At 43.7% G+C, this 121,896-nt stretch overlaps 1 protein-coding gene across 1 annotated transcript; it reads right to left on the minus strand.

The window, feature by feature from the left end:
- Positions 1–30,954: 30,954 nt before the first annotated feature.
- Positions 30,955–121,271, minus strand: MAP3K9 (mitogen-activated protein kinase kinase kinase 9). The gene is made up of 11 exons (XM_073348505.2): positions 120,667–121,271; positions 113,606–114,019; positions 81,708–81,888; positions 71,586–71,734; positions 61,228–61,403; positions 53,588–53,828; positions 52,190–52,312; positions 51,010–51,163; positions 43,446–43,558; positions 41,496–42,293; positions 30,955–39,798 (listed from the first exon to the last, which is right to left on the minus strand). Exons 1-11 carry the CDS (start codon positions 121,019–121,021, stop codon positions 39,317–39,319), a joined length of 3,186 nt encoding a protein of 1,061 aa, XP_073204606.1. The 5' UTR covers positions 121,022–121,271; the 3' UTR covers positions 30,955–39,316.
- Between the last annotated feature and the right edge of the window lie 625 nt (positions 121,272–121,896).

A 121,896-nucleotide genomic window follows, 5' to 3' on the forward strand; every position in this document is an offset into this window, starting at 1 on the left:
TTGACTCAGCCCTGAAGCTGAGTTTGTGATGCTGTCAGTTAGAAAAGTCATCTTTTTCACTTGGAGTGTGAGCACATCTGAATGAGAATCAGTTAGAAAATAAGCAAGGAGTCCCACCATGCCATTTTTTAAAGAGTCACGTTGCAAAGCAGAATCTTGGTTTGCCTGCTCAAGAAAGGGAGCTTTCTCTAACTAGGATTCAGGCAGTCCTAGGCAAAACGTGTCTCAGTTTTGGTTATCAGGGACACAGCTACCCTTTCTGGTTTCACCAGTGACTCACTGCGTGACTTTAGCATGTCATTGAATTTCTCTGAGTTTCCTCATGTGTATGTGGGCATAACAATAGTAGCATAATTCACAGGTGCATTGAAGAATTTAGTAACAAATGTTTGCAGAGTACTTTTGAAGGATTATATGAACATAAGGTACTAGTACTGTCAAAGTCAAGAACGCAATCTGCTGCTGAATAATTCATTTGATGTGAGAAACCACCAACAAGTTGTTGAAGAAAATTGCTGTACAATGAAACATAATTGCAAAGTGGCTACAGAGAGTGGGATACAGATGGAGCTTTCAGACTGGCTGCTACTGATGTCATAGCCAGAACAATAATGCCAAGTGAATGCGTCTGTTTTCATACTTTGTATTCAATACAATTATAATGCTGTGCCCTTCGCTAACCTTTCATCTGAGAATCTTAGTGCACTTTACAGATGTTAATTACACTTCACAACACAACTGCAAAATTGGTATTGTAATTCCCATTTTACAGATAAGTAAACTGATGAATAGAGAAATTAGGTGATTGGCCCAAGGCCACATAGGTGAGTCAGTGGCTGGGAACAGAACTCCAGATTCTGGCTTCTAGTCTCTTGGTCTAACAAGAGAACACACCTTCCTCCCTTCCATGGCAGCAGTTAGATCACCTTAAGCCACTATGAACTTCTAGAAGATGACTGCACATTGTAATCATTTGCCCTCTGCCTCGGGTCTTACAACACACATGGCAGGTTATAGTCATCCAAAAGCTGCTATACCCTGCTGCTTCAGCACGCAGTGAATTTAGTACTTTGAATGAGAGCTCGTTGAAAGCCATAACATCTGAAGTCCTCTATTTATGCACCGAAGTAGTACGGCTTGAGCAGCAGCAACATCCGCTTCCTCTTCTCAGTTCCACTGGTGTGACTCAGTCCTCACCGAGAGGGGCCATCTCTCAGGACGAGAGAGGATTTCAGACTCCATGGTCTATTTAGTCCTTAACCTCTCTGATGAGCCTGCCAAGAGAGGAACTAATTAGTGCTGACTGTGGTGTGATGTTACTTAGGTAGTAAGCTCTTTGAAGCACAGCTGAAATGCTAAGGACTGTTTAATGGCTTTGGTAATGGTATTGATCTCCCATCCTTTTAAAAAGGGACTGGAAGCTTAATCTGATCTGAGTGTCTCTTATTATTTACTTTGCCAAAGAAGATGATTAGATATCAAGAGGAACAGAAGGTACTATAGAAGCATGTGTTTGCACTGCAGGATAAATGCACATCCACTTAGGTAGCCATAAATATGTTTAAAAGAGAACAATTCCCAAGAACTCTCCAGGAGGTTTTGGTTTAAAAAAATAAGACAACAGCAATAAATAAAGGGGAACCCAGTGATGCAGTGAACTGGCTTTTAACCTCTAGAGACACTAGTTCAGATCAACAACAATATTTTCACCTAAATTCCACCTGCAGAATCTTTATTACATGTTACAGCATACGAGGCAGATTGAACAAATTTTCACAGCCTCGGTTGGATCTGTAGGGCTAGGAGAAAAATTAATTTTGACTTGCAAGCTGAGCAAACATGAGCTGGAAAAGTCACTGAGAAAAAATAAATGAGAAACTCCATGATGGCATTTTGACAGTCACTTTTCACACCACAGAAACTGTTGGTCAGTGCTGCTTAATCTGCAATGCCCTCTTAGAAATATTCAGGTTTCTTTTTCTTGCCACTTTGAGCTATAATTTTCTCACCCATATTTCAAATGGATCATGTGAAAGTAGAATGAATTATATTGAAATTATAATTCATTAAAGAAATGCTGCTTGAAGAGTTTGTTGAAATATAGTTGTCAGGAAGAAAAACATTAAGGAGTGTGAGACAATGGGTCCTCAAACTAATTAACTTAGAGCTCCTACTTAGCTAGGAGATTGGTAAATGTTAGTATGCAAATAAGATATGTATGTATATTTGTCAGTTTCTGCTTCCTTTTGTCTCCTATGTTAAATTGGCTTTGGCTTCTGTATAAATAAGTTAGCTTGAGCTTTCGCAGGGGGCTCATATATATCTGGGTGCATTGGCAAAGCGCTTTGCTAATAAACAGTGGTCTGACAAATTCTGTGAGCCTTGAATCTGACTTTGACAATCACAAGGCATGCAACTTGTTTGTGAATCAGCACTTTTGAAGCAATGTTAGCACAACTCAGGGATTGGAGAGTTTGTTAGCCAAGGTATGCTGGCTCTGCAATAGGAGTGAACAAAACATTGCAGGCTGACCAGTGACTTTTCTGGGTGATTTTTTTTTTTTAATGTTTCAGCATCTCTTACAAATCAGCAATACCTTCAGGGCTACATATACATACACACAGAATTGATGTAATGAATAATCTGTGTGTATTCAGCTTGCAGAAAATACCTAAAATGGCCACTGTAATTCCATTCAAACTGCATTCTAAGACTGCCCCACTATTTCTGCCCCAAAGTCCCACCATAGTACAAAAGGAAAGTTCCAGAAGCCACTGACTTGCATATGTCCCAATCACTGGGTGCCTCCTTCCCATTGTTCCTTCCAATAACTGTTTGTTCAAAAAAATCTTTTCTTTTGAAGTCAGTCTTTCTTGAATTAATATTTATCCATGTCAGACAATACTGCCATCCTCTCTGTCAACCCTGATCTGGAGCTGCAGTTGGTCAGAGGTTTGCAACTGCCCTGCTAGTTTTGCAGAGATAATTATGGTACATTGTCTTGGGTCTGGAGGTTTCTGGTCAGCCCCTCCTCAAATGTCCTGTTCTGAAATGAGGAAGAATCTAAGAACGGATTAATCCCTCCATTTTCTATCTTTAAATACTCTTCCCTAACATGCCAGATGGGCAGCAGGGTGAAGCTCACTCTAGGCATTATGTGGGAAATTTTCATTTTGGATTTCAAATTATATGCATCAGGGGTTGGTGTGAGAGAGTTCAGGGACACAAGGTGGGTGAGGTCATAGCTTTTATTGGACTCACTCCTGCTGGTGAGAGAGACAGGCTTTTGAGCTTACCCAGCCCTGAAGAAGAGATCTGGGTAAGTTTGAAAGCTCATCTCTCTCACCAACAGAGGTGGGTCCAATAAAAGCTATGACTTCACCCACCTTGTCTCTCTCTAAGAGCCTGGGCCAACCCAGCTACAACAACATTGCAGCCAGAGCTCAGGAAATTAGACAGCCCTTTAGACTGTTTAGAAAGCTACAGCGCAGTTGTAAGAGAAGCCTGAGAGCAGCTGTTGTGGCTGTAGCTTGTGGATTTACAGAGTGATCCCAGACTGACTCCAAGACCCCAAGGCTGGCACTTGGGGAGGGGGGAATATCCCAACTTGTAAAACAAGCAGATTTCACCCAGAAATCATTGAAAGACAATAAACATAGCAGCCTGCAATGCCATGTTTACAGTTCCTATTAAGTAGGGGACAGCAGTGGAAGGATGTTATTTATTACTGATACACTGCAGTGTAAGTATTGTAGTTTCGTGTTAGAGGCTGGGTACTGAGAAATGACTCTGGGTATTCATAAAGAGAGGAAAGTAAGGGATTCACCTACAATCCTGGGTGTATTCAGGAGGCTTCTACCTTTGCTGTTCTGATGCAGATGCTGAAGGCAATTGGCAAACTGAGGCAGGCAGCTACTTTGAATGTATTTGCTGGTTGCAACAGTCCCCAGTGAAGAGCAGCTTGATCTAATAAGAGAACTTTCCTCTGACATGCAACCACTGATTTAATAAAATAAGTGAGGGGCTGCCGAGAAATTGGCTTGTCATCAGTTGCAATAAAAAGAATCTATAGTTGATTGTAACTTGGCCATTCCTGCTGTGACTGCCGCCCACAGGCCCAAGAGCAGAGAACAAAACAGCTCCTTTCCCACACTGCTGTTGGTTTGCCCACAGACATTTTGATTATCTGATATATTTTTTCCTTCAAGGTCAGAATCCTTCTCTTCCTCTGAGGCAAAACCTTCCAGGGCTTTGTCTGGAATTCCCCTTGCAGAGTTGAAAGTGTTTCTAAAAGGACTCCATCAGCTTTATACAGTGTTTGTGAGCCCTCATAGTAGTTAGTGTCGTCTATGTTGCTAACACTTTTGACTATGAAAACTGAAAGCAATTTAGAAGTCTAGTTTTCAGTATTTATTTTATTTTCCTAACTGGGGAGAGTGGGGCTGGTTATTTGTTCTCAGCTCTATAGCAAGCTGTCCCAGATAAGGAGTAAACCCATCACTTTTTGTTCCGATCTTGGTGACTAATGAGAATAATGGATCCCTGTTCTCTTTCTAGCATCCCTTTCTTCATCTGCAGACAGGTACGTCTCCCCCTCAGACATCTTTTCTCCATACCAACCCTTCCCAGCTCTCTTGGCCGTACTCCTTGGTTTCAAACTCTTTATCATTTTGTCCCTCTCTGCTGTACTCTTCCGTTTGTCCGTGTCTCGGAGTGAAGCCCAGAATGACTGTGATATTGAAACTAGGACCTAACCCCCGTCAAGCAGGGTGGAATATCACTTCCTTTGCTTACTGTGGACAGTCCTGTCGATGCCACGTCACACAGTAAATCCCCTTTTTTTTTGCATTAGTATTGCTCTGTTAATTCATATTCATCGCTCACTTTAGCCCTAGATCCTTCACTGCAGTTCAGCTACCCAATCAGTATTCCCCCAGTCTTTAACATGCCTTTGTTTATTCGTTCCAGTATGAATCAATCCAGCTTTATTAAGCATGGCATCTTTCACAGCAACTGAATCCCCAAATGGCTAATAGCAGACCATGAACATTATCTGGGATAAATGACTGCAAAGAGTAAATACACTGCAGAGTGAATGCATTCAGTCACTTAATATTTGTCTTTACTAAATCTCATGTCATTGATTCCAGCTTCCCGAGCTCATACTGCATATCCTTCTCCTCCTCCACACTATCGCTGATTCCCTCCCACCTTTCTCTCATCTGCAGCTCTGATTAACACAGTCTCCCCTGCATCCTCTTGATCTGTTCATGAAAATATGAAATAGGTTGCACTTGTGACAGATACTCTGAGAGGCCCCACTAGGCAGCTCTATACATAACAGTGCATCCATCTCATTAGTTCCACCTAATTATTATTTGTCCTGCAGTAGTGCCTAGCGACAACATGCGACGTGCTACACAAACACAGAACCAAAAGAACGTCCCTTCCCAAAAGATCTTACACTCTATGTCCAGATTTCGCTAGCTTTCCTACACGAGTATCATGTGGAGAAGGGCCAAATTGTCCTCTTTTTTCCAGGGGTGGAAGGAGGGGATGAAAAACCTGTGGTTGCCCTGCTGGGGAGCACAAAAGGGAGGAAGAATGTTTCTATAGCATTCTTCTACAGAAGTCCCTCCTTGAGCAATGGTTCCATGCATGGGGGAGATATACATCCTCTTCCTACCACCCCTGGAATAAACACTGCTACAGTGTCAGTATTAACTTTTCCACAGAGAGCTCCTTGGTACTGTTGAACCTTCTTCTGAAGGCAGGGTGGGGAGAGGGAAGAAAGTAAGGGGAGTAGTTGGCAGGGGAATGTGTTGCATGAGGATTGAGTTGGATCTGTACTGCCAGGAAACCAGGGTGGACTGCAGGGGGCAAGGGGCTAAAGGGGAATGTGGAGGACCCAGCTTTCCTTCCCTCTCCTTGCAAAGAGCAGAGGGAGAGATCCCTTCCTCGTCCTTCGCCCTAGCTTCTGGAAAGCAGAGCTCCAACACATCCTGTCCCCCAAACCATGAAGTAGGCATCTGTGAGTTCAACCCCACTTCTTCAATGAGAAGGAGAAACACCTTGCTGCCCTCTGGTGGAAGAAGAGAGAGAAAACTCTGTAAGGGGAAGCTCATCTGGTTTCCTGTCCCTGAATAAAGTTTCCCATATAAGGGCCTGCTTAGGCCTTAGTCGCTTATGTTCAGATAGAAGAACATGCAATAGACATGGCCTAGCAGACATAGATACTTATTTGAAGACTGCAAATCTTGATGAAGGGAAATGCTTTTGCCCTTCTGTGCCCACCCAATCCTCCACCACCTCCATTTTATCCTTCCCCATGAAATTAACAATGAGCAGATCAAGGGCTGCTCTGGATACACTGAAATGCTTTTTCAGGAACGATTAAAAGAAAAACAAAAAGGCCCTCGGCAGCTTTCACAAGTAATTCTTCTTCCTAATGAACCATTAAAGGGCTGGCTCTTTTGGTGCATTGCTTACTCCGTAACTTGCCATGGGATTCCACATTTTCCTGGTAGTGCTGCTCTTACGGGAACCTTGTGTTTTTCTCCATTGATCTCTAGCCAGGAACAGCTACTTTGTTTTCATGTCATTATCTGTGCTAACAATTGCGTTTAACTCTCCAAGAGTTAGCTGATGTATACATGGATCAGGTCTGAGTCTGGACATGTGGCCAGAGGAGGGGATTAGGAAGTAAGAGTCTTACTAGCTTCTAGTCCCAGCTCTGGTCGTCAGTTTGTACCTTGCAAAAGAAATTTCTGTGCCTCAGTTTGTTTGTAAAAGGAGTCTGATAATAAGAGTGAGCAGTCCTGCAGGGTTGTTAAGAGAACTAATTGGTGTTTGTAAAGTGCCATAGAACCCTTGGAGCTACAAGGGGCAACAGGACGCAAGGGCAAAGCGAGCCTGTATTTCACAGGGCTGCCCTTTCCACTGCCCCCTCACAATTTGTTGATGCAAGACGATCAGATTGTTTCACTGAAACACGTTTTTACCAGCTGGTGACCAAACACTCGTTGTATCCAAACGTTCTCACTTTTTGATGGAAAAGCTGTTTTGACCCCATATTTTGAGGTTTGGATAAATTTTCAATTGTCAGATTTTTTTTTCCCCTGGAAACACGTTTTTGTCCCAAATGTTTCTCTCTCTCTCTCTCTCTCTCTCTCTCTCCACCCTTTCTTTTGATGGCCACTTTCAGGGCCTGATCCTCTAAAAAGCAAGTTGCAATATGCAGCCAGTAAACATTTATGAGCAAGAGAGGGAGCACAGAGGAACCAGATCTTCCCCTAACACCCCCCCCCCTCTATTTTTACCCTGAGCAGTTACAAACACTCCTGCCACTTTCTACCACTCAGTGTGGTCACCATAGGGCTTAGCTTTACTTGCAGTCATACAGAGCCTCCATTCACACTTGCACTGGAGCGCAACAAATGTTTGCACCATGCAAGAACATGCAGGATCCAAAGTTCAGTCTTTATTTTAATAAATACACAATGAGGAAAACTGACTTCCCTGAAAGAAGATGGATCATCTGAGCACCCCACACTCTCACCTGGCTCCCTGTTTGTTTCCAGATTCAAATCAAGGTCCTTGCCTCTGTGACTTTCAGCCCAGACTACCCAGAGGCCAACTCACCATCCACGACCCGCCAAGATATCCTCCATGAGTGAAGTTGTGGAAACTAGAAGTCTCCAGCTGAAATTTTTGAGCGACGAAGACCGAGCATCCGGGGTAAACACCAGGGATGGTGAAGAGCTATTTAAGCTAACAGGCAATGCTGGACCAGGAACAAATGGGTATGAACTAGCCGTGAGTAAAGTTACCAGGGTGGGATTAGAAAAAGGTTTGTTACTATCAGAGAGTTGAAGTGCTAGAACAGCCTCCTGGGAAGGACAGTGGGGACTAGAAACCCAACTGGTTTTATAGTGGCTCTTGATAAGCTTATGAACAGGATTATATGACATGTGACTGTGATAGCAGGGGACTGGACTCAATGACCCAGGAGGTCCTTTCCAGTGCTACATTCTTATGTTCATTCTCAATGCTGAATCTTAAAGCATGGTACTCACTGCCAGATAGACTGACCCTGAGCCGTTTCAGAGCCTGGCGCAAAACCCATCCCTCCACCAAAGCCTACTAGCAATAGCAGAAACAGAAAGGAGAAATAATTAGGAGGACAAGGCATCCCAAAGGCAAATTTAAGCAGCTGAACCCGAAAATGACAAGAGCTGAGTCCAATTCAATGACTATTGTTTGCTGATCTTCATTTAATATTGTGACAGGTTTCAAAGTGGTAGCCATGTTAGTCTGTATCAGCAAACATAATGAGGAGGCGTTGTGGCACCTTAGCGACTAACAAATTTATTTGGGCATAAACTTTTGTGGGCTATAACCCATTTCATCAGATGCATGGAGTGAAAAATACAGTAGGCAGGTATAAATATACAGCACATGAAAAGATGGGAGTTACCTTACCAAGTTGGGGGGTCAGTACTAACAAGGCCAATTCAATCAGGGTGGATGTGGCCCATTCCCAACAGCTGACAAGAAGGTGTGAGTATCAACAGAGGGAAAATTACTTTTTGTAGTGACCCAGCCACTCCCAGTCTAATTGTATGCTTCAGTGCTATTCTTGTAAATACATAACTTGGCAGATGCTATAAAATCTGATTAACTGATCTATGAGAAAATGTAGAAAAGGACACACAGTAGGAGAGAGCAGGGCAAAGAGAAACTGAGTGGCAGTAGGTGGGATATGTGGAAGTGAGTCAGAAATTGACAGGAACACAAGCAATCAGGCATGAACAAGGAAATAGAGTGGGAGCAGGTGGCTAGAGAGGACAAAAGCAGAAATGGATGGAATATGGGCATACAGAGCACGTGGGACAGCAGGGAGGCGAGACTGGCTAACTCATGGAATTGGTAGTGCAACATGAAGCATTTCCTGATCACCAGATTAGCCCTGGTGGAAAGTCTTTACCATCTGACGACTGTTGGCCTCTGTGAAATGACTTTTGTCATCTCCATCTAGTTCCTAATGTGCAGGTGTCCACCTCCTAAAACCACCATGGCAACGAGCAGTCTCAGCCCAGAGGCCAAGGGCTGAATGAGCCATGGAGACTGAACTGCCTTCTGGGTCAAGATTGAAGCACAGAGGGGAAAGCTTCCACTGCCTTTACTTGTGCTATACCTGTTTTGTGAGCACTCCATTCATTGTGAGAGGAAAGATCAGTCAGGGGATCTGCACTGTATTCCGGTAACCGGTCTAGTCAGTAAGCCACCCATCAGTTGATGCAGGGTCCGAAATAGGTTTAAGCTCCCAAAACCTGTTTATCACTAGCAAATTAATCTGCAGCTGCTACCTGGCTTTCTGTACAAAGCTGATAGGACATTTTCCTTGAGATGGGATGCGATGGCTTAGGGAAGTTGATTTGGGTGAAAGAACATGGAAGTTCAGCACCCAGAGAATAGCTATTAGCCAGGATGGGCAGGGATGGTGTCCCTAGCCTCTATTTGCCAGAAGCTGGGAATGGGCGACAGGGGATGGATCACTTGATGATTACCTGTTCTGTTCATTCCCTCTGAAGCACCTGGTATTGGCCACTGTTGGAAGCCAGGATACTGGGCTAGATGGATCATAGATCTGACCCAATATGGCCGTTCTTATGTTCTAAACCCCACTAGCAAGCTGACAAGTTGCGGCTTGTCTCAGGACAGATGCAGGCAGTGGTTGGGTGCTGGCACACTGCCTAATGCCCATTCTACAATTCAAGTCCCACGTCCTCAGCAAAATCAAATTTTCACACAGGTTGCATGCTTGATGTGAAGGCAGAAAGCCACTGAATTCCATTAGAAAGAAAGTGCACACCCATTTCCTGTGCACCTGGTAACTCCAGGTCCCTGTAGAGTGATAAAGTCCACAGAGCACAGTTGATTTGCCCCCCAATTGAATTCTGAATAACGTAATTTCTTTCTCCCCTGCTCCACAGGATCCAGAATCCCTGCATATTCTCCCTTCAATCCACACAAACACTTCTCTTTCAGCTACCTGAGACAACTCTGGGTACCTTCAGGGAATCCTAATTAAATGCTCAGCATGCCCCTTTATCAGCCAGAGATATTGTCATCCCCCTTATCAGACTGCACACAGCTGTGGAAGTGTTGACCCTTTGCAGAATTCAGTCCTCACTCAGGGTAACCTGCCCTCCAAGGTATGTTACAGAGGGGCAAAAAAAAAATCACAAAACCAGCTGATCTTTTGTTTTCAGGTTGTTGCCTGGTCTGTCAGCGCAGAAATGGAGACACCTTTTTGCCCACTCTCTCAGACAAGGAGCATGGGGGTGGGGTGAGAGGTGGAGAGTGCTTTTTGACTTCATGATTTATATCATGCTAACAGTATAACTCCCATCTCCCCTTGATCTGCATGGGATCAGCACCATGTGCTGACACCATTAAGAGATTCTCACTGAGCATTGCTAAGAACCATGCAGGAAAACCTGGTTTTCTATTAAAAAAGGCTGCATACATTTTTTAAAAGACCCTCAAAAATAAAAAAGGCTAATCCAAAACCAAAACAAAGTCCTATCTGGCATCTCTAGCTATAAACTGCAGAGCATGCAGTCCTATCAGCTGGGGGCCACGGTGTTACACTCATGTCTTTTGTGCCATCAGATTTTTTGCAGTGAATTTATTGCTGACTAAAAGCCCTGGGGCAGGACACCCAATATCCCCAGAACAGGTACAACGTGGGCAGCAGCAGAGCAAGCACCTGCAATGCTGCCCTGCCAATATGTCTCAATTCTGCCTGGGGCTCATACAACTGCACTGAGGTGACTAGCCCTGAGAAGAGCGTTCATTCTTCAGTCTTGACTCCCCTCCCTGCCCCCCTTTTAAACTCCCAGCAAATGGAGCCAGTTCACAGATTCATCAATTCCAAGGCCAGAAGGGACCATCAGGGTCTGACCTCTTGTGCAACACAGGCCATCCACACAGGACTTCCCCCAAAACAATTCCTTTTGAACCGGAGTTATAATAATTCTTTGCTCTTATAAAACATCTTTCATCCCAGGATTTTAAAATGCTTTATAAATAATGCATTACCCAGCACAGTACTCCTGGGTGGGTAATAGTAATATCCCTGTTTTACAGATTGGACTACTGAGGGACAAAAGGGTAACTGATTTACCCAGAGTCACAGGAAAATCTGGGACAGAATTGGGAGTAGAACCCAGGAATCCCCCAATTCTAACACCTAGATACAATCCCCTCCAATGGTGTGACAGGTCTAAAATGTACTGTCAAATGAGATAGGCCAGAGCACAAAAGCCTACTAGGAACCATACTGAAACCAACTCCCCCTAATTCTTAACCACTCAGCAGCTGCCACATGCTCGTGGTGACCACTGCCCTAGAGCAGAATCAGGCAGGTGAAATCTATGAAAGGCTTCCTGTCCTCATTACCAACTGCCTATTTAACAGCATGTGCTGTTTCCATTTGCATTCATCTCAATAGCTTAGTGACACCACTTCCTGATGAACCACTCCCTGACAGAGAAACTTCAGTGCTATGGTGTGGAGGCAAGATGAGCAGGTGAAAAGGAAACAACCCTTGCAGCAAATTTTGTCCTTCTAGACTGTTAAAAACAGCACATGGAACATCAGGGCACTGACAAACAACAAATTTGTGCTCTCCACCCATGCCAGGTATTTCAGTGGAATCATTCTACAACCTCCTATGGCACAGAGCTGCTAGTGATCAGTGATCCTTTTGCACTGATAGGTATGGGTCCTGCAGCTGGAGACCAGGAGCAGCTCCTCCTTGGTCATCAGAAGAAGCTGCAATGAGAGACTACCATCTGGCGTCAGATACTGAATACCACACTCAGTAAAAGAACTGTTCCTGGCTGCTGTGGCATTACTTTGGTCACAAACCTTTATTCCCAAAAGGAAATTATTGTGGCAACACAGACATTCTGGGAGATCTGGTGCCAAATCTTGTCCACTGGTCATGGACTTTAAATTGACCCATGCCAGCACTACTGAGAAGACAAAAGAGCTGCGTCCCATACAAGTTTCACATATGCCATTACCTCCTGTGGTCAAATCAAGGCATTTCACCTGCACTTACAATTAAAATACACCTTATAGTGCACATCAGCCTAACTCAGTGGTTCCCAAACGTTTGAAGTCAGCCCCTGCCTTACTCTTAATGTAATCTGCCCATGGCCCCCCTCCCCCCAGGCACTGGGGTTGAGAGCAGGGCCATGGTTGGGGGTGCAGGTGAGACCTGGGGACCATGGCCGGGGGTGAGGCCACACTAGAGGCCAAGGCCAGTGCTGGAGCGGAGCTTAGGGCAGTGCAGGGCTGGGTGGAGCTTCCTCCATACTCCCTGTTGTGACTGGCCCAGGTCCCACTGTGCCCCTGAATATTCCTCTGCACCCCTCTGTGGGGGGTTGCGCCTCACAGTTTGGGGACCCCTGGCCTAACTCCAGCCTGACACCAAGACACAGATGAGTGCCTTCTACACTCATACTGCTGAGCATCAAGCAAGTGGTGCATTCACTGAGCTGTGTAAAAATGAAGGTAGACACACATCTGTAACATGCTGATGAATGGGATCCTTAAGGGTAGGTGTGGGAGAGTGACAGACAAAGAGACAGAGAATCAGCAAAGGAGAATTGTCAGGTCTCTGATCAATCTGGAGAGTGATAGCTAATCTCTTCTGAACACTTGCATGGACCTAGGTTCAGACCTCAGAGTAATTTCAGTTCATTGCTTTCCAGATCAGAATACGGGTCAGGGTCCAGAGCCCCAGACACACATTGCACGTGTTAATGCTACAGCAGCAAATTGCTTTTACTGTAAGTTGCTAATAATCACCAGGAGATCATTACACTATACACAATACAAGCCTACCCACGCACCAAGGCTGGCTGTAAGCGTACACAAAGGAAATAGCTTCTTGTGCCCTGCTCATTTGGAGCACCACATCTCTTGCAAGTTCTGCACCCTATGTGCTCATCTTAGAAGGGCCGGAAGCATAGCCTGATTAAGGTACAGGACTGGGAAAGCGAAGATGTAGCCTCTGCTCCTGGCTCTGCTGCAGACTCACTGTATGATCGTTGACAAGGCAGTTAACATCCCTCTCCCTCTATTTCCCCATCTGTAAAATGGGGATCAAACTTCTCCACATCATGATGTTCCAAGACCTATTCATGTTCACCGATTTATGGGAGCAGCTCAGGTTCTATGGTGGTGTGTGCCACACAAATTCCAATAAATGAACTAGACACTACTACAAGGGCCAAAGGGTGAGGCAACTTGAGGCCCTGCTGAAGGGTGGGGTCTGTACGTAGTGAGGTTGTCCCGACATACCAACTGTGAAGACCTGCGAAAGGATTCTTCTCACTCCCAATAGGATGAGTGTGACAAGCTGTTTAAAGGTATAACAGGGGAATAGTTTTATTCTGGTTAGACGCTTACAAGGAAAAAGTTCCAATACTGAGCTCCATGTGAACAAGGTGGGAATCTAGGAGCTCACAGCACAGCCTGAAACCCTCACCATAATCTGCAAAGGCTAATTACCTTTTAGCTCCCCCTAGTGGTATGTTGCATAACAGAATTACCTGCCCAAGGAATAAATCTTTGACGATGCCCATGCAGTTATGGCATTGATATCATAGGGCAAATTTGAGACTTCACTGCATATTTACAGGAAATAACCTTTTCAAGGGACTATGGCATGATTGCCATCTCCTAGTAGTCAAGGCAGAGCTTGCATCTGACTGCTCAGGGTGCCCATTTATTAACAGTGTGTTTAGTCTTCTACAAGACACAATCCTTGCCTGCAAGCGCTTACCCTCTAAACACCAGACAGATAAGACATGCTGCGAGACCCAGGGTCATCATATGGTGTTTAAAAATCATTTTATTCTTTTTTATTGATTAGATTCTTCTTCTTTACTTTAAAATTGGCTGTTGCAGAAATGTCCCAAGGCATTTCCTTCTTAAACTACTTAGACAAAGAGTGAATGCAGTTGGACTTATTCAAAATCCACTGAAATTTAGACCCACTTGATGGTCTAAGATGTTTGATTTGTAAGACTCTTATGGAAAAGTCACATAGAAAATTATAGCCTTATAGGTATTTTGAAGTAGCCTTTAGAATTTAATAGATAATTATATCCCTGTTATAGAATTCCTTAGGATGCTGCAAAAAAACTTATGGAAAGCATATATTTCTCTATAGAACGTAATAGTTGTTTCTTTTTTGAGGAATGTTAGACTGATTCAAGTCCTTCCTTACAGCAAACATCTTCCAATAGCCTATCAACCTTAGTATTTCCGTGAAAAAGGTCAGAACAGAAGAAAAACCATCTAAGTACTATTTTGTTTTATCCCATCCTTCATCTGTCCATTGTTTATTTAGATACTAACCTCTTTGGGGCAAGGAATGTCTTCTTACTTTTACTGTAAAAGGGCCAAGAGCACATGTGACACAATAATCAATAATAAAAGGTGCAGTGGGTTAGTATACTAGCCTTTCACCTGTGTGGATCCGAGTTTAGAATATTTATATTTTACCTCGGAGTCAGAGTGGGGGATCCTTCAAGGTTAGTAATACTAGAGATTTATGCAGGTTAGAGAACCATCATACAGTTCAGTTTTGATATGTAGTCTGCTCAGTAGAAGCCCAGGATTGAAACAACATGACAGTGTCAAGATTGACAGCACTGACAGAATCATGGGGGAGCCAGGACTAGAATACCAGGGACGCTATTGGTCAGGATCAAAGGCTATGCATTTGTAGAGGGCAGGGGAGCTGGCTCCAGACTAGAATAGTAGGGATTGGTGCAGATCAGGATTCAGGTGCTCTGCCAGAGAACAGTGACAAAATTAGACTAGCTGAGGATACTGCAAACTGAAGAACAATGCCATAGGTGTGCAGGGGCTTAGGACTGAAACAGTCTGTTTTGGGGGTTGACTGCAATTCAGGACAGAAGTGCACTGGCGGAGCTGTGTAGGGAACTGAGTGATGGAACTGTCCGATAGTGTTGCAGACGCAGTAGAATCTTGAAGGGGGGAAAAGGCGGCATATACATTTAGAGAGTAGTTTGCTCAATGAAACAGTCTTTTCTCATTCTAAAGTCAGTAACAAAAACACTTCAGAGGTGAGAGGAAGTGACAGCTACACTGTAAGAGAGGAGAGTTCAGAGACTATCGCTAAATACACTACACGGAGACTATCAGTTTTGCTATGTAATAGTAACAATAGCGCACCCATATCTCCTTCTAAACCTCAGTCTTCAGTTTTCCAAAACAATGGTAGAAAGGAAAGCATATAGTGTGGATGGGTTTGGGGGAAGCACTATTAAGAAGCTTCAGAAATTGATTCCCTATGTTGCTAGGACAGAGCAGGACAGCCCCTGTCACAGTCACCACAGGTAAGATTCCCACCTCCGTCAAAACAGGAGAAAGGGTTTATGTGGCAGCACCATCATACATTCATTGCAAATAAATGAACGTCTGACTCCCGCAGTCCACGCTGACAGATTTTATCATCTCTCAAGATACAGTCAATACAGAAACAAATTGCTGCTTCTTTAACTGCCAAGTGAGAGAAGCACCAGACTGTCCTTCAAGTCAACTTACTAAATTAACATTTTAGACGCTTAAGCAAGATACAAAAAAGTGAAAATGTCATATGATCTGCATGACATTCCCTCCCACTAATAGAGGAAATTTAAAAGAAAGAAGGCTAATGGAGATGGAACATCTTCTTACATATCTGTTGAGAAGCAGACATGTAATTAGGATAAACATCCTATATACCAAGGTTACGATTCACATTTCAAACTATTCCCAGCGGTTTATTTAGTTACTTAAAAATGAAAATAACTTCAATAAGTACAAGATGTACAAGATTATTGGACTAAGTACTGTATCATGAGGCCATTTGAAAAGATAGGTCTCCCTCTGATTTCATGTATTTACTACTACTATTGGTCAGTGAGACCAATGGTATACTGTACCTCCCTGGAATTTGGAGGTGGGAGTTGTAAGGAAAGACAGACCTTGAGGTTTGATGCTGACAGCCCATTAACCCATTTTAAATCTCCACACAAGCAACATTGTGCTAAGGATACCAAGGTATCCTAATGTATTTCAAAAAGTCATTTCCTGTACTAAAAGTACAATACTTAGACCTACCAATAGAAGGTATTTCTGACAGGAGGAGCTAAATTTATCCATGACAGAACTCAAAGTTACAGCTGGAATGAACTAAGTCAAAAGTACACACATTACGAGTTTGAAGACAAGGATTTATTGTTTTTCATAAAAGATGTGTGATACCCACGTAGGGGGTAACATGCTCTGATCAAAGATAAAAAGATCTGATGAGATAAGTTTGTAGAATAACAGAAACAAAGAACAATGAACGGGTCATTAAACACATCTGGTAAATCAAAATGTATGCGTCTGCACACATACAGTTTTAATAATAAATTACATTACTAGGACACCTTTCATCCTTAAGGAGCCAAAGTGGTCTATAAACTACATTATATATAGGAATCACTTCACCCGTCACTAAAATACAGCTTCTTGGAGTGGGATGTGACAAACAGCACACAAACACTGAAAAACAGTTTAGGACAGAAAATGAAGAATCCCATATCTAATGAAAACTGCAGGGGAAATCAGAATGCAATTTCCTGCACTGGAATTTTGCTGGGTGACTGGGGTTAAACCCCCTACTGATGTGAAAAGCGCTATGAGATTTCAGCTCAATGTCTCAGCCAAGGGAGCATATCATAGAATCATAGAATATCAGGGTTGAAAGGGACCTCAGGAGGTCATCTAGTCCAACCCCCTGCTCAAAGCAGGACCAATCCCCAATTAAATCATCCCAGCCAGGGCTTTGTCTAGCCTGACCTTAAAAACTTCTAAGGAAGGAGATTCTACCACCTCCCTAGGTAACGCATTCCAGTGTTTCACCACCCTCCTAGTGAAAAAGTTTTTCCTAATATCCAAACTAAACCTCCCCCACTGCAAATTGAGACCATTACTCCTTGTCCTGTCCTCTTCTACCACTGAGAATAGTCTAGAACCATCCTCTCTGGAACCACCTCTCAGGTAGTTGAAAGCAGCTATCAAATCCCCACTCATTCTTCTCTTCTGCAGATTAAACAATCCCATTTCCCTCAGCCTCTCCTCATAAGTCATGTGTTCCAGACCCCTAATAATTTTTGTTGCCCTTCGCTGGACTCTCTCCAATTTATCCACATCCTTCTTGTAGTGTGGGGCCCAAAACTGGACACAGTACTCCAGATGAGGCCTCACCAATGTCGAATAGAGGGGAACGATCACATCCCTCGATCTGCTGGTAATGCCCCTACTTATACATCCCAAAATGCCATTGGCCTTCTTGGCAACAAGGGCACATTGCTGACTCATATCCAGTTTCTCGTCCACTGCCACCCCTAGGTCCTTTTCCGCAGAACTGCTGCCTAGCCATTCGGTCCCTAGTCTGTAGCTGTGCATTGGGTTCTTCCGTCCTAAGTGCAGGACCCTGCTCTTATCCTTATTGAACCTCATCAGATTTCTTTTGGCCCAATCCTCCAATTTGTCTAGGTCCCTCTGTATCCTATACCTGCCCTCCAGCGTATCAACCACTCCTCCTAGTTTAGTATCATCTGCAAATTTGCTGAGAGTGCAATCCACACCATCCTCCAGATCATTTATGAAGATATTGAACAAAACCGAATATTGAATATCTCCTCTGCATTTTTTCTTAACTGGTGGAGAGCAGCACTACAAACTGAATCACTACCTAGAGAGGTTTCTAATAGTCTCCCATCCAAGTACTGACCCAGCCCAGTCCATTTTACTTTGTGAGAACTGACAGAATTACTGGACACAATCTATATCAACAGCTAACCATCCCATGGTGAGTGCTTCAATTAGGTGGTATTCCCATTGTGCTACCCTGGCACCCCATATTCACCACTGTCACATAATTGATGTGTTTTGGACAAGTATTTTAAAAGTCTTGATCTGCGAGACATTGATATCTCGTTGGATTGTATGTGCTATCGTCGTACATGAAGTTATGAAGTTTGGCTGTGTATGTGTTACTGAAACATGTTGTGAGGTTGAAAGCGCCCACAAGCAGCCTTTCAGGTACAACAGTAAAAAGGCCAAACAATGTTAATGGCTTATTGAGGAAATGCACACAAACACAAGGATTACCCCAGGAATTGTGTACAAGAGAAACCTCTCAGAGATAGCACTACACAATGGGAACTGTTTGACCCAGGTCACAACAGCAAACGAGCTTTCCAGCAAGTGGGAAGAAGATATACAAGGGGGACAATGACTTCATGATGGTACCTCACTCTCCTCACAACTACACACCTGAAAGTACTAGAGGAAAAAGACTGAACTGGGGATGGGGGTGGGAGGGGAAGAATACTGGTCCCAGGCCAAAGGGATTTTTAGCCTGTGTATGGATACCTGGTGGACTGCTTGTATCATCAGCCAGCATGAGAAATTGTTAATTCATATCCAATTTTTCTAATATCTTTGGCTTAGTTTGCAGTTTTGTTTATTTACTAAATCATCTCCTTTGATCGGTTTGCTATTACTTAAAAGTGATCTTTCTGTTGTTAATAAATTTATTTTAGATTTTATCTAAAACACTATGTATTGTTTGAAGTACAAAGGGGATAAATCTCAGCTCATGAATAAGAGTTGGTGCATGTCCACTTTCCTTTGTAGAAGTGGTGGACTGAGTAATACATTCATACTGGTTGGGTTTTGACCAGGGCAGGACGGTACAGCTCTGGGGTATTAGGCTGGGGAGCTGGGGGTATTTTAGCTGTAGCCTCTCTATTGTGGGTTCATGAGTGGCTGGCCAGAGCATTCATGAATACAGCTGGGTATAGACCCTGACTGTGGATGTTGGTGTGAGTGCTAGCTTGGAGGGCTTTGCAGCTTGTCACAACGTCCTGGAGCAAGAAGGAACCCAGATTGCTGAGACAGAGGGTTCAGCTGTACCTCAGTTCCAGGTGGCACCCATCACCTAATAATGTCTTCATAATCCTTAGTACTCTTTGAGGACATTGGCTTCAGTGGGGATGCAGAGTAGCTTGCAGGAGAAGCCCTGCAGGCTGATAGTCAGCAGCAGATGCTAAGACTGAAAGCTCATCAGCACCTGCAGGATCCAAAGACAGAAAGAGTAGTGTGCCGAGATCCTGCTCATGTCAAGAAAGGACAGCATCTCATTAGGCCTCTGTTTCCTGGGCCAGGTCCAGCTCAGGTCTGTTCGTCTGTTTTCCATTTCTCACAAGGCCCTCATATATTCTCCCAGCATGTATGCCAACACAGCTTTCAAGCAAAGCCTGTTCAGAGAGCCCTGAGCATCTCTGAAAAAACACAGCTCAGCAGCCACCAATGTGTTTTCAGCCACTATTTCCTTTTTTAAATTGCATTTTGTTGCCATAATCATAGAATCATAGAATATCAGGGTTGGAAGGGACCCCAGAAGGTCATCTAGTCCAACCCCCTGCTCAAAGCAGGACCAATTCCCAGTTAAATCATCCCAGCCAGGGCTTTGTCAAGCCTGACCTTAAAAACCTCTAAGGAAGGAGATTCTACCATCTCCCTAGGTAACTCATTCCAGTGTTTCACCACCCTCTTAGTGAAAAAGTTTTTCCTAATATCCAATCTAAACCTCCCCCACTGCAACTTGAGACCATTACTCCTTGTTCTGTCATCTGCTACCATTGAGAACAGTCTAGAGCCATCCTCTTTGGAACCCCCTTTCAGGTAGTTGAAAGCAGCTATCAAATCCCCCCTCATTCTTCTCTTCTGCAGGCTAAACAATCCCAGCTCCCTCAGCCTCTCCTCATAAGTCATGTGTTCCAGTCCCCTAATCATTTTTGTTGCCCTTCGCTGGACTCTCTCCAATTTATCCACATCCTTCTTGTAGTGTGGGGCCCAAAACTGGACACAGTACTCCAGATGAGGCCTCACCAATGTCGAATAGAGGGGAACGATCACGTCCCTCGATCTGCTCGCTATGCCCCTACTTATACATCCCAAAATGCCATTGGCCTTCTTGGCAACAAGGGCACACTGCTGACTCATATCCAGCTTCTCGTCCACTGTCACCCCTAGGTCCTTTTCCGCAGAACTGCTGCCTAGCCATTCGGTCCCTAGTCTGTAGCTGTGCATTGGGTTCTTCCGTCCTAAGTGCAGGACCCTGCACTTATCCTTATTGAACCTCATCAGATTCCTTTTGGCCCAATCTTCCAATTGGTCTAGGTCCTTCTGTATCCTATCCCTCCCCTCCAGCGTATCTACCACTCCTCCCAGTTTAGTATCATCCGCAAATTTGCTGAGAGTGCAATCCACACCATCCTCCAGATCATTTATGAAGATATTGAATAAAACCGGCCCCAGGACCGACCCTTGGGGCACTCCACTTGATACCGGCTGCCAACTAGACATGGAGCCATTGATCACTACCCGTTGAGCCCGACAATCTAGCCAGCTTTCTACCCACCTTATAGTGCATTCATCCAGCCCATACTTCCTTAACTTGGTGACAAGAATACTATGGGAGACCGTGTCAAAAGCTTTGCTAAAGTCAAGAAACAATACATCCACTGCTTTCCCTTCATCCACAGAACCAGTAATCTCATCATAAAAGGCGATTAGATTAGTCAGGCATGACCTTCCCTTGGTGAATCCATGCTGGCTGTTCCTGATCACTTTCCTCTCATGCAAGTGCTTCAGGATTGATTCTTTGAGGACCTGCTCCATGAATTTTCCAGGGACTGAGGTGAGGCTGACTGGCCTGTAGTTCCCAGGATCTTCCTTCTTCCCTTTTTTAAAGATTGGCACTACATTAGCCTTTTTCCAGTCATCCGGGACTTCCCCGGTTCGCCACGAGTTTTCAAAGATAATGGCCAGTGGCTCTGCAATCACAGCCGCCAATTCCTTCAGCACTCTCGGATGCAACTCGTCCGGCCCCATGGACTTGTGCACGTCCAGCTTTTCTAAATAGTCCCTAACCACCTCTATCTCCACAGAGGGCTGGCCATCTCTTCTGCATTTTGTGATGCCCAGCGCAGCAGTCTGGGAGCTGACCTTGTTAGTGAAAACAGAGGCAAAAAAAGCATTGAGTACATTAGCTTTTTCCACATCCTCTGTCACTAGGTTGCCTCCCTCATTCAGTAAGGGGCCCACACATTCCTTGGCTTTCTTCTTGTTGCCAACATACCTGAAGAAACCCTTCTTGTTACTCTTGACATCTCTGGCTAGCTGCAGCTCCAGGTGCGATTTGGCCCTCCTGATAACATTCCTACATGCCCGAGCAATATTTTTATACTCTTCCCTGGTCATATGTCCAACCTTCCACTTCTTGTAAGCTTCTTTTTTATGTTTAAGATCCGCTAGGATTTCACCATTAAGCCAAGCTGGTCGCCTGCCATATTTACTATTCTTTCGACTCATCGGGATGGTTTGTCCCTGTAACCTCAACAGGGATTCCTTGAAATACAGCCAGCTCTCCTGGACTCCTTTCCCCTTCAAGTTAGTCCCCCAGGGGATCCTGGCCATCCGTTCCCTGAGGGAGTCGAAGTCTGCTTTCCTGAAGTCCAGGGTCCGTATCCTGCTGCTTACCTTTCTTCCCTGCATCAGGATCCTGAACTCAACCAACTCATGGTCACTGCCTCCAGATTCCCATCCACTTTTGCTTCCCCCACTAATTCTACCCGATTTGTGAGCAGCAGGTCAAGAAAAGCGCCCCCCCTAGTTGGCTCCTCTAGCACTTGCGCCAGGAAATTGTCCCCTACGCTTTCCAAAAACTTCCTGGATTGTCTATGCACCGCTGTATTGCTCTCCCAGCAGATATCAGGTAAATTAAAGTCACCCATGAGAATCAGGGCATGCGATCTAGTAGCTTCCGTGAGCTGCCGGAAGAAAGCCTCATCCACCTCATCCCCCTGGTCCGGTGGTCTATAGCAGACTCCCACCACTACATCACTCTTGTTGCACACACTTCTAAACTTAATCCAGAGACACTCAGGTTTTTCTGCAGTTTCGTACCGGAGCTCTGAGCAGTCATACTGCTCCCTTACATTCAGGGCTACTCCCCCACCTTTTCTGCCCTGCCTGTCCTTCCTGAACAGTTTATAACCATCCATGACAGTACTCCAGTCATGTGAGTTATCCCACCAAGTCTCTGTTATTCCGATCACGTCATAGTTCCTTGACATCACCAGGACCTCCAGTTCTCCCTGCTTGTTTCCAAGGCTTTGTGCATTTGTATATAAGCACTTGAGATAACCTGTTGATCGCCCCTCATTCCCAGTATGAGGCAGGAGCCCTCCCCTCACAGACATTCCTGCCTGTGCTTCCTCCCGGTATCCCGCTTTCCCACTTACCTCAGGGCTTTGGTCTCCTTCCCCCGGTGAACCTAGTTTAAAGCCCTCCTCACTAGGTTAGCCAGCCTGCTGGCAAAGATGCTCTTTCCTCTCTTCGTAAGATGGAGCCCGTCTCTGCCCAGCACTCCTCCTTCATGGAACACCATCCCATGGTCAAATAATGAATTACAGAAATAGACAAAATAATAGCTAAACAGGAGAGATTTACATCAGGAGCTCTGTTGAGAACAGCTAAAAAATTGTACGCCAGATCCTGAACTTGTTATTTACTGAAATGGTAGCAAGATGGGACCCTTCAGAAATCTGTGTGTGTGTGTGTGTGTGTAAGTATGTACACACACAATTTTATTTTACCAATTAACATAGCAACAAGTTCAGTCTTAGTAAAAATTAGACATCGTAAACCAACAAAAACATTTACTCATGTCTGTATGTGATTTGCTAGCAACTTTAGAAGTATGAAAGCAATAATTATGGCATTAAAGAGGAAGGTAGCCTTTCATCGTGAGTAACTCCAAATTTCAAATGACATTTAAATGTTGACTCAAAGGATAGTATTGAACTGTCACAGAAATTAAGAAATGTTCACATAAATAATAAATGAGAACAAGAGCAAAGTAAATAAGAATCAAATGAAACTAGCACAGCAGAAGATTGTTGAGAAAGCCCTTCACAAATCATCATAATCATCAGTTTTTGCCGCCTAGCAAAAAAAACCATGGTAGGACAACCAGACCCCTAAACAATTATATTCACCTTTTTTATCACTCAGGAGTGGTAGCAGGTGCCCAAAATAACTGATGGGGCTGCTCCCCACATTGCCTCCTTTCCCTCTTTGTGACACCGCCTTCCCCATCACCCTCTCTCAGCAGCCTGACCAAATGGCAGGAGGAAAGAATTTATCCCTTTGTGGCCACTTGGCTGTTCTCTCCCCCTCTGGCCTTTACTCTCCCCCTCACCCACCAGGCTATCCCTACTCTCTGCACATCCTCATTCTCTCACTAGAATTTCACCCCCCAACTCCCAGTCATTCCATTCTATCCTACTCTCACGTGCACTTGCTTCCATACTCACCAGTGATCATCCCACATTCAGCCTTGCCAACCCAAACCTTCCTCCTCCCTGTTCAGAACCTCTTGGTTCCCTCCAACCCAACCTCCCCAGCAAGCAACCCTTCCCCAGCTCAGAATCCCCCTTCCCACAGTTCTGCAGCCTATCCCCCTTCCATCCTATATACCCAGCCTGGTTCAGAAATCCTCCCACTCTCATTCCTACCCCCTCCAGGCACATATTCAGAAACATTCCTCCTCCCCTCCCCAACAGCTGAGAAGTTTCCCTTACCTTGGTTGCACCTTGAAAAATAGCGATAGGGCAAGCGGGAAGGGGGACCGGGGGGGACGGATACATGGATGCAGGGAGTCCCATACCTTGTTTCTGGGCGGCTAATATAAGTTACAAGCACATGAATGGCTATGCTTTGTTCTGTGCCTGCTTCTTTTGTTCTATAAGGGTGCCTGGTGGGGCTGGGGTCCCCTGGGTGGCAGGTAGGTGTGTTTCAGCCACTATAACCACCAGGGGATATAGAAGCTCCAGACCCATCAGGAGCAACCCAGTGGTAGCAAGTGGTACTGCACAATGGAGAACACTAAAGACTATACACATAGTGGTCCTGATTTTCCATTTTCTTGCACCTTTGTGTAGTCATGTACACTTGTGCAAAGCTGGTGTAAAATGCTGCCAACTCAGGATGGTAGTATTTTATTCCCATGTAGCACGAGCATGAATGTTACCAACACCACATAGGATTGATTGCCATTTGACCTGTCCATTCCATATTTGGGTTCAGAATATCTGATAACACAATAGTTAATTGATGCCAAAGTTATTAAACTTGCTATGTCATCATAAGATATGGAAAATTGGCCACATTCTTGACTTCAATGGGAGTACTCACATCAATAGAGAAAGCAGGTTAGGCCCCACATCTCTGCCTTAAACTGTCTCGCAAACAGTTCTCTGTCAGCAGTAATCCTTCATCGAAAGTATGGAGGGATTCCAGTGAAATTTATGTAATAATTTGGTACCTGGCTCATCTACTGCTCATGTGTGGGACTTATTAACTTCATTGGGAGCGCCACACATGGAGGGCTTGCAGAATCAGGTCCTTAAAACTGAAACCCGTTTTAATCTTGCTTTTTTGGTAGCTTGCTATTCCTTAGGCCCCGATCCTGCAAATACTATGGGCATGTCTACATTACAGCTGCTTCAATGGAACAGCTACAGCGCTGCAGTTGTGCTGCTGTGGGTGCCTTAAGGTAGATGCTTCCTACATCATCCGAAGGGGTTTTTCCACCTATGTAGTTAGTCCATCTCTCCAAGAGACAGTAACTAGGTCAATGGAAGTAGCCTTCCTTCCTTCAACCTAGTCGTGTCTACTCCAGCACTCAGGGAGCAAAATTTTTCACAGTCCTCAGCAACATAACTGGGTCAATCTAATCTTTAAGTCTAGACCAGACCTTGCACGTGTCCCCAACTTTACACACACAGAGTAATCCCACTGAAGTCAGTGGAAATACAGTGTAACAAATGAAACAAAGTTTTGCTGTATTAGGGCCTTCATTTGTTCTGTGTCTACATTCTTATAAGGGCATTTAGCATCATGTACCTGAGCAGTTCCTATGAGTTCCCACAGGGTTTGTGCCTATTTTGTTTTAAAACTGGACAGAAACTATTAGTTAGCTCAGTATATCTATGAAGGAAAAAGTGATTCTTTTTTTCTGATTTACCAGTAACATAGCACAGTGACTGTATAGAAGAGGTGGATCCGTTATATGTCATACTTTCAAAATTATACATTTGAATAATATTTTCCAAGACATTTAAAGTAACATTTTAAAGCTGATTTGAAAGATCTTGAGCAACCCTTCATGGTACACATCACCAGTGACTCGTGTCTGCACACATTCAGACTTTCCAAATGACAAAACCCAATTCCATCTCCATTTTCTGGTATCTCCAAGAAAGGGAAGTTACAGGAATTCTTTGGATTAATTTTACACCTTGGACCCTGTGGAGAGAGAGATTAAGTGGTTAAGCAAACAACAATGTAGTTTACCTTTTTGTCCTGTTTGTGTCGTGAGTCCACAGAAATGCTGCATCTTCTGCCCTTGCCACTTTACTTTCCTGCCTACTTCCTCCCTATCTGTCTCTTCATTCTGTGGCTTCCCCACGAGGGGCACTTCAGCAGATTCTAAGTTTCTGCTTCCTGCTCTACGGCCTTTAAAAGGATGAAGTCGAAGGCAGCGAGAGGAAGATCATTCCAGACTGAAGACAGCAGCAAGGAACAATCCACTCACTCAGGCCTCTCAGAGGTGAAGTCTTTGATTAGTTTGATCATGCAGGCTGTGCTAAAGGGAAGCACCCAGCTTCTTAAATCGCACCATTCCTGGTGTTAGGAGGAGAAGCTGTGAGTGTCTGGCTGGGGGAACAGGACTGCCAGTGACAAAAGAGGCTGCAGCTCTTGAGGAGAGGGGGATGCCTACAGGAGGTGGTAATTGCCACGGGAACCTCTGTGAAGGGTCTACTCACTGCAGGTGGTGCCTCCTTGTGGCTGCTCTGGGGATCAGCTCTCACCCAATATGGCACCCCTTCCCATCAGTTACTCAGCCTGTCACTGCTCTCTTTCTCTCTTCACAACTTGGGGTGCTCCCTCTTCAGGACTCAGCCCTCCAGCCAGGGCACTATAGAGTCCTCCTCTTCCAGGGTAACAAAGTCCCTCCAGACAAGCTGTCCAATTAGCGTCTCCAACAATCTTGTCCCACTTCTCAGTGGCTGGTAGGGGAACCCAGGCCCACCATCTACAGAGGGTATCAGCCCAAGAACCCTATAAAGTGCAGCCAAGGTCTGCTCAGTCCTACTCCTTGCAGCTGTTTTCCTGGGCTTCTTCCTATTCAGCTCTCTCTTTCCCCACAATTCCTCTGAGGTGGACCCTTCTTCCAGGGCTAGGATCCCAGGGCTTATTCTCCCTCTTCAGTTGTCTCCTCTCCTCCCCACTGCCAGAGACTGCAGACTCACCCTGCAGCCTCCTTCTGCTCTCAACTTCCTGGCTTTATACTAACCAGCCTGCTCCTGTCTAGCTGGGCTTCATGTTCAGTTAAGTCTAGCTCTCCCTCCAGATGCAGCCAGATACCATAATTGGCCTCTCAGGCCCACAACTCTTCAGAGCCTGTTTGTGGTGCATACCCTATCACCATTCCTAAAACCCTTGATCGTAGGACTCTGCTCCCATAAATTGCTGTATAATTTCCAGTTTGATGCATAATTCAGTATTGCTCTGCTGCCTAAATCAGGAGGCCTTTTTGCATAACTTGTGTCTTGCATGTCACATGGTACATAGCTTTATTTCTCTCCAACCATCTGCATTATACTGATATCATATCGACATTCAGCTCTGTTATATTCGGGGCCATTGCACAGCGGGATCATATTCCACAGCAACAATACCCCAAAACTGCAGCAGCAATTCATAAATTCCAAAGCGACATGAATTTATTCTGTTACTATGAGATTCTCTTTGTTCCCACCTCCCAAGCCCCACCCAAAACATGTACTTGCTGGAGCTCATACTTGGAAATACTCACAGATTTAAAATTAATCTGTGATTATTTTTTGAAGGTGGGTTTTTTGTTATGCTTTTCAGACAGCTCAGCTCCACTCCCCTAGTCTCTGCATCCATAGTGCTGTCCAGGCAGCCTAGCTCAGAATTTCCTTCCTCTTATTTGCGCTAGGCAAAGAGAGAGCCTGTAACTGGCATTAATGGTGTCACTCCTCAGATGAATATGCCTCAGCTTCTGTGTTGTTCTCTAGGCTGCCTAGTTTATACTTCTGACTCCCTCAATCCCCACTCCCTGGCTGCAAGTTGGACTGCCGCTCTGGTTCCCTGACCCTGATCCCTGCTGCCCAGCTCTATCGAACACTGCTGGAAGCATGCTCTGTTATCCTATCCAAATACCTGCACGCTGTGAGAAAAGCTAGAGACTGAGCATGACTGAGGCAGCTACAGTCAGGTCCCAGGAGGTCAGGGAGCTAGAAAACAAAATGCTGCATCAAAATGGTGAATTCTTTGATGATAGAAATGCTAAATTCTGTGGCATTCTGGAAAAATGCCACAGAATTTAGCATGCTCACTAACTCACAGCCACTGTCTCACAAGATCCACAGCTGTGCAAATTGAGATGAATGTGATATTCGTAGCAGTTAGAGCTATGAGCACAGGTTAGCTGCCGTCTCAGATGCAACACTATCAATTTACACTTTGTTTGCATATTCAAGGTTATTCGGGCAACCATAAGGGATAGAAACTTGGTTTTAAAATGAGAGCTGAGATTCTGGAGCATAATTTTTGTGGAAAGGGGTGAATTCCACAGCAAATACATGGGGCTCTGGGTATACTTAATAGTGGTAGTTTAGTCTTTTTCTCTCTTGTATTTATGTTAGAGTGCCATCTTTGATCCCACCACCTTTCACTGCACTTGGATATTTTGTTGAAGGATTTGTTCTTTGTTAATTAAGGAGGATTTAAATGCACTAATCATATGTGATATAGTAAAGCTCCAGATTAAGCCATTTTAAGAGGTAGTCTGTATGCCAGAATCTCATAGAAAGTCTCCATGGAATATGTAGAATCCTGTGAGTCAAAAATATAACCAACTACCCATTCTTCTCTCTGTAAGCTGGTTACAGCTTCAACCCACCAGCCAACTGAACTGTAGTTTCCTTTGAGACTGCAATACTTTCTACTCTGGCAGATTAAGGGGGTCCACACCAGAGAGGGAACAAACTGATTGTAATAAAACAACAACCCAAACCTGCCCAAAACAAACCCAAAATTCTTACAGGTTTGGAAAAATTAAGGTAACTTTTTGTCCCCAAACCAAAACCTGCAATGCAAACAACCCTGAGAAATTTGTGACAATTCAGATCAGGATTCTAACTTTCCAGCTCAGGATTATCTCTAATTTTCAGACACTGCCACAGTTCTGGGTCCCAGCCAGGACCAAAAGTGTCTATGTTCAATGACAAAGGCTATTCCACCCAGTGTTTCCCTCCCAGATGGAAATCTGAAGTATCAGCATATCACACACAAGAGGGCCCATTCTCAATTTCCAGCCCAGGCCAATTTATCAGGAAGTCAAGATGGGGTTCAGATAAATTTCCAAACTTCTGAATGCTTAACTGAACCATTTGCAGTTTTATCTATCACTAGCTACAATCTTACCTCTGTCTCACATTTTCCCTACTGCCATAGCTACGCCTATCACCAGATAATCACACTTTCAGTTGCCTCAGTGTGGCAGTGAGCCCTGCTTAAACTACAGTAACATTTGTTCAGCTGCACATTCACTCCAGCGCTTTCACTAAAGTCTGCAAACTCCCTAAAACGACTATGTCAATTTACTAGCCAGCAGCAAGAACTTCCAAGCAAACCTATCATTATGCAACCAATTAGATTTCTGCTAAGCACAGTGGGTGCTTTACTGATATTGCCTTTCTCCACTTCCCTTATATTTAAGAAGAGCTAAGCAAGTAAACATTTACTTAAAAAGGCAGGAGATTAATATTATTTTATTAGCTGAAGCTGGATCAGATGGAGAAGTCTGGGCTCTTTCTCCTTAATCTGCCTAGAAAGCTGCTAGGAGTTTCCTCAAAGAAATATATTCTTCTGGTAAAAAAAAAAAAAAAAAAGATAATTAAATGAGCTGTTCTAGCATGTGCCATCTGCTGGCTGCTCCAATGCTTTAGTAAATCAAAGCCTCCAAGGGAACTAGGTAAACATAGTACATGTTCACCTCTACACCTGATCTTGTATAAAGCACAGAGACCGTATAAGAAGCTGTACTCCAGAATGTGTCCACCTTCCTTTTATAGGCAGAAAAATAATTATACTACTCAGCCACAAAGTAACTCCCTAGGTTCCTCTTTCTGTGTATAATTCAGCCTTAGTGCCCCCACTCATGCTGCCTCTTAATCCAAGATGCATACTCAGTAACAGATCATCCCCTCAAGGACCCTTCGTCTACTAGAGCTGATCAGAAAATGGACGCCAACACCAAGGAATTTTGAGTTTTTGCTGCTGCTATGCCATATACTCCCATTCTTCTCTATAGGCTGTGTTCCCTAGTCTGAATGCTTCTGCTATGCTGCACCATGGCCTGGCCTCTTGGTGAGGGGAAGCGGTGCTTCCTGGCAGTCAAATTGCCATTGTGCATCATGGGAGATTATGGAGCAGGCTGCCCAGATGGACTCTGAGGGGAATGGGAGCATAAGGTACCCGAGCTACAACTCCCATGAGGCACCCCATAGCAGCATTTCAAAATGGAAATATTTTGGGGTTTGATGGAAAACATCAAAAGTTTCCACAGGATGGCTTTTTGTGAACATTTTCATTTATCTGAACTGAATCAGAATTTTGTTTTAATTTTAGACAAAATTCAATTTTCCATCTAAAAACTGTTGCAACAGAAAACTTTCAACTAGCCTTACTCCATTCATTCCTGGGCTATATAACATCCCCTCTATTCCTCATGCATTACTCAACCACCCAGCATTTCTTTTTACTTTTGGTGGAGAGATCCACCCAATTTTATCCCCTTTCCGCCACACCCTAATGTTATAAAATCCTCCTTCTCAAAGGGGGCTGGATAACTTGCCTGCCCATAGGGCCATCAGTGCAGCTCCCCTAATTTAGTAGAGGAGGCTGCCTGACAGGTGTATGAGGTCCCTCCTTCCACTAGGAGAAGAGTATGCTGCCAGTCTGGAGATAAACCCAGGATTGAAACTCAGATCCCTACACATTTCCATCTGCCATCACAAGAGCAGAGTAAAGATTCTGAAAAGGCCTCTGCCACACAGCAGTCTGACAGGTTCAGTGAAATGGTAGGAAGACCAAACAAAGTTGTCATTAAAATTGAAAAAGTCATCTGCTAAATGTCATGACTCATGAGCCAAGTGGGTTACTGCATTAGCCTTTCGACTCTGGACAGCTGTAGTCACATTTTCGCTTCGTCATATGTAGAATAAGGAGAAGGATAGTCTTAGCTAATTCCTATATGAACATTACCCTTAATAAAAACCAATATACAATTAAACAGCCTGTTCAAAGGCGGTCCAGGACTAGGTTAGCAGGTGGTCTTGAAGGTCAGAATTGAGAGGCAAAGGCAAAGCTGTACTAAGTACCAGGAATGGAACAGCAGTGGTGGTACTCGTCAGCACGGAGGCGGATTTGCAGAACTATGTGGAGGTCCAAGGCTGGAACAGCAGGGATGCTGCAGGTCTGAATTGAGGAGCACTGGCAGAGCTACATAGGGCGAGATTGTAGATGTATGCTCGGCTTTAGGAAAGACCATCAGTTTTCTGCAGTCATTGTCACAATTATCAAAGCCTGCTCAAAAATACTTGAAAAATGGAACAAAAACTCAAAACCTAAAGTAGATGACGCAACAGTTTTATTCAAGTCTCTGTTGTCTGTGTTGAGACAAGGCCTAGATCAGCATTATACTGTAATACAATAATAATTTTAGCCATTGAACCAAGCCTGCTTGGCATCCTTGGTTTACAATTTACAGGACATCCAAAAAAAGGCAGAGAAATGAACAAAAAACCTGACAACATTAATTAGCTCTTTGCTTCATTTAAATATTATTCTATAACAAAAGAACTTAATACAAAAATAACTGAAATCCAAGATACACACAGTACATTGACACGGAACTGAGGAAAGAGATACAGTAGATTATACACAAGAGTAATCAGCTGATGTGTTAGCTACAGTGAAACAAACCAGACTGATGTAATTTAACTACTTTTTTAAGCCCTAATGGGTCAGAGGCAACAGCTGTGTCACAAATAAAGCTTTTTAAAAAATGAATTCAGTCTTATTTTCCCCATAGTCTTGCTGCTGAGCAGAAGCTAAAGGAAGGCTCCAACGAATCACTTCATTTAACAATAAGTCATCACACACACAAATAAGGAAAGAGTGGCCTCAATTATTTTATTTAACTTACAGGAGGAAATTAGCATTTGCAGTTTTGACCACTTTGCTGTTGACAAATATACTGTGTACTTTGGGCAAAGAACACCTTCCAGTAATGCTTCCTATCATGACAAATTTGTGAAGACCCTAGACAGGAGAGAGAAGCCACACTGCAAACTGAGGTAATTAGCAGGTCATAATAAAGGCCCACTCCTGCAGAATGCATGGTGCTTATGAGGTGTCCAGCACCCTTTACTCCTAACTGACTTCAACAGGAGCAGAAAGAGTTCTGCACCTCAAAAGACTGAGCATAAGGGCACAGTCAAACACCACTGAAATCTGTTTGCCTGATTCTGTTCCAGTTACGACAGTTTAATGGTGTGAATCCATAATTACAGCGTTGTAATACAGCAGAATTAGGTCAATGGGATTTTTGCCATTGACTTTAATGAGAGCAAGATCAGCTTCACAGCTAGTAGATAAGGCAAACAGAGGAGAAATATACTGCATAAAAAGAGCAGAAAATACATCCCTGGCTGAGATGATAATGACCTTTCAGATACACAGAACAGTTAGTATTTAAAAGGACAGTGATTTCCCTGACCTACTCCTTAGATATAAACCACTCAACACGTAGCTCAGACCAAACATCTCGGATGCACCAGAAACATCCCCACATTTACAGTGAACAAATTATACACATCAGCAAATACTGTGCTGGACCAGCAACAAGTAGCTGAAGGTGGCACAAGAGACTGTTGCTGGGCTTGGCAATTGTAGCCAAGACAGAACACTATCCTGAGTGTGTATTCTGCAAGGGGGTGGGGGAAATAAATTGGAGAAAAGGCATCAGGGTTACTGACACTTCTGTCCCCTCACCCACCCACGCCCCTTCACAGCTCACAACCAGTCCACATGGAAACAGTGCCTCCACTTTTGGCAAGAGAAACTTCCAAACTTCTGAAAGTGCCTATTCAAAGTATAAGAGCTAACATCACAACAGCAGTCAGCAGATACAAGCACACACAAGCTGGCATTTTCTTAAAGCCTTGTTGAAGAACTGGAGGAAGGAGTTACCTGTCAAGTGACAATCATACACTGCCACTCCTCTAAGGTTATGTCTACACTGCAATTCAAAACCCACGGCTGGCCCATGACAGCTGACTGAGGCTAAAGGGTTGTTTAACTGCAGTGTAGACATCCAGGCTCAGGCTGGGGTGCGGACTCTAGAACCCTGCAAGGTGGGAGGGTCCGAAAGCTCAGCTCAGGATGCAGCTGGAGCATCTACATTACAATTAAACAGCTCCACAGCCTGAGCCCTCTGAGCCCGAGTCAGCTGGCACGGGCCAGCCACAGGTATCTAATCGCAGTTTAGATGTATCCTAAGAAGAACAGCCTGGTTAGAACATATAGGAGCACAACCCTCCACTTTAGCACAGAAGAGCTCTAAGGCACCATTTCAGCAAAGCACTTCAGTTCCATTGACTTTACTGGAACTTAAACGTGTGCTTAAGTGGTTTGCTGAATGGGAATGGATGTATGTGCTCAAGTGTTTTGCAGGAACAGGGTCTAAAAGGGTCCATTCATTTCCTTAGTGTGTGTATAGCCAATAGGTAGCAGAACCAGAGGAACCACATCTTTTCTACCTAGATGCTCTCCACTTAAAATCATTTGCCATTGGGACAGTTCCTCTCTGAATTAAACAATGGCCTACTCTCACCCTAAACTAAACTGATCCACTGGTGAATCTGCGCTGGAGTTCCAGATGCTCAGCCAAAATAACTCTTGCATTAGAAAACTCATCATCCAACCCCAAGATTTAACACATTTTAGTGTTCGGATTACATAGACCTTTAGTGTATTTTCAACTTCTGAATAAGGTGCTCAATCCTGAGATGCAGAGACATCTATTGACTTCAGTGGGAGCTGTAGTTGCTCAACATCCTTTTTCCACTCGGCAACCTAACCCCTCCCCCCGATGGATCCATTTTAAAAAGGAACACCTTTCAATCTCTGCAAAGCAGAGCTCAAATTCAACTGGTACATGGCAGTATGCAATAGTGGCACCTCTGTCACGCTGCTATTTTATTCTCCAGAGTCTAAGATGTAAAAAGGGGAAACATCTACCTGTTATGGTTGCTGAGATAGCCTTGAAAATGTGACCAGAGCATTACTGATGCAGCAACGTCTGCTAGTGTTTAAGAGCCCAAAACAACAGTTCTGGGAGGTATTAACTATCCCATGCAAATACTCAGTGGTAACAGTGCTTAAAACACTGGCTATTTCACGTCTCAAAGCATGTAGGAAAGGGGGAGAACCATATCATGAAGATCTCCACAATTTACTTTGTGACAGTTCATTCTTGTGCCACGAATGACTGGACTTGAGAGCTACTGCCATGCTTTCCCACTTCCATCAAGAAGCCAAACCCAAGATGCTCACTAGAGCATCTAAGATCCCCTAAATGGAGAATCAAGTTCAAGAAGCCCAGCAGGGATATGAGCCTTATTGAGGAGAAGTCAAGAACAAAGACATGGGTGTTTTGGGACCTCAGTGAGGAGCAGCCAAGCCCAAGGATCCCAGGGAACAGATGTGATCATATTCTGATCATCTGGTATGAGTGGCATTTCATTTGAGTGGAGTTTGGAATACCCCAAATGGGATATTTGACGAGAATAAGCATTTCTAGATGGTGACGGGGTATTTGTCCCAACATGAGACTGTATCTCGCAAAGAATCAAAATAAGCATGCCCCACTGGGTTATCCTCAAACTTACATCAGGTCCTCATTTGCTATTTGTTTGTCCAGTTGAATCATCAACTCCAGAGCTAACAGTGTAATTAAGCAAGAGGCCACATCTAGCCAACATTATAATTCCCATGAGGCACTGTGGCAGCATTTCAAAATGGAAATATTTTGGGGTTTGGGCATTCAAATTTTTGATGAAAAACATCACAAGTTTCCATAAGAAGTCTTCTTGTGAAAAATTTCTTTTATCTGAACTGATTTAGAGTTTTGTTTCAATTTTAGATGAAACTCAATTTTCCATCCAAAAACTGTGAAACAGAAAATTTTCAACGATCCCTACTCCCTGCATTCCTGGACAATATAACATCCCCTCAACTCCTCATGTATTACTCAACCATCCAGCATTTCTTTACATTTTGGGTGGAGAGGTGAAGCTCTTAATAATATTCACTGCTTTGGGCACTAAGAATACATCATGCTTTCCTAATAGTTGCTGCCCTGGACTAACTGCTAGATACTAACACTCAGATGTTAAGGTGATGAGTGCATTAGATATAGATAGATTAAAGGACCAGTATTGTAACTAGAGAAATGCATCATGGTAATGTGCAGTTCTACTTTAAAATACATAGGATGGCATTTTTTTAATCTGCATGTTTATGTATCTGTATTGTTAACAGTAGTAAAAGCCAATACGTCTTGCAGCTAATGACTGGTTGGACTGAGGGCAAACAACTATGCAGGTCATAAACTGCCAAGAAACATGCTGATTATTTTGAGACTCCAGCAATGGAAAAATAAGCAGAATCTTTTAAATAAAGCACATACATTCTATCTTATTTTACATCATATATTTGAATATCTGAGACCCAACACAATAAGTGTTATCACACTGATTTCTACCTTTGCTGTGCCAGCTCATAGCTCACTAATCCAATATTCACTCAAAAAATCTTTGTGCCTTCCCCACATTCTGATCCCTATGAATGGGTGGAGCGTCCTGTAAAAAAGCACAAAGCTGCTACACTGATCTCCTTCAAATTCCTTCTTTTATACTCACCTTTGCTGTGATACCCACAAACCTCTCAACAATGATTAGGCACATGATATCTTGTGACTGCTTCTTACTGTACTAAACACAAATCATTTCACTGTTGCCTGGTCCATCCCCCCAGCTCCCCCACTGCCTCCATCTTTGTTTTTCTCCATTTGTTGACTCTTTTTTATGCCTAAATTATGAGCTTCTTTAGGACCTGACACTACCTATTGTGTGTGTGCGCAATTTCCTGATCCTAATTTGGACCCTAAGGCACTACCACAATTAAAATAAATAAATAAATAAATAATAAACTGATGAAGATCGCGGGGACGGAGCAAGTCATTGAAAGTAGAGATTTAGAACAATAACTGAGAGAAGGTAACTGCTTGCTTATTTTTACCCCAGTAACAGAGAAGATTCTGTGAATGTTTCAGTTAATGGGAAGGTATAAATTCTATAAGTCAGGTGTTTGATCTGACATGCTATGAAGCATACTACAGTACTGAAAGCCACAGTGTGGTCCTTTCAAAAGAAACAAAACCCCAGAGAGCAGACATGAAATATAAAGGAACCTAGGATGCCAAAAAAACCCCACCTAATTATTAAGGTAGTTAAACTCTGGACTAGGCTTCCAAAGGAGGTTGTGCAATCCCCATCACTGGAGGTTTTTAAGGACAGGTGAGACAGTCAGGGATGATCCAGATATACTTGGTCCTGCCGCAGAGCACGAGCTGGACTAGATGACCTCGAGGTCCCTACATTTCTATGATTCTTTGTACCTAAAATACATAGCATTTGTTCTATGCAGCTCACAAATCAATCCAAGGAACCCACATTCAGTAGGACAATGATGCTCCCAGGCATCTGGAACCGAAAGAACGAGAAATCTCTTCCTCATTCTTGGCAGGAGTTGAACTTCTCTTCTCCATGTAGAGAGCTGCTGTGGCAGAGAAGCTTCCCCAGAAGGGAAAAGAAGGAATCTTATTCTTTATTCTAAGGAAGCAGTATGGTTTTCAGGTGGCTGCAGCTGCCCCACCCGATCAGTGGCAAAAATTTAAAATTTGAAACCTCATATACATGTTTTCAGGCTGGGAGGGATTATTTTAAACAAAAACCAAATGTAGTTCATTTTCTAAAAAGCTATATTCATCTCTCAAAGGAATGGCAAGAAGGCTAAAAACAGACAATCACAAGATAAAGCAGAACCTAAATGCACATCATGGTTGCAGCAGATTTGTATCACTGTGCAATATTTTACTGCTGGTCATTATATTTCCTAAAAAAAGAATGCATTTTTAGATTATCTCCAACATTTATGAGCAAGTAGTGAGCATCTTTTTCTGGAAAAAGAAGCTCTGAAAAACCCAGGAAACATCAAGATTTCAGAGCTGGTCTTGATTATTCAAGAAAGTGGCAGGATGTCACGTGAGCCTTGGGATGCAATACTAGGCTTGATTCCTGAATCTTTGTCATGTATCTAATGTTGCCTTTGACTACAAATATAAATACTAACACGGGGGTGGGGAATCACACTACAAATGGAAGCTAGGTAATGTAAATAAGTTTTCAAAAGGACTTTTTTTTTTTAAATAAAATGCTCTGAATAGCAATAAACTTTTGAGTTCAATGTTTATTCTTTCAACTACCTTAAGATGTCAAACAGCAAACACCTGGATAGAGTGAGAGGTTATCCAGTTTCTCTGTATGCTCTTTATGGGTTTTAACAGACTGAGATCTCCACTATGAATGCTATACTGCCCCTATTGATCACAAGAAGATCCCGCAACTGTACCCTGGGGGAGGAGGCAACTATTCCTATACTTCTACATCTATAGCAATGAAAGGATATTACCTTCACTAAGTTTTGCTAAATCATAACACTTTTTTCCCCACACTGATGCCAATAGATTAATCTCTTAAAAGTGCTAACCTGCATGGGCAGCTACTCTCAAAAGAAACTATACACTGAGACTCCCTGTCCCATACACAGCAACCACCTGAGGCAACAATAGTACACTGAAAAAAAAAACCCTAAGAAAAATAATATTGTACTATTGATGTGGAACTCAGGGAGATGGGATGGGATCTCTGATGGCAGAGCAGGATCATCTAACGGGTCTGGGAAGAGGCTGCAGCTACTGCCATTCTGGTTTCTTACATAAAGGTCATATCTCCAATAAAGTTTTTCAGTCTACCAGAGATTAATCAAAAGAGACCTGTGGTTCTTCGGTTTTGGTTGTTCTGGTTGTACAGGATGAACAAGGAGAAACAAAGGAGAACCAAAATCTTCAAGGCTTCATATTATAAGGGCCTGAGGGAGTTTTTCGATTTCCCAATTCAGCATCTCACTTTGTAAATTAAAGTAACAGAAAATAGAATGAACTGATGGGACTGGGTAAGAACAGAAACAAAAGAAGAAAAGATCCACAAAGACAAATGTGGGAGTTACTTTGAAAATGTTATTTATTCAATTCAATTCCTAGATAGCAGTTTTTAAAAAGAATGGAGTTTCTCAGATGTAAATATCTTAGCACCACTCTATTTGCTGCTGTTATAGCAGATACCAACATTTGCCATTCCCCCCCTCTTCTTGGAAACTATTTTTAAACTTTAAACCTTTTACCCCAGTCTTTTGCCATTATTTCTTGGTCAACTCAAGTGAAACTCCAGTCACGCGCTTTCCCTTCCTTGCTTGGCAAATGGCACATGAATTATTCAGATACCAAAGAACTAATATATTTACCTGAATGGTGGTTTTCCCATAATGAATTTACACTGCCCACCTTCCCCTCCTCAAGAATGTTTGGTTAGAGCGACACATTAATTATTACATTGAATACTGGGACTGAACTGAGATTTCTCCATTTGGCAACATGTGGTCAAAAGTAGCAATGGGGATTTGTGCTCTTCTAATTGGCTCTCAGCTTCCTAGCTCCTAGTGAATTGTATCTAAGAATTCTATTGGAGATTTGGAGCATCCCAGCTACTGACAACAGGACAGAAGAAAAGAGATTAAAGTAGGAAAGACATTAACCCAGGATAAAAAATGTAGGAGTAGGAATAGGATAGGATAAAGAATGGAAGTGGTTAGGACCTTTGCTTAATCCAGATACACTTTTTCTTCATGATATGAGGCCTCAGTGCCAGATCTGGCTCCCACTGATTTCAATGGAAGCAGGCCATGAGTATTATATGCCTGATTTTCCGAGCATTGACAGGGTGAGTAAGAACCTCACTACTGAATACATTGAATTCTTTCTGCAAGACAAATATACCTGTCTGATTCCTAATGCTGTTGGCTTTGTTATACAACATCAGTGTGGAGAGCTTGCATTTGAGGTCACACAGAACTCAACAGAAAGAGTGAATTACTGTTCTAGCTACAGGTCCACTCACACAAAGGGACTACATAAGATAGATTTGATTAGATGGAATGTGTCAGAATTCCAGATGAAAACTGCATCTGAGGAGCATTTAACAAAGAAATTTATTAGAGCCCATAAAATCCAAACATATGTGGGCCAGGTGCTTCTGCCAGGGTAGCGGGTAGATACCAGACCAACCCTGCCATAAGAATAGCATTCAGTGGAGCAAATCTCCAAATATTTGCCATTTCTCCCACTTGGACAGCCTTGGGAAAATACCAAACACCGGTACCTGATATAGTGTAATACTTGGGATCTCAGGATCAAGGTTAATACTGGGATATATACCAATATACAACATTTGTCAAGCTCTGTGAGGTCAAAAACAGAGACTTTGATACGATCATTTTTGCTTATTGCAGTTTCAAACTGCAAAGACAAGATAAGGAAGACTACATAAAATCCCCACAGCAAAAGTCAGCAGCTTTCAGTTGCGCAGTTACATCCAACTGCAGACAAAAATCAGGCAGTCAGACAACATTTTCAGTAGAGGCAGCACCATTATATGATCTCAGTAGCATCCCTCCATTTTATCCGTCTTCAAAGTGCATTCTTAGTGCAAGTAGTATGATTGACTCTAAAGCGGCTTACCGCCCCCTAACGGATTTCATGCTAAGACCAGAACTCTTGTTTCAGTTCATACGCTGCAGGTTTGGTTGTTTTAAGTTCAGTTCTGCATAGTGGAACCGTGCTGTCCTGGCTCTGACCCTCAACATCTATGTCCAATAGCATCTGCTCCACTACAGGAACACCCACCTGGAAAGGAAGCAGAGCAGAAAGTCCTGGCCTCTCCTCTACAGTGCTGCTGCTACTAGCAAAGCAGGAGTCCAGATTGCTTGGGGTTTCAGTACTTGAACTATTGGCAGAGGATTCACCCCTGGCTTGGCTGGGCGACACAAACCACCAGGGATCAAGCCGCTGCCGGTTGGCTGAAGGGCGTGGCCTCGGCAAAAACTCCAAGGTCTTGGGTCTTTCCAGTGTGGAGTCCTGATGTGCATTCCAGCGTCTTGGAGTTGGAGGAAAGACAAGGTTGGGGTCTGGCAGGCGAGGGACCTCATTTGGATCTCGACTTGGGCTGGGAGTTTTTAATACACCTATCCAAAAAAAAGAGAAGGAGAGAGAGAGAGAGAAGACCTATCAATTAAGTTGGAGCTATTTAAGGCATCTATCTGACCTTACTGCCCAAATACACTAAAGGCATGTGCAAAAATAAAATTATATATTCAAAATTCAGAACCCCCCTAGTTTTCATCTGAAACACTATATGTGAGGTAGACCACTGGGAGTTTTGATCCTTTCCACCAGAAAATTTTTGCATTGCATTAATAAATACAGGAAACATTGAGTTCAGAATAGAAGTTCCTGTGTGGACAAATTATTAAAAAGGGACAAATATAGTTCTCCAAACAACAAAGAAGTCTATGCCCCCGTTGTACTGATTTGAGATGAGGGACTGTCCACCGGCTCCTGGGCTGTTCTGGACACACTAGTGAGATACAGCTGCTCCAATGCTATAAAATCAGATCACTTAAAGCTCATGTAGGAAACCTTAATCTTTTCACTCAGTGGCTCTGGGATACTTCACTCTACCATCTTAATGTTCATTAAATGTATTTTAATAGAATATACATAATAAGCATAATATCTCATCATAGGAATTTGTATGTGGCGAAGAATTCCAAAGCAGAATTTATTGTTCAGTAAATGAAGTTTTCACTGAAGCTATTTTTATGAGCATAAATGACTATGTTAACTTGTATCTCAGTACAGACCCTGATACAATAGAACAACTGCAGCCTGACAGGACAGTGGCCTAAATAGCTACAGCCACTTAGATCAGAGAACAATTACAGTGTTCCCCCCCATACTGGTAAGGAATTTGGGATGTTGTGGAGACTCAGTCCCAGGTAAACGTTTGGAGGCAGAGAACACCTTGTACTCCCCAACAGGAACTCTCCGGCCAATGAACAGAAAGTGGCACTGGCTCAGTCCAAAAGACCTCACGTCCTTTTTTTGTTGGCTTTCAGAGTAGAAGTTGCCTTGAAAGCATAGGAGGGACTTAAGGAAGGACAAAGGCTGAAGGTGGAATCCTCAAGAATGAACAACAGAAATGACATTATATTTGGATAGTGCCTTCTGTCTAAGAAACTAATATAGTAAGCCTCATAATACCCCATGATGAGGAAACAGAGACAAGAGAGGTTATGTGAGTTGCCCGAAGTTGCACAGTGAATCAGTGGTGACACCAGGCCTCAACTGATTAGAGCAGAGGTTCTCAAACTTCATTGCACTTCAACCCCCTTCTGACAACAAAAAACAACACACAACCCCAGGAGGGGGAACCAAAGCCTGAGTCCACCTGAGCTCCGCTGCCCCAGGTGGGGGGCCAAAGCCAAAGCCCCAGGGGTTCAGCCCTAGACAAGGGGCCTGTAACCTGAGCCCCGGCACCCAGGGCTGAAACCCTCGGGTTTCAGCTTTGGCCCTGGGCAGTGGGGCTTTGGCTTCAGCCCTGTGCCCCAGCAAGTCTAAGCCAGCCCTGGCGACCCCATTAAAATGCGGTCCCGACCCACAGTTTGAGAACCGCTGGATTAGAGTATTATTTTATTTATTATTAGTATAAAGGTAATGCCTCAGAGCCTTTGCCACAGACCATTGTGCTAGGCACTATATAAACACAGAGTACTTACTCTCTTAATGAACAAAGGCACAAGAGGGAGGAATAGGAGAACCACTGCACCAATCGTCTGGCCTTCATTCTGAAGGCTGAGAAAGAGGAGGAGGGGAAACTTACCTGTGCCCAGTGCACCAGTTAGACAGTTACTGGGAGAGCACCCATTAGCAACCAGTTCAGCCACTTTGATGGCTCCATCAGAAGGAGTTCGCCTGTGCCCCCTTTGCTGGGCATGGGAAGAGAGAGTCACATGTGTGGGAGTCAGGGATTGGTTGGGATCCTGCTTGAACCTCTCAATGCGTACATTAACCAGCGGGTTGGTAACTACTGGCAAGGGAGCCTTGACTGCCACAGGGCTGACGGGCATCTCATACACCACAATCTCATCACTGTCTGAGCGCAGCAGGGAGCGGGTGGAGTTACATTCAGAAATGGAAGACAGGGAAAGGAGGGTCAGTGAGGTGGATGGCTCGCTCAGCAGCAACAAGGGGTCCTCTTTCTTGAAGAGCTTCCGGGAAGGTGGGCTGGTGCTTCTGCGTGGTCGCCCAGCCCGCTGGAAAATACTGTCACGCTTCTTCTTCTCCTCCTTGGGTGGATCCAGCTCATCCTGGGTCAGCAACTGGCACTTGCCTGCCTCCAACAGATCAAAGCCCAGGCCTGCAGCAGCCAGCACTGCCCCGCAACCGAGCAAGGCAACCTCCCACCGCTTATGCTGGGAGCCACCTCGCTTAAGGCTATTGGTGGGCGTGAGCTGAGGGGTGCTTGTAGCAGAATTCATGGGAGTGGACTCCTCATTGGCATCACAGGGTGGGCCATCCAAGTCTCCGCTCTTCTGAAATGGGATGCAGAGGTACGATGGGGTGCGCCCAGGTGAAGGGTGCACTTTGTCTCCATTAAGACACTCGCTGTCTTCATCCTCTGTAAAGCAAATAAAACATACTTTGCATTGGCATAACATTTTCATCAGAGAATCACCACAAATATGAATGGATTACAAATATACATTACAAATATGAATGGATTAACCTTCACAAAGCATGCAAAGGAGGAAATGCCTTCATCTAAGCACTAACTGTTTAACCATAGTCAAATGTGAATAGGCTCTTCTGTCCAAGCTAGGCAATCCAAGACTGCACAAAAGACTGGCTGGTGAATCTTGCCCATATGCTCAGGGTTTAGCTGATCGCTATATTTGGGGTCGGGAAGGAATTTTCCTCCAGGGCAGACTGGAAGAGGCCCTGGAGGTTTTTCGCCTTCCTCTGTAGCATGGGTCACTTGCTGGAGGATTCTCTGCTCCTTGAAGTCTTTAAACCACGATTTGAGGACTTCAATAGCTCAGGCATAGGTGAGAGGTTTTTCGCAGGAGTGGGTGGGTGAGATTCTGTGGCCTGCCTTGTGCAGGAGGTCAGACTAGATGATCATAATGGTCCCTTCTGACCTTAGTATCTAGGAAAAAAAAAAAAAAAAGCTGGCCCTTGGGTGTGAATCCAGCACTCAAAGCTGATATAGGCTGGGAGCACTGAAAAGGTAAAGAAAAGATAAATCACATGTTCAGCTGTGACCCCTACTGGCTGACCAAGAGTAGCATTTCTGAAAAGAGCTCTTGACAGCCCTCCCAGTTGCAGCAGATTTACACCTGATAAGGGCATGAATAGAAAGATAGGGAAGGAAACAAGAACCACTCCCATAGTACTTCCTATAAGTGCAGGTGTGATCTATCCCTATGTTGCAGCACCCAAATATCCTTTCCCAACAGCATTATTAACAAGAAAGATCACAAAGTTTCTAAGGAGTGCAGAGCTACCACAGAGAGCTGGACAGTTGTTTTGAGAGGTGAGAATTGGTGAGCTGCGGAGTGAGAGAGACTGAGCGTGGAGAGATTGGAGGGGAATGAACACACAGAGAAAATCCAAAAGGAGCGATGAGAAAGAGGGCATTCCTTGGGGAAATTAAGGTGAAATAGTGAGCCACCAAAGTGAAGACATTGGAGTAAGATGCCTTGGATGAATAGAATTGCTCACTCAGGGATGCGTGCACGTGTGTGAAATGAAGTACGTGGTCTGCCCTTACCCATTTCTGCTAGGCTGGTGAATCCCGGCAAGGCAGGAGTAGTTCTCTGGACCCTCCCTAGGTTTGGAGTACTAGATGACCATTGTTTATATCCATCTAACAGAGACTTCAGGCTGGAGGAGGAAAAGACAAGGGAAAAATATGTATTACACAAGACTAATATAACTGAGTTCAAAAAATAATTAAATAAGTTAATAGAGGATGGCTAATAGCCATTGATGAACCGAAGATAATCAGAGATGCATCCTCATGCTCTGGGCATCCCTGAACCTGACTGCTAGAACCTGAGACTGGGAAACTTGATGAATTGGTTCTGTTCTGTACATTCCCTCTGAAGCATCTGCCACCAGTCACTGTCAGAAGACAGGATACTAAGCTAGATGGACCATTGGTCTGACCTAGTATGGCCATTCTTATGACTCTTCCCCCCTACATTTCCAAATAGTACTATTGTGTTTAGGACTGCAAGCCTGGGCCAATTCATCTCATAGACTCATAGACTTTAAGGTCAGAAGGGACCATTATGACCATCTAGTCTGACCTCCTGCACAACGCAGGCCACAGAATCTCACCCACCCAGTAAGACATTTTGCAACAATGACATGTTTCCACCACTAAAGAAAAAAACGAAAAAGCATCTCTCCTACTGGACTACAATGTGGCAAGCACAGGGATGTCTGCTGAGAGTCAATGATGTGTGTGGGTCCAGAACTTTACAAAATACCATTTTAGCAGAACATGCAGAGGCAATTATAGAAGGTACAGAAACTAAGCAAAACTCAGTTCTTTTACCAAAATGTTGCAACTCCCATCTTAAGGCAGGTGCAACAATATATCGTGAGCAAAGAAAATTAATCTCCAAGAATATTTCAGCATAAAACACAAGCAATAATGAAAGCTGAAAATCATTGCAGGGAATGGGATGTGCCAAGGTCATGCCTTGTATATCTAACCCTGTCCAAAAAACAATTTTAGAGCAACCAGTTAACAGTGGTAATAGTCAAACGTGTAACACCAGTGCACCTTGGAATGACTTTATTTTAGACACAACAGTCAATGCAGACATATCATTGTATCATTAATTTTCTTCTAAATATGGGCCAGAACTAAAAGCTCTAATCCAAACTCAAACTTTAGAAGGGTTAGGATCTGCAGCTGAACTTTTTGTGGCCCAGATGGATCCTTACTTTCCATCCACACAAATGTGTTACCATCACATTGTTTACTTCCTGGGGCCACTGTCAAGCCACTGCGAATGTCAGAACTTTCAGTGGTGCAACTTTTTGGCACATCAGCGATCAGCAAGGATATCAGCACCCATTCATTGTCTTGTAATATCTGGCAGATTTGAAATGACTTCCTTCAAACTCCTAAAGTTATAGCTCTTCACCTAAGCTGTGAAGTGTAAGACCCAGCTAAGAGAGTCAGAAGCTGAGAGAGAGGAGATCTAACCATGTCGATAAGTCAATGTCAGCAATCTCGCTGTACTATGGATGTGTACAAATTACCTCAATGGGCTGGGAAAGAGCATGTTTAGTGGTCAGAGAATGAGAGTGCAAATCAGGAGATCTGGGTTATATTCCTAGCTGTGTTGTTGACTTGTGTGATCTTGGGGAAGTCATAAAATTCTCCTGTGCTTTGTTTCACAAATCTATAAAATGTGAATGATACTGACCTCCTCCCAGGGTTCTCATGAAGTTTAATTCATTACTGGAGGCACTCTGCACTTTTTAGTACCTTTCACCTACAATCTGGATCTCAGAGTATTATTATTACAGATTCCACTTTGTGGGTATGGATTTCCTTTACTCTTTAATTAAGGTGCTCCTATAGCTCACTGGACAGAGGACTATCTTTTTGCAGCAAGGTTGCAAAGTCTACACTTGATTTTGCACATGATCAGTTGCCTGATGACTGTTATATTTGTATTACCCTGGAACCACAAATATTATTTCCAACGTAGGGGCATAATTTTAGATTACATTAAAAGCGTTCTGTTCTCATCTGTCTTGAGATATTATCATTCTTCCACATTAATCACTCCCACTAAAGTTTGTGCAATATCCTGCCATGTGTTTGAATCCAGTCAGCGCAATGTTGATCTTATGCCCCAATGGAAGGCGTCCATGTGACTTAGCAACAAGAGTGTGATTGATGGGGTGACCTTTACAAGGACAAAATTCTATGTCACAATTTATTCATCCCAAGATGTGCTGTAACTATGTGATAAAATAACCTGGTAGCTTTAGTTATATTTAAGCATCCCACCTATATATACCTGGACAAATAAACACAGAAAAGGAGACATTAAGGAATGTATAGATGGTGAATGCAAGCAAAAAGAAGAGGGGGCAATGTGCTCACCTCAAGGGTAAATGCCAAGGCCTTTGATAAGACGATTAGTATGGAGTCTTTCTCCATGGAGTTGGAAGGGTATGTACTAGGTTCTCAATGTATACAGACAGTAAACAGCAAAACAGTGAATAATGCACAACTATTGTCAGTCTAGCCTTCACCTTCGTCCTGATATCCCTGAAGATTACAGGGGTGTTCTGGGCTGCCCTTTGTGGCACAGCACGACACATCAACTTCTTCTGCTTCTCTATGCCTCCTTCTAGACAGCTTCCTTCATAAAAAAGCAGAGGTCGAAGATTCATTGGCACTGAAAGTGAGCCTTACTTTGAATATGAAGACTAGGAGTGATCAGAATAATTCCAAGACTTTGCTGAAGTTGACTAATTATTATTTTCACCTCATTCTTACATATCACTCCCATCCAAATTACAAACATTGCTACCCACAGTCCCTGCAGGCCTGACAAGGAGACTGCTGCACAACATACATGCCACTAGGGTGCGCTTGAAAGCAGTTCAACATATAAATTCCACTTGCTAAAGCACATCATCTCTGGAACAGTACTAGCTGACAGCACTAGCAGCTAAACTACCTACTTCTCCCCCGCCCCCCACCTTGGCACCCTTTTTTATTTTATTTTATTTTATTTTTTTGGCTAGGTTTAGATTTTTTCAGTAGCCTATTTGGGTGGGAAAGTTGATCGGGTATTCATATATTTATGTTATGAGAAAGTAGTAACTACATTTGTCTTCCCTTCCCACTAGAAAACCCATTATCCCGCTCCTTGGGATTCCTACAAGCTCCTTCTTTAGCCTGAGTGTTGATTAGATGTCATTTGGTCAGTAAATTGCCAAATGTGTAATGGGATCCTTAATAATGTCTAATCTGAAAGAGAGAGTCTTCAGCAGTACACTGTCCTTTAAACACCATGATGGGGCATTGATACAATACTGACTCAGAGAAAAGTGTGTCTGCTACTGAATTTCAAACACCACTTTTTGCAGCAAATGAGTTTTCTTTGAAAGTCCCTCATCTATGTATTGATCAGGTTACGTCCTGCTTAGCTGGCGAGATCTGAAAGGGATCACAGCTCAAGGACCAATAGCTATGTCAAGGTTCCTCCCCCATTCTGAACTCTAGGGCACAGATGTGGGGACCTGCATGAAAACCTCCTAAGCTTACTTTTACCAGCTTAGGTTAAAACTTCCCCAAGGTACAAACTATTTTAGCCTTTGCCCTTGGACTTCCACTGCCACCACCGAATGTTTATCTGGGTTTACTAGGAAAGTGTTGTTTGGAAACGTCTTTCCCCCCAAAATCCTCCCAACCCTTGCATCCCACTTCCTGGGGAAGGTTTGGTAAAATCCTCACCAATTTGCCTAGGTGACCACAGACCCAAACCCTTGGATCTTAAGAACAATGAAAAAGCATTCAGTTTCTGAAAAGAAGGATTTTAATAGAAGTAAAAAGTAAAAAAGAATCACCTCTGTAAAATCAGGATGGTAAATACCTTACCAGGTAATTAGATTCAAAACATAGAGAATCCCTCAAGGCAAAACCTTAAGTTACAAAAAGACACACAGACAGGAATATCCATTCTATTCAGCACAGCTTAATTTCTCAGCCATTTAAAGAAATCATAATCTAATGCCTATCTAGCTAGATTACTTACTAAGTTCTAAGACTCCATTCCTGTTCTGTCCCTGGCAAAAGCATCACACAGACAGACCCTTTGTTTTTTCCTCCCCTCAGCTTTTGAAAGTATCTTGTCTCCTCATTGGTCATTTTGGTCAGGTGCCAGCGAGGTTATCCTAGCTTCTTAACCCTTTACAGGTGAGAGGATTTTTCCTCTGGCCAGGAGCGATTTTAAAGGGGTTTACCCTTCCCTTTATATTTATGACAAGCTACCATAAATCCATAAATGTCACCTTCAGTCCAACAGAACATTAAAATCACACAAACACTGACAACCCAACTGCTTGTGTGAAAAAGCTGAAAGTGTCTATCCCTAGGCAGAACAAAAATCTCCCATGTCACAACAGCAGGCTGAGGCCAGGTCACTCTATCAGCTGACTTGAGCATTACTAGGGGAAGTGGAGCTCAGAATTAGGAGTCTAAGGGTTTCCATCAGACACCCTAAAGTAAATATCACAAAGTCACAATGTAAATGTCATGGCACTGTTCCAAGTTATGTTCAACCTTAATCAGTCTCTGCCAGTTCAGCATATCAGCCTCTTATCAGAAATGCATATCTCTGCAGTTCATCGACAAACTTTAAAAAGGATAAAAATAATCACTGTCATTTTTCAGTGACTGGCTTTATATAAACCTGAATTTAGAATGCAGGTATTTTTTGTTTGTTTGTTTGTTTTTGTTTTTTTTTAAGAGCTCTGGCTATCAGCCCCAGGTAGCTGAGGCTCGTGCAAAAGGGATGTGCACACCCAGGAGGTGGGGATAAAAGGTACAGCCAGAGCCCCACCACCCAGGCTCAGGCTCTCCTTCCCCCTCCCTCAATCTCTGACTGGGAAGCAGCCCAGCCTTGGGCTCTCCCCCCACCAATATCTCACAGGGAGGCAGCCTGGGCTCTCCTTCCTCCCCACACCCAATCCCTCACCTGGAGGCACCGGGGCTCCAGCTGTCAGCCCTGGGGTGGCAGCAGCAGCACAGAAGTAAGGGTGGCAATGATGCGCTAAGTCTGCTGTGAAAAGTGATACGGACGAATATCACTTTTTACATTGCCATCCTTACTTCTCTGCTGCTGCTTGCGTAGTGCTGCCTTCAGAGCTGAGCACCAGTGAGCAGCCGCTGCTCTCCACTCTCTTCAGAGCTGGGTGGCAGTATATGTATGGGGGGGGAGGAGGAGGGAAGAGTGTAAAGGATTACAGATACACAGAACGGGGGCCCAATCAAATAAGTTTAAGAACCACTGATCTAGTCTGACCTTTGGTATAACAAAGCCCACAGAACTTGTTTGAAAAAATTCCTAGAGGATATCTTAGAAAACCATCCAATCTTGATTTAAAAGTAGCCAGTGACTGAGAATCCACCACAACCCTTAGTAAATTTTTCCAATGGTTAACCACTCTCACTGTTAAAAATTTATGCTTCTCCCCACACACTCTGAATTTGCCTAGTTTCAACTTCTAGCCATTGGATTGTGTTATATCTTTCGCTGATAAATTGAAGAGCTCGTTATCAAATATTTGTTCACCACGTAAGTACTTCTATTGAACTCAAGTCATCCCATAACCTTCTCTTTGTTAACCTAAACAGATTGAGCTCCTCAAGTCCATCACTATAATACAGGTCTTTTAATCCTTTAATCATTCTCATGGCTCTTCCCTGATCCCTCTCCGATTTATCAACTTACTGTAACTTGTGTGGTTGTTTTTTTTAAATCCCTGTTGGAAAAGACACGGCAAAGGATAAAGGAGATAAGGATTCAAGATGACTTGGCAGAGAGCTATGTAGGCAACTAAAATGACAAGAATGTTGCTAGCCAGGATTAAAGAGCACTGGCACAGCTCTGTGGGAAAAGCTTACAAGGGGATTTTTCACCTATGTCTGGCACTTAAGTGAGTGAGCCTTAAAATTTACCTTTAACTAACCAAAAAGAAAATAAAAATGGGTAGTGTGCCTCAGAGTGACTGCAGCTTATTGCAGCTCTGTTTGCATTGAACAGCCTCTCAGTCTGGCATGATTTAAATGAGCAGCAAGGGCTCATCATATATTCACTGCATTGCCCATTCAGCAAAATAGTCGCCATGTTCCAGATGCTGCTCTGTATGATGCTGTGACCTTACTGAGTTCATCTGTAAGAGACAAAAAGTCAATCACAGAGATAGCATCTCAGTTTTGCAGGGAACAGGATTAAGTTAATTTCAGCCACTCTTAGCAAACTGGCAAATCCCATCCTCCTAGCTCCCTGTGCACAATAGATGCTTCACCCTTTCCAGCTGTTGTTTTGCAGGGGAAGAAGTGGAAGAGATGAAGAGGCTTTCTCTCAGAGTTCCAACAAAAGGCTTCTGGACTTCAAGGCAGAAGTATTTTTCTACCATCAACATTTTTTCCTCCCCCTTTTAAATTTAATGCTGGTGAAAGGCATGGGACTATGTGATAAATAAAGGAATTAATTCTCAAGAGTTATCTACAGAACAGACACAGCCTGAGCAGTGGCCATGCAAGCTCTCTCCACACTGTCCTGCTAATATGCTTCAAAAGCCTGGGCTAGAAAGACCACCGTTTAAGGGAGATTGTAATGTAATTTCCATGGACCATTCAATCCTTGGCTTTTCTGAGGAGGGCAATCAATGCCAATTTTGGTGGGCAGGTTTATTATATGGACACTTGTCTTCCAGGAATTTGGCAAACTGACAGACACCAGACTCATTTCAGATAGGCTACTGACCAGCTATCAAACTAGCAACCTAGGGGTGAAAGGTTCTTTATCCAACCTTCAAACCTGTTAGGCATCCAGTCACCTCAATTTTTTTTTAATCATATCATTAAAAATAAATACTAATCTTTTAAGCAGCATCACAAAAATGCTGAGGTTTGAATCCTGGTATACTGTCTTCAGGTAAGACTGGAACCACAGAGTAGAAATCAACAGCAGCAGACTTGGCACAACATCTCTACAAGTATACACATACTTTTTAAAAAGGTTGAAAAAATACTTATCTGGCTTCTCCAGTCCCAGTTAAATAATACTACACATGAGAAGGAAAATATGTATTTGAAGGGTGTAAATATGAAGGATGGAGAAGAATATTTCAGGGTAGTCCAAAGGGGGTATAATTAGAAGCTGGAGGATATCGAGTTACAGAAAATTTAGACTGAATATCAGGAAACGACACCTAATATCTGAGAGTTATTAGCTGTGCAATAGTCTCCGAAGCAAAATCGAAGAAGTCCCACCACTTTAAAACTACACTGGATAAAGTTCTGGAAAGCACACTGAAAATAACAATCCTGCACTGGACCTCTGAGGATGGATTAGATGTGACTTTACCTCTTTCTTCTATCTCTAATGTCTATGAGACTATGGATAAATAATTATTTCAGCCGAAAAGTGTGGCAGCTCTGCAGGACAGAGCTGGAGTTTTACCAGGCAGCCCTTCTGAGAACCAAGTGCTCATAAGCAGCTTTAAAGTTCAGAAAACTTTGGCCATTCACACTTCCCCCTGGACCCAGTCCTGTTTGTTCTTACCCATCTTCTCCTGCAGCTGTCTCCCTATGACAAAGAGAACTTGGTCCCCAGGTACGCCCTTTCTTCTTCTGGCTTCTCTTCTCTTCCTCCTCTTCTTCCTCCTTCTGTAGACCTGAGTTGCAGCCCCAAGCTTTGCTGCTTTCTCCAGGTGTCACTATGGAAACCAATAAGGGAGAGGGAGGGAAAGGATGGGCATGTGGGGCAGGAAAAACACAAAATGCTGCCTGCACCTCCTGAGTGGCAATGTACCACTCTTCAGCACTGGTGAAAAGAGAAGTAAGGCACAATGCTACAGACCCTGAAGGAAATGTATTAACACCACTTAACCAACCACCTGAAGAGCGTGAAGTGCTCACCAACATCAAACGATTTAGCCACACAACACTCACATGATACAGATAGATTTGTTTTAATCCTTATTTTAGAGATGGAGAAACTGGCACAGAGGTTAAGTAGCTTGCCTAGGGGTCACACTGGAAATCTGTGGCAAAGCAGGGAATAAAACACAAATCCAAAAGGGGTATGGCAAAGGCAAAGGCTATGAAATCCTCCCTCATCATGCCTCAACCCTGAGCCGGAAAAAGCTCCCAGAGAGGCCTTCATAGCCTATTTAATCCTTGGGTTCTCTTCTAAAACTGCCAACAAGAGAATAGAAATCCAACTCTCAAGATGCTGAGACCCACGCTAATCACTAGACAACACTACCGTCATATTGCTCTTCAAAATGTACTTGTGTCCCCTGTAAGGTCTCCACTTCCCGTCTGCTTGTTATGACAGGGCCACATTCCCACACCAATTGCTTTCATTTTTCTTGAAATGTTTTTACTAAACAATTTCCATTCCTTTGCCACACACTTCTCTTTCAGCCTATCCATCTGATCCACCTCAAGAATACATTCTGAACTTGCAAATATAAATTCCATAAATTCAGTTATAGCAAGCAGGCTGTATCCCTGAGAAATATACTTCCAGTACAATCAATCAGCAAGTGCCCAGAAACACAAACAAGTGAGGCTCAATTTCTGGGAGAAGGAACATTCCCCACCACCACTCCCCACAGTTACACTTCATTCAGGAAGTTTCACCATCTTTTCCTAAACAAGACCCAAAAATCCCCACTGCAGTGCCTGCTAGGCATATTATATTCTTCCCATGTTCAATGCTATAGCAAGCTCCTTACACTGTATGGCCCTGAGTCTGGGAATAATGGTAGGACTTGCAGGAGGACTGGAACAACTACTGATCAAACTTTTCCTTTTGTCCATGGTTGGAGATGCCTGCACAGTGAACTTGTGCTGGAAATCTGTTAAAAAAAACAGTCACAATTAAAATACTCATTCATGAAACACAACAAAGATTATTAATTCTTTCTCGTACCTTTGCAGAATGGCACCAGTGTTTCAGTGCATTTTTGCAGGCACATAAACCCCCAATTTGCACACACCCCTAATGCAGCCTGAAGATTAGTGCTTTGCATCTGGACATACAGCTGCAAAGGAGCAGCATATAAATGTGTCTAGTTGGGGACTGACATTCCTACCCATATGTACCTGCATAATTTTTTAGGTAAAAACCTTTTCATCTCATTTCCCAAAGAGACTTCTGGGGCAAGCAAAAATTCATGAAACAAATGTTTACAAGATGGTTATTATTAAAAATATAATCTACCACATCCACTCTCCCCAACTCTCAGTCTCCCTTGAGAGACAGAGTTAACAGTGCAGTACATGTTAAGAACCATCTATAACATGGCTGCCAACTCTGGGTGAATTATATAATCAAACACACGCAGCTTTCCGTTTCTTGCCAGTTTGGAACTCCAAGCAATTTGCACATTCGGTACCCTCTCTTATCACAATGGACTCACTTCCATCGACAGCCATCCTCATTTTCCCACCCACTTTCCCAATTGTTGACCAACCAAGTGACATTTTCCATCCAGTCTTGAGGGAATGAAGCAACAGTCTAATTCTGTATTTATTTGCTAAATAGTAATGCTGAGAAGTTGAGTGCTGTAGTCTTCATAATCTTCCCTTAGCTACCCAACATGACTCAAGAGTCCCAAGGTCATTTCCCACACCAGCAGTGCAATGGGCTATGGTTGCTGTTCTGATATCAAACATACCCACATCAGCTTTATTTAACAATAAGACGACTCCAGAATAGACACTTCCACCATTTTCAGGTAATACCTTCAATGAAAGTGTGCATTTGGGGTGTTGTTGAACTAAATGTTGCATTGATAGTTAAAATTAAGATTTTGCTTTAAAAGTGAACTTCCTGATACCAGCTGCAGACTAGTAATACGTGCTACAAACACTCAAACATTCAACATTCCTCTTCACCCATATCCTTACCCTTTGGACAATGTTAGTCACAGTGCACCCTATTGCTACCATTTCCTGTGTTTTTCCCTACAACCACTGACCTTTAATTTCTTGATGCCAAAGAGGCTGGGATTTCTTAAGGCACATCTTGTGACCATTCTATGATTGCAGGCACAAAGCAGCAACATTTAACAGAAACTCATTTGGCACAAGAGGACCCCCCTACAACCCAGCACTGCAGCATCACTGACCTGAAGGGAGGCTGATGCGATTGCCATCTTTCAACTTAAGACGGTTTTTCTTGAACTTGCCCATGCGCTTCTTCACCTGAGGCTTCTCCTGGCACAGCTGGTGGATAATGATGTTGAGCTCCCTTTCCAGGATGTCAATCTCACGTTCTGCCAACTCCTGCTCCCGCCGCCGCAGCAGCTCCTCATGGTTCTTCTGCTGGAGTGCAGCACGGGTCAGCTCCTCCTCCCATGTGCGCAGCTCCTGCAGGGAGGAAAGAGAGGAGAATTCTATAGATTACAAGTATGACATATGAGTTCTGAAATTATTCTATCTACTAGAGGAGCAAATCCAAAGATGGCTGGAGTTCATTACTGGCCTGGTTCACACGCTCAGCAAGGAGGCCAAGGAGTGAAGTGACAGAGACTGAACTCCACTCTCCCCCTGCAAAGCTGTCCCTGCAGCTCAGGGTTGAGGCGCCTTGATAGGGCAATGTGGGAGAAGCTTATTCTGCTGCTGGTCATGAGGTGTCTGATCTGTTATTCAGTCTCTACAGAGGTAAGCCAGGCACCTTTCAAACACTATACTGACTGTAAAAATAAAATAAACAGTTGAACCTGGAAGCTTGTTTTCCAGGTATTTGAGAGAGTGGGAAGGGGAAAGACATGGGACATGGCAGCTTATTTTTGCAGGATTTGTTCAGAATTTCCAACTGTTAACTCCCCCTTGTTTTCCTGCCTAAATCAGCATCTACATTAATTTGTTTAAATTGACTTCAAAGCAGTCTAAAAATTAAATGTTCCCATCTAGCGCATCATAAGACAGAAAACAAAACAAAAAAACCTAGCTCCAACATAAGGCAACCAAATGGAGCAACTAGAATTACTGGTGCAGGAAGTGAAACAAGATATAACAGGGATAACAGAAACATGGTGGAATAGTAGTCATGACTGGAGTACAGGTACTGAAGGGTATGTGCTGTTGAGGAAAGACAGAAATAAAAGGTATAGGCAGTGGAGTAGCATTGCATATTAATCACAAGGCAGACTATAAAGAAATTAGAAGAGATGGAATGGAAAGACAGAATTTGTTGGGGACCAAAATCACTTTGGGGAAGAAAAGTAACAGAGGCTCCAATGAGATAGTGCTTGGGATATGCTGCAGCCCCAAAGGATCCTATTTGGACATGGATAGAGACAACTAATATCTTTAATGAAATAAGTACTAGTAGGAATTGTGTGATTATGGGAAGCTTTAATTTCTAAGATATAGATCGAAGGACAAGTGCTACTAATAACAGTTGGGCCCAGATATTGCTCGATGTGATGGCTGAAAGTTTTCTCCACCAAATAGTCACCAAACCAACAAGAGATGACGCCATTTTAAATTTGGTATTGGTAAGCAACAAGCACCTCACAGAAGAACTGGCTATAAAGGACAACTTTGGATCAAGTGATCATAAACTAATTTAGTTGACACTAAATGGAAGGATAAACAAAAATAGGTCTGCAAGTAGGATCTTTGATTTCAAAAGGGTAAACTTTAAAAAAAAATTAAGGGAAGTAGTTAGGGAAGTGGACTGGACTGAAGAACTTAAGGATCTGAATGTGAAGGAGGCTTGGAATTACTTTAAGTCGAAGTTGCAGAAGCTGTCTGAAGCCTGCATCCCAAGCAAGGGGAAAAAATTCATAGGGAAGGGTTGCAGACCAAACTGGATGAACAAGCATCCCAGTCATCTTATTAAGAGAAAGCAGAAAGCCTACAAGGAATGGATCAACAAGGAAAGCTACCTCTTGTATGTCCCAAAGTATAGGAGAAAAGTGAGAACTGCCGAAAGCTAAGCAGAGTTGGAACTTCCAAAGGAAATTAAAAACAATCATAAAAGATTATTTAGCCATTTAAATAAAAAGGAAATATGGAAAGAAGGGGGACCACTAAGCACTGAGGGTGGAGTGGAGATTAAAGATAATCTAGGCATAGTCCAACACCTAAATGAATACCTTGCCTCGGTTTTAATAAAGGTAATGAGGATCTTAGGGGGTAGTGGCAGGGTGGCTAATGATAACAAGCTTACGGAAGTAGAAATCATATGAGGTGGAAGCTTATAGGACCAAAAGTTTATAGGACCAAATTGGCAGGCCTGGATGATCTCCATTCAAGAATATTAATGGAACTGGCACATGAAATTGCCAGCCCTACAGCAAAGGATTTTTAATGAATCCATAAACTTGGGGGTTGCACACTGTGACTGGAATATTGCTAATATAGCACCTATTTTTAAGAAAGGAAGCCACAGGCCCATTAGTTTGGCCTCAGTTGTATGCAAGGTTTTGGAACAAATTTTGAAAAATGAAGTAGTTAAGGACAGAGGTAAATGGTAACTGGTATAAAATACAACATTGTTTTACAAAAGGTAGATTATGGCAGACCAACGTGATCTCTTTCTTTGAGAAGATCACAAATTTTCTTGACAAAGGAAATGCAGTAGATCTAATCTACCTGGATTTCAGTAAGGCATTTGATACAGTTCTACATGGGAAATTATTAGTTAAATTTGAGAATACGGGATTGATACGAGAATTGAAAGGTGGATAAAGAACTGGTTAAAAGGGAGACTATACTGGGTCATATTGAAACGTGAACTGTCAGGTGGAGAGATGATACTAGTGGAGTTCCTCAGGTATCCGGCTTGGGACTAATCTTATTTAACATTTTCATTCATCACCTTGGCACAAAAGTGGCCAATAAAGTGGACTAAAAAAAAAAGTGGACTAATAAAATTTGCAGATAACTCAAAGTTGGGAGGTATTGTCAATATGGAGGAGTAGAGGCGGGTTAAGGTTTCGTGGGGCCCTGGGCCAGACCAAGTGGGGGCCCCTCTTCACCCCTCCTTCCACCCACAGTCCCACCCACAGTCCCACCCCAATCTGTCCCTCCCTGCACCGCTCTGCTGTGTTCCACACACAATCAGCCCTATTCTGCTCCCCTCCCCCAGGAGCTCCACAACCTTGTTCCTTTCTGTCCCTCAATCCCCCCACTGCAGCCCCAACACCAGAGAAGCTCTGTGCCCTTCCCCCCTGCCATGGCCCCAGACCACACCTGGGAGTGAGAGCTCCCCTGGCTCTGAGGCCCGCAGCAGGGAGCTGGAGCTCCTCCAGTCCCAGGGCTATAGTTGTAGTTTGACTGCTATATTTGGGGGGGTGGGGGTAGGGGGGCAAAGCGCGCCCATACACACGCACACATGCACGCTGAAGCCAGTCCCCTTGGTTCACTGGCTCTCGCTTTCCGCCTACAGTGCTACCTGGGCTGCTGGTGCTGGGGGGGGACAGGATGGCGTAACAGGGGAGGCCCCAGCTGCTGCTGGCAATCACTCCTGCATCGGCAGCTGCAGCAATGTCCCTGTTCTGGTGTTGCTGCGGTTGCCTCCCTGCTGGAGCTGCTGGTGGCCCAGAGAATGCCACATGCTGGGCTCCTACTTCCCCCCACCCATTCCTGTATCCCCTTCTCTTCCCCATCTCCTTCCTCTCCCCTTCCCTTCCCCTCACCCCACCTCCCTTGCTCTGCATCCCTCCTACCTCTCTGCAGGCACTCACGGTTGTAGAGGAAACAGGATAGCAGTAGGACCCAGGAGGTGGTGTCCAGCTGCTAAGGCAAGACCCAGAGCGTAAGGGAAAAGCTGCTCCGTCCACTCCCTGTGAGCTGAAACATGCCGGGGAGCAGGGTCGGGTTGCAGGGGCACCCATTTTTCCAGAGTCCCCCAGTTGGCCAGGGCCCTGGGGCCCATCGGCCCAGTGGCTAATCCGCCACTCTGGAGGAGGACCGGAATATTCTACAAAATGACCCTGAAAACTGGAATAATAGAAATGAGATGAAATTTAATAGTGCAGAGTGCAAGGACATGCCTTTATGGACTAACTGCAAGAATTTTTGCTATTAGCAGGGGATCTATCAGTTGGAAGTGACAGAGGAAGAGAAAGACCTGGGTCTACTGGTCGATCACAAGATGACTAAGAGTCACCAATGTGATGTGGCTGTGAAAAAGGCTAATGCAATCCTAGGATGCATCAGGCGAGGTATTTCCAACAGAGACAGGGAAGCGTTAGTATCATTGTACAAAACACTGGTGAGACGTCATCTGGAATACTCTGTGCACAGTTCCAGTCTCCCATGGTTGAGATAGATGAATTCAAATTGGAACTGGTGCAGAGAAGGGCTACTAGGATGATCAGAGGAATGGAAAACCTATCTTATGAGAGGAGACTCAAGGAGCTTGGTTTGTTTAGCCTAACAAAACAAAGGCTGAGGGGAGATATGGTTGCTCGCTATAGATACATTAGGAGGGATAAACACAAAAGAGAGGAGTTATTGAAGTTAAGGGCCAATGTTGGCACCAGAACAAATGGATATAAACTGGCAATCAACAAGTTTAGGCTTGAAATTAGATGAAGGTTCCTAATCATCAGTGGAGTGAAGATCTGGAACAGTCTTTCAAGGGAAACAGCAGGGACAAAAAACCCAAATGGTTTCAAGACTGAGGTTGGTAAGTTTGTCGAGGGGATGGTATGATGAGATAGGCTACATGCCATCGTAGACAATCTGCAACTGCTAGAAGTAAATCTCTCCAACAGCCAGAGATGAGACAATAGATAGGGAGGGCTCTGAATTACTACAGTAAATTATTTCCCAGATATCTGGTTGGTGGGTCTCATTGATACACTCAGGGTCTAACTGACTGCCATATTTGAGGTTGGGAAGGAATTTTCCCCCAGGTCAAGTAGGCAATAGAGCCCCACGGTCTCTGCCATTCTCTGATGCTTGGGTCACTTGCTCTTTGAATTAGAGTAAATGGTGAATTCTCTGTAACTTGAAGTCTTTAAATCATTATTTGAGGACTTCAGTAACTCAGCTGAGATTATGGGTTTATTGCAGGAATGGGTGAGTGAGGTTCTGCGGCCTATAATGTGCAGGACATCAGATTAGATGATCACGATGGTTTCTTCTAGCCTTAAAGACTGAATCTATGAGCTCTAACACAAATCTATACAATAACATTATCAAGAGAGATGAAGTGAGGTTTATTTGTTTCCTTTTAAATGTTCATTATATAGAGGTCGTTCCTATCAATTCATGGTAGGGTGCAGCATCCCTGTGAACATGGAGGACTTTAAAGTTAACTTTTCACCTTGCCCTTTGTTGATGAAATGGATCAATTGGAATTAATTGTTCCTGAGATCTCTAAATCCTTTGCTCTCCCCATTACATTCCTTCCTTCTCACCACAAGGACAAAAGGTTTCAGAAAATCACAGAATAATTATCTCCAGTTGGTCAATTTCACTGCAGAGGTAAAAGTTGAAGAGTTCAACTTTAATTCCTTTTGGTTTGGAAGCATACTGTTAAATTTTAAACACACTTTTAAACTGATTTTCTCTCTCTCTCTCTCTCTCTCTCTCTTTCCTTCTCTTTCTTTTCTTCTGTCTTTTTTTTTTGGTAACCTCACTGTTATCTGTAATACCGTCCTACAAGCTTGATAATAAGCTTTATTAAAAAAAAAAACACACTCGTTGTCAAAGTAAGTATTCTTCAAAATGTCCTTTTCTAAATGCTATAGATGATTCACATTTTTCCTTCTATAATAGTAGCACCAGAAGCTCCAATTGGGATTGGGGACCCACTGTGCTATGCACTGTACAAACAGACGGTTCCTGATCTGAAAAATTTAAGAAAAACTACACATTTAAATAATTTTAAAATTTAATTCTCACAATTGATGGTTTTGTTTACTGTTTGCAGATCACTAAGACTGGACACTGAACTTGGACTAATTAGAGTGAATTCATTTTCTGCCTCTAAAGCACTAACATAATCCTGTTGTACCACGTGTACCAACGGACACCACCACCACATGTAATTTAAAAAAAGTTCTTAACACATTCCTAGTTACATAAAGGTTTTTTGGTTTTTTTTTTTGGCTGGTTTAAAAAACACAAACCAACAGAGAGCCCCTTCTCACTCAACCCCTAAATTAACATTTGAGCCTAAAGCAAATTGACCTTTAAGTGACAATTTCATTATAGATAAGCTCATCATTCCCTTAACTTTGGTTAGGCATATATCCACCAGCCCAACTGGTGGACATATTAAGTCACTCCATTGTAATACACTGATGGAGACTTCGTCCCCCCTTTTTATACTGATCATAGTAAGCAGATGTTCTACAAGGGCAGTAACAGAGCTGCTGCAGTTTATGTTCACTTTTCTGACAGTACATGAGAACTCCACCCCCATTCACTGAGCATCCTTCATTTTTGGTGACGGACATCCCCTTGTCCTTACTATCCTCTAATGCTGTCTCCACTTAGTCTGCTGCCACACTCAATCACCCAGCGTTTCTCTTACACTTACTAGAGAGCTCAGTGCTACTACGGAGAAGGGGAAGGCGGAAAAGGGAAGGCAAAGGGACCTGCTGGTGCATTCCAGGAAAACAGAGGAAACAGGGTAGGGAGTAGCCGGGCGACAGCTGCTTCAGTGACTCCAATGACTATTTGTAGCAGAGACCATAAAGTATATGGAAGGCAGATAGCTTTTAAGTGAGCCAGCCACCAGCTGTGTTTCTTTTCCCCTGGCCTTGCATCAGTTCCAGACACACTGAGAACTCCTGCAATGGGGAGGGGGCAAATCAGGGTACAACAGCTCTATCTACTTGAGCTTCTCTTCTCACTGATCCATCCTCTGAAGCTATTTTCATTTTGTTTTTTTTTACTGTTGCTCTTGCCTGTTGACAATCCCTATGGTCTCAAGATCAGAGCCTGGGGAGGACAGAGATTAGAGGCTCCATGTGTCACAATCTGGTCACTGATACTGCAGGCCATATGGTGCAGGCCAAATCCAGTACATTTTAAGTGTATGTGTGTAATTGACACCTAGAACAGCACTGCAAAATTTAGTGCCATACCAACTAAATCAATTAAGTGGGAAACTTGTATGATTGGTGATAGAAATAGGTCAATACCATTACTAGCATGATTATGTCAAGAGACCCCTAAAAACACAGGCATACTGACATTTCTAAAAGCTTCCCGATTACATGATGAGCTGACCTAATTCCCTACAAAGAGTCAAATTGGGCTGACAGATGTACCTTGTGCTCCAGTATCTGAAATATAATTTTTTTTAAAAATGTAAGTCTCTAGCCCTTGTGGTTGTGACCAAAACCTTGAAAAGATGACCATCGTGTAACCAATACTGATGTTTGCTTGAATTTTCAGGCAGCTTGAAACAATAGCTCTGAGAATGTGAACTGCCTCTTCCATATTATTTGGGTGTTGACATATAAGCCTAATGATAATGTATTTGTCATGATTGTTAACAATTTCATTGCCAGGTGACACATGGAAAAATGGAGAGGAACTACCATATTATGGAAAATCTTCAGTATTTGTGACTGGACTCTCATTTTGATGTCACAAGCGGACAAGGTTTAGGTGTGGACACAGCATGGAAGAGTACTACAACCTATTTTGTTCCCATTCCAACCCCTTTATGTACATATTAAAAATGCCAGTAAAAGAAACCAACACACAAAGATGATACTGTTTAGGCCGTGAAACTAGACAAGATCACAGTCCAAGATCACATGAGAGTGGAATGTTTTTCCCTGTTTACCTTCTCTTTGGCCCTGAGCTGATCAAACATCTCCTGGATCTCATGTTTCCAGTCTTCCTGCAAGGAGTGGAAGGAATCTTTGGGCATTTCAAAGAAGCCAGACTCCTCTATGGTAGTGAGCTGGTCTAGTATATTGGCGAAAGATGGTCGTGAGTGTGGGTCAGAATTCCAACAGTCTAAAACAGGACAAAAGCAAGCAAGTTGTTAAACATCAGAATAAGGAGGTTAGAGACTAAGCAGGTGGCAAGTTGTGTTTACTCCTTCTGACTGGCTAAGAATTGTGCATTATCACATTTTTGTTACCCGGCCTCTCCCATCCCCCAACCTCATCCTCATGTCTTCTCTTGTAGACTACGCTCTTTGGGGCAGGGACTCCCTTTTTAAATATGTCCTGATTTGGTGGCTTCTAAATGCTACTGAAATATAAATATTAAATAAATAAAATACTGTTAGAGACTGACTCAGTTTATAGATAACTACACTACCAAGCTTGTTAAAAACCACACAGCATAAATATTTTCCCCAAATACTTTGCTTAAAACTCTAAGTGGTTATAGAACAGAGACTGATTTTGCTGTTGAGAGCATAGCTCGGCATAGAGAAGCAAGGGTTAGTATAAGCTTCTTCTGCACTTTACTGCAGAGTTAATTGGGTGAATGGTACTTAAATTAGCCTAGACTGGGGTGAGCAGCCACAATACAAAGCCATACCCAAGTTACTGTGTCCTCATTGGTGCTGTGCTCCCCCATTTGTGCTGCTAGGACTTAGAATAATAGAATATCAGGGTTGGAAGGGACCTCAGGAGGTCATCTAGTCCAACCCTCTGCTCAAAACAGGACCAATCCCCAATTTTTGCCCCATATCCCTAAATGGCCCCCTCAAGGATTGAACTCACAACCCTGGGTTTAGCAGGCCAAAGCTCAAACCACTGAGCTATCCCTCCCCCCAAGAAATGCAATTAGCACGTAAGGCCCTCACCAGGGGGGCCCCTACCACCAGGTATTAATATCTGTCCCCAGCCTCTCTGTGACTTCTGTGAGCATGTCTCATAGCTCTTTTTGCTGCAGTTAGCAGAGCACAGATTCTTTTCCAGTGAATTGTAGGAGAACTGATCTGTCCTGCACACAGAAGGAATTGTGAGAAGGCTTGAAGGACTATCAGCACTCTTGTGATTTAGCCTGCAACCTCACTGCAAAGTGAGCAGGTTACCAGTTTGAGTGAAAGCAAAGCTGGGCTCTAACCTATACCCCCAGATACGCCAGCTAGTTGAGGTTGAAAGAACCACTTAACTCAGCTAAGAGGGCTGAGTGTGTGGATGAAAGGGAGGTGAGGGGCAACAACTGAGTAAGATCCTGAGCTAACCTTGCAGTGAAAAATATATCCTATACATCTTCAATTCTCATCTGCAATATACATGACACACTCGGTCATTGACACCAAGTTGTGCGGTGTTTGTTTGTTTTACATGAGCAAAGAACAAGCAACTTTCCCCACTTAATCTAAACCAGATTTGAGCTGCCACGTTTCAAAACGTGAACTCAAAATGCAGTAACTTGTTCTATTATATAGCTCCCAAAATACAGAATTTAAGGCACCATCTTACCACAACATGTACAATTCTTAGCAGCTCCTAACAGGCAATAGTATAAAAAAGATGCTCAGGTACTATAGCAATGTGGGCCAGAGAGATTAAATAGAGAATGGTGTATAATAAAATCCCAAACTCTTAAATTACCAAGATCCTGCTTTTAAAGATACCATCATGTTAAGTGGAGGATCTGAAACTCTCATGATGAGGAAAATCCCAATCATTCCACCCCCTTACCTCAAATGTAGGCCCCCTTTCTCAGCAAATGTTAATTGCTCATTCTACATTTTGTCTCCTAGTGCAGTCTTCATAGATTCCTGCCTGAGTCATACACTTATTCCCTTTAATGCTAGAGAACTCCTTCATGCCAAGCCCCAACAAGAAGTCAGATAGGAAAGGCCTATCACATGACCATAGTCCCAGATGTGGCAGAGTACAACAACCTCAATCCCCCAGTTGCAGATACAGATGCTGTAATGCAGAGGGCCTTCCCAATGTGTAAATGTAACCATCCCTTTTAACCAGTACCTGGAGGGGCTGAAGCACAGGCTTCCCACATGACCAAGAGAAGTTGTGCAAGAAAGTGGGATATTGCCTGCTTTTTTTTTCTCCCCCATAAAAAGGGAAGTTTAGAACATTCTAAGAACATTAACATTCTACTGATGCTTTATAATTTTAAAATTGCCAGTTAGATTAGAAGACATCATGAGCCAAATTCATCTCTGCAATAATTCTATTCATTTAACAGTTACACCAGGGATTAGTCTGAACTCCTATTTCTTATCCCTTTTGACTCTGCTGGGATCCTGATTTTGTATTTTTTTTATTTTGAAATTATTGCAATTCTCCATTTGGGAATTTTGATACAGTAACTCCTTGCTTGACATTGTAGTTATGTTCCTGAAAAAATGTGACTTTAAGCAAAACGATGTTAAGCAATTGTAATGTATCCAATTTCCCCATAAGAATTAATGTAAATAGGGGGGTTAGGACAAAAGACTATATATTATATACACACACTGTGATAGACCCAGGCCAGTTGGGTACAGCAAAGTAGCCTTATTGGGATCCAGGAAGTGGGCGGGCTTTGCTAAAGGATCACCCCCCAGCCTAAGGGGGGGTCTCCACAGGACCTGGAAAACCAAGTAATTACAGGGGACAACTAATGAACAACAGGGACAGGAGTGCGGTCAAAGGGTCAAACGAAGGGAACCGGACGGGGACACCGAGCAGAGGACCCCGGACAGCGCCCACTACAGCAAAGTAGCCCTATTGGGATCCAGGAAGTGGGCGGGCGGAGCTCGTCCACTACGAAAGGATCCCCCTCAGCCTAAGGGGGGATCCACAGGACCTGGGAAGCCAACTAATTACGGGGGACAACTAATGAAAAACAGGGACGGGAGTGTGGTCAAAGGGTCAAACGAAGGGAACTGGACGGGGACACCGAGCAGAGGACCCCGGACAGCGCCCACTACAGCAAAGTAGCAGAAGGCAGATATACTGGCCACTGGATTAACAGTTTTCCATTCCCTGACTGACCAGAGCAGGGGCTACTCCAGGCTAATAAGAACACCTGACTCCAATTAACCTGCAAAGAGTCAGGTGAGGCCATTAGGCTAATGTGACCACCTGACTCTAATTAAGGCCCCTCTGATACTGTAAAAGGGCTCACTCCAGTCAGGCAGAGGAGAGCAAGTGCAGATGAAGTGCTGGTTAATGAAGACACTCTCAAGTCATTGGTAAGGGAAAAGTAGGAGAGCTGTGGGGAAGTGACCCAGGGAAATGTAGCAACTCTGGCAGTGAAAGATTGGCTGCCAACAGCTACTACCATTAGGGTCCCTGGCCTGGAACCTGGAGTAGAGGGCGGGCCCCGGTTCCCCCCCCAACCCGCCATTACAGAAACACCTCCTGGGAGGGGAAAACAGGCCCCTGTCAGGAGAGGAGGCTAAACTGTTTTGGTATAAGGCCGTAGGAGCAACAGAAACTGTGGGAATTCTCTCACCAGCCTCCTTGCTGGCTTATGATGAAAAGGGCTCAGTAGACTGTATCCCCTGGCGCTAGAAAGAGAAGGGCTATGTGGAGGGTTGCAGTGAGCCTCTGAAGCTAGCATAAACTGCCTGGAAGTGTGGGACCTATGGGGACAAAGTCGGAGCTCTGCCACAACGCATACACACAGTATAAGTTTTAAACAAAATTTAATACTGGTACACAGCGATGATGATTGACGCTTGGTTGAGGTGGTGAAGTCAGAGGGTGGGATATTTCCCCAGTGGATGCCTTACTGCTAAATGATGAACTAGCAATTGGCTGAGCCCTCAAGGGTTAACTCATTGTTGTTAGTTAATGTAGCCTCACACTCTACAAGGCAGCACAAATGGAGGGAGGGGAGACAGGGACACACACACCATGTGTGTGAGAGAGAGAGAGACACGCATTGCTTCTTTAAGTAAGCTGACTCTCAAGTACTCTGCCTTTTTAAGTTAATCAGCAAGATGAGATGGCAGCTGCTGCGAGGAAGCTCTTCCCCCCCATCCTGACCCTGTCATGCATCCCCCTGCTCTGTGGAAGATGGGGTAAGTGGGGTGCAGGAGCAGGGGGGAAGGGGATACCCTGACATTAGCCCCCCCACCCCCCGGCACAGCAAGCAGGAGTCTGGGGGAGCAGCTCTGAGGCAGAGGGCAGGAGCAACACATGGCAGTTGGGGAGGGACAGCTGAACTACCAGCAATTGATAGCCTGCTAGGCAGCTGCCGCACAGGGAACTTAGGGGAACGGGGAGCTGATAGGGGGCTGCCGGTTCACGCTGGTTCCAAGCCCCCACGAGCTAGCTGCAACGGGCTCCTCTTCCTGCAAGCAGTGGACAAAGCAGGCGGCTACCAGACGACTTTATAAGGGAGAATTGCACAACTTTAAACGAGAATGTTCTTTAATTGATCAGCAATGTAACAAAACAACGTTAACTGGGACGACTAAGTGAGGAGTTATAGTACTGAGATTCTGTGCAGCAGGATGCTGTTCTTCAGACATCTGGGTCCCAAAAGCAACACAGAATGAAAATTTTTGTTTTTATGGCTCACAAGATGCCTCTTATATCTATGTGCAGAACCAGGGATGTCCAAAACTGCTTCGAAGCTTCCCTGATGCTGACCAATTAGTGATGATGGGTAATATAGAAAAATTGTCAAGGGCATAATTTGTCAAGGGCATAAAGTGCCCCTCTATCCCACTTTTTAAGCATAGCAAAGCAAACATGACTCTGTGTAAAACAAAGCACTGCAACCAGCCAAGTTCATGAGTGAGTGAGCTTGATAACTATGCAGGTGATCTATGGCTTTTATTTTCCCAGACCTAGAACTGTCATTATCTGCACTAATGAGGACAGTTGTAACTTGCCCTCTTCAGAGAAAAGATTTGTAAGTTCAGGTTTGTCATCTCAGTAAAGACCACCAGGGCAGTAACTCAAAAGCAAAATCAGCATTAGAGGAACCAGAGTTCACCAAGAAGGGAAATGGTGTTTTTGACAAACAATTTTGACGAAGGGGGAGGAAAGTGATTGCTTTCTTATTCCCTTATTCTATGGTATTGGGTTGAAATATTTCACACCTCCCAATATTTTCCACCCCACCAACAGCCATGTTTGATTTTAAGAAACACTGTCAGTATAAAATGCACTGAAACTATGACTGCTCGATGCTGTCATTAGCTCTTTTAGACTGAGCTTGTTGCACTGCATTCTTTGCGATGTACTTAAATTCACTGGCATACTATCAGATTCCCATTGATCGCATAGCATGTCCTGTGTATCTGACCAGGGGAATCTCAGTGAACAAGTTACATTGTTTCCATCCTTAGTGGCTACTATACTTTCAAGTGTGCATTTACAGTAGTTTCTTGGTAATCCCATCCACCCGACAAGTTGGTTACCCAATTTCGTAACCGGACTGTCACTTAAGGTCATAGTTGTAGTAATGCAGATGTATGTACTGTAGCTGCACTTCCATTGTTTGTAATCTTATGGCTCATGGTTTTAGCAAAACATTACACAGAATTCTAGATTTTTAATTGAACTGTGTTTGTAATCTGTATCAAAGGACAGAGAGAAACAAAAGTATTCCAGAAGCAGACAAACCTCTCAGTGACACCTATTTAAGTCAAAGGCAAGTCTATCCCACTAACAGGGGGAGTCAGATACTCTGGGTTTATTGCCAGCCCTGCCACTAACTCATTGGGTGACACTGAACAAGTCACTTCACCTCTCTATGCCTCCGTTTTCCCCCATCTGTAAAGTGGGGGTAATACTACCAGACTCACAGGAGGGTTGTGAGGTTTAATTCTGTAACAGTTGTAAAGCGCTATGAGAGCCTCAGCTGTAAGGCACAATATAGAAGTTCTAAGCATTCTTCTAGAATTCTATATACATATTTTGATAAAAATTAAGAATTGGTCTGGAGTGGATGGCTCAGGGGACGTTTGCAGAGTTAAAATAGCCAGAGAACCCATCGGGGCCATCACCTGAATTGCACCCTACAAAAGATTTTATTCCTTCCTTTGGTACTATATTCATACTATAACTCACCTCTGGAAACTGATTTTTTTTTTTTTTAAACAAACCTTCAACCACCTGGGGCTTTTCAGCGTGTCAGTCATGCTTAAATCCCCTTCCCCAAAATTTGAGTATGACATTACCAGATCGAGGGGGACACAGATGATGATTAGCACGAGAACTATATACACATTAAACCTCACAACCCTCCTTTGTGAGATAAGTGACCCATCAAAAGTCACATACCAGGCCCACTTCACCACTGGTGTACTGTAAGTACGCATTCATTTCAATTATTGTGTCAATACTGTAAGCAGGTACTATTCCATTGATTACAATTTACATTAATGTGGCCCACCAAGTCAACAGCACAGCACGAATAGAACTCTGACCTTCTGATCCCCAGCCAAGAGTTCAATCCACTAGACCAGTGGTCCACAAACTTTTTACCTCGCACCCCCCCCCTTACTCCTATCTGTGCCCCCAACCCCATGGAGCTGGGAGTGGGGCTGTGGTTCCGGGGAGAGGGGGGGTGAGGGGTGGGAGAGACACTGACAGGGGCAAGGGGACAGAGGCTGGGGCCGCATCTGGGGTCAGGAGCGGACCCTTGGCCAGGGGCAGAGGCTTACAGCTGCGGCTGGGTGCAGAGCCCCGGGACCTTGAGCAGAGGGCTGGCAGCTGTGGCTGGCGGCAAATCCCTGGGCGTGTGGCCAGGGAGTCACTCCCTCCCTGTGGGGGTTGGTGAGGGCCCCAGCCGTGCCCCTCTAAGGCAGTGCACCCCAGAGATTTAAGACCTCTGCACTAGACCATTCTGATTATAGAATAGTGATAATAGTATTAGCTAGCAATAGGCTCAAGCTGCAAAATTTGGAAGTAGACTTAGATTTCAAATACTCTAAATTTGGTTTCAGAGTAGCAGCCATGTTAGTCTGTATTCGCAAAAAGAAAAGGAGTACTTGTGGCACCTTAGAGACTAACATTTATTTGAGCATAAGCTTTTGTGAGCTACAGCTCACTTCATCAGATGCATTCAATGGAAAATACAGTGGGGAGATTTATATACACAGAGAACATGAAACAATGGGTGTTACAATACACACTGCAATGAGAGTGATCAGGTAAGGTGAGCTATTACCAGCAGGAGAGCAGGGGTAGGGAGGGAGAACCTTTTGTAGTGATAATCAAGGTGGACCATTTCCAGCAGTTGACAAAAACGTCTGAGGAACAGTGGGGGGTGGGGGGCAGAATAAACAAGGGGAAATAGTTTTACTTTGTGTAATGACCCATCCACTCCCAGTCTCTATTCAAGCCTAAGTTAATTGTATCCAGTTTGCAAATTAATTCCAATTCAGCAGTCTCTCCTTGGAGTCTGTTTTTGAAGTTTTTTTGTTGAAGAATTGTCACTTTTAGGTCTGTAATCGAGTGACCAAAGAGATTGAAGTGTTTGCCGACTGGTTTTTGAATGTTATAATTCTTGACATCTGATTTGTGTCCATTTGTTCTTTTACGTAGAGACTGTCCAGTTTGACCAATGTACATAGCAGAGGGGCATTGCTGGCACATGATGGCATACATCACATTGGTAGATGTGCAGGTGAATGAGCCTCTGATAGTGTGGCTGATGTGATGAGGCCATATGATGGTGTCTCCTGAATAGATATGTGGACACAGTTGACAACGGGCTTTGTTGCAAGGACAGGTTCCTGGGTTAGTGGTTCTGTTGTGTGGTGTGTGGTTGCTGGTGAGTATTTGCTTCAGGTTGGGGGGCTGTCTGTAGGCAAGGACTGGCCTGTCTCCCAAGATCTGTGAGAGTGATGGGTCGTCCTTCAGGATAGGTTGTAGGTCCTTGATGATGCAGTGGAGAGGTTTTAGTTGGGGGCTGAAGGTGATGGCTAGTGGCGTTCTCTTATTTTCTTTGTTGGGCCTGTCCTGTAGTAGGTGACTTCTGGGTACTCTTCTGGCTCTGTCAATCTGTTTCTTCACTTCAGCAGGTGGGTATTGTACTTGTAAGAATTCTTGATAGAGATCTTGTAGGTGTTTGTTTGGAACCCCAACCTGGGGTATTGTATCTGCTACCCAAGATCCATAAACCTGGAAATCCTGGACACTTCATCACCTCAGGCATTGGCACTCTGACAGCAGGATTGTCTGGCTATGTAGACTCCCTCCTCAGGCCCTACGCTACCAGCACTCCCAGCAATCTTCGAGACACCACTGACTTCCTGAGGAAACTACAATCCATCGGTGATCTTCCTGATAACACCATCCTGGCCACTATGGATGTAGAAGCCCTCTACACCAACATTCCACACAAAGATGGACTACAAGCCGTCAGGAACAGTATCCCCGATAATGTCACGGCAAACTTGGTGGCTGAACTTTGAGACTTTGTCCTCACCCATAAATATTTCACATTTGGGGACAATGTATACCTTCAAATCAGCGGCACTACCATGGGTTCCTGCATGGCCCCATAGTATGCCAATATTTTTATGGCTGATTTAGAACAATGCTTCCTCAGCTCTCGCCCCCTAATGTCCCAACTCTACTTGTGCTACATTGATGACATCTTCATCATCTGGACCCATGGAAAAGAAGTCCTTGAAGAATTCCACCATGATTTCAACAATTTCCATCCCACCATCAACTTCAGCCTGGACCAGTCCACACAAGAGATCCACTTCCTGGACACTATAGTGCTAATAAGCGATGGTCACAAACACCACCCTATACCGGAAACCTACTGACCGCTATGCCTACCTACATGCCTCCAGCTTTCATCCAGACCACACCACACGATCCATTGTCTACAGCCAAGCTCTACGATACAACTGCATTTGCTCCAACCCCTCAGACAGAGACAAACACCTACAAGATCTCTATCAAGCATTCTTACAACTACAATACCCACCTGCTGAAGTGAAGAAACAGATTGACAGAGCCAGAAGAGTACCCAGAAGTCACCTACTACAGGACAGGCCCAACAAAAAAAATAACAGAACGCCACTAGCCATCACCTTCAGCCCCCAACTAAAACCTCTCCACCGCATCAAGGACCTACAACCTATCCTGAAGGATGACCCATCACTCACAGATCTTGGGAGACAGGCCAGTCCTTGCTTACAGACAGCCCCCCATCCTGAAGCAAATACTCACCAGCAACCACACAACAGAACCACTAACCCAGGAACCTATCCTTGCAACAAAGCCTGTTGTCAACTGTGTCCACATATCTATTCAGGAGACACCATCATAGGGCCTCATCACATCAGCCACACTATCAGAGGCTCGTTCACCTGCACATCTACCAATGTGATGTATGCTATCATGTGCCAGCAATGCCCCTCTGCTATGTACATTGGTCAAACTGGACAGTCTCTATGGAAAAGAATAAATGGACACAAATCAGACGTCAAGAATTATAACATTCAAAAACCAGTCGGAGAAAACTTCAATCTCTTTGGTCACAAGATTACAGACCTAGAAATGGCAATTCTTCAATAAAAAAACTTCAAAAACAGACTCCAAGGAGAGACTGCTGAATTAGAATTAATTTGCAAACTGGATACAATTAACTTAGGCTTGAATAGAGACTGGGAGTGGATGGGTCATTACACAAAGTAAAACTATTTCTCCTTGTTTATTCCGCCCCCCACCGTTCCTCAGACGTTATTGCTGGAAATGGCCCACCTTGATTATCACTACAAAAGGTCCCCCCACCCTCCGCTCTCCTGCTGGTAATAGCTCACCATAAGTGATAACTCTTATTACAGTGTGTATGGTAACACCCATTGTTTCATGTTCTCTATGTATATAAATCTCCCCACTGTATTTTCCACAGAATGCATCTGAGGAAGTGAGCTGTAGCTCACGAAAGCTTATGCTCAAATAAATTTGTTAGTCTCTAAGGTGCCACAAGTACTCCTTTTCTTTTTTCTCAATGTGGTGGTATTTGGATCTGGGGGTTTGGTGTAAGCTCATCACCCACAATCAAGACACGAACATCCCCTTCCCCTCTTCACAAAGGCTTTTATTTCTGTAGCCTAGAGGTCTTCTGATACAGTAACTGTCATAGCAGACAGTCTGGCTTCTGTAATAACACGGTCCACTGAGTAAAGCCATCTAATTCTGTGGTCTGAGCTACTGAAACTTACAAAAACGGGCACTCATCAAAAGCACTCGAGAAAAATATATTAACATTCTCTCTCCCACTGCAATTGGCTCTTACCTTCCATGAGTTTGGCAAAAGGTTCCGGGCATGTGGATGGGATCGGAAGGGCAAGTTTATTCATGGCAACTCCGTATGCTACTGCTAGACCATCAATTCCTCGGAATGGTACCTCCCCAGTTAGCAGTTCCCAAAGGAGCACACCGTAACTATTGGGAGAGAGACAGAAAGTGTGTGTTTGGCTATAACAAACACTTTAATAAACCTCAAGCTGAAACAGGGCATATGGCTCTCATTTATCAAGACTGCCCCACACATAAAGGATACTAAATAAATACATTTACAAACAAAGAAAAAATTTAAATGGACTAGTACACATCTGTAGAGAGACCACCTGATTTTGTGGGATGTTTGCCCAGAATTAATCTGTGCAGCCCCCTCTTCCTGAATTTAGCGGTTCTGTTTTGGCATCCTCCCTTTCCCCTGAGGATGTGACAGGGCTCCTGATTTGTCAAAGTTTACAAAAGCACAGTCAATCTAGCAACAATTTGGGTTTCACTCTTTTTAAATAAACAGTTTACCCTTTTCATTTTGAGCAGCAAATATTTTTTTTTTAATTGTGCAAAAGTTTCTTAATTCCACCATCTAAACTTTCTAAGACTATTTTGCTACATGCTCTATTTTATGTGGATCTGTACTAAGACTGGACATTTTTTCTTTGGACAGAATTTAGTCTTCCAAGTATTTTTACTGTGCTCATTACTATCGTTTTCAAGTACTTAAATTCCAAATCACACCTTGATGGATTTCTGCACCTCTCCATCCCCCAAAAGGAAATAGCTTTTATATGCTTGTATTGATTTGGGATGGCTAGGTCAAAGAAGTGGCTAGGCTATACTTTTTGCCCTGAAGGCAGAGCAATTTGTGGTCTTTCTGATCACTCTGGTTCACAAGCCTGTAGAAGTAACTTCTGTGGCAATTTAACGATATGGACTGATTTATGATTAAATGTGGTGCTCCAGAAATAAGTATTTTGTTATACCACTCCTGCAAAATACTTGAGTACTGATTATTTGGGGGATGAGTGGGAGGGATGCTAGCTCTTTCCTGTAATATGCTACTGAACCTTAAAGAAGGATGTGTAGTGACATAACCCACCCAACAACCTAACTGGGGAGAGGGGGTAATAAGCCTACCAAATTATGTTTTTGCATAAATTTCATATAACTGCATACACTCAGGTACAAAACTTCAAAACCACATGCCACTCCATTTTAAAGTTATGCTGTTACAAAAATGCAATGTGGAGAGCTGATTGTGTTTATGGGGAGCAGAGGGCTAGCTAGGTGTCATGTATATAAATCTAAAAATAAGTATGTACATTGACATGCCATACTTTCAGTATTAGTCCTGTTCTCTTTTTCATGACAATAAGCCCCATGCAATGGGAAGGAGGAATGCCCATTAGTACTACCCTAGTTTAATTTCCATAAGAAATGCAGAAAGTCAAGCAGTTTTCAACAATACTGTGTTCTTAGACACCAATAATTACATCTTAAGGTCTTAGACTTGAGTCTGGAATTTAAAATAAATAAATAAAGCCATTACCATTTATTCCTGCTAAGAAGTGTTTTTCTGACAAAAATTCCAGCATGGTCCCTAGTAGTCGGCCTAACAAATCTCAGAATGCAATGTGGATAGCTCAGAAATGTGAGGGGGTTTTCAGAAAAAGGGGAGAAAAATATTTTCTTTGAATTAAGTCTTGTGAGAGAGTCTGGGTAATCTACATCTGGATCCTTTAAATTATGAGAGAAGTTAGGGAAACAGAAGAGGAGGACTTTAAAAACACTATCAGGCCCTGCCTTCTTTGTTGTTTTAAATACAAATGATTTTCTGATTTCCTATGAAATCCTTCTGCAATAAACCTTGAAACAGGTATCGGGGGGTGGGGGGGAAGCAGGTCTAGTAGTAGAAAGGGCAATATGGCAGTGGAAAGAGGGGAAAATAGACTTGGCAGGTCTGTAGGGGTGTGAGGGAGTGTTCATCACACACCCTAGTGATTAATAGAGGCCTTGGGGGCCTGCCACACCTCCTCCCAGAAAGGAGCAGGGGAGGTGAGTCCTCCTAGCAGCCTAGGGAAGCTGCACAGGAAGCAGCCAATTGGAGGGAGACTGCATGGAGCAGCCAATCGGGGCTCAGACAGCTAGTACCAAAGGAATATAGGGCAGAGAAGAGTGAGTTACTGAGGGGAGCCCAAGGAGTGAGAACTGTGCTCCCAGCAAGATGCAACAAAGGTAGCACCTTGGACAGAACAGTTGCTGGCAGGGACCAGGGGAACAAGGAGATTCTGGCTGGCTGCTGAGACTTACTGGCTGAATGCCCTGAGAAGAGGGAGAAGGTGCTGGGGCCAAGGGGAAGTGGTCCATGGAAATGAAGCACCACTGAAGGAAGTTAAGGAGACCCAGTTCGGGGCTGCTATCTGCAGGGTCCCTGGGTCAGGACCCAGCGTATTAGGTGGGCCCAGGTCCCCTAATTCACTTCATTCCACTGGGGAAATGGCTTGACTACTGAACAGTAGTACCCATCCTGGAAGGAGGAAATACAGATGGCCGAGTCATGAAGAGGACTTGGACTGAGAAGATGACGGGAGAGGCAATCACCTGGAGAGGGTGCACTGGCTGGCAGAACTAATCCCCATGATGGTCTGCAGGAGGCACCACTGTAGTCAGTGGACCTCGTCACAGGGGGTCTGAAAAATCTGACTTAGCAGCAGCTGTACTGGGTTTTGAATATTAACCATTATCTATGATGTTACCACAAGAACGAGTACTCCCACAAGAGGCACTTCTGCCAGCAGTGGTGACATACCAGCTAACCAGTGTTTGATGCTGCAACTTTATTTATGGAAGTTCAGCTTTTAGAGGTTTTCCCCCATACTGTGGTTAAGGAAAGGCTTGGCCGTGAAACACCATCCCAGACCTTATCCCCAGGCAAGCTGGCACCCATGTTTGGAAAAACCTGAAGTGTCTTGAACCAAGTAGATGTGTCTGTACCGGACATCTATTGACACTAAAGAGCATGTCATACAACTAGGTCCTACTGTACATGAACTGATGTACCATTCATAATTTACTGTTTATTTAACATTCATTCAGAAACATCCCACAGCACTTTTCAAATTATAGCTATTACTTCATCTACTACTGAAATACCTCTGGAATGAAAGAGGGCAGCCACTTATCGCTGACAGCAACACAAAAGAAGGGAAGGAAGCACCAAATCCGATTTAAGCCATAAGGGAAATTTTTAAGTGATGTGAAGTTGGAATATGAATCATGTCCTGCTTTTTATTTAGCAACTGATGTGACATAATACATTAGAAGGCAATATCAACCCAACATACCATACACTGTTCTGTCATGTCATTCAGTCTTATGAGACAGATGCAGAGGTTTAAGGTGATAGTATCAAGAGGTTCAACAGGACATTGTCTAAGAAGTAGTCTGTCTCTCTTGTATCTCTGAAGGAGCAGCTCCAGCAACAGATCATACATTCGTCTTTTTTCCTCATCCAGGAGTAGCAGCAGAATGAAATTTACCAGGTCCCTCAACAGTCTCATTCTGCAGCCGCTGCTTCTATGAATGCTGCAGGGCAAGCATTATGAACATGATACTCTCTCTGCAGGGAAGTTTCAAAAAGCAGAGGGGATGGGCAAATATGGGATTCCAGCAATCTGGTGCCGAGTTTAAATGCTTGCAGGAGACATGATTTTGATTCCTGCTCCCAATCCTGTCACCATTTCTTCTGTAGGGTGCTCAGAATTCTCTGGAGATAATGTTCTCAGCCCCAAATGGTAAGGGAAAGCTGCACTTTTCCAACCAATTAAGAAGTGATAATGACAGATATTGAACACACAGTGTCTTTCAGCCCCTCTCATGCAGAAGGTTGGTGGTCACAAAACAGAAACCAGAGGGTGGGAGAGGTTAACACACTGAAAGGAAAAACAGCAGGAGAGACTCTCTATCCCCACTAAGGAGATAGAGAAGGAGATGAGGCCCAGATCTTTTTACAGCATTCTGGAGTGTTGTTTGGACTTTAATTACAAGAGGAACCACATGATACTGACTGTACACCCAAGTGAACCAACATTTGTATGAATAATTAATCATCTCCTAGTAATCCAGTAATCCTTTAAGACATTCAACATCAAGTTCAATCCTACTCAGTGGATTTTCAGAGAGTTGGAGGGGCTATGTGATACTGCCACCTTCCCTGACGTCTCTGAACTTATTCAAAGGTCTTAATTCCTCCTCTGGTTTTTAATTTTTAAATGTCAGTAGTGCTCTGTTTTCCTTCTCTGCCTCCCTCAAGGGTCTGCACTTAACATGAAAAAGGAATTTCCCCCCCTCCCAACAAGTAACAGCAAAGTCAGACAGGGGATCCAAAGGATGGAACCCCACAGCCAAGTTCCTTCACCTTCCTAATGTAAAACCCACCTGGAAAACAAATCATTTCTATCAAGAATGAAATCTTACTTCATTTTTAAAAAGTACTAATTATAATTTAGTGCTGACAAATAGTACTGGACTGAGCCCGGGAGACTGTTTATCCTCAGAACAGGTATAGCATGAAGTGCCAGCTTCCCCCTCCCAACCCTATGCTGACCTGGAGGGACCACCACTGAGGCTGAAAGGGGAGTTTAACTTCACTACTGAATTCTTGGCTTTTCTGTTAAGAATGCAAACAGAGGATAATTCGTGATTTTGAGACAGTAGCTGGACAGTGTTCATGAGATAAGCACCTATCAATTGGGATAGGAACTGCCTACCATGAACTCATTTCACCTAGATCGTTGCATGGTCTGTTTCAGTCACAACAGACTCGGCTGGATTCAAATTAGCATTCTAAAAGGTAAGAATAAGAATAATCTATATCCAATACCAGACTCTGAATCCTCTCAATCTGCTCGTCAGACACATCTAAATGGTTCCACTACTCTATTTCCACAGGTGAAAATTTTAAAATTCTGGGCAGATAATTGGTCTGAAGGTGCATCTTGTACATATTTAATTAAAGAGGCTAGGCGATATTGTGACATCACTTCCTGCATTATGGTAGTATCACTGACACAGAAAGAAAAAATTTATTGTAAAAAGTGTAAATGTATCAAAGTAAAGTACACACAGCGGTTAGAAGTTTCCATGAGAAAATGGAAAAAACCTTGTTACACCCCCATATGGCCTGCTGGTCTTGCACTTCTCCTCACTAATAAAATGGCTCTCTAGGAAGCGTTTACTTTGAGATTCCTCCCTTCCCCCACCAAAACCCATTTTTGGATGTTTCCAAAAAACAACTGAGCATTCCAGAAGCTGGGAGAAAGGAAAATGTACAGAGGAATAAATAGGGGTAATGTCCTATAAAACAAGATTTGAATATTGAAGTAGTTTGCTGGGCATGCCCCTTCCCAGGTGAGCTACATCCATGGATGAAAGGTGCTATACAAAAGCAAGGTATTCTAGATATCAGCAGAAACCACATCTACAAATAGAAAGGTATGGACATCCATTTTTAAAGTTTTTAGGAGTAGTGATGTTTGGTGTGTGGCAAACAACAGACAGGAATCACAGTTAAGTAGTTACAGGATCCAGCTGATATCTACTTACTGTGTGACCATGTACAAGTTGCAATCTCTGCACTTCATTTTCACCCTTTGCAAAGTGGAAATAAATACCTATTTTACCTGACAGGGCTGTTGTAAGAATTAAGTGTCTATAAAGTACATTGAGAGCCTCAGCTGGAGAGACTGTTCGTTATGTGTTTGTACAGCACTGTCTGTGACTGGGGCTCCTAGGTGCTACTGCAACATAAAAAAATAAAGTGAGACTAGTAAGGCATGCATTCTAGATAAGTGCAAATTATTGTTTACCAGCAGGCCTAACTAGGGCACTGGTGGCAGAAACCACTCCTCAGAATATTGCTGTGGCCTATAATAAGCATCTTCTCCAACAGCTACCTGTGCATTTGTACATCAAGGAGATGAGCTAGATAAGACCTCTGTCAAAAGGCTAGGACCCCCATTCAGACAGGAGCTCTTCCAATAAATTGAGAGACTTTTTGGGAAAGGTGTTGGGATAAAAGAGTTTGCATACCTCAGGAAGGGAGACAGCTAATTGTTGTTGTTCTTATAGAGATTAATTGTAAGGATGCTTATCACAGCCAGACTGGAATTTGGCTGATTAGCCAGGAGAGTGGTGTGGGGGAGAGACAGGTCTAAGAAGATAAAAAAAAGTCTATCCAGTCAAGGATTTGAACTGCATGCTTAGGTGGGAGGAGGAGTCTTTAATTGTGTCTGTTTGTGAAGAGGCTAATGCTCTCAAATGATAATATTGCCTGTGTGGCAATATTTGCTCCTCCATATGCGTATCTCAGACACCATGTAGCCAGGGCCCAATGCCTAAGTGGACCATGCTCTATCCAACACACCTCAGTTGTGATCCTGCAAGTGCCAGTATCTTGTTGCCAGGGCTAAGAATACCACAGAAGCAACAAATATTTCAGACCTGGGGAGAGGCAGAACATCGTGGCTCTCTCACTAGCAAATCTCTCCAACTAAAGAACACCACAGATGGCTTCAAAGGGAGATTCATTCTGCTCTCTGGGAGAAGGCTGGTAGCCAGAAGACAGGACTTTGTAGTTGAGAGATGTGAAACAAGGAAAATGGGGAGGGGACTCACAGGAGGATTATAATACTGTGCATAGATATTATAGGTTCTCAACATGCTATGCACATTCATTAAAGCCTTGTCTACACTGAGCTGTTTTTACTCCTGAGGGAATTCTGCAACACTGTGCAAGTGCAGAATTAATGCCTCCCCACAGAATAATTGATTCATGCACTCCACCCAGGAAACACTCCTGAACAAGGTCTAGTTCAGACATCAGGAGCAGCGTTGGGAGACATGAATCACCACCTCAGGGGCTGTGGCTGGGCATGCAAGACTCTGTCCCGCTTGCATCCTCTCGCAGTGCGCCTAGAGTCAGGGAGGGGCAGGACTGGGGATGTCTTGGCCAGTGGCTCCCATGGTGCACCAGGCTCCAGCTGCTAGTTCCGGCTGGGCAAGGGGACAGGACTTCCTCTTCTGCTGCATGGGTCACACCCACCCCCAGGAACCTCCCTCAGCTGCAGGAAGCTCTGCACACACCCCTGCTGCTTCCAGCACCCATTGCTTCCTAGCCGCAGGGGAGGGATAATTAAATAAGGAGCTGCCACGCCATCCGCCCAACCCCTGTGCATCTGCCACCCTCACACACACACACACACACAGACCTTTTCTCGCCGAGCCCTACCCCCTGTATCCAGACACCACTCCTGCACGCAGACCACCTCCCTGGATCCAGACCCTACCCCTGCTGAGTCTCCCACATCTGAACCCCCACCCAGCCACACCCCACACCTGGACCACCATACTGAGCCCCTCCCTCTTGCTCACTATCACAGTGTGCCCAGAGTTGATGGGTATGGTCCTGGGGTGTTCCTGGGACAGGCCTGTCCCTTGTGCTGTGTCAGGGTGAGGCGCAGCATTACCGCCGCATCCACGTCCCAGGGAGGGGGTGCGGGCTGCAGGATGATCCCCCACCTCCATGCAGCCAGTGGCCTGCACTCTGCACTGCTGTGCTGGAGCCTCCACTCCCATTGCCCTTCTCATCTATTGTCTGCAGCAATTTCAGTTCTAGACCAGTGGCTGTACGGTGACATGTTGAGTACTGCTTAGCTATGCCATTCAGTAAGGTGCCAATCTGGCAAAGCATCAGTTTCAGTGGGGATACTTTATGCACATATTTAAGTGCTGTGTCAGATCATGGCCTAACTTCACTCCTAAGCCCATGTACTGCCCTTTAGGATATGTTTACACAGCAAAGAAAAGCCCATGGCTGGCCTGTGCGAGCCACTTTGGGCTCACAGGCCTTGCCGTGCGGAGCTGTTTCATTGCTGTGTAGACTTCCAGACTGGGGTTGGAGCAGAGGCTCTAGGACAGCGGTTTAGTGGGATCCTAGAGCTCCAGCTCTAGTCTGAGCCCAAATGTCTGCATAGCAATGAAAACAGCCCTGCAGCCTGAGCCCTGAGAGGCCAAGTTGGATGAGCAGACATATCATTAAAGTCTTCTGTGCTTGACATACAAGGAAATATTAGTATTGCCATCTGCTCTGTGGAGTAGGAAAATCTACTGGTCAAAAAACATGTCCTGAATCTTTTTTGTTTTCTGTATTGTTACCTGTCAGCAAGTATATCTATTTTGAAATAAATTACCAAAATAATTGAAAGGGGTGTGATTATATTGTGTTATTTAGAGAAAAAAACATGCAGAATTTTGCAGGATTTTTAGGCGCAGACTTCCCCCAAGAGTATTTTTTGCACAGGTTTAGTGGGGTTTGGTGCAAAACCCCTCGTACAGATTTGCTACACCAAGGTAATGAGTATTGCCACACTGCTGCAAATCACTTTTTACATTAGAATACATGTGTTGCACCAAAGGCATGCACCGGTGCACCAACATCAAAAAGTCTTTGTACTGATAAGTTCTAAACTTCATAACAACATTATATAGATGAGGAAACTGAGGAACAAAAAGTTGAAGTGATTTGCATTAAATATGCAACACTGAAAACTAGCAAAGTGCATGTAATCATGTTCCTTCATTGCTGTAAATAAACAGCAGGCTCTTATCATTGATGCAGAGCAAGCAAACAGAGTTACTCCTTTAGCTCAGGTGGCAGTAGTTTTGGGGTCTGGTGATAAAAGGTCCTGGTTTTCAACACTATCTACAAGAGTGACTATATGCATGAAACCCAAATCCATTACCCATGGCCACCCAGCAAGTCTTTGGCACACACGTAAGGAAAATCAAGAATCCTCCCAACATGTCTCCTCTAACAGCTAGACCATTCTTCCTCTCATGTACAGAGCAGAGTTTTACCCCTTCACTTTCCTGAATTACTTCACAAAAATAATCACATAATTCACCGCATGTGAAGAGGGGGGCTGCCAACTAATTGTGAATAACAGGACTTTATAATAATAAGGTCCAGTTACAGCAGTGTTAGGATTTCAGGAACCTTCTTTCCACAGAAAAAATAAATCCAAACACAATATGTCTAAAACCTGCCCTCAAATACAGTAATGCATGAAGAGAAACACCTCTGCTCACTCAAATCACTCCAGCTGCAATTCAGCATAAGGCCAGCTGTGAATACAAAACAATAGCAAGCTGCTTTAGTCTAATGAACCAAGTGGGGGACATTCACCTTTGTACAGACATGAGAAAATCTCATTTGCTATCCCAAAGCACTGACTCTATGTAATTTCCCAAATACACACCCCACCATCCTGGGACTACCTCCTGGACACTGAATTTACTGATTGTATCACAAGAAAAGCACACATACAAACACACACAAAATATTGGCCATTTGGCATTATCGTAATCATTTACTTTTCCATATCAGATTCCATTCAGAAGAATCCCAGTGATTTATTAAAGTGTCAAGTAAGTGTACAGCATTAACTATAGTTTGCATATCTCACAGCCAATATTTCACCTACCATTGAAATGTATCCACCTCTTGGAATACCGGAAAAGACACTGTATCACACCAATTTAGGAATGAAAATAAGGAATACCATGTCCAGGTAAAACTCCCCCTGCAGTTTAGATAGACAGAATGTAATACCAGAGCTGGAATACTGCCAGAACATCAGCTGAATCCCTTACACTTTCAAAAATTAACTCTTTAATAATCACAAGTGGATAGGACCTTGGTTGTGTGTCTTATTCAAAAGACAATTGTTAAAATAAGTGCACAGATTTTGTTTTATATACTGCAGAGAAGTGAGGGTAATAAAGATTGGAAAAGCACATGTCCGAACCCATAAAGCAACAGGGATTTGGAGGGCTGCAGAAGTTGGCTGGCCACTTTGAAAAGCCTGTGTTCTGGATTCCTAACCCTCAAAGGAGGGTGATGATACAGCAGGATGGAAAGCTAGGGGACACAGAGCTTTAGTTAAACAGGAGTTTGGGGATTTGATTAACCAGGATTCGTACTGTATTAAGCATACAGTAGGTTGCCTGGCAGTCCCCAGCACTTAAATGTTTAGTATCCAAGTACTCAGTGCCAAATCAATACCTCCACACATCGCTGCCTTTGGAGAACATGGAGGAGCGGATGACCTCAGGAGCCATCCAGGCATATGTCCCAGCTGCACTCATTTTGGTGGTTTTATGCCATTCTCTGGCCAAGCCGAAATCCGTGATCTTCAATATCTTGTTGCTCAGGTCTCCGTTTTCCACCTTCTCGAGTATCAATACTGGAGGAAAGGGGAGAAGGGGGAAATGAAACGCATGCACAGTGAGGCTAGGATTTATCCACAAAGATCCCCTCTCACCCCCCAAGAAAAGCCATTTCCCAAATTTAAGTCTTGCCTTGACTTTTAGCTAATCTCTGCTTCTGAATGCTTTACACATTATCTTGCCTTGTAAAAGAGGTCTCAAACTGCTCCCTCAATCTGACAAAATCAAACTGTAATTAATGAGTCCATTCCCACAATTAATAAACATTAATTGCAGTCAAGACATGAAACAAGGATTTCAGAAGCAGAATTGGCCAAATCCTGAAATCCTTGCTCAGTTTTTAATCAGTCCTTACTAGAACACAATTCAGGATATAAGGTTATAGCATCATATATGCACTTCTAGGATGCTGGAGACATGTGGCCTTTGGTTTTTAATGCATCAGGATATCCAAGGTATAGGTAAATAGGACATAAGAACCATTTGGCGTACTGTGTACTGTTATTCTATATAAACAATCCTCTGGTAAAGGGAAGTGAACCACTGTAACTTCTAGAAATCCAAAAAAGGGGAGATGCCTTGTATATAATTTCCTAATTAATCCTTTCTGAGCAAAGCAACTATCACATCTTTCTCACATACTGCTTAAAAGGAGAACAACCCCATAAGGGTGGATGTATACTTATATTTAAAAATACATTAAAGTGAAAATGGCCATTCGATAAACTCATCTTCAGGTCAGGATTTTCAAAAGTCGCAGTGATTTTGTGTGCCCGATTTGACCCACCTTAAAAGGGCTTGATTTTCAGAGAATGGATGCTCAGCACTTCCTGAAAATCAGGCTCCTTTAAACTGCCTCAGTTGGGAACACCAAAATTGAGGCACCCAAAAAATCACTAGGCACTTTTGTAAATCTTGGCCAAGTGAGTAAGTTGCATGTGATGTGTCACAGTGGAGTGCAGGGAGGGAAGAGGGTTGAGGCAGGAGCAAAGAGAAACATAAGTAGTAACAAGACTGCTACCAGTTAAACTGAGCAAACAGATGAAATGTGTTAATGGTATTACAGTTCTACTCCAGTATGAAATCAAATTGAAATCCGCCTTGGCCATTATCTATGGACAGGGCTCAGAGTGTGCAGAATCCAGACATGGATGTATACTCTAGATTCTTAACTTTTTAAAAATTTACAAGTCTAGTTCTTATGGTAGCAACAAAAAACTTAAAGCCAACCAAATGTAAACCAACATAATGTTGTCTTTCCAAGTCTGCAGACAGCCTGAAATAGCTTAAACAGCTGTCTGAACCACTTCATTCATCTTAATGAGTTAACACTGAAATTTAAAGATGACAGTTTAAGTGAAACCGTTAAATGCTGACATTGCTGATAATTTTAGCACAAAAATCCAGCTAGTGTGATTATTCTACAATTCAAGACCCCCTTCAACAGCTTCCTAGGTGTCAACTGGACACTTTCTCATGTGCCAAAACCTTCATCTTCTATTCTAGCAACTTTTAAGATGTAATTATGCATTGTCTGCACAAAAATCTGTAATATATTTAAAACAAATGGTACGAACAGCAAAAACTACATTGGATTTAATATAAAAAATGAGCACCACAGGGGCTATTGTACTAATTTTATTAATCATTTTCTTATTTAACTTTACAGCACCTCCTTTTTTATTTTTAATAAAGCTGCCACCGTTCCTAGTCTGTTGCAACATGATACAGCAATAAAAGGAGTCTTTGCCACAGAATTAATGTGAGTTTACCATAGAGTACAAGAATCCTATAAGCATGATGCCTGTTTCTCCATTGCTTTGCACCTTATGCTGTCATTTACACCACTATAAAGTGAATGCAAAGTGGATTTAAAACACTACCATTCAGCTTTAGTAACACTTTAATGTTAAATGTCCAAGTTTTCTTAGGAGCTAAATATGTAATACTTAAGTCTGTGTTATAGAAAAAGATAGGAGAGAGGCTAGAATAAGATTCAAGGAAATAGGCAGGCATATACAGTAACTTTACATCCAAATGCAAACCCTGTAAAAGAAGGAGCACAACCACCAAATGACCTACCTGTAACTATAGCACATGAGCAGCAGTATCATTAACAATAACTATATTCAATGGTGTCACGGTTCCTCCCCCACTCTGAACTCTAGGGTACAGATGTGGGGACCTGCATGAAAAACCTCCTAAGCTTATCTTTACCAGCTTAGGTCAAAACTTCCCCAAGGTACAAAATATTACCCCCGTTATCCTTGGACTGGCCGCTACCACCACCAAACTAATACTGGTTACTGGGGAAGAGCTGTTTGGATGCGTCCTTCCCCCCAAAATACTTCCCAAAACCTTGCACCCCACTTCCTGGACAAGGTTTGGTAAAAAGCCTCACCAATTTGCCTAGGTGACTACAGACCCAGACCCTTGGATCTTAAGAACAATGAACAATCCTCCCAACACTTGCACCCCCCCTTTCCTGGGAAATGTTGGATAAAAAACCTCACCAATTTGCATAGGTGACCACAGACCCAAACCCTTGGATCTGAGAACAATGAAAAAGCATTCAGTGTTTTACAAGAAGACTTTTAATAAAAAATAGAAGTAAATAGAAATAAAGAAATCCCCCCTGTAAAATCAGGATGGTAGATATCTTACAGGGTAATTAGATTCAAAAACATAGAGAACCCCTCTAGGCAAAACCTTAAGTTACAAAAAAGATACACAGACAGAAATAGTTATTCTATTCAGCACAATTCTTTTCTCAGCCATTTAAAGAAATCATAATCTAACACATACCTAGCTAGATTACTTACTAAAAGTTCTAAGACTCCATTCCTGTTCTGTCCCCGGCCAAGACGACTACAGACAGACACAGACCCTTTGTTTCTCTCCCTCCTCCCAGCTTTTGAAAGTATCTTGTCTCCTCATTGGTCATTTTGGTCAGGTGCCAGCGAGGTTACCTTTAGCTTCTTAACCCTTTACAGGTGAGAGGAGCTTTCCCCTGGCCAGGAGGGATTTCAAAGGGGTTTACCCTTCCCTTTATATTTATGACACGCCCCCCAAATCTCAGCTAGGGTGAAACACTGGCTGGGATTTCTTCCTGGAGCTCTAGGAAAACAGAGTTAATAAGACACATGCATCTCTAAATATACTACCAAGTACATAAAGACTAACAATATTTTCCACATCTCAAGGACGATTTTAACCAGTTGATTCTGGGAAACTTTCACGGGAGAGTGCATCAGCCACTTTGTTAGAAGCTCCTGAGATGTGTTGGATGTCGAAATCAAAATCTTGGAGAGCTAAACTCCACCGAAGAAGTTTTTTGTTAGTTTCTTTGACGGTGTGAAGCCACTTTAGTGCAGCATGGTCGGTTTGCAGGTGGAAACGCCGTCCCCAAACATATGGGCGTAGCTTTTCCAGAGCGTAGACAATGGCATAACATTCTTTTTCAGTGACTGACCAGTTGCTTTCCCTCTCAGACAGTTTTTTGCTGAGAAACACTACAGGGTGGAATTCTTGATCAGGTCCTTTCTGCATTAAAACTGCTCCCACACCACGCTCGGATGCATCTGTGGTTACTAGGAACGGTTTGTCAAAGTCTGGGGCCCTTAGTACAGGGTCAGACATGAGTGTCGCTTTAAGCTTGTTAAAGGCCTTCTGACACTTTCCGGTCCACTGAACAGCATTTGGCTGATTCTTTTTGGTTAGGTCTGTCAGTGGGGCAGCGATTTGGCTGTAGTGCGGTACAAATCGTCTGTAATAACCGGCCAAGCCTAAGAAGGATTGAACCTGTTTCTTTGACTTTGGGACAGGCCACTTTTGGATAGCATCCACTTTGGCCTGTAGGGGCTGATAGTTCCTTGACCCACCTGGTGTCCAAGGTAAGTCACTCTGTTTAGGCCTATTTGACACTTCTTAGCCTTAACAGTTAGTCCTGCCTCCCTTATGCGCTCAAGGACTTTGTGTAGATGTTCCAGGTGGTCTGCCCAGGAATCCGAAAATATGGCCACATCGTCAAGGTAGGCGACTGCATATTCTCCTAATCCCGCTAGGAGACCATCTACAAGTCTTTGGAAAGTGGCGGGTGCATTTCGCAGCCCGAAAGGGAGTACATTAAATTCATACAGCCCGAGATGTGTGATGAAGGCTGACCTTTCCTTGGCAGATTCATCTAGCGGTACCTGCCAGTACCCCTTGGTTAAGTCCAAGGTAGAGATGAACTGGGCCCGTCCCAGTTTCTCTAATAGTTCATCAGTGCGTGGCATTGGATAGTTGTCTGGGCGAGTTACAGCATTTAGCTTACGGTAGTCCACGCAAAAACGTATTTCCCCATCTGGTTTGGGAACTAGAACCACTGGAGATGCCCATGCACTTTCAGAGGGGCGGATTACACCCATCTGTAACATATCCTGGATCTCCCGTTCTATAGCAGTTTTAGCTTGAGGAGACACCCGGTAAGGGTGGACCCTAATTGGGTGAGCATTACCTGTGTCAATGGAGTGGTATGCCCGTTCAGTCAGTCCTGGGGTGGCTGAGAACGTTGGCGCGTAGCTAGTGCACAGCTCCTGGATCTGCTGTCGCTGCATACGCCCAAGGGTCATGGAGAGGTTCACCTCTTCCACACCACCAGCACATTTCCCTTCGTAATAGACACCTTCAGGCCACTCAGCGTCGTCTCCTCCCTGGGCTGTAAACTGACAAACCTTTAATTCTCTGGAATAAAAGGGCTTTAGAGAATTAATATGATACACCTTAGGCTTTCGGTTGGAGGTGGGGAATGCTATGAGATAATTAACAGCTCCCAGGCGCTCCTGGACCACGAATGGCCCTTCCCACGATGCTTCCATTTTATGGGCCTGGAGCGCCTTTAAGACCATGACCTGGTCTCCTACTTTGAAGGAACGCTCTCTGGCATGTTTATCATACCAGGCTTTTTGCTCTTTTTGAGCATCCTGTAAGTTTTCTCTAGCAAGGGCTAAAGAGGTTCGGAGGGTGTTTTGTAGGTTGGTTACAAAGTCCAGAATGTTAGTTCCTGGAGAAGGTGTAAATCCCTCCCATTGCTGCTTCACCAACTGCAATGGCCCCTTCACCTCACGGCCATATACAAGTTCAACTGGGGAAAACCCTAAACTGGGATGTGGTACAGCTCTGTAGGCAAAGAGCAACTGCTGCAATACTAGGTCCCAATCATTGGAGTGCTCATTTACGAATTTACGTATCATGGCCCCCAAAGTTCCATTAAACTTCTCCACCATGCCATTTGTTTGATGATGGTAAGGAGTGGCAACCAAGTGATTTACCCCATGAGCTTCCCAAAGGTTTTTCATAGTTCCTGCCAGGAAATTAGTCCCTGCATCTGTGAGGATGTCGGAGGGCCAACCTACCCTGGCAAAAATGTCTGCTAGTGCCTGGCACACACTTTTAGCCCTGGTGTTGCTTAGAGCTACTGCTTCTGGCCATCGGGTGGCAAAATCCATGAAAGTCAGTATGTACTGCTTTCCTCTGGGTGTCTTTTTCGGAAAAGGACCCAGAATATCCACAGCTACTCGCTGAAATGGAACTTCAATGATGGGGAGTGGCTGGAGAGGAGCTTTGACCTGGTCTTGGGGTTTTCCCACTCTTTGGCACACCTCACAAGACTGGACATAGGTAGAAACATCCTTGCCCATTCCCTCCCAGTGGAATGACCCCCCCAAACGGTCTTTGGTCCTGTTCACCCCAGCATGGCCACTAGGGTGATCATGGGCTAAGCTCAAGAGCTTGGCCCGGTATTTAGTGGGAACTACCAACTGTCTCTGAGGATGCCAGTCTTCCTGGTGTCCCCCAGAAAGTTTCCTTGTATAAAAGTCCTCTTTCTACAACAAACCTGGATCGATTAGAAGACCTGAGAGGCGGTGGGTTGCTCTGTGCCGCCGTCCACGCTCTCTGGAGGCTTTCATCTGCTTCCTGTTCGGTCTGGAACTGTTCCCTTGATGCTGGAGACATCAGTTCCTCATTGGATTGGGGACATAGGCTTGGTCCCTCTGGAAGCGATATAGAGGATGGAGCTGCTTCTGTTGACTGTGAACCGCTCTCCGCTGGTGCACTATGTTGGGATTCAGGCTCCGGCTGAGCCTCTTGGGTAGGGTTATCGGCTGCTGCCAGTTCAGGTTCAGTGGGGCCCTCTGGTGTTGAGGTTGCAAGTACTGGATTCAGTGCTGACACGGGGTCTGGTGTTGGTTGTTCGGCTGGTTCCGGTTCTGGGACTGGTTCCGTCTGGGTCTCTGGGACTGGATCCACTACTGCTGTTGCAGACATTGGCCTGGGGTCCGGGTCCATCACCTCTGACCGGGCCCTGATAGAAGTTTCCGGAACAGAGCTAGGCCTCACGGCTTGTTTAGCCTGGCTGCGGGTGACCGTTCCCACCCTCTTGGCCTGCTTCACGTGATTGGCCAAGTCTTCCCCCAACAGCATGGGGATGGGATAATCATCATAGACTGCAAAAGTCCACATTCCTGACCAGCCCTTGTACTGGACAGGCAACTTGGCTGTAGGCAAATTGAAAGAGTTGGACTTGAAGGGTTGAATCGTCACTTGGATCTCTGGGTTGATTAAATTGGGGTCCACTAAGAAAGCATGGATAGCTGACACTTGTGCTCCGGTGTCCCTCCACGCGGTGACCTTCTTCCCGCCCACACTCACAGTTTCCCTCCGCTCCAAGGGTATCTGGGAGGTATCTGGGCCTGTGGACCTCTGGTGTGATTCCGGTGCAATGAACTGTAATCTGTTGGGGTTCTTGGGGCAGTTGGCCTTTACATGCCCCAGCTCGTTACATTTAAAACATCGTCCAGCTGACGGGTCACCGGGGCGAGGTGGGTTGCTGGAGAACGGGGTGGTGGGACGATAAGGGGTCTGGAGGGTTCTTTGGGAGGTAGGTGGGGCTTTGGGCGGCCCCCGGTAATAGGGTGTGGTCTGGGGTGGTCCCTTCTGGTCTCCGCTCCAACTGCGACCAGTTTTCTTCTTCTCTGCCACCTCCACCCATCTGGCTCCAATCTCTCCTGCCTCGATTAGTTTTGGGTTTCCCATCTAGGATGTATCTTTCTATTTCCTCAGGAACACCCTCTAAAAATTGTTCCATTTGCATTAGGAAGGGCAAATTTACTGGAGATTCAACACTTGCTCCTGATATCCAGGCATCCCAATGTTTCACAATGTGGTAGGCATGTCGGGTAAATGACATGTCTGGTTTCCACCTTAGGGCTCGGAACCTCTGACGAGACTGCTCGGGTGTTATCCCCATTCTGACTCTCGCCTTGGATTTAAACAGTTCATACTTGTTCATATGTTCTTTAGGCATTTCAGCTGCCACCTCAGCTAAGGGTCCACTGAGCTGCGGCCTCAGCTCTACCATGTATTGGTCAGTAGAGATGTTGTACCCAAGGCAGGCCCTTTCGAAGTTTTCTAAGAAGGCCTCAGTATCATCACCTGCCTTGTAGGTGGGGAACTTTCTGGGATGGGAAGTGGTACCTGGAGAAGGATTGCTAGGGTTTGTTGGTATATTCTGCTGGGCCTTTATCCTCTCCATCTCCTCCACATGCTTCCTTGCCTCCATTTCCCTCTTGTGGGCAGCCTCCTGTACCTCCTTCTCCAGCCGCATGAGTTCTATTTGTCTTTCATGTTCCCTTTGTTTTTCCTCAGCCTGAAATTTGGCTAATTCCAGCTGTAGTCGAGCCGAGGATTTGGCCATTCTAACCTCTCTGTTTTTAACTAACTTTACACCCGAGGTTTAGAAATAAACAAAACTTGGCTGTAAAATTTTGCTGTGCTGGAATAGAATACCTATTCTCTGATAGTGATGGTCAGCCTACAGAAAAAGACAATTCCCTTGTCTCTGCTCTGGGCCCAAATTAAAGCAAAAAACCTCCAACTACTTGGAAACCTGCTTACCCAGCCCAAAGAAAAAAAAAATTTCTTTTCAAACCTGTGCTCCTTGTAAAACAAAAAAAAAATCAAAATCCTAAAAAAAACCCCTGCCACTTTTGTCTCCAGGCAAATGGGTAGAGCACACACCCCCTATTTACTTTTAGGAAGAAAAGAAAAAAAAAAAAACCTCTGGGTTGGAAGACTGAATTTCCCTGCAGGAGTTAAGTACCCTGCCTCCAGGCAAAGAAAACCTGCAATTCACAAGATAATCCCCTTTTGTTTCTGCTTGGCCACAAAGCAGAGAAAAAACAATCTGCTTTCAGTTTCAACTGCTTCCTTTCCAAAGGAAAAAAAAATTATTTTTTAAAATCTGTATTTCTAGTTCAAAAAATCTCAACTGGATCTCAAAATGATTTCAGGTTAATCCCACCACTGTGCCACCATGTCACGGTTCCTCCCCCACTCTGAACTCTAGGGTACAGATGTGGGGACCTGCATGAAAAACCTCCTAAGCTTATCTTTACCAGCTTAGGTCAAAACTTCCCCAAGGTACAAAATATTACCCCCGTTATCCTTGGACTGGCCGCTACCACCACCAAACTAATACTGGTTACTGGGGAAGAGCTGTTTGGACGCGTCCTTCCCCCCAAAATACTTCCCAAAACCTTGCACCCCACTTCCTGGACAAGGTTTGGTAAAAAGCCTCACCAATTTGCCTAGGTGACTACAGACCCAGACCCTTGGATCTTAAGAACAATGAACAATCCTCCCAACACTTGCACCCCCCCTTTCCTGGGAAATGTTGGATAAAAAACCTCACCAATTTGCATAGGTGACCACAGACCCAAACCCTTGGATCTGAGAACAATGAAAAAGCATTCAGTGTTTTACAAGAAGACTTTTAATAAAAAAATAGAAGTAAATAGAAATAAAGAAATCCCCCCTGTAAAATCAGGATGGTAGATATCTTACAGGGTAATTAGATTCAAAAACAGAGAACCCCTCTAGGCAAAACCTTAAGTTACAAAAAAGATACACAGACAGAAATAGTTATTCTATTCAGCACAATTCTTTTCTCAGCCATTTAAAGAAATCATAATCTAACACATACCTAGCTAGATTACTTACTAAAAGTTCTAAGACTCCATTCCTGTTCTGTCCCCGGCCAAGACGACTACAGACAGACACAGACCCTTTGTTTCTCTCCCTCCTCCCAGCTTTTGAAAGTATCTTGTCTCCTCATTGGTCATTTTGGTCAGGTGCCAGCGAGGTTACCTTTAGCTTCTTAACCCTTTACAGGTGAGAGGAGCTTCCCCCTGGCCAGGAGGGATTTCAAAGGGGTTTACCCTTCCCTTTATATTTATGACAAATGGAATGGTGCATAGGAGGAGTGCTGGGTTTGTATTACTTAGGATTCACTGCATATGAGATTTTTTTTGTTCTTGACCCAGAACAAGTATTCATTTATACAACTTTATCAGCCCCAAAAAAGGGCACATTTTTGTCCTGCCATTTTTTTTTTGCACGCTTTAGAATCCCTTCACCTGTGTGGGATTGGTTGGCTCAAGAAGTTAGTAATGGGATATTGTGCCTTATATGGCTCCTGTAGACTACAGGTTTATACAGAATGAGGTTGTGATTACTTTTCAGTCAGAACCAATCAGACAGCTTTTCATTTATGTAGGACAAATAAATTGGAGCTCTCAATCTAATTCCAGTAGATACGTGTCCATACAAAAAGTCTTTGCACACAATCCCAGAATGGCAGACTAAGAGCCATGAAGAATGGCTTCTCAGGGAGGGGGCATTAGTTCAGGGTTGAGACATGGTGGCCAGACAGCATGGAAAGCAGAATTTCTAAACCTTATGAAGGCAACAGTAACTTGTGCGGTGTAACTTGTCAGCTGGGGAAAATATGACGGCCATTTCCTCCAACAGCCGGATCAACAGAAGCCACATTTACTGTATGGGGGGGCGGGGGGGAATCAGACTTTTAAATGTATAGTCACAGGGCATCTGTATTATGACTGAAGCCTAGGAAAACCATACTTGGGAGAATTTAAGATTTCCACACCACCACCAAGTGGGACTGGTGTGGTTCTCCAGGCTTGAGGGCTGCACACAGCAGCCAGTCTATAAATCACTATGGGTGGGGAACTGTGTGTTCAGTTTAGCCTGCTCTCCCAGTCCAACAGTAAAGGCAGCTTACAAGGCCATCTGCAATTGGTGGGAGGCATACTTACTGCCAATCAAGCACCAGGAATAAGCTCCCTCCAAGTGCATTGAAAGTCATGGCATTAGCACACAAACAGGCTAAAACCCCCTACAAACTGCTTCTGTATTATTAGCAGACACCATGGTTAGAGGTAGAGCATCAACACTCTGGCTCTTTGGAGCTACTCATTACTCCAATCAAGCATAGATTCATCAATTAATAGTGCATTCTCCACAAACTGGTCCAGCTCCAGAGCAGAGATCAAGGCAATCCTAGTAATCAAAGAGACATTTCAGACCTCAGCCTAAAAACACAGCTCTTTTCTGAAGACAGGAAAAACTTCCTTTCATATTCCACAGAGATACAAGAAGTCTCAACTTCTAGGTTGATATTCGTTTGGGAAAATAGTGTGTTAAGTATCAAGTGCTTGGGTTGGGTGGAGAAGGCCTTCAATTATTCGAAAATTTAAATTTAACGGGGGTGCTTAACCTCATTGACTTTCTCCCATACGAATACAACAGAAACTCCGGCAAAAGCAATTCTGCTAAAAGTAACTTTTCAAGCACCCTAAGCCACAGGCGCCCCTTCACCATTTAAGAAATCTTCAGATTTGTTTGGGAGTTTTTTGGTTGATTTTATTTGTGGCACTTTCCTCCAGTTCCCAGAAGTACCCAATCCTGGCTAATTGCTACCAAAAAAAGACACTGATGGAGGAACAGCCGAGTTAGTCTGTATTCGCAAAAAGAAAAGGAGTACTAGTGGCACTTAGAGACTAACCAATTTATTTGAGCATAAGCTTTCGTGAGCTACAGCTCAAAAGCTTATGCTCAAATAAATTGGTTAGTCTCTAAGGTGCCACTAGTACTCCTTTTCTTTTTGATGGAGGAAGGTAGCTTGGAGATGGAATTTTGCCTGCTGCCTAGCTAACTAAATGAATACACACATCTTCTATTGCTTCTCTGCTCAATTCAGTGACTCGGAGCAAGGAAGAGATCCTAAACTGAACTGTAAAAAGGTTTTGAGGACAGTCAGGAATCAAAATTTCCATTTTGCAGGAAATTCTGACTTTAAAAAAAAAAAAAAAAACACTGTTCCAACTGAACAAAAAAGCCAAAATTTTGAGATTTAACACACACACACACACACACACACACACCCCCTCAGATTTCTGATTCAGGACCATCAAAACTCTCATTTCAACTTTTTCCAATTTGATTCATTTTGTTTAGACTTTTATAATATTTGTCGGATGATATATTAGATTTTTATGCATCTTATAGTTAATATAATATAAAAGTCAAAGCAAAACATTGACTCCCCCCCAAATTTGTGTCAAAGATTGATATTTATGTGAAACATTTCAATTTTGACAAAAGTGCATTTTTCTACAAAATGTTGTTCAGTTCAAGTTTTTTTGACCAGCTCTGGTTGTGGGTAATGGGAGCCAGAGGATGACCACCTCATTTTCGGTACTTTAGAAAGTTCTTGAATCAATAAAAATAACGGACAGGGTGGGAGGTGATGAACTTGAAATTCCCTCCATAAAGTCGCCTTACTAATTGTAATGATGCTGGTTCTGGTGGGACCCAACTGAGAGTGCCAATTCAGGACAAATTGCTTAAAGCAGGGCAGTTACAGCCCAAGGCTGGGGTTTCTATGCACACCAAGGCAAACCAACCCAGCCAAACAGAGAAGGTTTTACCACTGGCTAACCCATAAGTCATACAAGCAATTCCCTTAGACACTCCAGTTTCCCAGTATCACCACCACTTCCACTCGTTATGGGGACAAATGGTTATGAAAACCAATACCCCAGTAAAAGAAAAGAGGTTCTCTCAACCCCAAAGGACCAAGCCCCAGACGCAGGTCAATATACAAATCAGATCTTGCCCACAAATCATGCTGTTGCCAATCCTTTAGAATCTAAAATCTGAAGATTTATTCATAAAAGGAAAAAGATACAGATGAGAGCTAGAATTGGTTAAATGGAATAAATTACATACAGTAATGGCAACTGGTTCCGGCTTGTAGCAGTGATAGAATAAACTGCAAGTTCAAATAAAAGTATCTGGAGTACATCCACAGCTGGGATGGGTCATTCAGTCCTTTGTTCAAAGCTTCAGTTTGTAGCAAAGTCCCTCCAGAGGTCAGAAGCAGGACTGAAGACAAGATGGAGATCAGGCAGCTGCCTTTTATAGTCTCTTCCAGGTGTAAGAACACCTCTTTGTTCTTACTATGGAAAATTACCACAAAATGGAGTTTGGAGTCATATGGGTGAGTCACATGTCCATGCATGACTTAGTTCTTTACAGGTGGCAGCCATTGCCTGCATGCCATCTTGAACGTCCCCAGAAAGACTTGTGGATTGGAGTCTCCCGAGGTCTATTGTCAGTTAAGTGTTTCTTGATTGGGCACTTAAACTTGCAAATTCCTTTCTCAAGAAGCTGACCAAATGCTTTACTAAGGCATCCAATGAAGTGAGCTGTAGCTCACGAAAGCTTATGCTCAAATAAATTTGTTAGTCTCTAAGGTGCCACAAGTACTCCTTTTCTTTTTAAGGCTACTTAGAATCAAAACACATTGAGATACAAGTACATAACCAATATTCATAAATTCAACTACAAAAATGGTACACACACACAGATAGCATAATCATAATTAGCAAATCATAACCTTTCCATAGATACCTTACACAACAACCTTTGTAGAATATTTGCTGCAAATATATAACAGTGGTTGCAATAATGATTTATAAGGTTCCAGGTTATGTCAGTAATGTCACACTAATGCCACTGAATGCCCCATTTCCTCCATGCTTATATTCTTAAGAGGAGAGAAAGGAAAGGCTGGAGCCCTAATAAAGTACTGCCTGGCTCCCTCACACCGAGCTTCATTGAAGGAGCACTAGCTAACACGCAGCTGAACAGGACTAAAACTTCCCTCTCTTATCTCTGCTGCGTATGGGAGTAGAGCAAAGCTACTCCCTGGTGTGGAGCTAAGAATGTATAATCCATCTCCCTGAGAATGGAAATACATGTTGCTGGAGCCACAATCTGCAGCACAGCAAAGCAACTGAGGCATTCTCAGAGAGGCTTATCCTTGGTGCCCCTGAGCAGTGCCCAGCTCCCAGCTGACCTAAGCTGAGGGACAGAAGCCCTACCAGCTAGATAATCACCACCCTACCAGCTGGATAATCTATGTATTTATTCTTCTGGGAAGAAAGTTCCCAGAGAATAAATACATAGATCCCTTATGAACTCCTGGAGTGCATCTTCTATCTGGTTCATTTTTATGGCATATACCATTTCTAGCTCCCTCGTAAAAGCTCAACCCAGAACAATCAAACTGAACTTAAAATGTGAAACCAGTTATACCTGGGTCTCAAAATAGAACTGAAGTGGATTTCTGAAGAGGAAAATAAAATTGATTTGGCAAGTGCTGTTGCAAAGCTCTGCAGAAAGGTATGACGCTCCCTTGCAGCTGCTGGAAGCAGAACAACTGTCAGGCTCTTTGGAAGGAGGATCATATCCCTGTGTCTGTGATTAACAGGTCTCGTTCACCACATCGCAGCAAGGGAAAGGTAAGAGACATTTTTAGGGTCCGCAGTCCATCCTGGGCAAGAGATCATCTAAATCTGGTTGCTTAATTTACAGTGTGTTCAGAAAGTTAGCTTTCTTTGTATTAAGGTCTAACAAAAGAATTTGTGCTCACTTATATTTATTTAAGTCCTTGTTTCACATACAGACTAAGCCAATGAGACACAGTCCCATGACAAAGTCCACAGAGGAAGACCATGTAAAAGCGGACATTATAAATTCCCCATTTATATATTTAAGTCATTGGACTACACTCTTTCCTCACTAGAACTGCTGTGCTTCATGCTACTGCAGCCCAAGCTTGAATCATTGATTTTTACCATGCATCCCCCTCTTCTTATAATAGCTAGTCACATTTCACAGAGCAGTGTCATAGGTCCATCCATCTCTTAATAGCACTAGTCGGTATGCTCAAGATAGAACCTATAGCAAGGTGAGCCAGCTGAAGTGAGATCCAGAAGAAACTGCTTTGCCTGCACAGGGGAAGCTTTATTTTCTTACGTGTTGTCTAGTAAAACTATGGGGGAAGTATAGGAATAGGGCACCCATACAACCCATCCTCCCCCAAACCCATCCGTTAACAGGAAAATTTACTTCCTGCAGGTCTATTAATTCAGCAGGATGAAAAAGAAAAATGAGGGCAGGGGTCAAGGTGTAAACGTCTTTTAAAGTGTCACTCCCATCTTTAAAAAAGGAACTGGTTGGCAGCCAAGATGCAGGGCCTGGTCTTCAACTACACTGCGCACAAGGAGGGCTGATTCAGCAGGAACATCCAGACTGTTAGCTTGTTAGTCATCAATCACTGCTAGCCTGCTCTAACCTGGTCTATGCAAAAATCTATTCCTGTGCGTACAGACAGTACCACTTCCCTTCCCCTCCCCGCCCTGCACAGTGGAAAAGATAAACTGTAGACATGCAAATATGGGTGGTGAAGTGGATTAAATATTAATTACAAATAAAAATACATGAAAAGAACATTAAGGTCACAGAGTAAGATTTTTTGGATGTAATTTGTTAGGTTTTTACAAAAGCAAACTGAAAAGCCCCCAGAAAATTTCATCATGTGAAATATATGGACACCCACATGGGTCATGAGCAGAGTTCGAATCCTTCTATCCACAGCCCATCGCTCTTCCACTTGAGCAGAGTATTTGATAGTAGGTTTGTCATCCTCTGTGAGCCAGCCACTAGAGGAGGACAACAATGCTTTGGTAGGTTTCAGAGTAGCAGCCATGTTAGTCTGTATTTGCAAAAAGAAAAGGAGTACTTGTGGCACCTTAGAGACTAACAAATTTATTTGAGCATAAGCTTTCGTGAGCTACAGCTCACTTCATCGGATTTGTTAGTCTCTAAGGTGCCACAAGTACACCTTTTCTTTTTGTGAATGCTTTGGTAGTGGGTTTCACAGCTATTTGCTGACACTGGGATCTTGAGTTCCATTCTGGGTTCTAAAGGAGGGTGTTCCAGTGACAAGATCCTTTTGCTCACGTTCCCTGCAAACCTGACACCATCAGTCCCTGTCCCTATCCCATCTCCATTCTAATCTTGTTTACTCTCTCACCCGTCTCCTTGTCTGCCACCCACAATTCCCATCTCCTTGTCCTATTCACAAACTCCACACCAAGGCAGTCCCAGTCTCCAGCCTGCCAGGCTCCTCATCCCAGTCACAGTCTACCGCCCCTCCTCATACTCATTAGGTCCAGTTTCCTCCTCCTGGGTCCTCAATTTCATTCTTCCCACCCCTCCCCCAGCTCTTTGTCCCAATCTATTCCCCATCCCCTGGTCCAGCTCAACACCTCTGAGGTTAAGTCAGGCAAAGTCCTTCTTATCCCTGGATTGAGCAAGCACAGTGGCTCTGTGGGACTGGCATCTGCACAGTTCAGACAGCACAAAGGAACTGAGGGCCTGGAGTGGAGATGTAGTCTTCAGAGAATTTTGCTGCCCAACTCCACATTCTACAAACAACATTCTTGTAGCCTACCAGCACACAAATATTGACTACCAAAAAGGAACAGGAGAAAAATTGGTGCTTGGCTCTTGATTCTCATTCTGTCATTATACAATCCAAAAATAATTTTTAAAAAAGCAAGAACTGGAGCACAGGGTGGGGAGTCAGGAAATTGTGGTTCTGTCAAAAATTTCCTGTATGTCCCTGATCAACTTGCTTACCTTCTTGGTATCTTAGCCTTCCATCTATAGAAACAGAAAGATGGGTGTAGAGTGCTTGGAGATTTGGGGACAAATGGAAACATCAACTATTACAAAAATATCTTGGTTCAGTGTCAGTGAGTCAGTGCTAAATGGTGGTAGGAAGTAACAGTTGTCCAAGTTACTGAACAATAAATTGTTAATTTTCTATACACAAAGTATCAGTCTTCCCCGCATCATTCCTGGTTATTTAAAAAGGTAATTCTAATTCCACCTTTTCTTACCCATATTGATCACAACCAAGAAAATTCCCACTGAATTTAGACTTCCTTATTTAAAGGCCTGATCCTGCCAGGTGCCAAGCACTGAACTCCCAGTGAAGTCAACAGGAGCTGAAGGCACCCAACAGCGTACAGGGCCACACAGAGCACAGCCCTGGGCCTTACAGACTCAATAACTGATTTAGAGTTAATACCCCTTTACCCAGGAAGCCCAAAAGATCTTCTGTACATTTTGAGTATAGGGTTTTCAGCTGATGAATAGCTACTTTGCAGAGTATTTGAAAACTTCCACTTTAGAAGTAGTGGACTCAGTTTGACAACTTTTGCTTTTAACCTTCTGCCTTCCAAGGTAATGCAGGATAACAGACTTCTTCCACACCCATTAAAGCACATGGGATGGGATGAGATGGGTGGGGTGGAAACAGATCTGCAGGAAGAGACAGCTTGGACATCAGAAATTCTCCAGCACTATCACCACAGTGCACATTCTTTCTGCATGACCAGGTTTCAGGTTGCTGATACACAAGGGAGATTGCAAGTAAGTATTTGCCACACAAAACAATCTTACAAGTATAAAAATCCCATTAATTTAGGAATAGGTAAAAATAATGGAAGTAAGTTGTTTGAAGAGTTTAATTGTTCAATTTTTGCCACATCCTCTCACTATCCTGTAAATTTTAAGCTACTTTTTTTTTAAAGTGTAAGTTAATCATTTTTGCCATTCCAAGGGAAGCTACCAAAATGGAAGCCAACTGTTACCTGAGCTGTGCAGAAAGTTATGTCCAAGCCCACAATAGTGGCTGGAGGTTGGAAGTCATTGCTTCACACCCCATTCACCTTACTGATGTAAACTAATTCAAACTGTATGTGATAACTTTAAAATAAATTAATGCAAAAACAAAACAAAAAAAACAATTACGGCAGAAGGCCTAGTTCTCAAACAAGCAACATCATTTTTGCTATTTGCGAACAATTACTCTGAATGTACATGCTAGATACTTACATGCACAACTAGTAAATTATAGCCATACTTGGACTTTTGTATGAATGTAAATTTACACAACTGTGCATACATTTATATGTACAACTCCATGCTTACTTTTTCAGAAAGCAGGCCCTTAATGCAGCCAGATTACACATGTACACAACATATAAGAATATAACGACATTCACAGTGTGGAAGATTGTTCAAATGTAAGAAGGCATTGTGAGACTGATGGAGAAGAAACTAACATTCACTGAAGTATAATCTATTAAATTTATATTCTAGTATGCATAAAATAGCAATATAAGAGCTACAGAAGGACTAAGTTCCATTTTTAATAGTACAAAGTTGTTAAGGAGCACGTTCACCAACAGCCTTCACTAATAATTTCCAAACTGTGTTTAACCCTTGCAATTATAACACTCTTTCACAGCTATGTTGATAAACAAGGAATAAGATTACCACAATAAGAATTTGGTTTGGGAATATCCTTATTTCTACAGGTTTCAGAGTAGCAGCCGTGTTAGTCTGTATTCGCAAAAAGAAAAGGAGGACTTGTGGCACCTTAGAGACTAACCAATTTATTTGAGCATAAGCTTTCGTGCATCCGATGAAGTGAGCTGTAGCTCACGAAAGCTTATGCTCTAATAAACTGGTTAGTCTCTAAGGTGCCACAAGTCCTCCTTTTCTTATTTCTACAATAATTGTGGTGTGTGTGTGTGTGTGTGTGTGTGTGTGTGTGTGTGTGGTGTGTGTATATATATATTAGTGGCAGCCAAAGTGACAGGAAGAGCAATGAGTTGTGCATGAGGCACTCTGTTGCTATGGTAATGCAGGCCATTATAAAAAACTAAACCGACACTCTGGAGGTGTTACACATGTACAGGAGTGAATGCAGAGGAGCAAGTGGCAATATGTGCATTCTGCTATGGAAAGTGTTACATCTGCTGCAGACAGAGAAGGAAGTAATAACTGCTCTTCAATCATTCCATATTAACTGGTAGCTTTAGAAAGGTTTCCCTCTTTTTTTGGCCTTCTAGTCTCCTTCCCATCATGCTCTGAATTGCAATGCAGAGTACTTACAAGTTGTTCATGGATCAGAAACACTGGTAACACTTTGAGCTTGAACACAGGGATACTTCAATTTGGGCATAGCCATTCAGGCCTTACCAGCTACTCAAGATGGTACAGGGCATTACTGGACAGAGCAGGAGGCCTCCAGACTTGGAAGTGTGGCTGTTCCATATGGAGAGTGGTGGGGAGGGAGAGACTCCCTCCCCTCCTAGCCACTATGCATAAAGTTTTATTGGATGTTAGATGTGTTCAGAGTAGGTTTGGTGGATGGGGGATCACGGCAAGTGGAAAGGGACCTCAACAGCTGGATGAACTCCTGTAATAGCAGGGAAGTCTCAAAAGAAAAGTTATTAGTCCAGGTGCAGGGAGAAGAAACAGGCTTTTAAGGAAAAAACCACTTTTCTTTGCTCCTATATCCTCTTCATACACTTCTACTGGAGCTGGAAACCTGATATTTCAGCCACCACCAGTGGGCATTTAAAACACCACCTAGAAGCATGAGGCAGGCTTTCTACTATCAGTCACAAGGCCAGCCTCATCACTTGCAAAGCCAAAAGTCTTTGGAGAGGAAGATCAGATAGAAAATTGCATATCCACTTCACAATTATCTCACTGCCTTGACCAGGCAGGGAAATGGGCACAGCAAGAAAGGGTTCAAACCACACTGACCTACTGCCAGTAAGAAGGAAGAGGCCAGCAGAAAGGTGGAAGATTGTTCCTCATCTGATTGCCAGAGCAATGCTGGAAGGCAGCATAACGTGGTGAAGTGCTGCCTCTTTTTCTAGTCCCACTTCTTAAGGAAGACATGGCGTCTTCCTGTGAGCAAGAATCCTGAATGGGGCCTCAAAGCAGCCCCTTGCCTTGTCCATGCTGAAAGCTGTGCATAGCTTCTTGCAAAGACAGAGTGAAGAAAGGAGGGAGCATCCCAAATTGATTATTCAGAGTAAAACACCTTGTCATTAGCATCTTCCCCACCCTTATGTGCAGTTTCCATCCCACAAAATACAGAACTAACTGCCGGTCATGGTAGCACCTCCTGGTTTGGGTGGCTTCAGCTCCTTCTAGTGGCCTTATAGTTGGCAGCTCTGAATTAATTCATAGTGCACTATAAAATTTATGCCCAATAAATTTGTTAGTCTCTAAGGTCCCACAAGTACTCCTTGTTCTTTTTATAAAAAAACTGAAGACTAAATTATATTTTCCGACTTTGAGGTGGAAAAGCTCACTGACAAAGCACCTTATCAAAACAGCTAATCCGATTGTAAGCACCCTTGTTTTCACCCAGGGTCACTCTGTTTCTGAGTACATCGCACTACTGCTAAATTTACTAACCACTGAAGATCTGCTCTGTAAAGTGTTGCATTAACCCTATCAGATGCCATCTGTCACGTGAGAGCAAAATAGCCCCTTTCCAGAGGGAAGTAGCTAGCTAAGAATTGCACCGACACCACACTGCCATCACCAATACCAGGGCTCAGTGTTTAATTTCCCAGACTTCCTCAAGAAGTCTATCTTATTTTATTAAATCAGAGCTTATACATCTGTCTGAGGTTATTCCTAGAGAATGTTTCAATATAGGCTTTTTTCTCCTTGACCCCTTATCTCTTTAGTCAGGTAATTTCCCATAGATGCACACCAGTAGAAGGCAGTCCAACTTTCCACAACCCATTCAAGAAGCGTTTGGGCTTTCTTTCAGGAATGAGAATATTTAATTGACAAAAGCTGTTTTAATTAAATGGCTTGCGTTTCAGGATGGAACATTTCTAACAATGTCTAAAGGGAAAAGAAAAGAACAGGAAAAGTAGAACACACAGAAACACATGTGAACAGCAGTGCAAGCCTGAATTGGTGAGGGAAAGAGATTGGAAAAATGGAGGTTCCTATAATGCAGCAACACTTGTGGGAACGGGGGAAACAGACCACAGTGGGGAGATGTGTAAAGCAAGGGGAAATGTGATGCTGCAGCACAAGTCAGGGCTGGTAAGAGTTGAGAAAGTAAGCAAGCCAGCCCTATAGAAGAGGTCTGGATCAGATACTCAGATAAATGTGTTTTCTCTCCTGTTTTAGTTCATGCCTTAAATCTTTTCAGAATGTTCTTATTCAGGATAAATCTCAAACTTTTGTGTCACTGACAGCCTTAGCATTTGGCTCCTGTACCACCTGAGCACTGTTTTACAAACACAAGCCCTTGGCTCCCCTAAGCAGTTTCTACACCTATCCCACTAGCTCATTGCATTTTGGAGGGAGGTGAAGAGGCTGGAAAGAAACAAAATTATGTTCAACAGCCCTATATTTCAAATGTATAGTCCTACATTCCTATTAAGAACTATGGACCAACATTTTCATATACACCCGAATAGCAAGGATGGCCGTTACTTCATAGGATCACCACATTGCTTAGCAACTCCCCCGCACCTTCATGTCAGCAGCTAGATCAGCGTTCCCTATCCTCTCTGCCTGGAATGTACATTCTCTCACAAGCAGGCGAGAGATGGCAGAAAATCCTGCAAGACGGTTAGTTTCTAGCACTCTCCAGCTTACACTTCACCACACCTCATCAGCCTATGCATGATGCTGCTAAATGAGTCTGGCACATGAGGACCAGAAACCTATTTGCTAATGCAGTTCAAACATGCATTCATCTGGGACTAGCTGGCAAGTATCAAATAACGGCACAGTGTGCCTTGTGATGTCAGCAGAGGGAATGCACTAAAAAGGATGGGAAATGGCAAGGTACAGGAGAGCAACTAATAGTTTCACACGTGGACTTGCCTATTCCTCTTTTAGCATTCCCTTTTGGGTTGCTGCCATTGCTTCTGCGGCTATGGGATGGGTTCCTAATCCCTACCCCTGACAAAAGTGTCTTCTACTTGGTGTGTGTTAACTGCTGGCCAGGATATGAAAATCAGTACAACAGGCATGAGCTTGAAGAAGCTGACCTTCACCAAACACTAGTGAGATGTGATTAAGCTATGGGCCCTGGAAACCGTTAGAATTTACATAGCACCTTCTATAGTAGGAACTCAAAGCACTGTACAGGACTGGACTTACTAATTATTGTATTACTACCATTTTAGAGATAAGGAAATGGGGGTTAAGTTACTTGCCCAAAACAAGTCACTGCTGGAGTCAGAACCAGAATCCAATCACCACTCCTAGCCATTAGACCAGGGGTCTCAAACTCAATTTACCTTAGCGCCAGTACCAGTCCTCAATTCTTCCCAGCGGGCCAGTAATGTCACTCATGCCACCCAGAACCCGTCCCCCGACTGCCTAGGCTCTGGGAGGGCATTTGGGTCAGGGGAGGAGGTCTGGGGTAGGAGACTGGGGTGCAGGCTCTGGGAGGGAGTCTGGGGGCAGGAGGTGGGGTGTGGGAAAGGGGTGCTGGTGCAGGCTCTGGGAGGAGGTTGGGGGTGTAGCGCTTACCTGGGGCTCCTAGGCAGGGCAAGCCAGGGGGCCTTCAGTGTGCTGCTGCCCCCAAGCACTGCCCCTGCAGCTTCCCCATTGGCCGCAGGGGTGCTCGGGACAGGGGGCAGCGCACAGAGGCACAGCCCTGTCCCGTCCCAGGGCAGGGCCGGCAGCCACTGGAGCGAGCAAGCAGATGCTGCTCAGCTCTGCTGTGGCCTCTGGGGGGAGCACCCGGGGGCAGCAGGTGAGGCCAAGGGAGAGACCAGGCCTCAAAACCGCTGGAGTCCCGCGGCATATAAAATGGGGAGGTTTGCGGGCCACAGATGACCCGCAGGCCGGGAGTTCGAGACCCCTGCATTAGACCATGCTGCCTCAGACATTTTTATGGAGCTGTATAGCTTAAAAGAACCCTCTTTCTTAAAGGGAATCAATATGAAGTCTAATACATGCTGAAGAGTAGGAGATGGCCTCAGAGCGGTTATCTGCAGCACAGCAAGAAAAACCTTCCACACGTAAGGCCAGATCTACATTACAAAACTTTGTCGACCTAGATTATGTCAACATACAACCACTGCAGTTATTAAATTACTTGTGTGTGCACACTTGGCTCCTTGTGTCAGTGGTATGCATCCTCACCAGGAGCACTTGTATTGATTGTATTGTCAGCGTGGGGCACTGTGGGACAGCTCCTGAAGGCCAGTAACAGTCAACATAAGCAATGCAGCATCTACACAGACACTGTCAATTTCATGACATTGACCATGACTCTACGCCATTTAGGGCGGTGGTGTTACTAAAGCAGTGTGGAGAGGCACTTATTTTAGCAGGAGCCAAAATTAAGTGAAAACACTTCCACAGATAGGTTGACACAAAGCAGTTTATGTCAACTTAACCATGTAGTGTAGACCAGGCCTAAAAGGGTATACCATATATACACACCTTTATTTAAGCATTATATAGCTTAATATTTTCAGATTCTTACTAGTTGTAACACCTTTAATATATTAGAAAATGGTGAATGATATATCACTATTTACTAGACAAGTAACTTTTTGTTCATGATTTGTGTCAAGCTGCATAGGATGGTAACTGGAATTTAAACAGCATACAAAATGTATTTTTATTAAATAAAACAACCTTCCATGTTTTGTATACATAAACTTCTCATCAAAACACGTTTTACTGGTTTACTGAAATAAACTTCATCCCTACTCCAATTTTCAATTACTCAGCCTACATAATTCTGCTTCATGAATGACTGAGTCACTTCCTTGTGCAATTTGTTCTTGGTGATCCTGCATTTAGGAAAGAAATTCTTTCAACTACTGTACTTGAAGTGAGTAACAGACTTGCATATGGACTAGGTTTGGGCTTCCCTACACACTATGTGCATACTCCCCCTCATTACATGATTATAGGCCCTGTCATCACCTGCTGTGCTGGATACTTTGCCACTAGTTCAGGGGGACTGTGTCTTCTTACACCAGGTGTGAATTTAGCCCCACAAGTTAAACATTTTAAAAGATTCTGTAGCAAGGACTTCATTGGCCACCCTTGAAATTCCATAATTTGGAAAGAAAAAACACGATGTGAATGCTGATTCTGCTAACAAGCAGATATTCTTCCACACCCAACCCTATCCAGCATCAGCTATATTAAAAGGGGGAACATATTTGCCTACATCGTGGAAGCAAAAGCATTTTAATTATCAGATGTGTGTGAGTCCAGCAAAGCTCGCCAGCTGTCCCAGTCTATCAATCTGGAGGATGTGATGAATGTGACAGCTTCCTGGAGTTTAAGATGTACTGTACAGTAACACTAAAGAGCTAATGCTTAATGGGGGAAGGGGAAGGCCTCCAGAGCCATGATAAATTTAGAATTGATATATTTCACTCAGCTAGGGTGAAGTAAGTTTTTTTATTTTAGTGTAAAAACATCTTGAATGTTTGGGGTGGGGGGGGGGGGGGAAGAAGAGAACCCTGGAAAAAAAGTGTAGTTTCTCCTTTGTGGATTGAGATTCAATTCCTGCCAATTGCTTCATTTAGAGCACCTTTCTTTTTTAGGCTTGAATTAGCCTGCACTTTATAATCATTTAAGTGTTCCATGGGAAATAATTAAGTCTAGAAGCCAGCTCAGTTCTTTCTCAAATCACATCAACTTGAAAGTTTGAGGATAAAGGGACTTCCTGGAATCAAGACAGCAAAATCAAGAAACATCAGCAATGTCATGGGAGTATCAGGCAGGAATCGCATTAATGACATTTTCTGAATTAGGTCCACTAAGATTTTTGAAAGTATAGGTCTATTATAATAGTATCTATATATATTTATTACAGTATATTTGACAAAGCTTCAGCAGGAGCCATCTCCAGCTGGAAATATAAAGGTAAAGTGGAATAGATTTGTTGCTACATTTGCCATCACGTTTCCACTTTGTGCAGTTTTCTTTTAGTTATATGCAGCGTGAGATCTCTCTCCTTAACCTCCTTCCCTCACCGCAGCACAGCTCCATAGTAACTGGGGGGCAGTATATCCCCATAGCTATGAGTAGGGCTCTACCAAATTCATGGCCATGAAAAACACGTCATGGACCGTGAAATCTGGTCTTTTGTGTGCTTTTACTCTATACTACACAGATTTCACCGGGGGAGACCAGTGTTTCTCAAATTGGGGATCTTGACCCAAAAGGGAGTTGCCGGGGAGGGTCACAAGGTTATTTTAGGAGGGTCACGGTATTGCCGCCCTTACGTCTGTGCTGCCTTCAGAGCTGGGAGGGCAGAGAGCGGCGGCTGATGGCCGGACACCCACTCCGAAGCCAGCACCCTGCCAGCAGTAGCGCAGAATTAAGGGTGGCAATAGCATACAATGCCACTTTTACTTCTGTGCTGCTGCCTTTTACTTCTGTGCTGCTAAGAGTGGTGGCTGCTGAGTGAGGACCCAGCTCTGCAGTCAGCAGCACAGAAATAAGGGTGGCAATACCATGTCATGCCATCCTTACTTCTGTGCAGTTGCTCATGGTGGCTCTGCCTTCAGAGCTGGGCTCCCAACCAGCAGCTGCCGCTCTCCAGCTGCCCAGCTCTGAAGGCAGAGCCGCCAGCAGCAGCCGTGCAGAAGTATGGGTAGTAGTACCGCAACTCTCCCTACAATAACCTTGCTACCTCCCCACAACTCCTTTTGGGTCAGGACCCCTACAGCTACAACACCATGAAATTTCAGATTTAAATAGTTGAAATCATGAAATTTATGATTTTTAAAATCCCATGACTGTGAAATTGACCAAAATGGACCATGAATTTCGTTGGGCCCTAGGTATCAGTATAAGTGCAGTACCCTAGAAGTTGATGTTTAATATCTAAATCTAACTTCGATTTTAACAGAAAATGGAACTAACTCCATGCTTCTAAACAGTGGCTACAGAGAGGCTCACAGATCCATGATGGATTGCAAACTACAGCTGACAGTACTATTAGCATCACAACCTGACTGTGTGCTACAATTAAAACAAAAAAACACTCAAATCCCAAGACAGGAGAGGCAGCAACCTGATGGGAGTGCACAGAGTTGATCCTACCTATTACCAGGAAACAAATGAGGTTCTGGAAGGTAAAAGGCTTCCTGCTACAATGCAGTCAGTTCCCCCTTAAAGGTTAGTCTGTCTCCTCCCTTTCATACCACAAGCACACTCAATAAAGAGAGCCAATAGGAAGCCCTGTAATACAGAAGAGGTGGTAAGGTGAATCACCTAGTTCCCCCACCCCAAACAGTATTATATCTATATCTCATGTGGTCTCACTACACAGCAATTAGATTATGACTTAATGATATCAACAGTTATTATACAGCAGAATCTCAGACCCTGCAGCAATCAGTTATTAACCAGGTTTAAAAATACAACCTTGTTTAATATGAATGGAATTTTGACTCTTCCAGTAGGTAATTCTATTTCTGCCCAAAGAAATAAGAACTTCTGTTTGTTCAGTTTTGTCTTAATAATATTTGGTGGTTTTATTCAGACTGGTCTCATGGGTATCAAATACCCCATATAGTCTCTGCGTTTTGAGCATGCGACTTAGAATTGGTATAATGTAATATTTATTAAAATACTGAACCAAAAGACTTTTCAAAATGAAAGTAACAGCCCCCCCTTAGATCACAGAATTAGAGTAACAACTGCCTTCAAAGTTGTATAATTGAAAACAAGAAAGTATCTGTATAATCTCCTTAAGAAAAAAGAGGCGCCATTAATTTAGACCAGTTAAGAAAAACAAAGAACCAAGGTAGGGGCCTAACTAAAACTTTCCCACTCTCTTGAAAGTCTTAATGAATGGATTTTCCAATATATCAGTAGCAAAAATAAAAAGTTAGCACCAGCATATAATTGCATGCAGACAGGGAAATAACTCCTCAGGCCCAATAACCAATATTGTGACTGATGAGTGGGCAGTAAGTGAGAGACTTCTTTTTGGCAGAGAATAATGCAGGAGTAGAGAGCTCACCACATCCTGTAGATTTCTAGTAGCATTGTAAAATGTATCCACAAAGACTGGCAAACTGACAAACGACAGAACCTCGAAAGGTCAGTCTACAATATTCCTCAAGTATATATTCTTGCTCACCTTTATGATCTTAAAAAAATACAGAACTAATTAGTGCTCCCTGCACTCCCTACTGAACCTACATGTATGTGTGTAAAATTAGCATACCAGTTTACAGTGTGTGTGTGGGGGGGGGTGAGAAAACCTGGATTTGTGCTGGAAATGGCCCAACTTGATTATCATACACATTGTAAGGAGAGTGATCACTTTAGATAAGCTATTACCAGCAGGAGAGTGGCGTGGGAGGAGGTTTTTTTCATGCTTTGTGTGTATATAATAAGATCTTCTAAACTTTCCACAGTATGCATCCGATGAAGTGAGCTGTAGCTCACGAAAGCTTACGCTCAAATAAATTGGTTAGTCTCTAAGGTGCCACAAGTACTCCTTTTCTTCATACCAGTTTATCGGCTAGAAAGTGACAATGCTCCCATCTCTCACCCTCGTATTGGTGGGGAGGCACCAATCTCTATGCCTAAGAACAAATAACTCTGATTACCTCATAAAACAGCCTCCCTCACCTTATATAGAAATCTTACCTTTTTAAAGAAAGTAGTGTTGGTGAGCAAGTTCAATTCTGATGGAAGATGCCAGATTGAAAGTCTGGGAGAGTTTAGTCAGCGGTTTACACACACACAGCAGACTTCCATGCTGCCCTGCCAGTGCACCTTAACCTTGCCCTGAATGGATCCAACTCTGGGATTGTGGCAGTTGAGGGTGGGAAGAGAGGAGAGAAAGGCAGTGGTTTCATATCCACTCAGTTTTTCCCTCTGATGAGACTGTCAGGAAGAGGGTCAGTTGTAATTGGGCTATGCTATACCTAGAAAATTAATTGAGGCCACCATTTCATACAGACCTATCAAACAGTAACAAATTTCAGTCACTATTACCCTTGAGCTGGATTTAAGATACTTACCTGGAAATAAAGGTTAAATGCGCTACACCTATTTTTTTAAAATCAATTAATATTATGAATTGCTGGGTCAGCTGTTCAGATTCATGCTGAAGTTAGTTGTATTTGGGAGTTGTTGGAAAGGAGGTTTCACAGTTTTATAGAATGGGGAGCCAAAAGCATGGCAGTGATGGGAAGTCATTAGAAAGCAGCAGCTTTGAAGTATCGATATGGATATTTTGTACTTTACAGGATACACCAAAAACTGCAATACCTTTTAGATTCAATGTGTTAGAAAGGAAGGATATATTAAAAACACAAGATTGGAATCAGAACTCCTGGGTTTTATTCTCAGCTCTGCCCTTACCACACTATATCACCTTGACCATATCACTTAATTGCCCTGCGCTTCAGTTTCACTTTTTGTAAAATAGAGACTGCCTTTTGTAAAGTGCTTTTAAGATCTTGGATGAGTAATATCTGAAAAATAACCCCACAATATATTGCAAAAAATAACCATATTTTACTGAACCAACCAAGTATCCCTTGCTGGCTGGCTCCTTGCAGCATCAGTTAATTGGCATTATTCCTGTGCGGCCATCTCTAAGGTTGATGCATGAGAGAAGTAAACAAGAAAAGCTATGTTACTTCCTTTATCCCACTAGAAACACAAAAAGGGGTAGAAGTCAGAGATGGGGAATGATCAGTATCTGAAAGTCTTGGCCAATTTGTTTAATTCCTTATGCTGGATAAATTCTGAGCCTATCAAACACTATGCAATTCAAAGGGAAACCATATTAATAACATACTAGAGGGAAAAAAAACACCTTTCTCCATTTTTTTTTAAAGGAGAAAAGGCATTGTGCGGGGGATAAATCCCAAAACAGCTGCTGTACTTACACAGTCACATAATTGGAATTATACACCCCATTGAAGGAACCATTAGAAAGCTTGCCTAACAGATTCTAAGTCTGTCCATTACAATACAATTCATAGAATATCAGGGTTGGAAGGGACCTCGGGAGGTCATCTAGTCCAACCCCCTGCTCAAAACAGGACCAATCCCCAACTAAATCATCCCAGCCAGGGCTTTATCAAGTCTGACCTTGAAAACCTCTAAGGAAGGAGATTCCACCACTTCCCTAGGTAACCCATTCTAGTGCTTCACCACCCTCCTAGTGAAATTTTTTTTCCTAACATCCAACCTAAACCTCCCCCACTGCAACTTGAGACCATTACTCCTTGTTCTGTCATCTAGTACCACTGAGAACAGTCTAGATCCATCCTCTTTGGAACCACCCTTCAGGTAGTTGAAAGCAGCCATCAAATCCCCCCTCATTATTCTCTTCTGCAGACAAAACAATCCCAGTTCCCTTGTAAGTCACGTGCTCCAGCCCCCAATCATTTTTGTTACCCTCCGCTGGACTCTTTCCAATTTTTCCACATCATTCTTGTAGCGTGGGGCCCAAAACTGGACACAGTATTCCAGATGAGGCCTCACCAATGTCAAATAGAGAGGAACGATCTTGTCCCTCAAACTGCTGGCAATGCCCCTACTTTACAGCCCAAAATGCCGTTCGCCTTCTTGGCAACAAGGGCACACTGTTGACTCATATCCAGCTTCTCATCCACTGTAATCCCTAGGTCCTTTTCTGCAGAACTGCAGCCTAGCCATTCGGTCCCTCGTCTGTAGTAGTGCATGGGATTCTTCTGTCCTAAGTGTTGTCCTTGTTGGAAGTCACTTGGCAGCAAAATATCATTATGCACCCTAAAGTACGGCACAGACCTCTCAAAAGTCATGAGTACAGGGTCAGCCATCTTTAAGGATTACATTTGTTTTCTGACACTGTCCACGAAACAACCAAACCCCTCGTATCAGATCCTCAGAGCTCCCAATCACAGGAGCCAGCCTCCCTCCTGCAACACTGCTCAATCCTCCTCCAGGCAATTTATCTGGGAGTTACCCTTCTACAGGACCTACCATAGGCGCCAACTGTCCTTCTGCAGTTTCCTCTCCCAACTGAGCTCTCACAGCTCTTTTGTAGGCAGCCCATGACCCCTTCTTAGTTAGGTCTAATAATTAGGCTAGTTATCAGATGGCCCCATCAGAATCAGCTGGGAGGGTAGCTGATCTGTCACAGGCAAGGCTGGGCCCAATACCCCTTAAAAGAGGGTCAGCCAACCTGTGACATCTTCCCAAAGAACAAGTCCAAGCCCATTATTTTCAAAACCTTTGGAAGGTATAGAAATAGGATTCTACTTTGAAAGACACAGCTTCTCCAGTACCTGCCAATTAAACCATTCAGTCCCTCAAAAATATTCCATATTTTTTTTTCAAAACTCTTGTTTGTTAATATTTATACAGAGTATACATTCAAACATGAACTCTTTCTAAACTCTGAGGCTCTGAAGGTCATACATCATGCACCACAGGAAAATAAAGTTTACAACTTGATTTGTGTCCTCAATGCCAAAATAATCTGGGAATTTAAGTATTTCATAGATATAGACACTCTCTTCTGGATGTAAAACAATAAAAACAAAGTCACTCATTGCAGTTATATAGTTTGACAGATAAACTTTAAAAAAACTGAGCAATCAAGCATCTATACTATGCTGAGTCCATAGTTGTAGTACCAACTAGATTGCTTCCATATTTGCAAACTGTGGGAGACAGATTATCTATAATAAGATTCCATTATTTTAACACCCCTTCCTCTACTACCAACCTTGGTATTTAGCTTGTTTACTGTCCTGCTGCTTTCTGCAGCTCTTGCTGGGTTAGAGCAGAAACTTTTCCCCTTCCAATGTTCCTGTTTTTTTTTTCTGATAACATCTTTAACTCACAGTCCTCGATGGAGTGCTGCTGGGCAGGCCTAAATGGCACAGCTGCACAGCATTGATGCAAAATATTCTCAGCCTTTCCCCTCTCAACAAGAGAGGCCTCTGGACTTGAAAAATAATTCTCATATTCTCTTTGCCTTTACCTCATCCAGGCACTCACTCATTCCCCCCCCCGCTTAATACTTAACGTACTGTTTCCTCCCAAATCGGGTTGGGTGGGATTTTTGAAAAATTCTCTCACGTCTTAGTTGGCCTGACTTCATCTGCAGTGGAGCAGGCACCACCAATTTACTTTGTCAACATTTACTGTTGCTCTTCACAGAACAGATGGTACGGATAAGCTATAACATTTTGCTTCTCTATCCCTCTGATGTTGACCAAAACTCTGTGCTTTGCTGAGGTACTTAACTTATCATGCAACTTGCAATGCTCTACATTTTTAAGACTCAACGAATTCAAAATGAAATGTACAGACAAAAAGAGTTTTAAAATAAGTTTTATGTTTTATGGTACCTTTCACTGAATAATGCAAAATGTTCTGAGAGTGTTAATGAATGAAGTCTCACAGCCTCCTTATGAAATGGAGAAAACAGGCACAACAATTCACGAATAGGTCAGCGTCAGAGCTAGGACCTACTCTGGTCAACTCTTCACTTCAGCGCATTTACTAATATGCCTTTAACACGTCCACAACACAGAAGGGAAATGAAAATGTTTAGGATTCTGGGAAAAACTCTCCTATGAAGACATTTAAAAACCGCAATTATTTACTTTAGAAAAGAGATGAATAAAAGGAGCAATGACAGCAGCATGTAAGAATTAATGTTATAGAGAAAGTTGGTTGAGAATGTCTGTGCTCCCTGTCTTGAAACACAAGACCAGAGGGACATTCAATTGATTAAAAATGTAACAAAGACTAAACACTTTTTCCATACAACTCATAATTCAACTATGAAATTTATAGCCACAGAATTTCCCTGAGGTCAAAAACTTAAGATTCAAAAAGGGATTGAACATTTACAGGGAGGAGGATATCTAAAGTTATAACAGTTAATGCTTACAAATTTGAAAGCAACATTATGCTTCAGATCTTAATCCCAATCTCTAATTATAAGGGATTAAGGGGAGACCTAACAATGAGAGCAGATCATTCCACATATGCCAAATGTAAGGTCTCTTGTACTTTTTTCTGCAGCATCTGGTACTGGCCACTGTTAGAAACAGCAAACTCAACCACATCTGGACCACTGGCCTGATCCAGTATGGCAATTCCTATGTTCCTAATATTAAGTATTACTTACATTTACCTCAGGTTTAACGAGACTCATTATCCTACCAAAGGATAATGCAAATTTGCATTTTAAATTCAGTGGTACTTTCCTACATACTGATATATGTTGAAGTGACTCAATTCAACTTCTTTTGAGATCTCAGGAGTATTGGTTGTTTGTAAATAAGTATGTATATTAGCTCACTGTACAAATATGCTTCCTATTGGGGAAATATTGTCCTTTACTGCATGCAAGCAACTTGGTTACCTCTGCAAAGTACACGACTGACACTGTGAAATTAACACTTGCTCTAACTCTTTGTTTATAAGATGCTTACCACCATATCGCTGAGAACTTAGCTTCCTTGCAACACTCAGTTTTCTTACCTCCAATGGATTGCATTAGAAGATACAGTGGTTCACAACACAGGATTTAAATTAGCAATATTCCTCCTCCTTTAGCACTCCCTTTCAAAACCCAATCCCAACCCCGGCCACATAATGCATAGTACTTACTGTTGCTGGACTTGAGGTCACGGTGGATAATAGGAACAATCGCTTCATCATGCAGGTAATTCATTCCCCTGACAATCTGGACAGCCCAGTTGACTAGTATGTCTGGGGGGATCCTTTTACCTGACAGCACCCTATTTAGCGACCCACCACGGGCAAACTCCATGATCAGGCAGAGGGTAGGTTCCTTCAGACACACTCCCCTGAGGGCAATGATGTTGGGATGCTTTAACATAGCAAAGAGCTTGGCCTCTTGGCGGACATTCTCAATGGTCTGGCTGATATCCTCATCAGGGTCATAACGAGCTGCCTTGACAGCAACTTCGTCTCCTTCCCAAACAGCTCGATAGACTTTTCCAAAGCCTCCTATGCCAATGATTTCCTCCAGAGACAGCTCTGAGAAGTCAATCTCCAGTACTATGGAGAGAGAAAAATAAATGTTAAACTGTTCTTAAGAATTACCCAACCACTAGTTCATACGTGGAAAAGTCTGTGATGCCCAATGCCATCCTTACAAAATAAGTCAATCTCTAATAGAAGCCATAAGTGAACTACTTACTAGACTCCCCCTTAAATAGTAGGAATGAAAAAGATAGCTCTGTGCCTCTCTACTGTGATCTGAGAGATCTTCTGGGGGCAGGCAAATTTTTATAAATACTTTGTAAAAACCCATGGTGAAAATTACTCCTGGGGGAATTCTGCATTGCTGCGCATGTGCAGAATTCATGTCCCCCTGCAGATTTCTTTGCTTCCCTGCCAAAAAACCAAAATAAAAACAAAAAAAACCCTCTCTGATGGGGAAGCAAAGGGAAGCCATAAAAGCAGTCACGGGACACCACCCCCTCCCCCCCACCTCAGCAGTATGTTTTGGGTGCCCAGGGCAGCCAGCAGAGACTTAAATCACTGTGGGGAAGGGGGCAGGACTGGGGAAGACCAAACTGGTGGCTCCTACCCTGCGACAGGCTCAGCTGCTACTCCTGGCTGGGCTGGGGAAGACAGGACTTCCTCTTCCCCTGCACAGCATCCGGGGCTGGATCAGACCCACCCCCAGATTTTTCCCCAGGCTGCAGGAAGATCTGCAAACTACCTGTGCCCCGCTTCCTGCGCACATCACTCCTCAGCTGCAGGGGGAGGGATCACTGTATGGGGAACTGCTCCCCCATCCGTTCAACCCCCATGCATCCAGACCACCTCATACCCACTGAGCCACCCCTCACAGCACTCTGAACCTTGCCCCCCCATGAACCCCTCTGCACCCAGACCAGCCCACCAAGCCACCTGCAACCCGATCCCCACCAAGCCCCACTCCCCCAGCAACCCCCCAGTAAACCCCCATACCCATACCCCCCTGCTGAGCTCTATCCCCCCCACACCCCGCTGAGTCCCATTACAGTTGCACCCATAACCACCCAACAAGCCCCTGTGCATCCAGATCCTCCCTGCCCTCGGATCCCCCACTGAGCCGCCCACACCCTGATTGCCCCACACAGAAACCTCTCAACTCACATCTGGATCCCCCCCACACTAAGCCCTTCCATACTTGGATCCTGCTGGGCTGAGCCTGCCTGCCCACACCTGGTGCACCTGGTATGGAGGGGCAAGGCCCTGGGGTGTTTCTGGGGCAGGTCCAGTACTTGTGCTGTGTCAGGGTTGGGTGCAGCCTCACCACTGAGTCCATGTTCCAGGGCGCGATTTGCAGAGTGATCTCCCACCTCTGTGCAGCCAGTGGCCTGTGCTCCCCAATGCCATGCTGGAGCCTCCACATTTATTTGACAAATTAAATTTACAGAATTTTGCAGAATTTTAAGATACTGTGCGCAGAATTTTTAATTTTTTGGTGCAGAATGCCCTCAGGAGTACAAAATGTTCTTCATCCGCACACAAGTTCATTGAGCTTTATCTTCAGGCTGTGTGTTTAGTTTGTGATGCACCTTTATTAAAACAGCCACAGTTTGACACAAATAAATGCTGTTAAAATACTATTTTTTTTATTTCCTGACCCCATCACATGATGTGTCAGGATTACACTCTATTCACATAGTAGTCACTGCTACAGACTTAGTCAAAAGCAAACAAAAATTGCATTTGCTCCTTCTGTGTCTATGCTTATTCAACTGCTACAAAACATGTTTTCACTACTGTTTGGGTGTATAGGCTGCAGGGCCGTCTGCCGAACAGGTCAACAGAATTGTCAGCAGAATTCTGATGTCACTGACATTATTTGACAGAGAGCACAGCTGGATTTTCAGACTTCACACTGAGGTTGCAGAACTGATAAAAAGAGAAGTCATCTTTAGACCAACACATAATGTGTCTTTGATAAGGAAATATTTAATATGGAAAACCAGAGGGTCATCATTTTAAAGATTTATTTAAACACACCCAAACACAACACAACAGAACCTTGAACTGTATATACTGGCTCATCGGACTGGTAATTGCACAAAATTAAGTTTGTTTGTAATTTTGGTTGACTTGTTTCTGACCAAGATCAAGAAAACATGGATTAGACACAAGCAAGACTGAGATGCTATAATTAGGCTTGGAAGGATTAGATTTTTAATCAGCGAATGTCAGTAAACATCAATTTCACCAAACACACACAAATCCACAAGAAAATAATTCCATCAATAATACTCCAACTTTACAGATAGGCAAAGTAAGAAAAATGCAGCTTGAGAATTTAGAGACTGATTTAAGGGTATTTGCTTCGTATATTTTCATGTGCTGTTGATAATGTGTTTTAATAATCATAAACTTTTAACTTTTTGAATCTCAACATTTCATTAAATAATGGTCTGACCCACACCCAAATTTCCCACAACTGAAAATTTAAACTGAAAAGAATGCTTTAAAAGATCAATATGCATCAAAATTGTTACTAAAAATCAAATTCTGCCAAGGTTAGCTATAAAGCTTCCTCACACAATAGCATCAGCGCAACAGAATTCTCACCTTCAACACCTCAACTATTTCATCTAGCATTACACTGCCTTCCTTCAGCACCAGGAGTTTTCAACCCATACAGCTTTCTTGACTCCTATGACTCTTTCAATACAAGAGGGAAAAGTCCTTTGTAGTCCAAAAGACCAAAAAAAAAAAAAAAGAAAGAAAAAAGAAAGCCTAACACAGGGGAGCCCAGGTTACACTTGTCAATCATTCCGAAGATCTATTTTTCTTCATGTAACCACCCTGTTGAACAGAGCTGGAAAGCTAACGGTATGCAGCCTTTTTCTCCTACACAAGAAGACAGTGTCACTCCTACAGTAATGGCACTTTGGTGTTCTAACACTGGTTATCTACATGACTGCAGAAATCACAGTACCAGTTTCTGACCAAAAATATTAGTGATATTTTAAATCAAGCCTTTCTAAGACAAGAGCAATAACTGACATGAGCCAATTATTTTGGCACCGAAAGCATTTAAGAGGCATTATTACAGTTGTGTTGAGGCCCTCCAGTGCAAGGACTAGCCCTGGTACCTCTTGCTAGAAGAAGATTCAAAACAGGAAACAGTGCCCCTCTTCTACTTTTTGAATCTTTCAGCTGAATTCCAGCAGTTGCACAGTTTCCCTATAGCCTGCTTCTATAGAGAAAAAGGGAAGTTAAAATGTACTTTATGTGCAGATACACAACTACAAAACTAGCTTTATGGATCCAACAATCTACCCTCTGAAAATGCTTTAGAGAGGCTGTTGATCATAGGATTTTCCCATATGTACTTTAGCTAATAAGCTAAAAAGGTAGAGGAAAGGAGTGCAGAAAAGTGATGAATCAGTGCTGGCCTGATGTTAATTAGTTAGAGAAACTTGAGACATATAGCAAAATCTTTACACCCAGATTTGATATCAACCTACACACTCCAGTGAAAAGAGTCCAGTGACCCCAGGGGTGCTGAATGGACAGTTCCTCTGGCAATGCATCTTGTTTAGTTAATGGCTCAAAAGCTGGGGAAGGAACAGAAGTGACTCTGGATGTAGTAATAAAATTCTTCCAGACGCTCTGCTCCATTACAAAGCTTACCCTAAAAACTGACATACAAAGGAAACACAGAAAATGTAGAAGGCAGTGCTGGGGATGGAAGGAAGAAATGGGTTATTAAAAAGAAAGCCAAAGCATGACAGATTCTCCACAAGGAAGGGGAGAGACAGAACTGCCATGTTTGTATCTTGTAATTCTATCCTGATTTGCAAGTTATACTGTCATGCTGGAAACAGAATGTGGTTTTATGCCCAGTGATTATTTGAGTCTTTGTTCCTCCACACATAAGCTTGCGTCTCACAGCAAAACTTCATTTGTTGTTAGAATAAGAAAGTACTTGTGAACTTAAAAGTTTGTTTTCAGTTTCATTTTCTGTTTGTATGTTGCTTTCAGGTAAATTGGGATAGCAACCTCACAATCTTCCTTCACCCACGGACAGTCTAATCAAGAAAATCTAAGGGAATAACTAGGAGTTTACCTTTGGAGAAATCAACAAAATAAAAGACAATCACAGAACTGGAAGGGACCTCGAGAGGTCATCTAGTCCAGTCCCCTGCACTCAAAGCAGGACTAAGTATTATGACTGACTAGATTCTCATTCTTCATAAAGATAGTTATAAAAATCCACTGACTGAGATGTATGAGTTGGTCTACTGTAGTGCAAGGATGTAGACATGCACAAAAAACTACTTGTTTTAGAAATCCTCATTTTTCTTCACCTTGCTGGAAGTACTAACTCACTTTCTAATTTCAAATGTAATGTGTAAAAATTAAGAGAAAGAATATTTTAACAATACTTAAATCCCAAGACAGTAACATTACTAAGAATTAACAGAGAAATCAAATAAACTGAAGTAGATTAAAGGTATACGGATTCCTCAATCAAAAAACTGTAAGCTGCAGAGCCTATAGATCACTGGTTCACACCCAAACTAAGTTGAATGTGAGCATAATTACCATTTCATCAATGATTATTTCACTTGCTAGTGGACAAGAATCCACAACACATATTGGTATTCACAGTCCTTCAGCACCCCTGCTGGCAGCCTCAAAAAAGAGGCCATGGATTAACAGAGCATGGAACCCTGACCTATCCTTTCACCTCTTGAGGTAATCCGTCCAAGTTAGGACTGAGGCACATTGGCTGAGTGGTGGAAGAGAATGTCCTGCTACTGCCCAAGCTATTCCATCTATCTGCATGAACGAAGTTGCCAGGACTTTCAGTCCAGCACCTTTCGCAAGCATTGAGGTAAAAACCCAATTCAACAGGAGCCACACACACAACAGATGAGTATACAGCTTGATCAAATTCCATCACTTCTTAGTAGCAAGACACTAGGGCACACAAAATCCCTAATGCACAGAGGCAAATCCTATCAGCAGGAAGTGCAAAGAGGCCTTATACAGCAGAGGCACTACAGTTCTGCTGTACATGTGGAGCAGCAGGATTTGGGGCTGCTGGAAGGGGGGTACTCTACAGCAGCTCTCTGAGCACCAATGCACAGGGAATGGAACAGGGTTGGAGAATCCATTGCTATGTACATTTCCCCTGCACTCCCAATAAAAAGTTAGGGCCACAGGATCTTGGGCAGTCTCAGGGAAGCAGAAATGGCTCTGTGATGGAGGGATTCCTTTCCACGCCTCCCTCAGAGCTATCTAGCATACCACTAAATATTTGGGCTGTTCCCTGAATGGAAAGATTGGACCATACAACTGCTAAGCAGAGGAGGGCAGAATCATTGCTCCAACACTCAGCTTTAACGATCTGAACAGCGTCTGTTTCTTGGTGCTCATAAACCAGGATTCTCCCATAGGCAACATGATTTACTATTTAATCCCAGTTACATACTTTTGAGCATACAGGGAGCCAGAGAGAAAGACATTAAGAGAAAGACATTTCACTGATCTTCCTTGAAGGAGTTTACTGTCCTATATGAGCATTTTTGTATACTCTATCACTGCTTTAAACAAAATAAGCTTATTCAAAAAATAAAATCTTAATTTTGGGTTTAAATTCCCAGCATTAATGGAAAAGATATTAACAGAGAAGATAGAAACATATTCTAGATGCAGACATTCTAGAATGTTTTGCTTTCCACAACTGTAACTGGAATATATGGGATAAGTAGCAGCAGTACATTGACATGTCTAATTAAGAATTAACTGGTCTCTTTCCAAACAACCCTTCCCTAAGTGTATTGGGAGAAACACCAAACTACATAAACAATCTTGGAAGCTTTAACCCTGAAATTTTTATCATCATGCATGACCATACCATCTTGAAAACAGGTTAGTTTAGCAAAAAGTGATAGATATTCAGGTTAATGAAACAACAATGAGATGACCTACACCTATAATATAGGAGGTGTAGTCCTCTGGAAATTAGAGAAGGATGTGGAAAAGGAAGAAATGTGTGTTAGGATAAGGAGAACAGTGACATTTGGTGGAACAGGATATGTAATGTACTAGTAAAGAAACTGAATTTTTTTTACAGGGATCCCTGCACCTCTCAGACAGGACATGATGGATTGTATACAGTACTTCATCTACATCAAATCCTTTCATGAGCTATTGCTAAGTAAGGATCCTAGAACCTTGACTTCTAGCTTGCAAGCTCCCTGCTGCAAGTGACAGGATAAATAGGACGAAAAAGCTGTGTCTGTGACCTCAAACCCTGTACCAGATTGACAGTGTGCCCCACTTGGCCTAGATAATTCCACACCAATACCAAAATCCATGGGGTGGGTGAGGAGTCAGTGTAGACACTTTAAGGACAAGGTCATGATAAATCATACACTTGAGCAGCAGAAGCCTGGCACTGCCTGACCAAGCAGCCCTACCGCGGCTGAGGAGCTGCCTCCCAACCCACCCCTTGCAGGCTCCTCAGCACAGAGGAAGCAACTCCTTGATGTCACTTACTGGCTAAAATTAAGAGACAAGAAATGGTGACAGGCTAGGCCGCCAATGGGCCGCCCCCACCCCTTTCCGCCCCAGTGCGACCGGACCCGGGCCCACCGATGGGGGTCTCCAGCCCCTCAATAATACCCACCCCGCCCCCCGCCAATGGCCCGCTGCTCCCTTACGGTGTATGGCCGGGGGCGGCGGGTAGTGGGGTCGCAGCTCCTGGGCGCCGCCCTGGCGGCGGCTGTGCGCACTGCTGCTGCTCACGTAGTTGCTGGGGAAGATGCCGACGCGTTGGTCGATCCGCCCCGTCCACCAGCCCTCGTCCCCAGACACGAGCGCGTCCCGGGACAGCACCTGCACCACGTCCCCCGGCCGCAGGCTCAACTCGTCGTCGCCGCACGCCTCGTACTCGAACACTGCGGTCCAGAGCGGCCCGCCCGGAGAGGGCTCCTCTCCGGGGCTGCCGCTGCTGCCGGCGCCGTCGGCCCCCGCCTCCGGCTGCGGACTGGTGCTGCGCGCTGTGAAGGGCTCCATGGAGCGGCTGCTCCATAGGGCGAGGCGCCCGCAGAAGCCGGGCGCCGCCGCGTCCACTGCTCATGCAGCCGGACCCAGGGGCGCCTCCAGGCAGCGCATCAGGTACGGGCGGCGGTCAGCGGGGGCTTCCTTAGCCCAGTCTAGGGACAGGCACGGGCAAGCGCCGGGCACTCCTGAGCCGCCGCCGCCGCATTCCCCGCCTCTGACTGCCGTACATCCCCAGCCACCTGACTCTCCTCTCCCGCAGCTTCTGCTCGGGAGCGCGGGCCCTGCCCTCCTCTCCCAGATATCATCTCTATTGGCTGATGAGGTTGTCCATCAGGACCTCCCCTACCTGATTGAAGATACTCAGCCGCGCCCCTCTCAGGAAAATCCCCACCCACCCGTTCCTGATGTCTCGCGCTTACCGGCAGGGGACAGTTGGCCCCACGCCCCATCAGCGGTGGTTTTTCATTGGCCTGACGGCCTACGTCAGTTAAACCGCCAGAGCACCGCCCCTTCTGCCTCTTTGCGGTGGAGGAGTCTATTCTCTGTGTTACTCCTTTCATTGGCTCGGAGGATGTGGGCGTGAACCATGAAATTAAACGCTTCATTTGGATTGGGCAATTGGCCCCGAGGAGAACATTTGTTTGTTTGCCATTGGTTGGGAGGGGGGTTAAAGTAAGACACTGCCGCCCAACAGCAACGTAGTAGACGTCAAGTGGGCTGGGGGTCCTGAGTGTGGTGCCGGAGAGGTGGCGTACCAGCAGTAGCCGCGGCAAGTGGTGTCTGCCTGGCTTACCGGGGGGCTGCCCCTATGTACCGCTCTTGGGGGCGGCGTGAGTCACTAGCGAACCCATAAAGGACACCGCAGGGGTGCGAGCTCTCGTCCCCTC

Source organism: Lepidochelys kempii, chromosome 6 (genome assembly GCF_965140285.1).
Source record: "Lepidochelys kempii isolate rLepKem1 chromosome 6, rLepKem1.hap1, whole genome shotgun sequence".
NCBI lineage: Eukaryota > Metazoa > Chordata > Testudines > Cheloniidae > Lepidochelys > Lepidochelys kempii.

What these genes read in the sequence shown, in the direction of transcription:
- MAP3K9 (XM_073348505.2), bottom strand. Translation starts at nt 121,021, where the DNA reads ATGGAGCCCTTCACAGCGCGCAGCACCAGTCCGCAGCCGGAGGCGGGG. An exon ending in AAAGGCAGCGATGTGTGGAG is followed by an intron (nt 71,735 to 81,707) that starts GTATTGATTTGG and finishes CTCTCCCAATAG; the next exon opens with TTACGGTGTGCTCCTTTGGG. An exon ending in AACTGGTGCACTGGGCACAG is followed by an intron (nt 39,799 to 41,495) that starts GTAAGTTTCCCC and finishes TTTTTTGGATAG; the next exon opens with GTGTATTAAAAACTCCCAGC.